Below are 142418 nucleotides of genomic sequence, written 5' to 3' on the forward strand. Positions count from 1 at the left end.
TGTTCATTTTTTTCTTTTCTTTTTTTGTTTTGTTTTGTTTTGATTTTACTTACTATTCAGTTTTCTGCTCTGCATAGGTAGTAGTTTCCTACCATTTCTTCTTATCCGTACATTTCGAAGCTTTCGCTTGTTTTTCATGTTTTTTTCCCTAGAGTCCATGTTTGTACTGCTTACTGTTCTACATTCATATGAGTGGCCCCGCGTAACGTAGTCGCTAACGCTCTCGCCTTTGGTGCAAGTGGTCCCGGGTTCGATTCCTGGTGGTCACTCGGTCAAAAAGTGTAAAAAGCCTTTTCAGGCTAGCCATCGTGAATGAGGTTTTCCTGGATTTTCCTCATTCACATCAGGCAAATGCCGGGGTGGTACCTAACTTCTAGGTCCCAGGCCGCTTCCTTCTTTCCCCAATCATTTCTTCCTTCCCTTTCCCCGGATAGTGTGCTCGCCGAGGAACGTCATCTCTCATACGTGACGGGCTAAATGGCCATAGATGCCGAAAGCCCAGAATCTAAACCCTGAAATCCTATATTCATATGAAACGTTCAATAAGTTTATCGTAACTTTTTTTCTGTAACCCACAAAATACTTTCTACTTCTTAAGGCTACTTTCAGCATTTGTATCCATGCGTTTAGTTTCTTTAGTATTTGAAATTTTCACTAATACTGCTACCTTAGGCCTTAAATTATGCATATTCCACTTTATTCCAGTTTCTATAATTTGATACATCTTCCTACATTCCAGGCACAACTAATTTATCGCTTTTGACGTCTGTCTGTATTTCTATTTTCAAGTGACCTACTAAATTTCCTGTTTTCTTTCTGAAAGCAGATATAATTTTTCAAGGTTGTTTTAATAATAGACTTCCTAACGTTCTACTCGTAAAGAGTATGGATGTGATTGATATATACGGTTTTCAGTTGAATAGTGTAGCATCCACGCGATAAATAGAAAATAATTTTAGGGCGGCAAAGCAGAAGCAAGATAGAAAAAAATTCTGGCACAGAGTCAGGATCTAGGAGTGAAAATTTATTTAATATGCACAATTGATATACCAAATCAAAGTAGAACATCTGGACAAAGCAACACTATGGAGAAGAGAATAATCACCTCATCTCTCGGAATTATCTCGTTAAAAAATGCTGAAGGGGAAGACGCAATATACGATAGCACATAATTAAGAACAGATACAGAATAAAATTGAACTTCTGTCACTTCTTGTTTTCATTTTGAACAATCATCAAAGGGGATTGTCAATTTGAGATTTATGTTACAAGCCGTCGTTATATTAAATTAAACCAGTAGCGTTTATTTTATCACGGACATTTTAATAGCGAATATTTCATGATGTGGTAATGATGTCTACAAAAATACTTACAAAATATATTTACAATATGCTTTGTAAATATTTATTATAATAAAGCCAGTAGCTTCTCCAGCTTGTTTCAGCAAGTATTAGTCTTCTTTTCCCAATCGTCCTGAATTTCTTCTGTAAGAAAGACATCATTTTAAATGAAAAAGGGCACAAAAGGGGATAACGTTAAGCTTTCCATAAACTTTTTTTTTTTTTTTAAAGTTATTTCTTCAAGTATATCATGCTAAGTTCCGTTTTATAAATATTCCATTTTTACTATGACTAAGTTAGTCTCGAATTATAAGTTCAGACATGATACGTAGTCGCTAGCAGAATGCATCCATGTATATGCCTTAATTAATCATTGCGAGATACAGGTTATCCAACTCCCCTTCACAACCATCTATCTTGGGCAATTACTTTTCATATTACTGCCCTCACCTTTAATCTAGTGGCTAGCACGTGTATCTTTTGTGCACGTTGTTCGAGATTCGATATTCGATGCGAAAGCATTACAACGAACGCTTTACTGAGATTCGGATTCCACCGTAAAATGGGGTCCATGTCCCAAATAGCCTTGGTGCTGGAAACGGACGCTGAACTGCAACCACCACCACCAAGTTTTCCATGTTGCAGTACTTCTTAGTTTCGTCGTACTACGTTTTGTATAAGGACGTTTCTTAGGTCTCTCTTTTGGTATTTGATCAAAGATTGCTTCTTTTCACAGACCTTCGTTTCCTCGTGTGATATCTTATCCACCTCTATTTTAGAGCTTTTATTTTCACGATAGTATCTGTCACTCATGCCATGGGTCTGATTCATGTAATTCTTTTCATATCATCGGGTAATTCATAGCGTTTCCGTGTTCCATTGTGTAATCTGCACACCGTTAATGTCTAATTTACTTAGGGTCCACGTCTCCGGTTCATATATTAAAATAGGCAAAATATACTTGCTGAAAATTGAACGCTGTAGGTACATTGGCATGTTACTTTTTAATATGAAGCTGTTCCTTTCAGTCGGAGTGACCAGTGCGTGTGGTCCCAGGTTTGATTTCCACTCGGAATACGGTGCCTCGCATATAAATCCTAGTAATGGTTCGGGTCCCACTTTAAACATTATGCCACATTTCGTATGACCTGGGTGCTGAAACGGGAATTTGTTATGTTCTTTTAATGTCACAACCCATTTATATTTTCTGTCTGTGTAGACTTGAGTATTTTCTTCTTTTAATCCGTATTTCCAACTTATATCCTTAAGATCTTGTAAGATTATTGAACATTACTTTTCGTCTTTTTCGTATTCACTTCAACTGGACTCCCGTGATCGTCTATCCTATCTAGCATTTCTATGATGATTGCGAAAATAACCGAGGTTATCAGCGAAATGAAGGTGGGCCAGATTTCTCTGTGTATATTTGTTTTCATTTGTTCTCCTGACATTTCGAAACACACATACATTTGTCCCTAAGATATCGAGCCAATGTTAGTATATTGAGACGGTAAGTCCATTTGAAATCACCCAATTTCAGATTAACAGATTACTACCAAAATTTATTGTTTTTCATTTTTGTACACAGTGTTGTACTGTAGAGAACAGAAAACTTTTTTTTTTCTTTTTGAGCGGCCCGGCAAACACTGTAGCTTCGTTATTTTTTAAGATGTTGATTTCAAATTAAGACCATTTGAAATTTAATCAAATGTACATCTTTTTCTGTTCATTGCACAGTAGAAATACCTGAAAAGCTTGTTGAAATTTGAAGTGCGAAAAACTCAAATTGTCAATTTTTAACTGAAAACTTATTATTCTTTTATAAGACCGGTACCAACATGCCGCGCTAAATCTTCCAAGTTCTTCGCAGCCGTACTGTTGTTGTAGTTCTGGTCGACCACAAAATACATAGGTGTAGAACGAAATGGATTGTCCGATAGATGTGTGCCCGCGTCACCAATATGCGCACATTGAGCATCTGTGAAATATATAACAGAAACCTGACGGGAGCATCTCTATTTCAGTATTTTAAAAAAAGTTTGGTTAGGTAATTTATTTGTTCTTGTTATTTTGAAAAATGCTTCTGACTTACTAGGGTCTCTCTCGCCAAAGTCGTGTACACTATCCATGTAACTACAAGGGAGCTGTAGGGATGGGAATGGTTCATTCACTACGACGCCCTATGTGGCATTCGAATTTCGTGCGAGAATTCTACAGACGAATTCTATATGAAAGGTGCAGAAGGAAGAACACAAAACCACTTGCCCGCAGTAACATGTGGAGGTATTTGCTAGTTCTTCTGTCATTCTGCTTGAAGTCGTCCTTGCACAGTCACAACGGACGAGGTTCTTACATATTCCAAAACTTAATATGACTACCCATGGTTACTGAATCATATTTGGTACTACTGTCATCTAGCGGCAAACTGAGTAGTCAGACCGCGCGCAAACGTATTATTGTAATTGCGCGTAGATATTTTCGTGGAAAAACTTGGTAGTTTTCTCTATCAGCATTTCGATAATTCGTTGAGTAGTTTATTTTTTTGACATTTTAAAAAATGTTTTACTGATTAATGAATAACTTGGTATATATGTAAAAGGAACAAGTCATTCAGCTCACGGAAACAAATTACAATTATGTTTTAGGAGCTAGCTTAACAGTAACGTGTAATAATAAAACAGTTCGCCACATTATTATTAAATTATAAAACTAACTGTATTCATGTTTTATTTGACTCTGTGAGATGTCTGAAGAACTCTTACTGTTCTTTTCCTCAGTCACAATGTACGTTGAAAAACAAGCGCCAATTCATACCTATTTGTTCATATTAAATGCACAGAAAATAATTACGATATTATCACAACAGAATATTAAATTATCACTAAAGAAAATCTTTACATAACTGATCTGTTGAAATGTCATAACACACAAATTTATAAGGCCATCCTCGCTGGTCTAGTGGCTAGCTCGTCTTTGGCGCAGGGGTCCCGGATTCGATTCCCGGCGAAAGAACATTAAAATTTAAACGCATTACGTTGGTTTGAATTCCATCATCAGTTGTAGGCTCACGTCTCAAATAACCTCGTCCTAAATGGGACACAGAACTTCAATAAATAAATAAATAAATAAATAAATAAATAAAAACACGTAAATTAATATGTGTAAACTGAATAACGTAAAACATAAACAGTGAATGTTCTTATTACTGTATTGTGAGCAGTGATAATATTGTTTTCAGTTATACATTTATACATTGTGTGTTACGATATTTGAACAAATCAGTTACGTGAGAGGATTTTCTTACAAGTGATTATTTACTGTTACACCTTGTAATGATATAATTATTTTCTGTGCATTTACTATCGACAAACACATATGAGTTCCTTTCGCTAGTTTTTTCAATGTGCATCGTGACCAGGAAGAGATCACGAATTGTTGAAATAACTCTCAAACAAAATAGGCATAATATACAGTAGTTACTTTTGTTATTAACTGAGTAGTACTAATAAAAGAAAGAAAAATTCTTCTTTCAAGATTTTATTTCAAGCTCATTTCTACACGGTACGTGGCTAGAGAACCTTTAAAACATAGATGGTGTTTAGTTTTTGACAGGACTGTACCTTTCCATCCAACACCTTCCATTGCATAATTGTATGGGAGGTCTTGAATTGATATATATATATTTTAATAAAGATATAAATGTAGAAATAACTGATGAAGTGAAGATTGTTTGAATGTGAAAATCAAATAGATATCTATGAAATCTGATTTAAATCAATTTGTAGTGTACATTGTAGAAGGGTCTGTATCTTTTCTGCGTCAGTGACGACTGCTTGGGAATAAATAATTTCTTGTACTCAAACAAATAGTGGCTGTCGCTGATGTGAAAATCAGATCCTTAAATTTAGATTTAGAATTCCATTTTTTAAATGTAATTCTTGTGATTGATGTATATAGTGTGCTAAAGCAAATATTTCTTGCAGTACGCTGTATGATGATAAATTTTAGGTATTGCGAGAAATATATTGCGTTTTGTTGATTTGTTAATAAGCAATGAAGCTTAAAATTTAACGAATTTGTTCATTGTTGCTTCTGGCGAACCAGGTTATTGTCTGTGTGTAATCTATTATATTCCAAAATACAATAATTAGTTGAAAATAGAGATATAACAAAGTACTCACCCAATCCTGAAACCGTGAATAAACCATGAATAGGGACTTGAAGTTGTCGTTTTATTTTATTCCTGAAGTCAATGTTACTTTTTTTTGCCCAAAATCAGTGTTATTTTTCGCGATTTAATACAAGCAAATAGAGGTTATTTGCTTTATTCTATAATGGTTTTGAAAAGCAAGTATATTGTAAAATGGAGAAAGTGGTCGGTGAAAGTTAATTAAAATAAAATATAATTTTAAAATTAAACGAATAATTTTAAATTTTGACATCTTAAATTTAAAAGAATAAATTATATTTTTGGACTTAATATCTGAGAAAAAATTGGTTCGATATCCCTCCTAAACTTGGATTTATGTAATGTATGATTTGAATACATATATCGACTGAAAACCATATTGCAGTGTTTCTTAACGTTTTCTTCGCTTAAAAAAAAAAATCAATTCACAATATACTTATTTAAAACGCAATTAATATAATTATTAACTCACATTTTCACTTAACGGCGAATTTATAGTTTCTTCAGTTTTTTATTTTTCAAAGGACAAAATTGTCAATATTTCCACATTTTCTTCTTTAAGGTTTTGCCTCCTTACCGCAACTACGGAGTTGTATTCTGAAAAATATCTTTCAGAATCAATGTTGGAAGGTGACAAAGATATTGCTTCAAGAGCACAGGCAGCAAAATCTCAGGGCCAAACTTTCACAAACCAACCTGTCCAAAACGTAATGTCAGTTTCTTATGTAGAAAGCCTACAGAGCACATCCATGGGATGCTCAATTAAGTACTTCCCTTCTGTTAAATGTAGATCCATAATGTTCTCTTTGTCCGTTTGCATCATTGAGGCTATATGACACGTGGATTTATAGTTTTAAATAAACTTCCACCGGGAAACTGCTCAGAGTCTCTCGTCACAAATGCAAGAACGCTTAAATTTAGCCATTAGAAAGCCTATTTGTAGAATATTAGAAAAGATCTTCCGTATATTGCTGTTGTCAACCAAAAATAAGTCAAGAGAATTAGGATAAGTGTGTATGAGGTAGGCACTATGATCTTCAGTGTGTGTGTGTGCCACATTTTTGCTTTAAATATATGTTAATGCCAATTGGAGAGAATCAGTTTTTTCTCTCTCTTCCACTGTGGCGTATTAATACATTCTTGAGAAGAAAAAAATTCTCAGATTTATAGAATTAGCAAGCAGCCTTTGTAGTTTTTGCAGAAAGCAGACTGAACAATTTCGTTATAATTTTAGCTTCTACGATATAGACATTATATTGTCCACTTAGTTAATTTTGTTGCCAATAGATAGTTTTAATATAAGAATGCGCTGATGCATTCTTTTTAATTATTAGTATTAACATGTTTTTCTTGTTAATGTATATGCATGTAGGATAACGTCCTGTGTGCGTAGGCATTTGATGTTTGCGAATCTTTGACACAGCCCCCTGGCAAGGGGGACTAAGTCAAAAGATAAATTGCATTAACCACGATACTCTGTCCATGGTCACTTTTGTAATAGGGCTTAATGAAGAGACCAAGGAGTGTACCGTGGGATTTCGTCTGAATACTGCCAAAGGTGCTCGAAAACCAGATGTCTGCCCTCCAGATTGTTTAATACATCTCCCTGAAAAATTTATACAGATTGCGAAGGTAGGATTAATTTATAGTTTAATTTTAATTTTAAGGTCCTTCTTTTGATTCTATACTATTTTGTATAGTTGATAATTTTTTCTTGTTGAAACCAACTTTGTTTATTCACACTCGCCGTACAATAATACATCTTGAATAACACTCTCACTCTCTCATTTTTTAATATAAATATGACTGCACTAACGTGTCAATATAAGGACGTTATTTGGACAGGAAATAAAATAAAAAGATATATTTATTGTCAAAAGATGTGTTCTTAACATACATTTTATTTGAAATTGAGTGCAAATATATGATCGGACCAGAAATCGAATCCGATCCAGCTGGCGTACAGTTTCAGTGCGCACTAATAAATACGCTGCGCAGTTTGCTTCCTGACTAACCACCTTTTTCCCCATAACTTTGAAAGGTCTTGACTAGTTGAATCATTTGTATGCAGTTTTCTGTGTACATCTGATTTCTAGATTTCCAGACAGTGCTATGTGTAAGTTTTATAGAATGGCTGTCAGGTATCAGAGCAAAACTAGTAAGAAATAGCGACATACTGTTGTCTGGTATGGATTCAGCGTCCCAAGAATATTTTAGATCTACGATGTAGTTGAATCTAGTTGAAAGAGCATCAGTCCAATTTTATGGCACATTCATTTCTTTTAAAACATTTTCATAACTGCTTTCGTAGGGCTACTGAAACGAGCTATAATAATGGCTGTATTAGCATAGGTAGGCATTTTGTATGGCTGTATTAGCAACCAAAATGCCTATAATGTGATTTTTTTTTTTTTTGAGACATTTTCTTGTAATTTTCCGAAGGTTTTATTCTGTGAAATGATGTTCTTTGAACAAAACTTAATTCAGTTCCTCTGTTCCAAACAAAGGTGATAGAAATCTGCCATTTCTAAGATTGTGAGAAACTCATGAATGGACTCCTCCTCTGTCATTAATCACACTACTAAAACCCGGAAGTAGCTTAAATCCACTTCATCTTCCGGTTTTAATATTGATCCCTATAAGCAAAAACTAAGAGAGACATTTGAAACGGTTTTATGATATGAATTTACTATCCCAAGAATAAGTTCAAATCTGGTTTTAATACCTCTTTTGGATCCAGAATTGGAAGAATGTTACTACCAATTCCTGTTTCAATATTGATCCATATAGAACAAAATGGTAATAGATAGCGAGAAACTATTTCTTTGGTATCAATTTAGTGTCGCAAAAATAGGTTTAATCTTACTTTTAGTCCTTCTGTTAAAACCGGACGGTATAGAAATCAGTCGCATCCAGTTTTAGTCAGGGTTTCCACCGACGTGAAAATCTTAGAAAACCTGGGGAATTCAGTTTACCTGTAGAAGATCCTGGAGAACTCAGAAAATTTTAAGTACGGATTTTTACTTCTATGAACCCATTTCTCCTTTTGCTTTACCTAGTTGGTAAGGATATTTTATAAAATAAGTTACCTTAAATTTAGTAATATTTTCTAAATTAATGTTGAAACCGGAAGTGGTAGTAGATTTTTATAACTTCCGGTTTTAGTGAGAAAACACCTCTCTATTACTGTTACGTTGAAACCAAAAGCGGTGTATTTTTTTCCACGTCCGGTTTGAATAGATGATTGAAAGAATATGGTACCTATTCTTAAAACGCTAAATCGATTCCAAAAAAAATATTTCTCGCTATTTGTTGTTGATTCTGCTCTACGTAGATGAGTATTATAGGTGAATATGGATATAAAATGTATTCTTGGGGTGGTTAATCGATTGCAGGGATGCATTTCTCGCTGTTACCGTTTTTGCTCTATAGTGATCAACATTAAAACCGGAAATGGCTGATTTCTATCACTTCCGGTGGATGGATGACATCCATCAACAAACTTCTTTCCTAGCTTTTAACCTTCTACTTTCTGGCCAAAATTGATGGTGATCCATTAAGTAATTCTAGAGGTTTCGTCACTCCCAGATGGAAACATAAACAGACAAAGTAAATATATAAATGAGTTTTACTAGTACTTGTCATCTGGTCTCTAGTAATCACCAAGTAGTTCACAAGTTATTGAGATACGAAATTTCATTGTAGAAATATCTCTTTTAATTATATATATTTATACAATTACATATTAAATATATGTATTCCAGAGTATTATTTATATAATATTTTCGTAATCATCATTATTGTGAAAAAAATATTGAGGAGAGAATGAGTGTTTGTATGTGTAACTCAAGCTGTTCTTATATGGCGGGAGAATAAGGGAAAGTTGGAAATTACGAAACTCATTTTGAAGCTTCACACAAGTTTTCAAATGACCTTAATTAAAAATAAATGACTTGTGAAGATAATGCTTATATATTTCTTTTTCCACATAGAAAAAGAAATGGAGTAAGATACTGCACATGACTGTAGCTTCCTTAAAAACAGTGAATTTCATGTGCGGATTTTTTAACATGAATTCACTTCTGATTGACTAAATATATCAATTATTTGACAACTCGCGTATGGAAAGAATATAACTTGTTTCTATTTTGTAGGCTACTAATTATTTTGTATAATTACGATTTGTGGAGAAAGATTGGTAAGTTCCTTTGAATCATTTTCATACATTATAGTAATGAAATCTTACACCAGACTATATTCAGCAACTGATTAAGTTACATTGAAGAACATGGTTCAGGTTGAGAAAATCACAAGAGCTTCTGTATAATATTTCGTAATATTTATGAACGCTTCCTTGTGCCAGGTTTCATTGTATTTACATTTAGATTCTTAACTTCATATAGGGATATGAAAAAGATAACAAGTTAATTTCGGAACCAAGTTTTCCGAATTACTGTATTTTCGCAGAATAAAAATAAGTAATGCAATTGTCTACTTGCTGATGGACACTGTAGGATACATGGTTTTAATACAACTGTCTTTTATTATTCAATGGTAGATAATGAAAATTATGTCATGGAATATTATAGTCATAATAAAAAAAAGAACAATCAGTTCGAAATGAGATTGTGTGATAATAGCATCATTAGGGAGGAAATTCTGTAGTGTTGTTAAATTTTGTTATTGTTGAGAGGATGGTGGAAGTCTAAGCAGGCGAGTTACGGCAGGAAGTATTATGTTGACGGCACATATCAATTTGTAATAGTAGCTATGAAGATAGTCTGTGTAAACATGATGGACTTGAAGTTTAACATAGTTTATACTTGGTTATGAAATAGAAAGAGAGTTTATAAGATCGATAAAATTTGGTAAACGTAAATAGGTTAATTCTGTAAGAGTGAATCTAGAAAGAAGATAGAATCATAAAACAAGATAGAATAGCAGTAAATGAGTTGTAGTTTCTTGTAGATACGAGTGTAGAAGAATTTGCTAAAAAACTTACATAGAGATCGATCTGGAATACACCCTCCATTCCAAAAGAAACCGAACTTTTGAAATCAAATAGTACCACTAGTGCCATCTGTTGTAATATTTTACCGGTAGATGGCGTAGTCCCTCATTGACAACTGGTATAAATGTCATGACATTTGGATGTACGGCAACAAAGTTATTGCGTTTCAACTGTCAGTGTGTTGTGTACATCGGTCGGAAAATGAGTTTCAAACAACGAGCTGCAATTGAGTTTTGTGTTAAACTGGGTAAAACTTTTAGTGAAACGCACCAAATGCTACAAAATGCATATGGTGATGAGTTTCTATCCAGTACGCAAGTTTACGAGTGGTTCAGGCGATTCAAATCGGGTAGAGAGACGCTGGATGATGACGAAAGATCAGGCCGTCCCAGAACCGCATTATAGGAAGAAAACATCGAAAAAGTGCGTGAATTCATCAAACATAACAAAAAATCGTCGGTGAAAGTTATTGAAATGGAATTAGGCATTCCTCAAACAACCGCATACCGCATTTTGACCGAAGTTTTGGGCCTTAAGAAGGTTAATTCGCGGTTTGTACCACACAAACTCACCGAAGACCAAAAAGTTGATCGAATTGCTCATTGCAAAGACATTGTTAAAAGTGCTCGGCAGGATCGAAACTTCTTGAAATCGATTATAACTGGTGACGAGACGTGGTGTTTTGAATATGAGCCCGAAACAAATCGGCAAAGTGCTGAATGGAGAGCGCCGGATGAAGGAACACCCAAAAAAAGTCGCTTGGTGAAGTCAAAAGTTAAGGTGATGCTGATTTGTTTTTACGATTCAAAAGGAATTATCCACAAAGAATTAGTTCAGTCCGGCCAGACAGTCACTGGAGAGTTTTACTTGGGCGTCATGAAGCGTTTGCTGGCAAGAATTCGTCGTATTCGGCCCGAATATCGTGAAATCGGCAGCTGGACTCTTTTGGACGATAATGCACCATCACATCGTTCGCGACTTGTAACTGAATTTTTGGTCAAAAATCACATTATTCGGTTGCATCATCCGCCCTATTCACCAGATCTCGCTCCGTGCGATTTCTATCTGTTCCCGAAACTGCATTTGGCGACGAAAGGAAAGTGGCACGCATCGATTGATGCCATTGAGAAGGCGACGAACGCCGTCCTAAAGACCATTCCAATAAAGGACATGGGGAAGTCGTTTGACAACTTGTTGGAGCGTGCAAATATGTGTATCGATGCAAAAGGGAAATACATTGATTAATAAAAATGATTTGTTCCAAAATGTACATTGCTTTTTTGTTTTTTTAAAACGTTCGGTTTCTTTTGGAATGGAGGGTGTATATTGCTACAATTATTCTTAAATATATTACTGAAATCGCGCATGTAATTAAAGCATTTTAAGAGCTTGACATACTAAAAATAATACAAAATTTACCATTTTTCTTTTGCTTGTTTTTCATAAGTGAAAGGAGATAGTGAAATGAAACTTACCATAGTCATAGATAACAACAGAATTTTCAGTGTTGCCATCCATGGAAATTGCAGTATTGCCAGAATAATACTTTCTCCAAAATCTAAGTTACGGCAGCGACTAGAGAAACGAACTCAATTGCATTTGATTACATATCATGTTGGTTTGGTATTCTGTGAACTACTTTTTAAAGAACATTATTATTTAATTTTAATGCTTGTATTTTATGTTAAAACTATTGTTTATTACAAACTAAACACAACCATTATTTAAAAAATAGTTCACAGGATACCAATACAACATGATAACGTAATCAAAAGCAATTGAGTTCGTTCCTATAGTCGGTGCTTTAACTTAAATTTTGGGTGAAATGTTATTCTGACAACGCTGAAAATTGTTCAGGTTCATATTTTCTGTTGTAGAATAACATCTATAATTGTGTTAAGTTGCAGTTTATTGTCTCCTTTCACTTATGAAAAACAAGCAGAAGATTGGTGAATTTTATATTATTTGTAGTATGTCAGGCTCTTAAGGTAACAGTTGGGGGTATTTGCGTATGTACAGTGTCTTCTAACGTTAATGAGTCTTCACGTGATTTAGTACGGTAGTTGAAAGTCCATTTCATGTAATCATGTAATAGTTGGAAATTGACATGAAAGTCTGTTTTGCTTAGACAATATATGAGTGACAATGGGAAGAAAGAAAGAGGCTTCTAAATTATTAATGGAAAAGTATTGGAACATTATGGATTAAGAAACTGCAAAGTCAAAACATTTCGACATTAGTTTGTTCATTTCTCTTGCAAGTGACTTAATCTCAAGTAATTACATCGTCTGAACTTGAAAGAGCTTAAAATTTCATATACAGTCGCGGCCACCGATAAGCGTCCCTTACCCATACCCTTCGTAAGAAACAGCCCCTTCCGCAAGCATGACCACAAGTGACCACAAAAGTGTTTTCTGCACCTGCTGAGGAACAAGGTTGTCACATTTTTTCTCGAAAATGTCTGGACACCATATGTTCTTTCTTCTAGAGAAAGCCATTGAGAAAACCGTAGTAGAAACGTATTGACTCGTCAATTGTGTAATAAAAAGTGATCTAAGGAAAATGTTAAATGATCGAGTGCCAACAACATAATTCAAACAGGGCGAAAATACCAAAACTGAACACGAATTATTTGAGTTTATATATATATATATATATATATATATATATATATATATATACTATTATATTTTTTAAAAAAATTATATCTAAAGTGACTTACTCATCAATACCTTACTCAAACTATTATAGATAGAAACATGGATTTGTACAGAATATTCCTTTGTCAAAAAGCAAGGGCTAATAAAAGAATTTTAAAAATATATGTCCTATAGGAGAGTGAAAGAGAGTTTATTTATTTTTTTAATACTAAGAATAGAATATATCATAAATTCTTGAAGTTAAAAAGATGGAACTAAGGGATAAATTCTTCATTAAAATTAACCGTTAACACGTTTCAACGATTGCAAAAACTTCGCTCCTATAGGAGAAAAGAGGGAGTTTGTATTAATATCCAGATTTCCGATTATTTGTTTAGAAACTGCTGAATGTGAGGATTCGCTTAAGAAGGTGTAAAATTCAGCACATACACTTCTCATTAAAAATTACAGACCGCGACCTTCGGATTTTCTTTATTTTTTCTTTTTCTTTTTTTCTTTTTTTTTTTTAATTCCGTTCCTGAGAAGGGGAAATGGGATCAATTTCTATAATATTATAATTTTAGTTTTATTAAAGAAATATCCTCAGGTAATTAGAAACAAACATTAGTACAAAATGTCAGCAAAATTGCAAATTTGATTGGCACTCGGTTGATAAATCTGTCAGTACCGAAACTTAAAAATAAACTTGAAAACAAGCTGTTGAGAATGATATCTGTAAATACTTTAGTTTTGTATTGAAATCAATATAATTCAATTGAGTACAAACATCTTACATGAAAACGTATCCTAAGGTTAGTGACGTGGGCTGGCTATAGCTTCATCATTGAAGCCAATAAACTGGTGATACTAAATAAATGTTGTTTAGAATTATTTTATATTATTCCGATATGTGATCTCCTTTGATTAAAGTAAGGTCACTGATTTTGGGACGCGCAAAAACGATTTAACTCAGCCTTGACTAGTGTTATCCACAAGACGAGACGTCTTGTTAAGTTTGAAGAAGTTTCGTCTTGTCTCGATTCTCAAATAATTCTTTATCCTTTTTTTCGATTTTTTTTTTTTCGTTTTTTAAGTATTTTAATATCAATGACTTTTGAAAGTAATGTACGTCAATTTTGCACTTAGTAATAAGGAAATTAAATGCTTTATGGGGATAAGTGTTGAATAATTAGCATTAATTAAAAAAGATACATATCGCCCGGATTTCTTAACCAACGTTCATATCGAAACCAGACCCTAGCTAGGGGTTGAGCCTCTTTCGACCACCTTCAGCCCCCTGAAACTTTTATGTTTTGTTTCCTCTGCTTTGCTTCACTTCCAAATACACGATTCTTCTATTTGTTACTTAGACTTCTCTGGCCAGAAGGACAAGGTTGCTTATCATGTGGTACCGCCGAAAGAAATTAGATATTTCCAAACAGCGAGAAAATACCTATACACCACCAGCATACTACAATGTCTTCGAACAAATTCTCAAGGGAAAGTATAGAACTAAAACTTACTAACTGACAACTGTGAAAAACATTGATGGTCATAAACAATAAATTGAAGCGTTCTATAAGGAATGAAATTTTTTGAGGAAGCATTCCAAGCTAAGATTTTCACTTCCTTGTTTTCGTTTTCTTAATTTTCAAAACAATACAAAAAAAGTTTTAACTTTTAACTTCCTTTTGTGTTGTTACTCAATCGTGGATGAAGACGTAAGATACACTGTCTTTGTTTTCTTTTTTTTTTTTAAATATTAACTTCAAAAATTCATCCTTAAATTTACAAATATATGATTCATTTTATTGTGGTTTGCAAAAATCGGAAAACTATAAAAGGAAAAAAGGAAAATCACCTTACTACCTGCCCTAAGTTGTAAACTATAGCGCCAAAAGTTAGGCTCTTGGAGAAATTGAGAATAAATATTTACTTTTTAAGTGCATGAATTTTTCCCTTTCCTTACTTTTTTTTCCTTTAAAAAAAATGTCATCCTGAAGAAAATAGAATCCGTTAAAAATAATGAGATTCTTCGTTAGCTCATTTTCCCTACAGATCTTTTATGGGCAATAAATAAACATATCACTTTATCGAAAACTTTCGAATACTAACATAATACAGGTTGGGTCTAGGTTGAACTAAAAAATAAATTTTTACTAATGCTGTTCCCATATGACAATCTGGAATGGAAACCTTCAAACCCAGAGAAACAAGTTCATTCAGTTTAGAAATCTGGCAGCATTGGCTCCTTCGCGATCTCCAGTGCAGTTTGAGGTTGCTAAGCCACAGGGGGTCCTGTAAAAATAGTCGTCTATCCATGGCCGCGAGATTATTCTTTCAAGTCAAGGTTTATACTTCATCTGAGAATTTGCAATATGTAGTATCCTCTTCAAACATTCTTTTGAATTTCAGATTCTTTCATCTCTCTTAAAAATATAACATACGAACCATGAAGTTTAGATTTACTGCTTTACTGCTAACGATAAAATTTTACGCATGTTGTTGAACGATGTACTTGAACATGCAATGTTAAGGTAACGCCACATGAGTTCTTCAGCTTCCGAGTACTGGATCTTGGTTACTAAATTTGAATTTTGCATGGTGCAGGCGTTTCTTTTACGCTATCTATTTATCTATCTATCTACAGATACCAATTCCATAGAAATGTCCAGAGTTGGAAACATGTCAAATGTTTGGGTTGGCAATGGTCAGGCTGCGATTGCAGCGCCCAACTGTGTTGGTGGTGGTATGTTAGAGCAAACTCCATACTACGTGAGGTGTAGTAGAATGGTAGTGTGTAGTAAACTGAACAGACGGTGATAGTTTAAAATGGGCGACTTCCCTGATTTCCAAAGAGGGCAGATTGTTGGCACACTGTTATGTGGTGCGAGCGTAATGAGTGTGACAAATGTGTTAGGCATGTCGCGAAGAACAGTGCTAAGGTAATGATGGCCTAGAAAACCACATCAGTGAAGAGGAACAGTGGTCGGAAGAAAACCCTAAGTGACAGGTCTGTCCGGGCATTAAAGCGGTTTGTCACTGCTAACCTTTCACAGCTTGTATCGACAATCACAGTCCGCCGCAAGTTATATGATATGGACATACGGGTCGACTTGTACCTGCGAAACCGCTATTAAGGGATCATAACGCTCTAGCACCACGCCAACGGTACCACGATCGTGTAACATGGACCGCTTATGACTGGAAACGTAAGAATTGTCGGATGAGTCGTTATTCATCGTATTCCAAACCATGGGCTGTGTTTATGTATGGTGGATACCGAAAGAAGCATGTTATCCACAGATAGCGGCGGATGTGTGATGCTGTTTTTCAGTGGGGTCTGTGCTGTCGCTTATCGTCGTGTTACCACCCGTGATTATGTGCATCGTATGGTCCCTAGATATTGCTTCCGGGCAAAGGCTCCATTCTCCAGGATGATAATGTGCCCATTCACACAACTGAAGCTGTTGCTGCGTGGTTTGAGGAAGATCGAAGTGAATTTGAACATCTTCCTTAGTCCATCCAATTCCTGGACTTTAACATAATTGAACATCTGTGGCCCGTTTTGGAGTTTGTCACGAATCAGGCGTAAATTTCAGACTTCATCCCGTCTCACGGAACTTGAGTGATGAGACTGCACGTGGAATGGCGTAATATTCCACTTCTATCATTCACGACCTCTGTGACCCAGTTCCAAGTTGCTTCAAAACTGTCCTGAAGGCAAAAGGTGGTCCAACGTCATAATAATATGGGAAATTGCACACTTTTATGAGGTGTCCCATTAAATTGGTATATATATACACAGGGTGTGAATGAACTATACCGACAAACTCTAAGAGGCGATTCCTCAGATCAAAATAAGAGAAAAAGTTCGTATGGACCTGTGGGGAAAAATCCATAGTTTCAGAGCTAGAACTGTCCAAAATCGCGAAAAAGCCAAATTTCAAGAGGCTCTATTTTAAATTTGAGAATCTGTGGATGATAGTCCTTATCAGCGTAAAGGAAACCATGCATACACAGTCCAAAAAGGCACATTAAATTAATGCTCAATTGGTGTAGAGAGTATTCCCTTCAAGGTGAAATTCCCAGACATACCATCAACCAAATTTTGAGATATGCTCTGACTTCAAGATTGGTCCAAAGTAGGCAAATGATTAATTTTGATAGCAGTGAACACGGAATCAATTGGCACGATGTCAGAAGTGTTAAGGATCGTCAGCAGCACGGTCTCTCGTACTCGGGAAAACGCATGCTACGATTTTTTCTTTCAGATTTATAACTGAAGAAAACGTGAAATATACCGTGACAAAATACATCGCATCACACGGTATTCTGAACACAAAAACCATGGAGCTGCAGGTTCCTAACATTTCCGACTTCCCTCCGAAGCACTGGATGTCCATTGGTGTCAAGGCTTACCGCTTGCCTACTTTAGACCCTCCTTGAAATAAAGGTATATCTGAAAACTCTATTGAGAGCATATCTGAGAATTACACCCTGTAGGGAAACCTATTGAAAATTGATCAGAAAATGCACTTTTGGATTGTGTTTGCGTGGCTTCTTTTACGCTGGTAAGGACCACCATTCACAGTTTCTGTTATTCGAAATAGGGTCTGTTGAAATTTAGCTTTTTCGCGATTTTGGACAGCCCTAGCTCTGAACCTATGCATTTTCCGCCATAGGTATAAACTTTTTCTCTTATTTTCTTGTGAGGAATTGCCTCTTATAGTTTGTCGATATAGTTTATTAACACCCTGTATATTGAACATAACTGAAAATGCAGTTATTTTCTCTACAAAACTATGAATACATTACATACATATATATTAACATTATATTAAATCTTATGCTTGATATTTCAGCTATTCGAGAAATATCTTCGAAGTAATAACAAGTACCAGTCATATGATCCTGTCACTGATACAGGATTTTGGCGACAGCTAATACTTCGATCCCCTGTATCCGGAGAGACAATGGTTATTGTCACAGCTACCGCAAAAGATATGTCAGAACAACTGAACGAAATCTTGGATGATCTGAAGAGGTTTTTCGCAGAAATTGATCCAGGACTAAATATTAAGTCTGTGTATTTTCACAATATTGTGAGAAGGTAAGTTAATTTTTTTTTTTAGTCAATACATGTTTAATACTCAAAAAATACATGTTTAATAACAGTGCGTTTGATTTATATAATAGCTAATCTTTTAACTGCAGAAATCCTGCAATAACTTTGGCTAATGTTAGGAAGGCTTGTCTTTTGAATTTTCTTGCGTACTGGATAGTGATTAATGTCCTTAATGTAATCATTAAAGACCGGAAATTATGACAAAATAAAACACTAAAAATAGCAGGCAGAATGGCAAAATAAATTCCAAAAATTGCACTTTATGTGGCGGAAATGAGCTTATTCGTTTTACTTTTAAGATTTCAACTTAGTATTTTTTTTTTAATCGTTATGATGTTTAATAATTTCGCAGATTATTAAAATTAATAGCAAAATAATGATTAATAAAATAAGCATTGCAAGTATCACTGATTTAATTCATGATCTTGAAATTATGAAAAAAGAGGACATATCATTTTTAATTTTTTTCTTTTTTTTTTAAAAAAAATACATAGCACATAAATATTATTAGTAGTTTTTGTAACACTATTTTCCTCGGGAATATTGGACACATGGTTGGGAACATTTTTTTACTATGGCGAACATTTCGACAAAATCAACGAGATTGTCAATGCATTTGATGAAGAGGATGATTTTTTTCATTAGAACTCTCTGGAGTTACTCCAACAGACATCTGTGAAGAATGATCTCACATTCATCTTTCCAAATTTCTTACAAATACCAACTTCAATCATTTCTCTGTTAAAAAAAAAATCATCTCACGGCTGCTATAAGTGTGTTTGATGGTGTGGTGAAAGATTTGTTCAATATTCCCGGTGAAAGTTTTGAAGTTTTGAAGAAAAAGTGTGACCGTCTTGTTAGCGAAAATCGCGACTTGCAGAAAATTAGAAATATTTCTAAAGTTTTGGAGAGTGAGAGCACGTTTATGGGTTTGGATCCCATTGTTGTCGCGTGCTTTAAATGTGCTCCTTTCACGTCGGTAGATATTGAAAAGTCGTTTTCGCGTCTCAAACGAATCTTAACAGACAGGAACATAATCTTACGGTGGAAAATTACAAAAAACTTCTTGTTCATGCAACAAGAAGTGAACTATGTGCTGTGTACCAGAACTGCTTTCCCGAGAGCCAAGATAGGCTTATCTCTGCTCATTTGTTAAAAGTTTGGTTTTCATAGACGCATACATATACTTAATTATGTTAGTTTTTCTTTTGTTACAAAAACTGCTAATATTTATGTGCTATTTACCTTTAAAAAAAGAAAAAATAAAATTGAAAAAATGATGTGTCCTCTTTTTTCATAATTTTAAGATCATGAATAAAATTAGTGATATTTGCAATGCTTATCTAATTAATCATTATTTTGCTATTAATTTTAACAATTTGCGAACTGCTTTCTTTATATACGTTGCTGCATCAGTCAGGAGAAGAAGAACACGGTTATGTTTTATTCCGTCAGGCCAAAGTAGATCTAGAACACTGATAAATACTTGAGATATGGAGCTGTTTGTTTTCTCCATAACGTCTGCTGTCTGAAGAAAAATGTTGGATGGTTGTCCAGGGTCCCAATTATAACGTTACAGATGAATCTAGCCTCAGCATCACTGGCTTTGTATATGGGTATTAAAATATTGCTGTCTCTAACATCACTTCAAGTATTTCAAATGACATCAATATGTGCAGCTTCTAAGTATGTCTCTCTTAATGTACATTCGCAGGGTCCTTCTCATTTTGTGAAAGTTTCTTTTAAGAAAGAAAGAAAAGAAAAAAAAAAACTTTTCCGAGACGGATTTTCCACTTTAGAAAGAGGAATATCGGCTGCAACGAACGTAGTACACAAATCATATGCAAACTGATTGTGTCATGAATTGGCTGCACAAAATACTGGTAATAGTTGAGTAGTTTTGTCTGCACTGCACTTCTCGTTAGTTGCTGTCTTGTGCTTTGTGGTACTTAAATGCTGTGTCACAAAATAACATTTCTCAGCACGACAGTTTTTCCCAAATTTTGCAAAATAACACTGATCCGTCTGTAGAAAACACGTCCGGTCCAAATTCTTTTACAAAGTTGGCAATTTTCCCTTTCAGCGAAAGTCCAACCTTTGGCATGGTGAGAGAGTAAGAGTAACTCATACAACGCTGCCAAGAAACAAACAAGATCGAATTCCCGTAACTGAAGAAATCATTTAGCATTTCAGCGTCTGCTAGCTTCCATTTTTTCCAAGAATTTATGGGCCTCGGTTTGTCGATTCTGTCCTTGGGGCAAGCCAGCTAGAAACCTTAAATTCCTTATCTCACTGAGTGACAATGCGTTGTGTTCTATTAGTTAGCAACATGATATGCATTTCCCGTTGCAAGGAAAAATTAGAAAGAAGCCGTGAGGAAATGGCAAATAATGAAGAAATGGCATTTATCGAAGAGTTTTTTTTTTTTTTTTATGGCAAAGTACGGCATTTATGGGATTTTGCCATAACTTTCACTGTATAGTGATCACACTATAGTGATTTTTCCACTAACCAGCACATTTTTCTTTGCTACAAGTGTTAATGGCGTAGTGATTTGTAGAAACAACACACAAAAAAGCTCAATCATAATGGTAAATATAAAACTAATACAAGAACTTAAATGAGTGATAGTTATTTTTCTAGAATCGTTGTATAATATGACCATTATACAGTAATGCCTCCGAAATCCGAACAGCTTGGAATACGAACGTCAAGCACGTTGTTTGCTTTTGTGCTTCCGTTTTCCTGCGCTTGGATCACTTATGCGCTTTGTCGAGTTCGTTGTCGGAAGTTGATAAATGCATCTCATGTGACTTTTGCTGCTAATTTTGTTTTTCTACCTGTTTCGTGTAATTTTTATAACTTAGCGTATTCGCCATGGTGAAGTTCGTGTTTGTTCAAGTATTATTATTATTATTATTATTATTATTATTATTATTATTATTATTATTATTATTATTATTATTGGGGTTTGGGTAAGGCTAACACCCTCATCCTGTAAAAAAAGGTACTTGTTCAGAAACATTCACAAAAGCCTCGGACAAGGACTGATAACTTGGCACGACATCAGCAAAAGAAAATGGACATGAGATTTGGAACATGGAATATTAGAAGTCTTTATAGGGCAGGCGCGTTAAAATCTGTAACGAGTGAGTTAGAGAAATACAGGATGGACTTAGTAGGAGTTCAGGAAGTTAGGTGGGAAGGAAATGGATCTGAGAATTCCGGAAATTTTACGTTCTTTTACGGGGAAGGAAATAAAAATCACCAGTTAGGAACAGGGTTTTTCGTTCACAAACGAATATTACCAGCAATTAAACGGGTTGAATTTGTTACTGACAGACTTTCTTTTATTACTCTTAAGGGACGGTGGTGTGATATTATTGTTTTAAATGTACATGCTCCAACTGAAGATAGGGTGACGATATAAAAGATAGTTTTTACGAAGAAGTGGAACGGATATTTGACCAACTCCGCGATACCATATGAAGATTCTACTAGGGGATTTCAATGCGAAGGTAGGACGAGAGGATATTTTCAAACCGATTATAGGGAACGAAAGTTTGCATAAGGAAAGTAATGACAACGGTGTTAGACTCGTGAACTTTGCAACATCCAAAAACCTAATCGTGAAGAGTACAAAATTCCCACATCGCGACGTTCATAAATACACTTGGACATCACCAGACGGAAAAACACATAATCAAATTGATCACGTTTTAGTAGATAGAAGAAGACAATCTAGCATAATTGACGTCCGGTCGTTTAGAGGGGCTGATTGTGACACTGATCACTACCTGGTAGTAGCGATAATACGGGAGAGATTATCGTTGAATAAAGGTAATATTCAATGTCCGAAAACGGAGAGATTTAATTTAAAGAAATTAGAAGAGAGCCAGGTAAGAGAGGAATACCAGATTGAAGTTTCGAATAGATTCTCGGTCTTTGAAGACTCGGAGTGCACTAGTGTTGAGGATACTTGGTTTGAAATTAGAGATAACATTAAAAGTTCAGCAATAGAAAAATTGGGACACGCGGAAATACGTAGGAACAAACCATGGTTCGACCAAGAATGCATTAAACTAGCAGAGAAGAGAAAACAGGCAAAATTACGGTGGCTACAAAATCCGAATGAAATAACTACACAGAATTTCGCAGATATCAGGCGGGAAACTTCCAAAACTTTTAGAACAAAGAAACGGGATTTTTTGAAAGCTAAAATTAAGGAACTTGAAGATAATAGTAAAAATAAAAATATTCGGGACATGTATAAGGGGATCAGCGAATTTAAGAAAGGCTATCAACCTCGTGCTTATATATTAAAGAAATCTGACGGAACAGTTCTCACTGATACGGATAGCCTCTTAAATAGATGGAAAGATTTCTTTGACGATTTGCTGAACACGCAGCCAAAAACTAATGTGCGTGGAGAAAAGGAGATACACACCGCAGAACCGTATATTCCAGAACCCAATCAAATAGAAGTGGAAGCCGCTATAAAGAAATTAAAGAAACACAAATCTCCGGGTGTAGATGAAATTCCGGCTGAGTTAATTTTAGCTGGAGGCGAAAAATTGTGGAACAAGATACACAAACTCATTCTCCTTATCTGGAACAAGGAAGAATTGCCACAAGAGTGGAAAGAGTCAATCATTGTTCCAATTCACAAGAAAGGCGACAAAACTGACTGTAATAATTATCGAGGCATCTCTCTTTTGTCAACATCCTATAAAATCCTTTCAAATATTCTGTTAGCAAGATTGACCCCATACGCAGATGAAATTATTGGAGATTATCAATGCGGATTTAGACGAAATCGATCAACTATCGACCAAATATTTACCATTCGCCAAATACTCGAAAAGAAGTGGGAATACAATACCCCGGTACATCAACTATTTATTGATTTTAGAAAGGCTTACGACTCGGTTAGGAGAGAAACATTATACAACGTTCTTACAGAACTTGGAATACCGAGAAAGCTAATTAGATTAATTAAGATATGTTTAAGTGAATCCCAAAGTAAAGTCCGGGTAGGAAAATTTTTGTCCCCGAGCTTCCACGTCGAAAATGGCCTGAAACAAGGAGATGCGTTGTCGCCATTAATATTTTACTTTGTGCTGGAATACGCCATAAGGAAAATCAAAGATAGCAACCAGGGCCTAGAGTTGAACGGCATTCACCAGGTTATGGCATATGCTGATGATGTAAATTTAATAGGGGATGATAGGAGAACAGTAGAAATAAATGCAGAGATCTTATTAAACGCTTGCAGGGACATGGGTTTAGAAGTAAGTGCAGAGAAGACTAAATACATGGAAGTGCGTCGGGACCGTAATACGGCAACTTGTGGAGGCGTTAAAATATTAAATAATGCTTTTGATAAAGTGGATACTTTCAAATATTTAGGATCAATATTAACAGACGAAAATCATATTCACGAAGAAATTAAATGTCGACTAAAAGCAGGGAATTCGTGTTACTATTCGGTTGTCGTCGCGAATTCTGTCGAGGAATTTGAAGCTTAAAATATATAAAACGATAATCATGCCTGTTGTTCTGTATGGTTGCGAAACATGGTCGCTTACTCTGAGGGAAGAACATAGACTGAAAGTATTTGAGAACAGGATCCTGAGAAGAATATTCGGACCCAAGAGGAACGAGAATGGGGAATGGCGGAAGCTTCATAACGAGGAACTACATAGTTTATACGGTTTACCCAACATTGTTAGGGTCGTCAAGTCTAGGAGGCTTAGGTGGGCAGGTCATGTAGCTAGAATGGAAGAAAGTAGAAACGCTTTCAAAGTCTTGACTGGTAGACCCATAGGAAAACGACCATTAGGAAGACCTAGGCGCAGATGGGAGGATAATATTAAGATGGATCTCGCAGAGATAGGAATACAAAGTAGAAACTGGATGCAATTAGCTAAGGATAGAAGTCAGTGGAGAGCTTTTGTGAACGCGGCACTGAACCTCCGGGTTCCATAGGCCATAGAGTTAGTTAGTTAGTTATTATTATTAATATTAAATTTGTCAATATTTTACCTTAAAATCCAATCTGTTTAGTGTAAAAATCTTTTGAAAATTCACGTTCGTGAAATGAAATCTTTAAGTTTTACGTCCCACGGTTATGCCAGTTAGGCTAAAGGAGATGGTGATGATCAGAAATGAATGGAATGATGGAATGAAAAAAGTGGGAGGAAACGGGAGAACTCTGAGAAAACCCACACACGCGGTATTTGTCCACCACGAAGTTCACTTGGCGCGAGCTGAGATCGAACCAAGGACCCCATGAACCAGACGTGAACGCTCTACCACTGAGCCACCGCGGGTCTCATGTTCGTGAGTGACCCAGGAACGGATTATTGTAGTTTCTATTATTTTAAAGAGAAACAGTCTTGAAAACTCGAAAAAGGTTCTAGAAGGGATTAAATTCGTATTTCAATGTATCACTGTAGTCGTAAATTTTGTGTAATGTTAAATTTGTTCATATTTCGTGATCTAATAATATAATGATTTATTTAACATTTCAGTAAATCGCGTACTGATGAAGAGTTCATACCAAGACTTTTACTAGGAAACACCCATGTCACAGAAATAGTAAACGGCAAGAAATTTCAGCTTTATCCTAACTCATTTTTCCACCCATGCACTCCTGTCGTCGAAATCCTTTGTAAGGTTATTGAGGAACTTGTGTCGCCCAATAAAAACGTAACTTTACTGGACTTATGTTGTGGAGTAGGAACAATAGGACTTAGTCTGGCAGAGGTAAGTGTCTGCTCTTTTCTCTTTCACATAATAGGATAATTTCATAGTCTATACTCAAAAGGACTATAGTCTGTAGTCTAGTCTATAGTTATATCTTTTTGCATTGCAGATCCTAAGAAGAATTTGTCCTTTAGTCAAACTTGAGAATATTAACGAGATTCGAAATAATATTAACGTTGAGCGTGTACAGTAAACAGAGGACAGATTTGATGCTAACCGACAAATTTTTTAATCATAGATAAATCATAATGTGTAATTATACTACAAATAAGTTAGAAATATTTTAGTATGTACAGAAATTTTTATTAAGGCAGTTAGTATCATCGTTGACATAGACTCAGTTGGTTAGATTGGATAGCATACCTTTGAGCGCCGAGATTATATAAGACGTGGACCTACAGTTTAAGGTGAAATCAAACTCGGGACCCAGTGCACCAAAAGTCCATTAGACTACCAGACCAGCCACTAGCGCGTACTAGTCACTAGACCAGCAGGGAGGCTGTATACTCTCAGCACCTAAAGTATACAAGGACGATGTAACCAGTAAGTGTAGAATCAGGCATTATTGGTTTCTGTAATTTGTAGTTCCGAAGTCATTGGTAAGTTTTTTTTTCTTTCTTTTTTTCGGTGAGTGTGGTTATATTTATGTCTGGTAATAGTGTTTATGAAGAAATATGTTAATGTATAGACAGACTATTGTTATGACGAAAAGAAACATAGGCGCAAGGATTAAGGAATATAGAGACGCTAACGAAAAAGGTGACACTGTATCTGGTCTCTAGGTATATATACAATTTTAAGGAAATTATTCAATGTCAATATTTTCCTCCGTTCTCGTCGCTCATAGAAAGGAGTGTGTTTCCAAGTGTTTAAGATCAGGATTAAAAAGAAAGAAAGAAAGAAAAAGGACCTAAGTGAGTTGCAACGTAAAAACTGCATTGTTTCAATGTAATTATTTCAAAATAGGACACGACTGTAACCATATTTAGGTTTGAGCACTAATTTGTGTCTTTGTGCAGTAATATATTGTGACGATTTAATTGCAACTGAAACTCTCTCTCTCTCTGCAATAATGCATTGTGACGATGTAATTGCGTACTGAAACTGTGTATCTTTCTGCAATAATCTATATTATAAAAGAGAACGTACAAATCCTTTGTTCCCTCATCACGCTAATACGGCTGAACCAATTTCTTTTATTTTGGGGGGGTTATTAGGATTTGGACCCTAGATGGTTTTTATCATATCACTTTAATTTTTAATTACCAGTGTCTTGAGATAATTGACCATTCAAGTGTCCATAACGTACAAATCCTTTGTTAGTTCATCATAGGTATAAAAATAAACGTATATGCAACCCGCATGACCGTGTCACTCGGCGGGTTAACATAAATGACAGGCGCTATAATGTTAACATTTACTGCAATTTGAAAGCGAAAAAGTAAAAATTATCTAAGTAACAAAGTTTATTGCGTTCCGGGGTGACCGCAGCGAAGCGGGGTGAACGCTGCTAGTATATTATGACGACTTAATTGCAACTGAAATTATTTTTCTTTCTGGAATTATATATTGCGACGATTTAATTGCAACTAAAACTGTCTTTCTTTTTGCAATAATATACTGTGACGATTTAATTACAACTGAAACTGCATATTTGAATTTACAAATCTGGCTTTCTATTAAAATTTAGATTGTTCTCCATCTGTACTTTTATCGTTTTCAGTACTTAATTTTCACCACTGTATGTTATCAGTTAGTTGATATAATCTTCCTTTTCTTGTATAGAAATGTGGTCAGGTTTTAGGCATTGAGTCCTACAAACTTTCTGTTGCCGATGCCGAAGCGAATGCGGTTCAAAATGGCATTACCAACTACAAAGTTTTTCATGGAACTGTCGAGAATATGTTGCATACAGTACTAGAAGAGGTGACCGGTGAAGAATTAATTGCTGTTATCGACCCACCAAAGAATGGGTTATGTAAGTAAATTGATATTTTTATCTTTTTGCGTACGAATTATTTATGTTTGGGTGTTACATTTTGCAATTCTGAAATGAAATAAAATTTTAGTATTACGTCCATTAGGCTAAAGGAGACGATGATTATGAAGGTAGTGGTGGAGTGAGAATGTGAAAGAGCATGCGTGAACGACGAGGAAAGCCACGAAGATGAGGGATCAAAACCGTGACCCCTAGCACCAGAGGTTACGTATATTTTGCTAAGGTACAAGGAAATGTAAAAGTCCTTCAAATAGAATCGGCTTATCCTAAATCTAGGTGGGGTTAATAGCAAGACGAAACTTTATTCAGATGATGAGCAGTGCGACATTGCCACGAATTCCAATATATATTCCTAAGCTCTTCCTTAATTTAGCAACGATTAAGCCAATCTCCTAACATTGTCAATATAAACTCATAGAATGAAAATTATATGTGGTATCGTAATGATTTAATTTTTATTATTATTGCGAAAAGGGATCAATGGTATTATATTTTTAAGAAAATGTCGTTCAAATGTTTTTTTGCTTCGGTGGGTGGAATAGATTCTGAAGGTCTAGTTTTTCAAACATCTTGCGCGGTAAATTTGCAGTTGTGTATTCAGTGCCCCTAGTATATTCTCGTAGAGCTAAGATTTGAGGTTACCACGTAGGAAATAGTCTAGGGGAGAGAAATCACATGATCTGGACAGCTAGTTCACATCACCAGTTCTCGACAGAAGGCGTCCGGAAAACTTAATGCAATGTGTCAAGAGTAGGCGAATTGTGTGGCAAGTTTCACTGTCTTGTTTCTTTAATTTATTATTATTATTATTTAAATGTTTGTCATGATTTGCCAGTTGAGCTGAGTGGAGTTGATTTTGAGTTTAACGTCCCATTCAGCAGCGAGGCTATATGATACGTGGACCTACTGATTAACGTGGAATCCGAACCACATGAGCTCCCGCCGGGAATCGAACCCGGGTCTCCCACGCCAAAGGCGCATAAGCTAACCGCTTAGCCATGAAGGACCTCTGATTTGCCAGTTGAAGCTACAGCTAGCGCGTTACCATATTCCTGCATCACTCCCCATCGAACATTAATGTCATTAGTCTCTTTAAAAGCCTTCAACGTAGTCTCCTGCTTCTCATTGACTGAGTCTTATCGTTCAGAAAACTCTGTATTTCATCCAAGTCTGTGTTTCACCTTTATCCAGCTGTCGAATGGGTCGGATAATGGCGGCAGAAAGTTCTAGAGATAAAGCACGACGTCCACGCATAGGTTGGTTTAAATCTTAGGAACAGGGTAAAGTCCGGTGGATTCATGATCGCACTGTAGGGAGCATGAGTTAACACCTCCGTACCGTATTAGCGTAGATTTTTAGTTAACAACATTCCGCAAGTGAGGGCAACCATTATCATGGAGAATGAGTGACCAAGCCTCGAGCACCTGAGGTCGGGTTTTATATATTTTCTGCTCAGTTTTTGCAAGAAGTTATGATAATACACTACTACTGTGACACTTCTTCCACATGAAACTCTATCTGAGATGATTCCATGATGATCTCAGCTACTTTCTCCAATAAAGTCTGCAACAAGTTTCATACTACATTTGCATGTCGCTATTTGCGTTCATTTTAATGCTCAAATGTCTTTCGAAATACTACCACTCCAATAGAAATATTGTACTACAGATCACTGTCTTATTACCACAGATTTCGTGTTTCGCCATGTAAATTTCTGTTGAAGGTTTGCCACACAATGTAAAATACTTGTTCCGCGCTACCTACACAATACCCGAGATATCTGCATCCTCCTTTTCAGTCACTTGTCAGAATCAAACGGTATACACTACAGAGCTCACAGGCACGTGTCTTACTCCTTGAAGAACTCAACTGCAACTAACAAAAGTTCACTGCAATTACCAAGCGATAGATACCATTAAGCTGCACAAAATGATATGGGTGAGTTTAAATCTCTTTGCGAGACACCAAACACAGTAGCTGCTGTAAGCTACACATTCAGTATGTGCTCGCAATTTGGCCTCTTTGAAGGTCTTCCGATTTGCATCACCACTGTCTATCCGCTTCAACACACGCCTCCGTTCTACTCCATAGACGTTCTACTGGAGATCAACTAACACATCACTAACAACTGCCAGGTGCTGCACAAGTCTCCTCAGTGTTTCAAACTGCAGGTGCTGAACCTCAAACGAATACTAGTCTTATTCTCAGGAAAAGGGAAAAAAACTTCTGTGTGATTTAAAAAAAATAAAATCCACTATAGAAAGTTTTTTTTTTTTTTCAAAAAGGAAGATTAAGTAAATATTGTGTAATAAAAGCGTCGTTCGTACAGTGTAACCCTCTGTACGAAAATTCCAATTAAATACCACCTGGGGGCCGCGGTCACTTCTGTGCATGAGGTCCTTGGTTCGTTCCCAGCTCGCGCCAAGTTAGTTTAATGGTGCGTGGGTTTTATCCGGATTCTCCCGTTTCCTCCCACTTCCCTCCCTTTATTTCTCATCATCATCGTCTCCTTTAGCCTAAACGGCATAACATGGGACGTAATACTTAGATTTCATTTCAATTCATTTCATTAAAGGACCTTCCTAAAATGTTAATCGTAATTAGTAATGTAGTAAGTATTTAATTCTCTCCAGCATTTCGAACATTAATACGATAACAACCATGACAGACAGCAAATTTATTCGTGTAGAAAGTTTCAGAATCCCTCCAAGATAATTACATACCATACAGATGCTCGATATGAACACCCCTGGTAACTCGCAGACGTCAGTCCTATATTGGAGTTTTTATCCCAAACATTCCAACATGTGAGGTTGATGTAACTTCTAGAATTTCTTAAGCCACGGACGAATTGCTTCGTTGGCACGTAATCGTCGCTGAATCATCTCCATTGATTCACATTTAGCGAATTTTAAGACACAGTAAGCCGCCTTTTCACCAGTAGATGTCACCATGTTTGTTGTTGCCTTCGATCTAGTAAATCTACAACCAGTCTATACCACTATAAGCACGGAAAGATTCTTCAGTTTTGTATATGAATATATTTTCTGTCAGTCATGGCCAATATTAATGATCGAAGCCCCGGAGGAAATTACGAATAGCCCTTTATATTGAAGAAATTAACTTTTGATGTAATGTGATTCAACCAAACGAACGAAAGTTGAAAATTCTTAACTCTCAGCAGTTCATCGACATACCTATATAAAGATCGCCAAACATGATATGTCATTTTTACAGGAAATCAAATTTCAACTTTATGAATTAAATCTAAACATGATATAGTGGCAAAACATAATAAAATGCCACTTTGTGACATTTTCTGATTTTTCACTCGGATAGTTGGTCTCACTGAGATTTCTATTCTGAAAAAGTTGATAATAGCGTATTAAAAATTTCCTATTTAGTAGTGCAAGTATATATATTTCGTTTTCACCAAAAATGAAGTATATAAAAATCAAGAACACTATACAAGGATGGGAAAACTGTTACGTATATTTTTACAGGAGAACAAATTACAACCTTTTGAATTAAATTTATAATAATATCAATTGACTAGTGAAAACGAAATAAATATAAATATATATTATGATTATTATTATTATTATTATTATTATTATTATTATTATTATTATTAAATATTCTTCCTTTTGGCTGGTTCTAGGACCTCTTTTAATGTTCCGGCCTGGAAATGTTTCTCCCATCTTTGTGGATCTTTAGCTTCCATTAGCTTCCACTTTTAACTCCCAGTATTTTCTTCTATTTTTCAAATCATCGATCAGTTGTGTTCTCCTTATTCCTCACTTTCCTTCCATGTTTCCTTCTATCGGGTTATGAAGAAGATACTTTCTACGCAAGATGTGTCCAATCCAGTTGGCCTTCCTACGAAGGATGCTGGCTAGAAGCGTCCTCTTCTCTCCTATCCCTTTCAAAACATCTTCATTTGTTGCTCTCTCTCTCCATTTTATCTTCTCCATCTTCCTTCAGGACCACATTTTCGAAGTTCTCTAAGTATTTCTTCTCTACTTCCTTAGTCCAAGTCTCTGAACCATACAGTCCACTCTATGGGCTGGTATATACACAGGGAGTTTCAAAACAGCACCGACAACGTTTGTGAGCGGATTCCTGACACCAAGATAAGACAAAAACTATAGACCAACTTGGGTACACAAATGCTTCGTTTCGGAGTTATAGGCTGCCGAAAACGTGAAAAAATGAATTTTAAAGGTCCATAACTACAAAACCATGGGACCTATCGTAGTTTGGTCAAGATTTCACTTACGAACTACTATGTGCCCTATCCAAATATCCATGTTTCAGAATCCTAAGATATTCACGAAGCAATATTTATAAGAGGGAGTTTGGATACGGACATATAATTTGAAGTACTCACAAACTACCTCTATAAAAATTGTTCCGGAAGTAACCGCATATATATTGCTAGGTAGAGAATTTTTAATTAGGCATTATAAATTGTAAATACAGATTTCCGAGCATATAGATCTACACTTGACCAACTACCGGAGAGAAAAATCAGAAAATGACCAGAAGGTGACATACCATGTATTGCTTGGCCATTAACTTGAAAACCAAGACATGCATACTAGAATGTTCCTTATGTGTTCTGTCATCAATATCAAATTATTGCAGTTATTTTTTTTTTTTTTTTTATTTTTTTTCTCTTCAGAAATTGGACTAAATAAAATACCAACTTTGGTGGTTAGTACCTCGCGAACGAAAGGTTTTCAATTTATACCACATTTAATAAGTAGCACGGCACGAGCACAGTAGCACAGCATAGTAGATATAAGACTGCGAATTTTTGGTTTCGGAGTTACTGGTTAATGTAGGCTTTGGATTTCATAAAAAAATAAGTCCATATCTCCATTTTGGTAGCCTATGACTCGGAAACCAAAAGCCACACGTAATATTATTTCATATGCTTGCTGAGTTCGTGAAGGTCTACAATCATTCCAAAGTTAGTCAGGATCGAATGAGTTTCATCAATCGCGAACAATATATACTTCTTTCCACGTGTTTTTTTGTTTAAGGAAGAACATAAAAGAAGGCGAATACTGTTCTTATGATTGATTTTTAAAGAAAAAATTAAATGAAGGATGATTAAATATTATATATATAATAATGTTATTAACGTTGTTAATAATGTTATTAATGTTATTTGTTAGTTAATATTCTATTTTATATATATAAAAATGAAAGTGACTATGTTTGTGACATAATAACTCTTGAACCACTCGACCGATCTCGATCAAATTTTCAACATAGATAAATTCGGACATGGGATGGTTATCACTTCTCTTTGACTATGCAACTTGGGGGATATATACATACACACATATATATATATATATATATATATATATATATATATATATATATATATATATATATATGCACCGGATTTCGACAGGTTAAGGACCTTTTTCAAAATCAATTGCCTATTGTGGCCGTAATATTGGTCGGTGTTGGCTCATTTTTTTCCTTGAAATGTACAGTCTCTACTAATACTAAAAGTCACTTCAAGGCTCAAATGCTAATGGTAAATTTTTTTATGAAACTGGAACTCGCCAATGGAACCCGAATTCGACACACTTCACCTAGTTTCGACAGCTTCGGTATCTGAATTCGACACCTTTAATTATATCCATGTAAAACATTAATTCGGCATTATTAGTAGTAGTAATCTCTTCTCAGCTTCAAATATTGTTTTATTATTATGCAGAAATTATCAGACGGGCAAAAGAACACAACTTAAATTTTCTGAACTGAGTAGTTACTTCGATGATCCTCAATTCGACATGCAGGAACCTGATTTCGACATTCCATGTCGAACTGAGGTTACAACTATCGGAGAATTATGCAACAAATAGCTTTATGAAAGACTTTGAACATACTTGTACGTTTAGATATTCAGTTACAATTATATTTGCACTACTGAGCATGAATTCGACAACCTTGTCGAAATCCGGTTCACGTTACAAATAAAGGCTCGTGTTTTCGACAACCCCCGTTCATGTTACATCACAACCTTTGTCCTCACAGAAGAACACAAAACGCACTGATTGAAACTCCTTTACAACATTCAAGTACCACTATTTGCTTGAAGCAAACCTAACTTTAATAAATGTCTTACGGAAATAACCTGCCGTCTTATGATTTTCTTAAGATTATGTGTCTTTTCTCGAAGAGTGTATCACACACACAACAATATACATATGACTCATCTACCGTAACCGTGCTTTTGACACGAGAAAAGACACTCCCATAATGTTGCCACTTCTATTCATGATCGCAGGGGTGACATCTTACGCTTATTTCACACCATTTAAACACAGGTATGTCGAATTCGGGTGCCTGTCGAATTCAGGCGCGTTTACCTTATATATATATAGGGTGGTAGGTAACCACCGACAAACTTTGGAAGGTGACTTATACGAAATGAAAGAAAAAAGTTCTAATAAACATGGGCCGAAAAATGCCTCCTTTCAGAGTTATGATCCATTAACAATTCGAAAAATCATTTTTCAAAACTCCCTAACTTAGAAACTATAGGACCTATACCAAGCGGTGTAAGGAATTACACAGGAACTAGTATGTTCTCTATCTAAATATCCATGTTTTACCATCTTCCGTTATCGGTGAAAGGAACTGTGAAAAGGAAGTTGAAGTATAGGGATACTTCATTAAGTACTAATGGTGCGTTCGTTTCGCTGGTACCGGTGAATTCTGAAACATGGATATTTAGATAGAGCGTATACCAGTTCCTGTGTAATTCCTTAAACCGCTTGAGATAGGCACTATAGTTTCTAAGCCAGGATGTTTTGAAACGTGATATTTGGAATTTTCAGTAGTTCATAACTCTGAAATGAGACGTGTTTCGACCCATGTTTATTAGAACTTTCATTTCGTATAAGGAACAGCCTTCAAAAGTTTTTCGGTGGAGTTACCTACCACCCTGTATATATAAATGATCAAAAATGATAAGAGTGCGTTTCAGTAATAGTAAAAAGTGACTTACTCGGAACATATTACTAATTTTTCTTATTTTAATCCAGTGAAGCGAGTAATTGACCCAAGTATTCTATGACGGGAACAAATATGAAATTTTCCTGAATTTGGTTCAATAATACAAAAAATAAAATATTCCCTTGACCAAACATCATAGTGTTAGTGGTAATAGCAACATTGTGTGTTACAATATATATATATATATATATATATATATATATATATATATATATATATATACTTAAAAGTTCAGAAATATGTTTAAAATATTAGACTTCTGTCTTTTGATTGTTCAAAGAAAATACTGTGTACTGAATGTTAAGTAGCGCCTTTAATAATTAGAATTCTAATCGCAATGTTTTGTATGTTTCAGATTTAACACCGATACAAGAAATACGCAGAGCACTGAAGATTAGTAAAATTATTTATGTCGCGTCGGATATTTATGAAGCTCGAAAAAATTTAAGTGAACTATGTCGTCCAGCCATTGTAAGGTCTGATGGAGATCCTTTCATTCCATTAAAAGCTGTACCGTTGGACATGTTTCCTCTAACGTCATATTGTCAGATGGTCATTTATTTTGAGCGTCGTGATGTGAACACTCTGCCAAAGGTTGCAGTACAACCTGCTGTTGAGCAAGCGAAAGATGGGATAAATCCTGCTGATACGACTGCTGCGCCAACAGGACCAATGAAGGAGGAAGACCAGATGTTAGATACACTTTCACAGATATACGATTCTCAGGTCAGAAGATTAAAAGCTGTTGTATTGAACAAGTTTCGTCAGCTGTATTTTAAGAAGGAACAGGTCGATTGGAATAAAGCTATTGGTGATGAATTCACGAAGACATCCGATGCCCTGTATTCGAGTTTAGTGCTGAAGCACCCAGTCTTGGGCGTAGGAAAGAAGAGTCAAGCAAAGAAGCCGCAGAATAAACCAGCACCTGGACCAGGATCAGCCGGAATGAAGAAAACTCTGCCTTCTCAGAGAGGATTTGGACAAAATAACAGACAATCCAATTTACAAAAACAAAGAGGTGGTCAAAACACTGGCATGACGCGTCCATTTGGGAGAGTTCCCAGTCCATTGCAATTTGAGAGAATTCCTGATCCATCTCCATTTGACAGGTTTCCCAGTGACCGGCCACGTCCCACATTACAGGACTATTACCCACCCATGGAAGCAGATAGACCTCTGGGGCCGCCGAAGTCTAACTATTCCGACATTAGAGATTTGGTTGCAGCTGAAGTCATGAAGGTTCTTGGTGGTAGCAAACAATTGGACGTAGGAACCTCACGACCGAATGACAGTTTATCTGGAAGTTTTAGGAGAGATCCTCTTCCAGGATTTTCAAGCTCTTCATCGTTCAGAAGAGATGAATATGATGATATGCGATATAAAGATGATTTTAGTTCCGACTCCAAATACTTTCGACCGTCAAATACTCAACCATTGCTCTCGAGAAACCCTCAAAATAATGAAGGAAGGGGAATGGGCAGACCCTATCCGTCCCAAGATGGCCTATTTACAAGGAGAAATATATACTAGAACCCTCATACATGTATTTGTCAAAAGTAAGAAATCTGCTGAAGGAGTGCCAGTTCGTTTGTGCACGATTTCGTTTTTCAAAATTGTGTATTATTTACATAATATTAACGGTTTACAATTACTGTCAGTTCCATTATTTAATTATTATATATGTATATGTGTTTCAGTATAGAGAAGTTGTAGATTGTGAATAATTTACATTATTTTTTCTAATGTAGAATTAATGTAAATTTTCTAACCTAGTACAGTTACGTTGCAAATGTATTGCCTCTTCAAGAGAAGATTTTCCCCGTCGTTATGTCTATTTGTCAATTTGTAACTTTTATTTGATTTCTTCCTTTTTGTTTCTTTCTGTTAAAAAAATATTGCGTTAATTTAAGTTTGTTTAATAGTGGGTTGAAACTGTTATTTGAAAAAGTGAAAGATACGTTTATACCCAGATGCATAAATGTACTAGACATACATATCAGACAACATCCTGCTAACTGTCGTTTTTAATCATGAACGCGGTTGAACGTTTTTTGTGAATTTCTCATAATGTCTGACCTTTTCTTCATTGCAATACTGTGTTATTTTATATTTTTCGTTTTTGCAACGATATTTAGAACCAATGGTATAATTAGTACTTTTCTTTATTGCTGGTATTGTAGTAAATCTACGTATAGTTGAATATTTCAATAGATCCACTCCTGATATGATAGTTTGTTGGTTAAAGAGTACAATTTACTGTATTATTGAGTTACACTGTAAATTGCAGATGTTTGTATTTTATATGCGTAACGAAATATTATACAAGTTGTATACTATCACATAACAGATTTGAATTGTAGTACATTCCTGTTAACTCAGAATACAATGTTACTTTTTTTTTTTTTTTTTAATATACAATGTATTTGAAAATCACCCCGCAGTGGATTATGGCAGAGATACGTGGAAACTGGGTACAATGTGATATGCACCGTCTTTACTCACCATTGTGTGCGTTTCTGTTAAGATAAAGGGGAGAGTCTAACCTTGTTTATGTCGGACATTTGCATATAATGACATACACTTACACGTGGAGAAAGGAGTTCACATTTCAATATTTTTCTCACATAATAAGTACGTACATTCAGCTGCGAACAGTTTTTTTTGACGCACTGTGTATGTGTATTGTAGATTACCGTGCAAAACAAGTACTCATATGTTTCCAGTGTTAAGGAATACGGAATCTGATAATGACTTTACGTGAATGCAAATATCCTTGAAATTTACTGGAGTCACATTATAAAATTATTGTAAAAATAAGGATATATATGTAAGTGTGAAGTGAACTATGAAAAGAACAAATAAAATTTTTTTATTAAATATATAATCATTTTTTTAAAACAAAAATATTGCTTCAAAAAATTATGATGATGTAAGTTTAAACTTAATTTTAAAGTTCTTTGTTTAATTATATGAATACGAATTTCTCTGATGATAACTTAGCCATTGTGCGCTAATGCTAAAGTTTTATATATATATATACACGAGAGTAAGTCAAAACTTATCCGCAATCTAGCTATAACCATTTTTGCAGTACAAATAGGAAGCTCACCTTAACATCATTTTTCAATATAGCGCCTTGCTTTTCAGCGCACTTGGTCCATCGTTGGACTCACTTCTCTTTTTGTCTGAATCTTTGAAGATTTCAAGTAATGTGTTTGTAACTGTTCGGAATATCTGTAATGGAATAAAACTTGTCTTGGCAGAGTACTGTTGCACAAGAAAACTAGAGTAGTGAAAAAGCCAAAATAACGATTTGTATACCAGTAACCACTATCTTCCATGAACGGAAGGATGACTGGATGTGGAAGGTACATATAAATTTATATCTTTTTTTTTTTTCGTTATGCACCGTTTCATTGTTTTCTGAAACAGAAAATATGTTAAATGCAAATTAAATTGATTGTAGCTTTACAACTTTCCACAATTGAAGTTAGAAAATTGAGTGAAAATAAAATGAATTTTTATACGACTTCAAGAAAAATATATAAAGACACAGGCCAGCCCACTAAACTTTCACAGTAATCTATGGCCGTGTCGAAAAGATACAAGTGCACATTTGAAGTACGCTTATTTTCGGAACTGACGTCATCTAGTGTGCGTCAAAAGGTCCAAGTTCACAAGTCTGCGAGTGCATAGTGCGTAGTGTGCGAGGATGTACACTACGTTAGTATACTTCTGTGCTTAACATGGCGATTTCTAGTAAAAATAACCTAATAACATTTTAAAAGGCATATTCTCAATATTTTTGTTGAGGTGAATTTATTTCTGAGCTGATCCAATAATAATTTACTTCATAAATATACAAATTAGTGACAGTGAAATATAAAACTGTTACACAAATAACAACCCTATTTACGTTGTTCTCAGCATGCAAATGGAAAGCAACCAAATAGTTTCTTTAATAATGCTATGAAGACATTTGTGTTCAAATATTACATGATTTATGTAGCTTAATTGAGATAATTAGACTATCGGTAATGCAGCTATTTGCACGTAAATGACAATAATGAGTATCTAGATTATTCATTACTCTATAGCTGCAGCTGCAAATGTTAATTCGTAGGTAGATAGGCATAATTTTCTAGTTTTAATTCCGAACAAATTCCTTTTAAACCTACCCTATTTCCTTGCACTTGTGAGAGACTAATATGCCAACTATCGTACATGTTGCTTTTTTACCAGCCGACCAAAAATGAAATATAGATCAAAAATTTCTTTCCACACATTTATTAAGGATTTCACAAATTCCTTTTGGGAAGTGTTTACTTTGGCTATTTCATTCATTTTTTCGATTCAGTGATTTGATCTTTGGGTCCCGGTTTTAAGAACTTACCTTTTAGCCCATGTATATAGGTTAGTAGCTAGGTTGATTCCTTTCTGTACCAAAGTTTAATATTTAATACACACAGTATTGCCGAGCGAGCGTTAGCGAGTGATGCCGGGTTAGAGCCCCGCAGGGCATGTTGTTTTCTCTCTCCGTTACGAATCGGTTCATTTAACGATTCATGGAATGAAATTGCAAAGTAAAGACTTGCGTTCCTCTTAATTCATGCAGTCCCATTATTTTACCCACTATGTAACCATTATGAACAAAGTTACTTCCGCATAGTTGAACAATTAGAGCCATTACATACATATTGTATTTTTTCATATAACCGTCTCTTAATTTTCATAAAATTCTCATTATATTAGTAGTAGTTTTTTTTTTTCTGGTTATACTTGGACGAGGAGACTTGTTTCGTAACTGAGGAATGGGAAGCATGCAGGAGAGACAGCAGGTGTATAACAAAAGAGAGATGTAGGACGCCGAAAGCGTAGTGAAGTGCATACAATGTACAGGAATTAATGTAAGAGGACTTATAAAATAAGGTAGTAGTCTTCCAGTTGTTATTTTTACCATATTACTTTAATTTGAGTTATCCACCTTGAGTACATGTGAGCCTTATAAATTGGCATTTCATATTGACATAATAACTTCTTCCTGTAAATTTTCGTCCTCATGTTCAACTCCACCACTTTTTCCGTTGTCTTTCTTTCAAGTGTTAACTCTTGGTGTAGATCAAGAATGTGGAGAGACTACTTCGAAAATTTACGACTAAAATCTATAGATTCACAAAGAAAGTAACATCTAAGGAACTTCATTATTAACACAATATGGTAGAAATAGTCCAATCAGTATGCCTGTAACTGAGGCAATACAGTAGAACTACGACAACTATAGTGTCATTTATGTTTAATCTACCGTACAGGAAGCATTTATACCCAATATGAACTCTCTCTGAAAGTACTTTTGAGCCATATTATTGTAAATTATTTTTTTCTAGTACGCGAAATTCTCCCTTTTGTTATCAATGTTCCATGTTCCACCACGATGAGACGTTGGAATCAAAAATGCGGATCAAAAGCTAATTTGACGAAGTGTGCACTATGCACTTTTGGACACGATCTATGTTACTACAGTTATTAACCCGGCGGCCCTGGCGCCAAGTCGCACAGACTCATGCCACCTGTTTTTGTAGTTTGTTACTAGTGGCTGGCCGTGCTGTAGTAGTACACACACTAAAATGTAACATTTGTATTGGAATTCGCAATATACCTGTTTAATATGCGTAATACAAAATAAAATTATCAACAAAGAAATTATTAGGTAAAGATTTAACATGTAACAAATGGGTCTGAGAGACTAGGCGCCAGTGCCTCCTGGTTAACGGAACATTTTCTCGTAAAGATACTCTATTATAAGACATTTTCGAAAAAGTTCGTAAGACGTTGTCGTTTGCTAGGGTTATTAATGAAGTATATTTTATCTCATATCAATAGAATTTAAAATAGGCGTTTTTGACAAAAATAAAAAAAAAAAAAAAAACTAAGAATAAACTACCAATTGGGGATATTTTGTAAAAGTAATTTATTCTTCATCATATTAATGAAATATTTATTTATGAAATATGAACAAAATAGCCTGATTTTTTTTTTTTTTTTAAATATACCCTATATATAAAGGAAATCATCCGAAAACCTCGCCACCAAGAATAAAATACTCCTTGTAGACGTTTCTCTAGGAGAAATGACTTAGTATGTCGTCTTCTCAGAATGATAATCCAAGATCTATTTATGAAATGTGAACAAAATTACCTGTTATTTTTGAGAAAATATTCCCAAGCAAAACCATTACCTTCGTAGATTTGTTCACAAGAAAGAAGTTTACAAATATTTAACATTGTTAGATTATTAACGTAATATATATATTTATGGAAGATTAACAAAATTATCTGATCTGAGTCAGTTTTGAAAAAAATCGCCATGAATAAACTACATCTCAGATTTCTCTCAGAAAAATGACTTATACTATAGTCAGGGGCATCGGGGCCAGGCCCCCCAAATGACCAGCTTTTAAAATATCATCGTAAGATTACCTCGCTTCAGTCATTTAGAAATAACAAAGTTTACATATAATTAATAATTTACAGTAAAACAGTATGGAAAAATACTATTTTACCAATACCGATCCAAAAATAGTATAGTATCTCTTGCTTATACCGATCGAAAAATAGTATGGTATACTTCTTTGTGATAGTAGATTACACAATTTATTGCGATTTGTATTTGGCAGTTCGATGACAAACGTTTTAACAACGTACTATAAATACTACTATAAAACAATGGTACTAAACTAATTTGTAAGTACATTATAATTTTATATGCTGTAACTAGTGTTTTAAAAAACATATTTTCTATCAAATGGAAAATTTGGTGTAAAACTTTTTCATTCAGTTTTTAAGTTTCGATTTCATTCGCTTTTTTTTTAAATAGTACTTGGTGTAAAACAGGAAATGAGACATAGATATTAATAAAATAATTATGTTTGTTTAGTCGAGGATAATAAATATTTTGTCAGAAACCTTAAAAAAAAAATTAAGTGCAGTTTCAAAGAAAATCAATCTTATGTACGTGTATAAAGATAACCAAGAAAGTTCTGTCGATTTTTCAACAACCAACTTCGAACATGGATATATCACCTAAGACGTACCTAGAAGATAAAAAATTATCCCCATCAGCGTCGACGAGCTTCTGCCAACGTTCTGGAAGGTCATGGATTCCATCGCGATAGAACTTGGTGGACCGTGAAGCGAAGAAAGTATCAAGTAGATTTTGCACCTCTACTAGGTATTTGAACTGGCGTCCTCTAAGGTGATTGTCCAAGGAATGGAACAGGTGATAATCGGACGGTGCAATGTTCCAGGAATATGACGGATACAATAGTGTTTCCTATGCATGGCGTCAGTGGTGGATCCAGGATATGATCAAGGGAGGGGCTAAACCATAGTTTGCCGTTTTATCAGTGTATACCTGAGATCCACCACTGTATGGCGTGGAATGGTGTCCCAAGTCATCCTAACTACGTGCAGCTTAGCGTTGTCCTGTAACAGAAGGACCCTCTGCGATTCAGAAGTGCTGGCTCCAGAGTTTTGAGTTTTTCTTGAATACGGCTCAATTGCTGACAGTACGTATTTGCATTTAATGCTCTGACCAGCAAGTAGTAGTTCTCGGTGAACGATGCCGCGATCAGTCCACCAAATACACAGGAAAACCTGGTGCAGTGTTGGTTTCGGCTGTTTTGGAACCGGTTCATGGGATGCTAACCATTGGTGACGGAACCGTGGAGCTCCATAGAAGACCCATTCGGCGGAGATCCTTCAAAGTTAGACCGTAAAAACTTTCCTCCATTGTGCGACAATATGAGACTAAATCCTCTACTATTCTTGCACTTAATACTGGTTACGCCCCATTTTGGTATCCACTAGGTCATCTGTACTTAAATGTCCTCCTTTCTTTCAATAGTCTTTTAACGTAGCACGGGGAACGTTGAAGGCTTTACTGGCAGCTTTATAACCCATGTCCCTCTTGCGCACTGCATTAATTGCCCTCTTCATTGATTCCTTGTCCCATTGTTTTCTTGGCGCCATCTGAAACGACAAGAAACAGAAGCACAAAATGAGTGCTCAATTTCGGGACGGAATAGGGACCATGACAGGGGACGAAATTAGGAACATTGCTACATGCAACATGGTGGTACGTTTCCACGAACAGATGGATCCACAACGATACGTGGTTTACAACTTAGCTATGCCACAACTATAATACAACACAGTACACTCACACATTGTTCGTAGATTCAGTTTTGTAGTTTTATAAACTTGACTCTGCAAGAATCTACCTCAGCAAAAACAATAGAAATTCCAACTCCTCGCAAACTGCCACACCTTGACGACAGCCACTCTCACAAACAACTGATCAGATGGTGCTGCTCGTAGAGTGATAGAGTATAATAATCACTCTACGGTGCTGCATGCGTCTTGCTCACCGGTGTTGCCAGATTACCATACATGGTTAGAACGCGTGGGGGACGGATTTAGGAACGGGGACGAAATATGGGCCCATTACCTTAAATTCTGAAAAGCTAGACGCCAATGACATATTTCACAATTAAAATCCTTTTTATGTCAAACATAGGATTCAGATTGCTTCAGATTTCAGATGTTTCACAAAGCAAATTACTTCCATCGGAAACGAAGAACGAATATCACAATTGTAAACTGTTTGAAGTACTGTGTCCTCCTCAGAATTGCATCATCAGTAAGATGAATTGTTGGCAGGAAACAAAAAGTAAAATTTGGATACTGTATCACGCAAAGATGTAAACAACAACGCAACTGTGAATTTAGTATGGCAAATAGTTTAATATAGATGTTAATGCTCAAGTTTGATTCACTGTCACTGAGACGACTATCTTCACACCAGGAGCGTCATTTCAGATTTTGCTTGGGGGGGGGAAACCCCTTGATGTAAGTAAAATTTCGCGTTTTTCACTGATTTACTACTATTCTATTGATAAAATCTATATACATCTCAAACTCAGGGTGGGGGCAAATGCCCCTCCCTTCCCCCTAAATGACGCCCCTGCTTCACACAACTCGTCAAAACAACGTTTGACCTTTTTGAACCGTTTGCATCTAAATGAGGACCCGAAATTTCCCGATTTGGTTCATTATTTCCCGGCGAAGGAAAATATATACCCTATAAAAGCCGACCGAACTGACGTTCCCTCTGTTTTGTTCGCGATGCTTGACCTACACGCGTAGGCGGAGAAATAGGGGCATTGTCCCCAACTTTTGACAAAAAATAAAAATGCCACCTATAAGATCCTTCAATTCTCATTTGTATTTACAGTGGACCCCCCCCCCCCAGCAGATAAAAGGTCTGCCCCCAGGAGACAGTTCCTAACTCCGTCCATGCCTACACGTCAAGCCTCCCAAAGATAGCCGAAAAAAGGGGAGGGTGGAAGTACATTGCTCACTAATACAAAACTGAAAAGTATGTTGATTCGACCTACTCGGAGATTAGGGTGAAGAGCTCCCTAGAAAGTGTCGCCCCCCGTATTGCGGGGTTTCGCGTCATGGTAGTTACGCTCCTGCTGCTATGCCTATTATCGTAGAAAATGAAATGAAATTAAATCTTTGAGTTTTACGTCCAACGGTTATGTCAGCTAGGCTAAGATAATAAGAAATGAATGAAATGAAGAAAGTAGGAGGAAACGGGAGAACCCCGAGAAAACCCACGCACGCGGTTTCTGCATCACAAAATTCACTTGGCGCGAGCTGGGATCGAACCAAGGACCCCATGCACCAGAGGTAAACGCTCTACCACTGAGCCACTGCAGCCCCTATCGTAGACTTGCGTTGCACTGACGAAGGCCTTTACGGAGTATTGCCACTGTATGTTTAAGTCAATATGATGCTGTGTAAGGCTACTCTTATTTAGTTATATTCCTACATTACGTATTTCCGTTGTTTTAAAAACAAAAATGAAAATTAAAAAAAAAAAAAAAAAAAAAACATCATTCCTGTGTTGAAAGTTAATGTTTATATAACGAATTAGCCAGATGGAAGTGTTTCCCCATTTTGACATTTCAGAATAGTAACCCATGTAAGTGTAAATGTCAGAAGTGTAAAGTTAAAAAGGTTTCGCAATAAGTTTAGTAGTGAGAAATGTTTAATTATTGTTCGCTGTTACTAAGCAAAGTTTTATTATTGTTAACTGTTGCTCAGAGCGCAATCTAGCTCGGTACGATGCTTAAGCAGCATGCAGGATGAGGTCTCCTCCACTCAGGAGGAGCCTGAGGATACGGCTGCCATGAGGAAGGAAACAAAATGGTAAACAGAGTCCCATAAGTTGGTCGCAGCAGCACGCTACAATCCATATGGAATCCTTGAATCTAAAAATAGTGCATTATTATAGATTTCCGTACCTTCAAGGAAATGATAGCAATTACAAAGGTAAATTATTAAATGTAGTGACTATTTTATTCTAAAAGAATGCGCGGAATTCAGTAATGCCTCCGATGTAAGTCGGAAATTTATTTATGACTATCTGTCGTAGACTTTTCAATCTCGGTTGGTTTAAAGTTAATCATTGGATCGATCCTCGTCTACTGGATAAAGTTGAAGACAATAGGCCTTATGCAGAGTCGTTTTGACTTATGATTAGCGTCATACTAAAGAGTTATACTAACATATATTTCCTGCAGTAGTTAGGCCTTTAGTATGATGCTAAGCATACGTCAAAACGACTCTGCATAAGGCGGTAACCGTTTAGCCGCCGAGGGATCTCTAGTGTAACGTTTGGTGTATATAGAGCGTTTATAGGTTGCGTTATATAGTAGGTCCAATAGATAGATGTAACGCAACCTTTGCAGACATTAACTTCCGTAACTGAGATTGGATTTCAATGACATTTTGCTGATGCATTGAGTCCCTTAATTCTCCAGTCCAGTTCGACGATGGGTGTCGTAGGTGCAAGGGGAAGTCTGACCACCTCCCATATACACGTGGCAGTAACCATGGAGCTAGAAAGACGAACAAACATCACTCACAAACTTTTGCACAATTGAACACAAACGAAAGCGGTCCTAATTGCTGAACCATGAATAGTTTTTGAGATCTAGCATGAAACATTCCCGAACATTAAAATTTTTCTGGGATACGACCATCGTCACGCACGTGTTTTCTTCGTGTTTTTACCATGTCCTCACTTTTTTCTCCATGTAATATCAGTCTCGACTTTTTTTTTTTTTTGTAATAGTTTATTCAAATATAGAATTACTTTGTGGCCAACGCAACAATTTTCAGTACTTTGCCCTCTTGAAATATTACGCTTCAAATATTACGCCATCAAAATTACAAACTCCAACTTTCGGACCCCCATAAATCTACGTCACCAGTAGTATCATAACTCTGGATATTTCTGCAGACTCTTTACATGCAATATTATTCAGCATAAAACTTATGAACCCCCCACTTTATGCCATTCCAACATACAGCCCCCTTAAAAGTGCAATTTCCTGTACTTTTCTGGTGATTTCACGTATCGGTTTACAACCCTATATATTTATTTAGAAGCAAGAGCATATGTATTCTCCGTGTACCTCAGTCTCTTCTGTAAACATTTGTTTTTGTTTAATGTTCGTCAGATTCGTACTTCCTGAGCAACTGTAGTTTTCGTACATGCTTGCAAATGAATAAAATGGCACTTCACCGGGAACAAAGATGGCCGCCATTCACGAACATTTGTACTGTACATACGACAACGTCAATAGTGTTATTGACGTTCTCAAACACAAAGTTCATCACATTCCAATTTATATAATTTTAGGAGATGGTCGAGCAACCACTTTCACCATCTTTGGACCACTTCAGATGGATTGACACAGGGGAATCTTACCTACTGCAACTTTTTTATTTTTTCCTTTGGTTTTTGTCATTCGGGGAACAATACTGGAAGAGAGTAGAAAATTTCATATACATGCGAGGTATCGTCAAAAGGTAACATCGAACAACTAATATCTAACAAGTAAAGGTCACGTTTGGGTGAATCAAGTTGCTGCCCGAGACATACGTGATAAAGTAGTACTAAGTGTGCTCAATATGTCAGGGAAGTTTTAGGTGCAAAGCTCAGAGGGTTTGGGAGATACAGCCACTAGAAGGTCATATGGAGGTACATGTTAGGCGGCCTATACACTATAGGATAGATTCTAGGAAATTTCTTACGAGAGTCAAAATCTCAACATGTATGGCATCAGATTCCATGTCATTTCCTGTGTTCTGAACGATCCTATGAGATTTCTCTTGCTTAGAGCACGCTCTACTTCGGAAAGAAAATTCGTAAGATTTCGATTTAAGCCACATCTGGTGAGAGAAAGTGGAAACAAAACAAATGAAAACAAACAACTGATGAGGTAGCCAATGTTTTGCTAATTGATATGCTGCAAGATTTTCTGCCAAATATCCATGCTCTTTGTTTTGTGTGGGAAATTAAATAGTAGTAAAGAAAATTGAATTGGAGTAGGGATGCTCTTTGCCCACATACTTCTTTGTGGTTTTCGTTTTTTAATATAACCGGCGAGAACTGTTGTTACAACCACTATAGCTTGTGCTTCCTCACGCTTAGTTTCGGAGCCATAATTGCTTCTATTCTCCAGGGTTTTGTTTCCTACGACACGACAAGATGCTTATCAAAATGCTATCGTGTAAAAGCACCATGTACTTTTGATGCCATAGAATATTATACGAGATTTTTGGAAACACATCTGAGACGAGAAGTGCTATGGAAAATACTTCCGTCTAAAACTAGCCTAAGGAGGGAAAAGGGAGATTTTACGAATATGAGATAAAATGTAGGGAAATTTAGGTTTTCCACTAATGTTATGTTACTAAGCACAGCGGAAATATGACAAAGACGATTATTATTATTATTATTATTATTATTATTATTATTATTATTATTATTATTATCCACAAGCCTTTCGCGGCCTGGCTTCAGGATGTTATTACCAAATGTCTGGGAATTGACCAAAGCTGCACGTGTTGCTATTGCTCTGGGCGACATTATCACAGTAGAAAGAAATATCTTCAAGCTCATAAATAGATCAAGGGTGTTCCGCCCTGTCAAAAAGTTCAAGCGACATGGTCCTGGGAAGGAGCGATTGCTGAGATAAGACTGGCGATATTTAGAAACTTGTCATTGGTGTTCTAATTTTTAAATAGCTCCTAAATATTTTTAAGGAAATATATTCAAGGAAACTGAATCTCTTGGATTCGGAAGTCTTTGTTTATTGCGAGAGGTCGCGAATTCAAATCGTCGTAAGCACAGACGTCATTAGCCTGGTGCAAGGGAGTGGGTGCACCCTTAGAGTGAAGACCCAGATTTTCAGTGTTTCGGGGAAGATAACATTGAAGTAATAACAGAAGACCAAAAGCACAAAAGGTATGTTGTGGAGATGAGCACAGTATAATAATAATCCATAGATACGCAACAATATATATATACACCGGATGTTCTAAAAATGGCGCCCACGAACCACAGAGCACTAATGTACAGGCCAAAATAAAGCGAAAATGTTATAGGATGGTTTGCTCTTCTGGGCCTCCTTCAGTCGTTATAGGAAATCAAAATTTCACAATGTGGCAACGTCACATATTAACTTGGAACCAAATACATCAAGCCGTTAATCGATTACCACACTAATAAGTGATGCTAGTATCAATCTTTATCGACTTAAGCTGTCATATGGAAATAATCGATGCAACTATTTGATAGATTAGTGGATCTACTCTATGGTTCTTTATTTGCGGCATTGCCAGATAATGCAATTTGTGTGTCCAGACGAGGTCTCGAATATATTGTAATATCCCACGTAGTATTGTGTACAATCAACACTTTACGCTTACTTTATAAACACCGTCACATGGTTTTAAGTGATGATACCACGTGGATCCACTATAACAAGCAGACGACGGACTTCCGGCTCCTCCTACGAAGCAGACGACGCCACCGCCGTCTGGGGATCTATAAATTCGGCAGCCAACAGCGGACCAGCACCATTTCTCTGGTGTTCCTCCTACTGTTTACTTCGGAATATTAGGAGTAACCTAACCCCAGGCCTCTAGTCTTGGCTCTTCCTTTCTCCTGGCTTATCCTGCTTTGGGGCTCTGTTGGGAATCCTACATTCAGTTGCTTAGCCTGCTACGGGGCTCTGTGACCACTAACCTCCTCACTGCTTGCCAGAGAGCTTTGGGGAAACCTTCCCAATTTCCAGTCTTGGGTCTAAAAATTATTTGAATAATTACATTAAAATTGTGTTCGGGTTCGCCAAATACTATTTATGAATATGCAAATTGTTTTTGCATATTTACTCGCCGCCCTGGCAAGTTATAACATGCCTAATAAGCAGAAAGCTGAATGTACGTGCGTTGATCCATAAAAGCCTGATTTACACCGCACGAGGCTCGATTTTTATAATCCTATTTTCCCCATACGGTACTCCAGAGTGCTAAAAAAATAGGTGCGTAGTTAATTAGAACATACTTACAAAGGATATTCACTCGCTGCATGGCTGAAATAAAATCACTATTGTAGTTTTATTGGGAAACAGCTGTACTGGCCGTCACTTCGCTAAGCAATTAAAATTATTGCATAAATTAATTTAGTTATGAGACTAAAAGAATTTATGTAAATATAGAACAGAAAATTTACTATAAATACTATTAACTGTATCTGTGAGGGTCAGCTCAGCTAAGTTCCCAATTGTTTTGAAAATTCTCTAATTGGCCTAGAATAGGTTGGGAAATCTGAATCGTTTTAGTAATAACAATTTAAAAAATTTAGGTAACAGTAATACATTTTTAATTATCTAAACTTGTAATAAAATTTAAATTGAACAATAATAAAAAAAATGAAATGACATGATCATTTCAAGTTGAAATGAATTGTGAGACAAATGTCACTAAAATAAAATAATAAAAAAAGAAAATATGGAACACGTTGTCTGAAGAATCTGAAGGATTCTTTTTTTTATGCTGTTTAAAAATAAATCTTAGACAATACTCAAAGATTTGAATTTAGTGAGAAGTTTACCTTTTTTTAGTAATTGATTATTATATAAATTACAAACAATATTTTCTATTTTTACCTTTTTAAAGATGAATATTCTAGATATTCCAAAAAAAATTAAATGTACATGGTATCATTCTTTCGTCTTTCTGATATAACCCTTTGTGTGTAATTTATGTAGTCCAGAAGACAATATTTTATTCATCAACCACAGAAGGAGAAAGTAGGGAAATACCTACGCTTGAGAAATAGATAATTGGCGAAGGTAGGAAAATTAGATGATTTTGAATGCTAGCAAGACATGACTATTATTTAGATTAATTAAAGATGAAAAGATAGTGAACGTTTTGATTTGAGCAGTGCACTGATTTGACTTCAACTGTCTACTTTAAATTGAAAATTCTCTACACATGTGTATAGATCTAAGATAATAATATCCAATAATAATAATAAAATACCTCGTAGTATAAAAACAAACAATCATATATACTTGGACACATATACTAGATAGTCATATGATATATACACAATGATTACTAGAACATATATATAGATATCAGAGTTTATACTTAACTTGGCCAATATTTCTTTGTAAACGTCGGTACCTTATATTTGTTTATTTTACTTTGCGCAATATTTTACTTCATAATTATGAAGATCTGTCTGTGCGGCGCTTGCGCAGACAGATGTCTTTTTTATGTTTAGTTGCTTATTTACGAGTTAATTTTGTCCTAATGATACTTTTCTCTATTTACATGCTTAGGGCAAGAATTATACTCTATGCCTTTCAATTTAGGTACACCCTGTCAATACAAATAAAAATACCTATATCTAGCCAACAGATTACATTCGTCTTCTAACTGACAATTACGAGCTTTCTGGGTATGTACTTGCTAAATAAAAAAAATCTGTTGTTAGAAATACATTACAAACGTAAAGATCATTCACTCAATTAATACTTGCATAGTAATGCTTTTCTGACACATTAATCTCGTCGTGCAATAACCTTTTTATACTGTCACAAAATTTTCTACATATTATATCTTTCAATCAGCAAACAGCACTAACATCTAGAATATAAGGAGATAATTCTCGAAATCTAACACTAATTAGCTGTGTGATTATAAATGGTTAAAATGAAAAAGTTAATCACAAATACATTTTAAAATATCGTTTTCAGTTATAGTTTCTTAAAAAAAATAATAAAAGATAACTGTTCAGTCAGTCAAGGCCGGATTACTACGATTCAATTCTCGTCTCGATACATGCATGAGTTTGGCCAAGTCCAGAGGATGGGATCGTCCACAGTAATGTCGCAACAGGTTACAAATTGAGAAATTAATATAAAGGTTTTGTCCTACCTTCCAGTAGATTCCCATGTTGAAGCTTACTTTTCGATAGTATTTACCACTTTTATTCATCACTGGTCGACCACTTGCAATACTCAAGTTCCTGTGTTTCTTGTGACTGCAGCATCCCGTTCGACTCCCGAGATGTGTATGGTCACCCGCCGATCTCTCTCTCTCCTCCTTAGGCCTTTGGTTCTCTCTGGATGTTTAGGCCGTCATCATCGGACTGTAGCATCCAAGTTCCTCCTCATATCTAGGCGTCTCGGCGTCTCTTCATAGGTTGTCTCGGTCAATGTGATTATAGAAGTCCAATATTGGTGAATCCGACTGATAAACTGATTAACAAATGATGTATCTGTATATATGTTGGTCACAATTATCACAATTGGTCACAGTCACAAATCAAATTTTCGTTGCACTCCGTTATAAGTCGATATAAATGCAAAATAGAGTATAGTTGGGAGAACGTTCGGAATTTGATTAAACTTTATCAGTGTTTTTATGAGTGAACTCCTTGCGGCACTGCTAGGTGTTTAGCACTTCATTGTATACGGTTGCTCTACACGATAAAAATGATAAATAAAAATGTGTGTGTGTGTGTGTGAGAGAGAGAGAGAGAGAGAGTTCTGTAGTACGTGTTCTTGGTGTCACTTCTCAAACTTAACTGCCCTTTCTTTGAGTATCTTGCAACCGTCTTTCTTTAAAAAATAACGTATGTTCTCCCAATTCCAGTTTTAAAATTTTAAAATTGCCAAAATAGGTTGTTGTTTGTGCGTTGTCCTTTCTTTCTTCCTAAAATGTTAAAATGTGCTAATGGACTTCTAGCTTGCAATATCGTGCCGGTGTGGTTCCTTCGGTTTTATCATGTGCTCTTTTTTACGAGAGCTATTGTGAAGATTCTCTTTCTAGACAAACTGTCTAGCTTTACAATAGAACTTGGGTGTATCTGCGGGCTGTGGGTGGTCGTGGTGAATAAAGACTTTTAAAGACTTCCGTTACTCAGGTGTCTCATTTACCGCTGAAAGGCTAGATACCGTTGGAAAGCGAATAAAAAAATACATGTTTTGAAGAAAATAAGAAATACAGATTCTTCATTTTAAAAGAAAAATTATATTTCAAAATAATAATATACTAAAGAATATACTTTGCACTAAAGAATATACTTTGCACTAAAGAATATACTAATAAATGATTTACTAATTAATTGGGTCGCAATAAAAACTGTCACAAGTTATAGAGAAGGACAGTGTCAGAAAAAAAATTAACGGCCTAAAGAACACAACAAGAGGCTGAATCCTACCAGTTGTTCCTGCAGAAATGGTTTCTATTATGAGTTAATCTTTTGTTTTTAAAATAGGTTCAAAGTTAATGAATTGTGACCACTCCATGAAGCTAATAACAAAATGGGCTTTGCATTAGACGCTTGAAGAATGATCTTGCAGCCATGATCTCACAAGACTTGATGTTAATTTTCCCGGATTTGATGCATTCACAAGGATATTTTCAAACTTAAAGAGGTTGTGTTGGACTATAAGATCAAATGTACCATTGTTTTCTTACAAAACAATTAACAGTAGTGATAACAAAACACTATTTGCAGAAATTAAAGGCTGTATGATGTAGCTACGAGTTTACTGACTGTGCCACACTTTCTACTGTTTGTGTCCCTATAAACACTAGAGTACGTCCCGTCTGCATCTCCAAATTAAACTGTATTGATCAGAGTTATAAATATTTTCTTTTCCAATAACACGTGTTGCTTCACATTCGCGACAAATGCATTGGCACTGGCTTCTTACTTTTTTGGCTATAGATTTAATCAAACGTCCTGTTAAAATAAATACAGAAAGAGGTTTCAAATCAGACTGCACCTTCTCTTAGTAGCCCCTGCCAATTATAATTGTTCTTGAATAACTGCAGAACATTTCAAACCAGAAGACTATTTGTAATTGTAATCATCATATTGGATCCGCCAATTTGAATTTTGTAATTTTAACGTCAGGTTCTGAATCACTGTCCTAAAACCCCCTTGGCAATAAGCTGGCCGTATCATTTAATCTTCTATTTTAATAATTATTTTCTGTTTATGCTTGGAGGCCACCTCTAACGTTCAAAGGGTGGTTTCTACCCTTAAACCTGCACCATTATTTTTTGACGTACGTGACGATTATTTTTTTGATATTCTACAAGTATGCAAAGTTTCATTCAAATCAGTAAATTACACTTCCTCTCCTTGTTAGTGCTGTTCAAATGGGACAAATAAGCTAATTGACGGACCTGAAGTCAGAACAAAAAAAAAAAAAATAAATAAATAAATAAAAATAAAAAATAAAATAAAATAAAATAAAACGCCGATGTTACGAAGAGACTGAGCAACGTTTGTGAAAATTACACATCTGATGATGTAATTACAGTCTTAAAAGGAATTGAATATAATTTTAGATTCTGAGTTGAGTGACTATGTAATTTTAATTTTTTCAACAAAATTCCATTGAGGTATTATTCAGTTTGTATATATTATTACTGTGTCTCAGGAACTTTGTGCAATATATTTATTTCTATTTCTGAATATTTTGCAGTAAATTTGATTTTTGAATTAGATTTGATTATTCTATAAAACTCGTCTATGTACGTACACCTCTGAATTGAAATTATTGTTACGAATGGATTGGTGTTGTATTATCGTCCTGTTTTAATAACAATGTTAATCACTTTACACTATTGCAGAGTGGCTACACTATGATACTTCATGATTGTTCATTACAAGCATATGATTAATGCAATAAAATATTAGGATATACACCGAAACATCCTTTACAGCCAAGCGTCCTAACACCGAAACGTCCTTACACCGTAATGTCCGTACACCGAAACATCCGTACACCGAAACATCCGACACCAAAACATCCTACACCGAAACATCCTAGACCCCACTAGCGTAAATTAGGTTTTCCTGACTTGAATTCTTTTCAAAAAGATACAGCTGTTAAGAAATCTTTGAACCAATATCAATGTGCATTTCATAATGTCTTACAAATATAAACTTATGGAAACATAGACTTCACCATTGTATTACATGACCCCCTTCCTATTTAAACAAGTCGAGCGATACAAGATGGCCGATTTCAAAATGGCGGCCATGATAAGCATACCCTCAAATAGATGTCTTCTTCCTCCCGGTGTCGGTTAATGTGCTTTTGTTTTTAATCCCTTTACCCGTTTTACAAATGAAATGAAATTTTAAAACTTGAAACACATTGACATGGCTTATTCTGATCAGTAGGTTTTTGGCTACTGCGGCCGTCTTTATGGACGGAAGCAATTTAAATTTTACCTACGCTCTTTCTTGATATTCCACACTTCTCTTCCAAGTTTGGTCAATAAACCAGATTTCGATAGCAATAGGTTTACTTGTAAGAGAAGGAAACTCTGAAACACTGGTACAGAACCTTCTTGAAAAATTGTGAGGCACAAGAGTGAAATATTTAAAAATTCATTCACTGTCTGCATTTCCATTTGAGTTATTTTTCAGTAAAAAAAAATAGCTGCTATAAGCAATGAATAGGGTGAGTGTTTTCACCAGGACATTTTCAGATGAGAAAACGTTATAAAGGGAAATGAGTATAAAAGATAGACCAGCTAGAATATATATACAGAGAGAGAGAGAGAGAGATTCTACAGACCTTGATGCAAGTTAGTTGTAAACCTGGGGCCTCGCATCACCGGCCCTGTTTTCTCTAAATAGAAAATTCAAGTTTTTTATTGACGCTAAGTGTCTGACTTCATTAAACATTTAGCCCGACAAAGTCGGAAAATTCACTCGTTATTAGATATTTTTAGCAGACTACAATTTTGAAATACACCACATTGAAAATTTGCAGCATCCTGCAGATATTTTTAATCGTTTAGAACAGAAACAGGACATACAACGTGTCGAAGAGCACGAAAGTGACAATTTTTCTGACACTGAGGACGCTAAAGTTTTTGCATCTCACTGACTGAAGCAGACCCTTCAAATTAACCAACCCGTTACAACGGTATGTTGTATACTTGTATTGTATAACTTGCATTTTCTTCGAGCAATAGTTGGTTTACAAATAAGTACAAGCCAGTTTATTTTATAGAGGAAGAAAAAGAAGAAAATAATATAAGATTAATATACAAGGATCTTATAAAATAGAGGATCTGCCCATATTTATATCTTCATCCTATTGAATCAATGAAGCCAAAAAACAACAGAGAATCGGCACGTCTGATTAGGTACTCTCGTTTATGCCATCGTCTGACTGGCTACTTTCGTTTCCGCCATGATTGTTGGTTCAAAACATTGCGATCCTATCGGGCGGAGTAGGCAGAGTAGGGGTGGCGAAACTGAGACGTATGGCTTCAAGATTTTGTTGTAAGTGCAGATCCTCTATTTTATAAGATCCTTGTTAATATAGGTATTTCAAATAAATAATTGAAGGTGAATATGTAACTAAGAACGACAAAAAGAAGGTTGTCATAGAAACAAACAAACACGATATAATGTAATGTGATAGTCTCGCTGTTATGTTGTATGAGAGTTAATATTTTTAAAAAGCATCTAAAGATAATAAAAGATTTAATAAGGTAATTTAAAATCGGTCAATTTTATTATCTAACGAACCAGTGAGTGAGTTTGTTACATATTATAACGGTGCCGGAACATCGGGAAACTGTGATTTAGATTAGATAGTAAATCTTTATCACCATTTACCGAGACGTAAATTTCACTTTACTTCGCAGTGGAACAAAAATATACGGAAGTATAAAGATGAGTGTCCCGAGAAATGACTCTATTGAGAATATAGATACGGAAGATGGAACGAATACTTCTGAAAATGTTATTAATAGAATGCCACAAGAAACAACTCAACTGAACGTTATCTTGGAAGTAATCCTTTAACGATTGGACCAAATGCTACAACAAAATGATGAACGATGAGAACAAATGCAACAACAATGGGAACAAAGGAAACAACGAGATGATGAATGGTGGAAACAAATGCAACAACGAGATAATGAACGGTGTGAACCAATGCAACACCAAATGCAACAACAAAATATTCACATGAACCAACGATTGGACCAAATGCAACAACGAGGTGATGAACAAAATAATAACTTTAGCCAACGATTGGACCAGAGGCAACAGAGAATTGAGGAACAAATGCAATAACAAATGCAACTACAAAATCAGAAATTTAGTGCGAAAACGGAGTTACAAGAAGGTCTGCCAATTATTGGAGAAACTCCATTATCAGTCAGTAGAAATGCGTTAAATGAACCTGATCATTCTACAGATCCTGAATTTCCATCGACGAAGAAATATGACATTATTGATTTGAATGTGTGGATGAAATTAGCTGTATGTTTGCAAAAACATACAGCGGTATTGGTTGGATCAGAGTATCCTAACTTCTTTCCTCATTCGAATGTTTTTGACTGCTTTACTGATACTGTGTGTAACGAAGATTCTGGTATGTATCAGTGTGCGAAAAGTTATGATCATTTTCGTCTTAGGAACGCTATTGACTGTCTGTATTCTCAGTATATTCAACATGATATTAATCCTGTGGTTCATGTAGCAGGAAGAAAGTTGATTCCAGTATTCGTGAAATGCAGAAAGAAAACGCGTGTTCCTACTAGTGCTTGTAGTGATTGGCCGATTGAATTGAATGTGTTGAATTGTTCATGAACAAACAGACCAAAATGATATTAGTGAACAATCCGATGGTGCTTGTACAGAACGTGATGCAGTGCGTTGATTCCAATCACTTAAGCATGACATTGCAACATTTTGAAAATCCCCAATGGTGCAATACAGTACTAGCCTGAATCAAACTAACATTAATCGAAACCAAATTCGAAACATCCCTGTGAGATTAAAGTGTGATCCCAGTGTAAAAGGTGATGTTAAATTCATATGTACCGATAATGTAATCGAACCTCATTGCGGAAGAAACAGAAACTATGGCAAGACAGAATACCGTCGATGGCATGTAAAGGTCAAGTACAGATCCATTAGGAGATACGATATTTCAACACCAGTGAAACGAAGGAGAACTGAACCTAATTTTACCGGTAATGCAGCACAATCTAATCACAACAGAAATAATATAGTTTTTCAGAATCGCTGCGTAGATGGCAGAAATTATGGTAGTAGAAATCACAATATGATAACATCACATGATAGACAAGAATGTACGCAAGATAGTGCTACGCAATGTAACCTAACTCAATCCTATGGTAATATAACGTAACCTAATGTTGTGGCGTCCGAAAGAATATAATCGATTGATTTTTTTGCTTTAAATACCGTTATGATTTTATGTTATTCGTACCTTTTTTGAATTCTATAAAGTTAATGTAAATATGACATTTTGTTTCAAAAGGATAAAACTAAGAGTTCTGGAGATATATAACGCATAATGTTATATTTTAATTCATGTTAATGTATGTCTTGATGTTATGTCTTGTTTTCGATATTATCAGTATTTCGTCTTCGTTCTGAATTTGTTTTGTATGTTTATGCTATGATTATTCCTTGTTATTCAAAATGATAACTTGTGAATGTTTGTTACATAACATTGAAGCTTTAACAAATGCAATAGACAATTGTAATTTAAAAGAACAAATAGCTTAGCATAATGTTTAGGTATCAAACCAACGTATAACTGAAATAATTTATAAAATATATCTTTGTCAACTTTCTTTTGTGATTTTGCTCGAACAATTTTGATTTGATTAATTAACATCTTTAAGGCTTAAAAACGGACCTAAAATAATTTACAAACTTGACTTCTGACGTGCCCTATTTTCGATATAAAATGTAAAAATATAATTAATTATGAAATTGAAAATAAATATATTATTATTGATGTAAAATAAATATAAGGAAAAATAATTGTGATACGTAATATAATTTGTATATACAAGGGTCGTCTAAAATGTGCAAAAGTTAACGGTCCAGAGTTCTTTTTCTTTTAAGTAGTAAACTATTAAAAGAAAAGTCCCTTGAGCGCCATATACAACAGTATGTTGTATACTTGTATAACTTGTATTTTCTTCATATTTTCTTCGAGCAATAGTTGGTTTACAAATAAGTACAAGCCAGTTTTAAAGAGGAAGAAAATAATATAAGATCAATATAGGTATTTCAAATGAATAATTGAAGGAGAATAGGTAACGAAGAACGACAAAAAGGTTATCATAGAAACAAACAAACACGATATAATGTAATGTGATAGTCTCGCTGTTATGTTGTATGAGAGTTAATATTTTTAAAAAGCATCTAAAGATAATAAAAGATTTAATAAGGTAATTTAAAATCGGTCAATTTTATTATCTAACGAACCAGTGAGTGAGTTTGTTACACCGTGACACTACCTAATTTGGCTGAAGAACAAAAAAAGGACACTTCATTTTCGGATATCATCACTGTGCTAGAAAATAAGGAACATAATAAAATGTCAACACTCCGTGCCGCAAAATATTTCTGTCTTAAAGATGGACTATTATATAGGACACACAAACATCCTCAATTAGGACTGTTATATGTGCTCTGCATACCAAAATCTTTACTAAACAAATGGTTTGATGTTATTCATAATAACCCATTGGCACCTCACTTTGGATATACTAAAACTTATCAATCGGCATTGCGGAAATATTATTTCCCTAGTATGAAAGCATATATAGCAAACAAGATAAGGGCGTGAACTCTGCCAGAAATTTAAAAAAGCTACCAACTAAGCCATCTGGTCAATTACTCCATCATCCTACTTCAGCTATTGCTACTGTGTGGCAGTATGATTCGATAGGAAAAATACCAGCTGGACAAGGAAACTTTAGACATATACTTGTTGCAATTGATATGTCATCGCGTTTCTGTATTACAAAGGTTGTGGATAAAATTACAGCTGAAGAAATTGAAGTTTTTCTCATATACGAAATCACCCTTAAATATGGAGCTTTTTCGTACCTATATTTAGACAGATACCCTCTACATAACGCAAAGAGACTACAAAACTTAGCAAAGTTCTACAACATTGAATTTAAGTTTTGTCCTGCAAACAATCACAAAAGTTTGGGTGTAGTGGAAACATTGCACAGAATTATACAGAATGCTCTTAAATTTTTTGTACAGGAAAATCGAAATCAGTTACTGAAGCTCATTCCATATATAACTTTAGCGATTAACTCCTTCATCCACGGAATCATCATCTGCTTTTCCAGTTCTTTACCCGTCCGTATGAATTCAGACATCTTGTTGGTGAATTGTTTCACTATTTGACACCTACGTAACGTTTCTGGTTATTGTTCTGAGAACGCATTTTTTTGTGTACGTTGTTCAAGACTTAAAAGTATACCGTATATTTACTATCATACCCACGTAGCAAAGTCATTACGGTACTTTAATGCAGTGATTTATCTACAACCCCTAATACCCCTCCAGCAGCCCCTAAAATTTACGGACACCCTCGGAAATTCCTTACACCCCCCAACTAGGGGGATGCAATATTAAATAATTCATTCTCGTTCTGCCTAAAGGCCCTCCAGGACTTTGTAGAAAATATTTTAAATGACCTTATCTTTAGGCAGAACGGGAATTCCCGTTCTGCCTAACCTTTGGAGACAGGAAATTCTATGCGAGGAGGAACTTTTTAGGAAAATGCACCACTGAAAAGCTTGACTCCTAGCGTGCTTGTATGCAGATCGGAACTCATGTATAAAATGGCTGTAGTAACGAGGGCGGGGACTAAATCCAAGCGGTCAAAATGCAAGTAAAATTCTGACGAAAGCAAACTCCAAGGGGCAAAATCACAGGAATATAGATTGGATGTACCAGTGCACATCCTATAAGATTACTTTTTCCCTTCAATTGTCATATATATTCCAAAATCAAGCAAAGCACACAATGCAAGATTCAATGGAAATCAACCTTTACACGGCTGCGATCGTCAGAACAACATTTGGTCAATCGATTGCCAACGATTTCGTCTTGACGTCACATCAAGCATAAGAAAGTTGACGCTAATTGGCTCTGGCTGTAGAAGGAAATCCAATGCAATCGTTCGCTAACCACACTTTTTTTTTTTTTTTTAATTTCAGCTTAAGACAGATAAAATTCAGTTAACAAAGAAGGATTGAGACCAATACAATTTTGAATTTACAGAACAGTATATACACACAGTATACTAATCGTGTTAAGACGCGAAAAAAATGTGCAAATAATCCATTGCTCGTTGCAAAAGGAATATTTGCAAGCTGTATATATAAAAAACATGCAACAATAATAGTAATAATTTATTGTTCATTATTATTATGATTAATTGGTGGCTCAGTGATAGAGTGCTTACCACTGGTGCATGAGGTCCCTGGTTCGATCATTGGCCAAGTAAGTTTGTGATGGACAACATCGTGTGCGTGGTTTTCCTTGGATATTCTCGTTTCCTCCCTTATTCTCATTCCACCAATTCTTCCTTCATCATTCACTTATCTTAATCATCCATCTCCCTTAGATAATGTTATTGTTTTATAATGAAATGTCCTGGTGGAGAATTTCTGATTGTTCCAAAGGAAATAAACAATATGATAACTTTTCTTTTTAGGTTTTCAATTTATATGAATTTTTGTGTACACTGTTCCAGACTCGCCAGTTAATCATTAAGATTTCATTTAGTTTTAGTATAGCTGAACACATTCTCTGTTCTTCTTAGAAATACTCTATGCATATGTATGTGTATGTATGTATGTATATGTACTTATATGTATCTATTTGAATTTGTAAATATATATATATATACATGTGTGTGTGTGTGTGTGTGTGTGTGTGTGTGTGTGTGTGTGTGTGTGTGTGTGTGTGTGTGTGTGTGTGTGCATATGTATGTATGTATGTATGTATATTACTGTTTTGAACAAGGATGTTATAAATAGAGGATCTGCCCATATGTATCTTCATCCTATTAAATCGATGAAGCCAAAAACCAACCGAGCATCGGCACGTCTGATTGGGTACTCTCGTTTATGCCATCGTCTGATTGGCTACTTTCGTTTCCGCCATGATTGTTGGCTCAAAACATTGCGATCCTATTGGGCGGAGTGGGCAGAGTAGGGGTGGCGAAACTGTGACGTATGGCTTCAAGATTTTGTTGTAAGGGCAGATCCTCTATTTTATAAGATTCTTGGTTTCGAATTATGAAATCTCATGTTAATGGAGATCATTTGAAAAGAAAGTATGTAATTCTTTTTTTCTTTTCTCTTATTGTAACTTTTATTTAGTTACTTTTTTTTTGAATCTATGTATTTTGTTCTATTTATGAAATTTTTATATTTTACTGTTTGTAAGCCTATTGTAATTGGGGCTTATGCCCTATAATAGGTGCAAAATAAATAAATAAATAAATAAATAAAGGGCATAATCGTGGGACATTAACCTAAATGAAAGTAATGTTTCTTTTTCTGTCTATTTTTCTGACAATTCAGAAATTTGGTTCGTAAATGCGAGTTAACTTATATAGATTCCCCTCACAATAACAAAATAAATAAATAAATAAAAATCCTTGGTCTATGCTCAATTATTCAAATTGCCATAAGCCTATTTCTAGCAATGCATTATGGTTTTAGTGCGTTTCACGTTTTTATCCTGTAGACTAAGGAAGAGGAAATGATTATGAATTAACGGGTGGAATGAGAATATGGTAGGAGATAAAACAATCCCCCGAAAACACACGGACATGATATTGTCCACCAGGCACGTACACAGGAATTTATTTTGGAAGGGGTCAAAGGCGTTTGGGGGGTTCAAATTCAATTTGATTATAAATTATATTAAAATTTGTAAATTTGCTCCTAGAATTAGACTAAATTTACAGACAAATCGGAATTTCAGGAGGGGGCTCCGGAACCCCGAAAACCATCCTCTACGTACGCCCCTGTTGTCCACCATAAACTTATATGGCCTGGGACCGATTCAGGGACCTCTCACAGCAGAGGTGAGCACTTTAGCAGTGAGATACCGTGCCCCCTTGAAAGTTAACAATTTCGACGTTGTTAGAAATAAAATATTTTTGTTCTTGTATACATTGCTTGCTTGAATAAATGCTGCACGAATAGATTAAAATTACTTTGTTTAATTGAGGGTGCTCAAGTCTCTAAGAACACTTGTAAGGGAATTAAATTCTGTCTATAAAAACCTGTCGACGTCACTCTTTTTAGTGATTGGCATATCAAATAGAAGTTCGCTAAAAGAAAGAGAAATAGCAGAATATCCTACATAAATAATCTACGTTTCGGCTTAAGAATTAATGAAAACCCTCGTTTAACTTTTTAATAATTAATGGCTAATGTTCTTTCAGTGATACATGTCATCAAGGAAAGCTTCCAAGGCAGACGAATTGACTATCCAGAACGAAGGTTTTAAGTTCATCACCGCTACTGAGTCAATGGAACGTTGTCAAGATGTTATCCAAAAATGGCGCCAAAAGGGTTACGGTAATCTAATGATACCGAAAGCTGTATCTGCCTCCAATGTCCGAACTAAACGTCTCTCATCAGTATCAAAACCTAAATCTAAAAGGAGCATTCGTTCAAATGAAGGACCAACGCGCCAATCTGCCAATAGCGACAAAGCGTGCGACATAGAAGATCGTATACCTGTTCATCGAGTTACCAATTGGGCTGTAAGAAGAAGACCACCGATACCAGAACACTTGAATCAACGAGCTCCACTAGAACCAACCATGGAAAGACTAGCAAATGGGCAATTTATAGTTAAGGCTGTTGTACATTTCTTGGCAAATGGAACAGGAGTTGATTCAAGTGAAACTTATGATTCAGTATGATGAGCTGATAATATCTGTACTTCCGTACTTCCCTTAATAACCCGACGTGAGCGGGATGTTGAGCTTATTGCCTCCCATTCAGAATGCCAGATGTGGGTCCTGTTGATAAGTACGAATATACGCTAGATTCTCATACAGTTGTTTCATTATTATTGTAGCAATAGGAATCTAAAGGTTTGGCCTCTAAGTAGACGTGAGATGAGGTGAAGTGACTGTGAATTTAACGTCCCTTTCGCCAGCGAGGCTATATCAGACGGGACCTACTGTTTCAAAACTTGATCATATTTGTTTCTAAGCACCTCTATTGTAAAGCGAGAATGAGCTCTTATATCTTGTGCCATAAGATATATTTTTCAAGCTATTGTAAACTTCTTTCGTAGAAATGGTCCTACTACTCACTTCTCCACGTAATTTTATTACATTTCTTACATACACTGGTGAAACAAATTAAGAACACACAGTAGAACTTCGTGGATCTATCTGAAAGTTACTAGTGGTATCACAACATAGCACCTAGGAAACATCGGAAATATGTTATAAAGAATGTCCAAAAACATTATTTCAATTGCACGCTTAACCACGTGCAGGCAATTGATCGTATAGGAATGAATGTCTGCTGAAGTGTAGTATTCCACATTCGCTGTAGGTCTTGGCTAGCTGGGTAATGGTTGTTGCTTGAGGCCAACTTACGATCAGCCACATTCCCGTACGGGATCGATAGAGTTTTGATTCAATGACCTAGCAAGCCATGACAGAAGGCATCCTTCTGTAACGGACTGCATACAGAAAGACAAACCTGTTGGTCATAAAATATCAAATTTCACCTGACTTCTATAAACTAAGACGTGATTCTTATGGGTTGCATCAGGGTTGGCAGGTAATCTTCGTAAATTGCCACGGGTGTTTTCTCTCTTGCGAGAGTGAGAGATCATCGTTAATCACTTGAACGTCATTTTAGAGGGGCGTAATTTGAAGAGAGCAGGGGTAATTACAGCCCCCTGAGTCTGGGAAATGTATGCATATTAATATGCTAATATTAACACAAGGTCTGTCTGAAAAGTAAAGTCATATATTTTACTGACAAGCGACTGTATGTTGCAGCGCGCTCTATCTACTGGGAAGCAAGTGCTTGCTCAGTCGTCTCCGAGGTTTTGGAATTGAAGGACGGGCGATTTCGTAAACCTTTGTTTCGCCTCTTGTACAAGTCACGATGGAGCGCTTACTTGTAGAAGATAAGCGATCAAGTTTTGTGTGCAACTCGGCTAGTCTGAAACGCAAACTTATACTAATGGTTCGATGGGGATGAATGTTTATCACAAAGGCAAGTCTAAGATGACATAAGGCGTTTTTAAAAGGCTGTGAATAGGTCGACAACAAATCCCGCTTTGGAAGACTGTGAATAGGACGACGGAAATGTCACTTCTGTGTAAGAACTTTTGCAAACAGATCGTCGAATTCGTGTTTATTTAATGGCTCGTCCACAAGATTGTGAGCAAAGATTTGCACATGAGAAAAATATGCGCGAAGCTTGTCGAAGAATTTTGACCGACGACCGAAAATCTCACATAGTGAAAATTTGTCAAGACGTTTTGGAAATGTGTGAAAATGATCCACACTTTTTGGACAATGTTATACTGGTGATGAAAGGTGGATATATTAGTACTACCCTGAAACAAAGACGTAAACTGTGGAGTTGTACACCTGGGTGTGTCCTCGCCCCAGGAAGGTTCAAATGAGCAAATCAAAGATCAAGACCATGCCCAATGTCTTTTTTGACATCAGAGGGATCTCCACCATGAGTTTGTAGCTCTCGGGACAACCGTTAATTCTAAATGTTATATAGAAGTCCTCAGGAGACTGAGAGCAAGAATCTGGAGCGTTAGACCAGACATCAGCGGTAATTAGAAATTTCATCATGACAATGCGTCATCCCACACAGCCTTCGTCGTGACCAGCTACATCACCAAGTTTTATGTGGCAATACTTCCCCTGTCTCTACAATCCTGATTTGGTTCCCGTGGACTTCTTTTGTATTCCAATTTGAAATCCCCCTGGGAGGAAATAATTACAGAACAATTAACGATGCAAAAGCAGCTTGTGATTTTTTTTTAACCCACTTCCTGAACAGACCTTCAATTATGCCTTCTCAGATTAGAAATCCTGCTGACAAAAATGTATGGAAACAGGAGGAGGCATTATACTAATATATACAAAAATTTGATGGAGGGTAAAATTTCTGTAGGAAATTAATACGCCCTGTCGAATCCTGGTTATCTCAAAGATAACATCAAATCTTACATTATAAAATTATATTATTCAGTATTATGCCTTAATAGATGCACTTAATTAGAACAAGATGGCCTTGTATCCGATAATTTGATAGAGGGTAAAAATTTTCCTAGGAAATTAATATCATTCCCGATTCCTCTTTACTTTAAAGTCAAAGTCAAATGTTAGAATATAAATTCATACCATTCCGTGTTTTCTCTTAACACAAGTCCTCACTTTGAGTAAGATAGCTTTATATCCGAAAGAGTAACAGAAATTAATACCCACCTGTAGGTTCTTGGTTACTTCAAGGGAAAGTTAAATTATATATTTAAATTGATATCATCTGTGTTTTCTTGTAACATACATACTCAATTTAGGCAAGATGGCTTTATACCGAAGATTTGACAAGTTGTAAGATTTTCCTAGGAAATTAATATCTGTCTGTTGATTCCTAGTTATTTAAAAGCCGAAACCAAATGTATTATAAACTGATACCATCCCGCGTGTTTTTCTTAAAATTTGCATTCATGGGAAGATGGCTTTGTCCGATAATTTGATAGGAATAAAAATTTTCCTGATTAGTTAAAACTATGCTTTCAGTTCCTAGTTGTTACAAAGTCAAACGTTACATTATTAGTTGGTACCATTCCATGTTATCTCCCAACAGACCCATTCACTTTGGGCAAGATAACCTCATACAGAGCCGTCGCGTGGGCAGGGTGACGAGGGGGATGCCGAGACGACAAATCAACAAAATTCAAAGGATTCAGATTATGTTGGTAAATGATTTTTTTTTTTTTTTTGCAAAAATAAATGTCTATTAAGATATTTTAATCATGATTAGGCCACTTCTAAATAAAATGTATTTATTTATTTATTTCATAAGGACAACACAACAGGCTAATGCCAAGTTACAGCGTTGTGCATAATTATGTAACAAACTATTATACACAAGTATACTTCGTTTAATTATGAAGAAGTTATTGCCTTACAATTGTTTTGAACTTGTTTTCGGGCATGCTAAATACATCTACTTCTTGAAATCTATTTATTTCGTCATATGAAGCACACATTCTCCACAGAGGAGACTTATGAAATAGCTATGTTAGTTTTTGCTTTAGTTATTATTATTATTATTATTATTATTATTATTATTATTATTATTAGTAGTAGTAGTAGTAGTAGTAGTAGTAGTAGTTAGTAGTAGTAGTAGTAGTGAGGTGAGGTGATTTTGAGTTTTTACGTCCCGTTCAGCAGCGAGGCTATATGAGACGTGGACCTACTGATTAACGTGGAATCCGAACCACATGAGCTCCCGCCGGGAATCGAACCCGGGTCTCCCACGCCAAAGGCGCGTACGCTAACTGCTTAGCCTCGAAGGAGCTCAGTAGTTATAGTAGTGGTAGTAGTAGTAGTAGTAGTAGTAGTAGTAGTAGTAGTAGTAGTAGTAGTAGTAGTAGTAGTAGTATACAGGTGTTGAAAAGTTAGTGGTAACCCAAGCCATCAAACCAATATACGCAACTGTTCCAAGGTGAGTTCTTCGCTCTTGGTTTTGTGCTACGAACGTGACGAAAGTAGCAACTGTGTTAGATGTATCGCGTGAGACAGTGTCCAATGCGATAACAATATACAAATTAACGGCAAAACCTCATTCGCAAAGAGAAACAGTTGTCAGAAGAAAACCATCAGTGACTGGTCCCGCTGAACGATATGACGGATTGTTACTTAGAACCTTCGTGCAACTTAGCCTGTGTCAATAGTAACAACTCATCATGAGTTATATGACATGGATAAAGGCGAAACCGCTCATAAGACACTGATACACTTTCCAGTGGTGTGGCGCGAATGAAAAATATGAATGGACCACTGATGACAGGTAACGTGTGGTATGGTCGAATGTGTCATCATGAACCATCATTCACCTTATTTCAAAGCACGGTCCGTGTATACGTGTGCATAGGCGCCGACTTGAAGAAAATATTGGGGGGGCGGGGCGGAATAAACATTGAATAAATATATAATCATATTCAGCCGTTTTCTATCAACTGCTGGATAAAGACCTCTTCCCTCCAGATCTCGGTCTGCTGCATTCGCTCCGCTGCTAAATTCATGACCTAAGTCAAATTTTGTCTAAAGACATTAAAACAAATTCAAGTTGAAATTCTGGGAACTTCACTGCACCACATTATCTTCACTTGTCAAATCAGTGTTGCCATAGTGTTGGTTGAAGTTTCAGTGCTTTATTAAACACCGTTTGAAAAACGGCGCTTTCTATCGAATAAAAAGGCCGTTCCTAATATTAAATTAAAAGCACGACGAAATTTACGACAGAAATTCTTGCTCCTCTTTCTTAATTCTTCTTCAACTGGATTATATTGGAGGGCAAGGACCCCATCTTTAAATATTGGGGGGCCAAAAGTATCTTGCTCCCCCCCCCCAAAGTCAGCGCTTATGTACGTGTGTCAAAGCACGGACCCGAGAAAACCTATGATTAGCAGTGTCTCTGCCTAATTGTAAAATAAGGCGTTGGCTCCAGGGCCGTAAATAAGGGCCCGGTAGATGCCAAATTGCGGGGGGCCCCAGCCATCAGGGGGCTCCAGATCATACAGCAGAACGTAGAGAAGGGGCACCGCTCCTCGCTGTCTGCGGGAGGGCCTTACGCCTTTAGTTACGCCACTGGGTGGCTCTGTAATGCTGTAGTCTTCAATATCCTGAATTTCATTGTATCTTGTCCTGACACTCACCGTTCACGTCCCTGCTCGTGATTATGTCATCATTTTAAGGGACCATGCGCATCCGATGGGCCAGACCGTTGTTTATGGACAATGACGTTATGGGTCATTTCAGAAATAACGTTCTTTTCGAGACCGAAAAAACTATGAAAATATTTTGTTTCGGAAGGAACCGAAAATGTTATTTTTACATTCCCTTTGACCTAACATTTATCATACACTATGTGGTCACTCAAGTACTATGTGTTATTTCTTAATTTTAGAAGGTTTAAATTTGCAACAGGAACGGAGTATACCAAATTTTAACGGAGGTATACAGATTGATTATATAATGGTCACCAAATGTATGTTATGGTTAGTTTATTCAATATATAAACTTGCAGTTTTCATCTCTAGATCTAGGAATACTCTGAGAATAGAGGTACTACGTTTTTAACGATATAGTTGTAAATCTTCTAAACATGAAACATGAATATTAATTCTGTTGTTAAGGAATTTTTTTTTAACATAAACATCACATTCCTCTCAAAATGTTTCAAGATTCGCTTTAAGATTTATAAATGCTTCGGATCTTAAATAATTATTTAGCACAAAACATTGCAGACTTTAATATGGGTCATGTTGTACACATACAAGTGTTTCTATTTTTCACCACTGGAGGTACGATCCAAAATGGTCTTGACATGCAAAATAATTTATATGAAATTTTTAAGTTGGTGTATTCTTAAACTTTGCAATGTTTAATTGTATCGTTCAATAATCTTTTTTCTCTTTTATCTTTACGTCACGTAATCGTATCCTTTTTCCCAGGAGCCATTCTACTGTGCTCATCATTCTGCAAGAATTCCTGGATAACGTTTTTCTTCCTCAGAGGTAAATCTTCTTCTACCGTATTGTTAAAATCTTGAGTTGACGTTCGTGTAGCTCTGTTCGACATAAGTGATTTTTCATGTAGTAGATACATATTTTTTCACTATTTTCCCTGCTAATTTTGCCTGGAAATCTTCTCTTTCGAGACGGCTCTTCTGCAAAACTCTCGTTTATCTACTTCTCCATGACAATTCCTTCAAATAATTTCTTCCTAATTGTCGGAGATACTTTTTGTGACGTCAGCAAACATTTTACATTTGTCCTTCGCCTGTTTTTATTATTTGTTCCTTTTCTTTGAAGCCTATAATAGCGTTTTCGATATTTTTCAACATTTTTAGACATCCGTTTCAACTTTTGTTCTAAATGTTTCATCTTTTCTAAGTGTGTCCCTATGTCTTCTTCACCTTTTACGACCTAATATTCTTCTCACATTGCTTTTATTACGTACTGTAATATTGTTATGGGTGTCTTCAGAACATCCCGGCTCATCCTGCAAATTTTGGCTTGGAGAAGCACCACATAAAGCCAAATTGTTCAGCAATACTTTTTCTTTCAAATTTTGATTGTATCTTATTGTTTTTTCTCTCCACTGTTTCCTTAAAGCTCTTCTTTCACGATCACTCATTTTTGTCCTCGCTGTTTTGATTTTGTTTTTTTTTTCACTCTCCCTTTATATCTTTACCTCCTTTCTTTAATTTCTTCATACCACTTTTCATGTTCTTTTATTTTCCTTCGATATTTTCGCATTTTTTCTTTGCCATTTTGTTTCTTAACTTTACCCATCTCTCTGGAAGGAAACACACATTCAAAGAATCATCCCAATAGGTACATAATAAAAATAGTCGCAAACTGATATATAGAAAGGTGAATCGTTGCTTTCAAGGCATGAAGAAGTGTGTTGCCGTTTTTCGGAAATACATTTTTTATATCTTCTTGTCGGCCTTGATAGCCTACACATGGTGGCAAATCGTAATCGCTGTATTGAATTCGTCTAGCTTTGAGAATCACAAATCATGGGAGTTTTATGCGATTAAATGGGCTCTTTGGAGGCAACATTTTATTTACATCTGTAAAATTGATGCATTGTACATTATGACTTTCTAACTTGAACGGGACGAATTGTGTCAACAAATGAAATTTTATAGAAAATGCAAACAACAGAATACCTCTTATCAATTCATGTTTGAGAATCAGTAATCAAACCCTTCTCTCCCAAAAGAAATTTCATCACATGTTTCCTTTCTGCACAGGTTATACCTCAAATAGTTCAATCCTCTCTCCATTATATATATATATATATATATATATATATATATATATATATATATATATATATATATATATATATAGGCACGGATCCAAGGGGAACTATAGGAACTATAGCTCTCCCTTGACGCTCAGATATACACTGGATAAAATGGGCTTGAATTTTGCTTTACACTGGATAACCTGCAAACTATGGTTTAGCCCCTCCCTTGATCATATCCTGGATCCGCCACTATATATATATATAAACTTACAATGTCGACTCAATTCAATAACGTTTCTTTGTTCTTATTGCCCAAATGAAAGTTGAAGACATGCGACTCGACTGGTGATCTTTTGCTTTTCGTGACACGGAAACCAGAAACTCGAGTTTGATCCCAGTCGAGTCACAATTTTCCCAACTTGCACTTGCATATTTTTCATGCTCTGCAGTGAATTAACCTGTTAGGCTTGTAATTTTGACTCCTGGCGTGAAGGAAATTCCTTATCGTTTAATACCTATACTTCTGTTTTCTTCGACTGACTAATATCTTGTTGTATGTAAAATAATCATGAGTTTTCTTTGAACTTTCTCAAAAATGAAACAAGCATATCGGAGTTTAGTAGCAAAAATACATTAAACTGAAAATAAGCGTGAATATACACTTACACATCTAGTCCAAGAGCTAGGACCGATTTATTTACCCTAGAAAACCCAAAGGCGCCATAGTAATTTTCTGAAAGCCTACCATCTACACAATCAAAATATGGAAGTCTTACTAAAAATCAGTGGTGGGAGCATGAAATATGACTTCATCAAATGGCCGCCGTCACAACTCACAACACAGTCTATAAATGGGGGTAACTTTCCAACCAATGAAGCTAGATACTTCGTTCTATATGATCTACAGAAAAATTTGTAAATTTCCACGAAATCTATGTACTTTTGAAATAATTGTACAGTTTTACCATGCAAACCTTTTCTTGTCTTATCTGTGAAAGCTTTGTATTCATCATACAATTGCGTTACATTGTGTTCATTCAAAATTGTCTTTAAGGTATCCTCTGTCAAATTTTAATTGCAAATTATTACTTCTTTTATCTCTTCTAAATTCAAAAGCATGCCTTCATCACTTGTTTGTAGGAACTTGCTGAAGTGACTTTGTTTCAAGGTTAGTGATACTAATATGTGAAAGCATTTGCATCGGTTGTAAGTTTTTCCATGAACCCTTGGAGTGAGCCTGAGGCCAGAACTCCACTTTCAATCAAAATATGTTCTATTCCAGATCTGTCAAGGAAATAGCCGAGGGCACCAAAGAACGCTAATTCAGTATGAAACAAACCAAGCCAAATGAAGATGTCATCGAAACGAGGACTCTCCTAGTTTTGTATTGAAAGAGCCAGTTTTGCTATCGCTAAATCATAGTGAGCAAGTGCAAATGATTGTCCGCATTCAGAAGCAAGTTGCTGCGATACTTTTAGTCTTTCAAGAACAATATCTGTCCTAGTGGGTGGTAAGCTAATGTTTTCCATGTATTCAATTTTTTGAACTGGTAACAAATCGACGGTTGTTCTTGAATTCCAACCTATCCACACTGGTGTGTTTTTACACCATTCAGCGGAAATCACCCAAACAAAATCTCTTTTCAAACTTTCTTCCCTGTCACTGCTAATAAGACACTTTCCAGCAGAAGAGCAAAGGGTGTTTACAAGTTTGGGTTTGTTTGGATATGGTTCTAAGATTCTAGACTGGTGTTGAAATGTTCTTGAGTTTTTCAAGGGCTCCTTCTTGACTTGCAACGTATGAGAAATCTCTTCTGTGCCTGCAACTTCTTAGTTCTGAAAATAAATGCCAAAAGTATCATGTAATGTGCCTTCACCTGAAACAGTTTCCAAATTCACATCATAATTGTCCTAAGTCAAACCAACGCGAGTGGCAGTTTTTCTTCTCATTCTTTCCAGATCCTTGTGGTAACAAAAATGCTTATAATCATTGTATTTACAATTATTTCTGAAATGGAACCAAATACAGTGGTTTGCTTTGATATTATTGAAGGTCGAAAACTACACTATGACCAACGTAAAACTGAATATCTCAGTCACTATTTAAGATACAATAATCATATTGGTACCATTGGAAAGATCAAATTCTGCTCCATCTCGTTTATTCCAAGCTGTTTTCCCCTATCTCTAGCGGTTTCATAGATATTCGCCATGAAAGGAATACAGTTAAGCAAAAGAAATTAAATTATAAGCAAATTATGCGCCATATTTAAAAATGGCGGCAGTTTATGTGAACCGCAATAACTTGTAATACTTAGCTCATCCATTACCATTAATTTGGCACCAGAACGAAGTTTCTAGTTTAATTGATTCGAAAGTTATCCTCATTTAAAGACTGTGCTGTGAATTGTGGCGGCGGCCATTTGATGAAGTCATATTTCATGCCCCACCACTGATTTTTAGTAAGACTTCAATATTTTGATTGTGCAGGTGGTAGGCTTTTAGAAAAAATGCTATGGCACTTTTGGGTATCAAGGGTAAATAAAACCTACCCTAGCTCTTGGACTAAACAATCCTCTATGCTCCGTTACGGCAGCGTATCTTCCGTTATCCCAGTAGTGGTAACGGAAGATACGTATAGGGAGGATACAAATTAACTTTTTCAAAATAAACCGCACATATTATTTTTAAAACGTAATGAAAGAATGATGAAATTCCACTATGTCGGAAATGCTACACTTATTTTATACTTACATCTTGATTGTTCATACAATTCACCCCTTTTACCTGGAACGGCAGATACACATTTATCAGGACGTCCTCGAAAACTTGACACACTATATCAGGATATCTCTTGTGCACAGTACAAGCTCACTCGAACTCTCACGTCGTTCTGACCAGATGTTTACTGCGCGCAATTTAGCTTTGGTGGCTCAGGGCTACCAACTTTTGAAGTGTTTGATTATGATATCCCCAGTAACGGAGAATACAGATAAATCGTGGGATATCTCTAAATATACTATTACTTCATACGGTGTTCATATTTCTGTGACGAAAAGTACTCCAAACACAATAAGAATAGTCCGCCTCCACTTCAAACACAAGATTAGATTAATGTATTGTTTCATATTTAAGAGTAGACACTTGAAGTTCTACAGCAAAACGCTTAAAATGATAATTTCAACAATAATATTAATTGGGCTATTAAGTAAAATAAATTACTGCATAGGATGTCAAGAAAGCATTATTTTTTCAATAATAATGGAACACTATAACCGGACATGGAATGTTACGTTTTTTTCTGAAATGACCCTTATATTCCAGGATAACAATAGATGTGTTCAATCATTTAGGTGGAACTGCTACGGCGTGGTTGAGGAAGCGACATGTAATAATAATTTCCTAGGAAAATTTCAACCCTATCAAATATTCGGATATAAGGCCATCTTATCCAAATTCAGTGCGTTTGTTATGAGATAAAGGGGATTTATATTAATTTATAATGTAATATTTGACTCTGTCTTTGAGGTAACCAGGAATCGACAGGGGTTATTCACTTTCTAGAAGAATATTTACCTTCTACGAAATTTTCCGAGGCTGTCATGCCCAATTGAATGTGTGTGTTAAGAATCTTCCCTGAGATTCGAGAAATTCTTCACTGATGAGACACCTAGTGTGAAATCCGAAATTTACTTCAAGTCGCGATTAGATCTCCTTCGTGGCTAAGCAGTTGCGTACGCGCCTTTGGCGTGGGTCACCCGCGTTCGATTCCCGGCGGGAGCTCATGTGGTTCGGATTACACGTTGATCAGTAGGTCCACGTCTCATACAGCCTCGCTGCTGAACGTAACGTTAAACTCAAAATCAACTTAACTCAAGTCGCGCTTATTAGTATTTTTTTCCGTTGTTGTCAAGTTTATTATTAAAAAGCAGAGAGCTTTGTTTTCGTTTCATTTTATCACGTAACTGCTTTACTATTTGTGTACATACGTGATGAACATCCTTAATGGCCTTTTCCTTTTCAGAAATGACTACTTGAAACATGCCGTATACCCCCGTAAACGCTCCATTACCTCTCTGCTGCTAAGAAAGAAGAAAAATTTAAGAAAACATATAGGAGCGAAGAGCATTTTTCTCGAGTTCTGAAAAAGAAATACATCAGCGTTGCCATTCATAGCATAATGGTGGTAGACGTGGCAGTCTTTCTGGCACACAAGCATTACCTTGCTATTGTCATTATTGCAAAGTCTAGGACAATTTTACTTCCATGATTTTTCTTGCCTTTCGTTGAAGCATGGTATCTAAATAGTGGAATGATCCGAGGCAAATTAATGTCAAAGTTTCAGAAGAAAGTTCAGAGACGCATTTGAGGAAAGACCAAAAAAAAAAAAAAAAAAAAAAAAAAAAAATATTCCAACCCAGAAGCGCAGCCACGCGGGGCCACTGGGCCCAGACCCTAAACTTTCTAACTCAACATAAATTTGTACACTTTCTCAATAAAACAATACTTGTTAAACAGGGAAATGATTGATGTAGCATGAAAATTTGATATATATAAATCTAGTTCTATCATTCCCCTCTGAAAATATAGATAGAAGTATTTTACAATTACTTATCGTCTTTTCTGGTGCAGAATAATATCCGTTCAATACTACATAAGACGTAGTGGCTTATAGTATTGGATCCCCCAAAAGCTTGGACCTCTCTCAACAAAAATTTCTGGGTGGGCGCCTCTTCCAATCAGTAGTGTTCCTATTCTACTTGTGTTCGAGAAAGGCTCCCAGAAAAATATCGTGGTTTTCGTCACTTACTGTGTGTCTGACGCTGTCAAATCGTAGTGTTTCAAAAGAATGGTACTAATCTTTCATTTGTCAATCTGCCATTTGCAGAGAATTAAAAAAAAAAAAAAAAAGACTTCACGGTCTTATATTAAGTTCACACCGAGTTGCTGGGTGAAACTTATATATCCTCCTAGAATTCAAGGCGTGGTTATACCACGATGAAAAGATATTCAGGAAATGAATTCTGTGTTACCTGTAATATGGTTTCTATCATATACAGTAGGCCTACCTAGCACCAGGGGTAAAAGTGAGGGGGAACGCGGAGGACGCCATCCTCCCATCTCGAAAAAAATATGTACGGCGTCCCTCGAGTTCCTGAAAAATTACAGTGGGCAAAGATAAGCAGGGGGAACGGCGTGACGTTGTACCGCTATCTACCGTCCCCCTATCTTTTTAGATCCACTTTTACCCCTGTCCAGGACTTCAATCAAGTTTCTCATTGTTGGATAAGTGAGGGATTTTGTTTGGTTATAGTCAATCTAATCGAGTACATTTTGTTCATTAAATGAATTTCACTCAACAACAATAGGTTATAGTTAAGGAGCCGTACTTCCCATTTAGGGAAGGACGAGAAACGCCAGGGGTGCCCACAAGGGGGGGCTATGACGCAAACTGCGTCATTGAAATATTTGGGGGGTTGAAAATCTATATAAATATGTTTGAGGGGGTGTAAAAATTAATCAAAAAGATTTTTTTTTCATGGAAAAACACCTACGGATAGACAATTGAGGGGGGGTGCGTCATGGACGTGAGGGGGGGTGGGCACCACTGGAAACGCCATACTTTCAGGAATTATTCATTGACTATCTAGGATGTTAAAAAGTAGGTAATAGACTGAGCTCTTGCCCTTGTACTTAGGGTGTTTACGTAGTGCAACAGTAAGATGTATCCTCGTGCACGGGAGATGAGAAGTAGCTGTTCTTAACTATTACCCAACAATAAATATAATGCAATACTTTCTAATAGTAATAATATTTTTTATTATTTGAAAATATTAAACCTACTGGTAAATAGCGTAATTCTGAGTCACAACCAGCATAATTCCGCTGGTAATTAGTTGGCAACGATGGAATACATGTTTACATTGCGGAAATTCCCTTTGTATTACGTTCTGGCAACATTATTCCTGTCTCTGTTCGAGGCTTTAGCGTGGGGGAAGGGGAAGCTGATTGAACATTAGGAAGAATTAATTATTTTACGTTGAGAAGTATAATAGTTAGAGGTAAGTAACATAAAACTATTAGAATTAACTTTGTAATTTTATTGCATGTTTGAAAGAAGTTTTGTGTTCTATACTTCACAAAATTGTAGAGTTAATCCGGTGCCTCGTGGCACCGGTAGCTGACATTATAAGGTGTCTGTACTCCATGATGAATAGTGATAAGTAATAATCCGAAGCTGTTACAGCTAAACGTGAGAAATTATAAGACATTGTTGAAACAGTGCCTTCTGAATACGAGTAGCATTAAAATTCAGAAAAAAAGTAGTTAATTTGTTACCAATTCGATACTCATGGATTGTGCGTAAAAGATAAAACGTTAAGCCTAGATGTTCGGCATTTTAGGCGGTAACTTATTCTCGAAGATTTTTGTAGAGTCAGTAAAGAGAGTTTGTTAAAATTTGTACTAGTTTATTATAAGTAACGTCTTAACAACGTGGAAATGGAAGCGTTCGTAAATTGGCTTGCAAGTAGTCAAGGTAATCAATAAGATATTGATTTGGACGTTCTGGCGTCCCTTCAGATCTAAAATTCTGCAATTACGCGAGTTCGACTTTATCAACTTAATGTAAGATATAAGAAAAACTATACAAGTTTACTTTTTGCACTTAAACTACGAAAGCCGTATTAGATTTGGCGGCTTTAAAGTTCGTTGATACGAATTTACAGACGTCGGTGATATAAAACGGTAATCAGATTCGAACTACTACTAAGAGTTGGCAACGTTGCTAACAAGTTGAGACAAAATGTAACGGGTAAACTTTACAACACACGCTTCAGCAGGGTATTGAAAAGTAGGACCGCTTTATAAGAATATAGTAGAGTAGGGTAGGGTAAAGTAAGGTTGGCACGGGTTAGCTTAAGATTGGGGAAGTTTGGACCGATATTGTACAAATTAATAGGGTATAATTTCGTGTCTTGCGTAATTATATCACCTGGAGCGGACATTGTAAAGTTAACCCAAAGTCGTAAATAGAAGATGAATTTACTCAAATAGAATCTACATAGACTCTTCTAAATTTTCGAAGTTTATTCACATCATTGCAACTGGATATGCCCTTTGTAGAGACCAGGAGGAAATTGTGTACACTATTTGATTTTGCAATAGGATTGTAAAAGTTAATAGACAAATTATCGTAATGTTATATATTTAAATGTACGTGGTTACTTTTGGCACAACACTCGAAATAATATACTGAAAAATTATAATTCTTTCACTAGTTTCCTTATTGTCTCCTACATGATTTGCGCTGGGCTACGTGAAAATATCTCACTTGGTGTAGTTAAAATTTATGGGAGCAATTGGAAGTAATTGTTGGAAAATTAGAGTTGTTTTACAGTTTGCTTATAAATACGACGTCCGGATGTGTGGCATAAAAACTACAGTGCAAAATTAAAAAAAACAGCATGTACTCGGCGGCTGCGAAATAGTGAGTGTGCTTATATAGCCAAGTCAGGGCAGGGAGAAGCCGGGGACTCGAGCCCTAGCGAGTGGGTGCGTCCGAAGGGAGCAAGCGCGTCAACGACGGTGGATACTGCGCGTAAACGAGGATAGTGAAAACGTGTTTTTTGTTAATGACATGAGTTCAGAGCCGTCAGACGCACTCGCCAATGCAAAAATGATGGTCGCCAGTATCTCTCACGTACAAAATGAGATGTCCCCCCCCCCCCCCTACATGTCATTTGGTTTGACAAAGAAAAATAATACATGAAGACGTAAAATTTCAAAACCAGACACGTCAGGAGACAAACTATTTCGGTTTCGGGTGGAAATGGAGGGGCGAATTACAACGTTCTGAAGGGCTCATATTCCGTGTTTTATTTCACTCAATGACAATTGTTTTCGTGGGAAAGAAACTGCACAACCCTGTGAGTTTAGGCAGAAACCATTACTAGTGAACACTGTTCGCCAGCTCTAAATTTCTAGTCGCCAGTGACGACCTGACGACCGGAAATTTTGCGCCCTGAGAGTTGCAGTTGCACTTAATGATTTTACACTAATCTCACACTTGTAATCTAATATAAAAGTATTATTCTAATTCTGTTGCCCTTTATAAATCTTTTTCATGCGAAGTGTTTAATTTTATCTGTACATCTTCCAATAATGTATGCCAAAAGTAAACCAGCATATAATATGGCAGAAATACGAAATCGGGAGAATGTGTTTTGTACCACATAATACTTAATAACAAAGACCTGATGAAAGGAAGGGCTGTGTCAGGGCAGTGTGCAAAGTGATAATGCAAATGTTGCAAAGCTTTACGATTCACAGTACATATGTTTTATGCTATTTGATGTGTTTTTTTTACTATCCTCTTTTATGCATATAGTCACCGGCGCTGACGCGCTGCTCCCTACAGATACAGCCCCTCTACCGCTTGGCACCCCTGCTGTGCTCCTGCCTTAACTCGGTTAGATTGTATTCATGCGTTTTAGTATCCACTTATCATATGCCATACATCCGCAGGCAAGTCTTTCGTTTAGGCAATTCGTTCATTGTTTCGATTCATTAATCTTGGTCAGTTTTTTTTTTAAATAAATAAATGAATGTTCTAGTCGCTACGTCAGATTGACTTGCATGGCAGGGAATAAAAGAGCTCACGGGGCTTTTCTGTCAGCTTGTACCTTGCAGTAATGGTTGATTGTGTGGTTCAAAATCTATCTATGATTGACCTACTTTAGAGAAGTATGTTCGGAAGCTGTTATAAGGTATTTCCTATGACTAATTGGCGGAAGCAGGGTTAACTATTGAATTTGATGAAGCACTCTCCCGTTGTGGAAGTATTTAATATCTTTTGAGGCTGCAGCTGAATTATATTCATCTACAAGGCTTAGGTTCTTATTACTAGCCAGCCAAGAAATCTACTAGCCAGACCATTTTGGAGTAGATTTTGCAAGCTGTGTTCTTCTGTGTAATTTTTTTAGGTATGTGGTTATTTTTCGTTTAATATATTTTTAATTTTTAGATAGAGTGGTAGCTGGTATTTGGGGGTTAGGGGAGCTTCCCCTCCTCAAGTGAATAGAAATTCGTGTTTCGCTTGCTTTTTCTATTCCGATATAATTCTTAGTTTTAGGTTTTTATGAATTTTGTTCTGTAACTTGCTGGCGTTGGGAAGAAGGGTGGTATCTGGTGAATATTTGAAATATTGATTAATTTAGGACTATTCTAAGAATGGAAATTAGAATAGTGGTGTAAATTTTTATAATTAGAGTTGGATGTGTTGCAGGAACGACCATGATTACTAACCAAATTCCGTTTCGGAGGACCTGCTCCGAGTAATCTGTTTTTAGAATCGGAATTGGAATCATTCAACATATCAAAAATGAATGAATGAATTGCCTAAGAGGAAAATTTGCCCCTCCCCACATTGTATTTATACTCTGTCCCTGTGAAATCAGTTAGCTCTATTAATGGAGCTCCTCTAAGAAAGACTTTCTAAGGCAATAAGAATACATGTGATGCCGAAGGAAATTCGTTTATCATGAATGTAAGTACTCCTCCATTAAATGGTAAACACGTAGGGAAGAAGTATTTTCGTTTGCGTTTTGTAAGTTAAAAGGAGCAGTTCGACCTAGAAATGCATTTTTTTTTTCCCACAAATTATCTTCAATTGTAGAGCTGAAAATTCTCAAAGGAATGGTGTTTGTTTGATCGCGGTATGTTCAGTCGTTAGCGGGGAACAAGGGAAAACGAGATTGTGATGACGTCATCCGTAGTCCAGCTGCGAGAGCAGGTTTCCATACACACAGCGCCAAGCATTTCGTTTGTGAGTGTTGCGGTGGCACGTTCCAAAGTGTGATTTCCTTTCCAAGAACTGATTGCGAAGACGTAGAAATGTCACCTGCATGTAGGAAATAATATCTGATGGTGGACTGCACAAAGGTTTGTATAATATTATAAAACTTATTTTTTCCTACAAAACATAACTTCAGCGTTTTACAAGAGGAACTAAAAGTTCGAAACCAATACCATTTTAATAGATGACGGACGAGATTGCTACAACACCCAAGTACCTTTTCTTTAATCGTGGTTCCGATTCCCAAACATAAGTATGTTCATTTTCACATTTTGTTGCAATTTTTAATGATCATATACTTTTGTGCTTCAAGGTAGATACAGAAACGCGGTATATGTGGCAAAAATGGGATAGCATATGTGAATTAACAAAATTAACAAAAAATTGGCTACTTACCAATGAATCCTCCCTTGAAAAATTTAAAGATTTTGACTTTTCGGAACTCTCAGCTGTTCCTTCCTCAGTGGCAAGGTAAAAAGGATTCATCTCCTTTCCATTTTATTCCTTTTTACCTTGCCACTGAGGAAGGAACCAGCTGAGAGTTCCGAAAAGGCAAAATCTTTAAATTTTTCAAGAAAGGATTCATTGCTAAGTAGCCAATTTTTTGTTAATTTTGAATATCTCCCGATGCGTCCATGTATGCATTTGTGAAGTTTGCCAGAAAAAGAAATATACTTTCTTGTCAAATTTGTTTTATTCACAACTCTCGTCACCCGTTTCATCGTCATTGTCACTTGATACATAAGAATTAAACGATGAATCGATGTCCTGAGAAACAGTCATCGTCACTGATTCCTTCTACAAGCCGATATATTTCACTCACTAATGCACATTGAATAGCAGCTGTATTTATATTTATTTCTAAAAGAGTACTTTCAAAATCATGAATGACGTCGTCGCTATTAACCTCTAATGCCCCATCTTGCCACAGCAACATTCAGTTGCGTTTTGTGTGATTTTTTCGTTGGTAACGACATAAATCGGCACTTGTTCAATGGCTCAGATTCGAAACCTTTCAATAATAAACGTGGAACAACGACTCGAAGTCGGTCTCTTCAAGATATTTGGAACAAACAGGAGTGTTCTTATTTGGCATAAAATTTTTCGTATTGATTTACTTGCTATAATTTTTATCGATCTGGTGATTTCTGACGACGTGAAAACGTAAAAAAAGGATACTTTATGTCCCATACCTTTAATCACACGAGAATTGTAACTGAAAACACAATACGTGTTAGGCATTTCTACCTCACTTCACACAGCACGCTGTACTAACACGTGTTTTCTACTTTGCACCATGTTTCTTTCAGAAAAAATGTTCCCGGGGGCACACTGAGTATTCGGAGGGGCACATTATTTTCACACTGTACTATTTTATTTATTATATTATAGACGTATTATTTTGGTCTCCTCCGGGGGGCACTGAGCTCCAGAAGACAGTACCCCATCGAGGAACATGTATAGAAGAGACACTGCTTCGTGTAACACTACATAATCAGTTTTTTTAATACTAATGCTGTACGAGAACAACAAACAAGAACGTCCATCAGGAATTCAACACAAAGCAAGGCTGCTAACAAACCCAAAACAATCTATTAAATCCATTACACTTCTAAAGGTTCATTAGCTGCGTGCAAATGAGTGGTTGCTGACTCACATTGAGTAATTCGCCAGCCCACAGATGTCAGCATGTGCGATTCATAAAAAGCAAACTCCTATGGAAGCTGAACGAGACGGCCTATCCAGATTTTAAAAAATACGTATCTTACTTTTTAAAACTCTTTCTATTGCACCAAACTTGTTTTTAACTCGAACTGCTCCCTTAATCTCCTAGGATGTGTCTGCACTGTTAAACGCCCCCTGAAATACACAAGGAAGGATATCAGAGTTGGCAAAAGTCATGGTTTTTATTGAAAGAACCAAAATAACCCGGTTTTTTGGTTTAAATAATTTGCTCTATGTATTTATATCACATATGGATAGAAATATGTTTATTTTGCCTTGGTGTTATTATGCAATAACCAGGTTATGCTGGAAGGGGTTACGTAAGATTAAAGCGGATCCAAACCGCTTCTCGGCTTATATCCGGGAAAAATTGTCCTTCATTTGAACTCGAAACCGGGACAATTTTTCGAAATTGGCCACAAATGCGATACGTCTGCCGACTCGCTCGCGAAGGACTCCTGATAAAAATACGTTGTACTGACCTTTACATCCTTGGTAATATAATAATCAAGAGTCATTTCAGGACAAAAAGATAAACAGTTGCACAAGTGAAGCCATTATGCAGAATTACATATGGACAATTTCAAAGTACTACAGAGTACAGAAGAACTAATTTAGTCCAAGTTAGTTCACTACGGCTTTTATTAGTCCAAGTTAAAGAAATACAGCGACTTTGCATATCAGTAAGAAAAGTGAATAAAGATACGAGAGTCCACTGTGGCTCTGACACATTTATACATATAAAGATACCAAAGGTACGTCTGATACGTCTGATTTCAATAAATACCTCTTGTGGGGTTTGTATGACCCCCCTTCCTCCCAAAATAGTACGGCATTTCGATGTATTTTATCAATAGTAAACATTGTTAAAACTAAAAAATATTTAAAATTTTCCTTTGATTCCAATTCCATAACAATAACAAACTATAAAAGAAACATTCATAAACTGAAAAAAAAGAAAAAGTTGCTTTTGTAGTATATTCTCTTTGAGTAAAGAATGGGGAATTTAGGTCTGAATATAATACGAATAATATATATGGGAGTGAAACGTGATAAGCCACAAATGTATGGTCATCAAGATTTTACTAACACTTACACATTTATGGACATTTTTCGTTTTTTGCTTTAAACCAGTTTTTACAGCTGGGTTAAACCAGCCAACCCTCAAGGATATTCACAATTTTTAATGGCGGTTTCAAAGCTATATCCTCTATCGCAGTGAGAAGGTAAGCATTTATTTTAGTGAATCGTGCGTAGTTAGCAAGTTACGTTTTCAGCTAACAATTTTGTGCTGTAATACTATATAGATGCATACGAATGTTGGAAAGAGCAAAGGTAGCATGAAAATAAATTTCATTGAGTGTGGATGGTGAAGGCCTGAAATGAAACTGGTTATGTATAGGTAAGCTATATGGAAGTAAGAACAGATAGGTAGTAATACAACGTCTTATCCGGTGTAGTTGACAGGTCTTATTCGGGGCCGCCATCTGCGAAAGTTTAGCCAAACTTGTTTATAAGTAACACATTTATGCATGTGGTAGAATTAAATCGTAAGTTATGCAGCAGTATTTTATGCTTATGAGATAGGATTACTAATGTAAAATCATTACAAATGTTATACGACGGTTGACATAGGTGAATATGAAAGATGACTATCATCTTTTCAGCCAGTGAAGTATTTCTACAAGCATAGAAAAGCTATATTTTATATGTTTACAAGTGTAGCGTCTCTTGTGTGGAACGATTACAAGTGCTACAAGAACTCGTATCACTGTGAAAAAAACACTTGTTTTCACTACCCTTGCTATGTATACTCAGTCACTGGCTTCCTGTCTTTGCCCTGTCCTGAATCGGTTAAGTAGCATTTGTGATTTTTAGTGACCTCTTACCTTAGATTGATTTGTGTCTTTTTCTACACTTTACTTTTTATGGCACATATCTTGACGCTGTATTTATACGCAAATCGTGAAACAATTGTAATTTTTTAACAATTTCTTGTAGTGACCATGCCTGCGGGTATTGTAACCCCATCAAAATTATTTTGGAAGGTCAGTAAGGAGGGAATTATAAATTTTCGATATTTGCTTCAAGTGGTGTGCCTAAATTGATGTATATTAAATCTGTAATTAACTCAAGTCATCGGGCTCCTTCGTGGCTAAGCGGTTAGAATACGCGCCTTTGGCGTTGAATACCCGGGTTCGAATCCTGGCGGGAGCTCATGTGGTTCTGATTCCGTCTCATAGCCTCGCTGCTGAAAGGGACGTCAAAATCAGTTTTTTAATCTCAAGTCATAATCCTAACTACGCTACAAAACACCTAAAAACAAATTTGAAATAATCATACTAATTAACGGTAATTTCGCTTTTAGTATAGTATGTATTTTTTATGATCAATTTCACTTCGATGAGATCAAATATCATGTAAAAGACTACAAAGAAAATCCGCTTCACTTTTACTGGCGTTTAACAAATTGCTTGCTATCGGTAATCTATTATTTGTTCCTTTAAACGGAAGCTCTGGAAACTAAAGGCCATTTAAAATTGTAGTTTTGTCTCCGTTAGAGGGCAAAAGGTAACAACATTCAAAAGCGGGATTCTGGAGATAATATCCTGTGTACATTACCACCTCTAGCAGTTAAAGCAATTCGAGCTAACAGTGCTTGACGAGGACAGTTTTTCGCTGCACAAAACTCGCTAAATTTGTAAGTTGCCAAATTGTCACTTAAGTCACCAAAAAAGTTGCCAATTGGATAAATTATATTGTGTGGCTATCCTGCAAGTCGAATTCCGTAGATTTGGCGAGATTCCCAAAATTGGCAGCACTGAGGGTTTGTATCGATTTAAATATCACTAGCAGCGTTGGCAGTCACAAAACGCGGAAACTGTACGCAAGATAAGTCGATCGTTTTATACTTCCAACGGACCATATACTAAAATTTCTTACCGAATCGCTTTCCTTTCAAAAAAAAAAAAAAATAAAAAAATAAATAAATAAATAAATAAAATAAAAATAAACTCTTTTTGGATTAATTTGACAATGCCCGCTCCAGCTGGTATATTCACTCGGAAACGAAATATTACACTATGTTAATTTTATGAAAGTGGATCAAAACTTCCCTAACCTTAAGCTAACCCGTTCCTACCCCGACCGTATACTTGTCCCTACCTTAGTCTACTCTACTATACCTTTCAAAGTGGCCCTAAGTAAAGCTTACCCTTTTTTTCTGTAATTCAGGTATGTTTAGAGGTTAAGAAAGTGAAGGAAAAGTCAAGAAATCGAACACTCGGTCAAGAAATGGCATAGTAGGTCAAGAATTTGAATTTCATATCCCTTTGAAAAGGTAAAAGAATTTCTGCTGGATCAGCGCCTACTTGCAAAGCTTGAGTTTCTTCAGTCAGTTGCACTTGAGTTGGAGCTTTTCTTGCCATATTTCAGTGTAATTCACTTCTGCCATTCATGTACATGGAACTGTATAGTCTGCTGTACAGTATTGCAGATTCATTCGCAAATTGATCACTGTTCTAGAAACTGGTTGGAAAGTGCCCATTAGCCTGCAGAATTATTAAAGGAGCCTCTTGTCTTTCACAAGATGTAATAGCTCATTACGAGTATCTTCTGTAACCCTTGATCTTAGATAGTTTGTGTCTAAGAAGCATTTATCTCCATCGATGGCCGATTGCATAAAATGGGACTAGCTTCAACTTTGCGATTCCCCGTGTTTTACGGAAGCAGTTAAATTGTATGTGAGCCAGACAAACTGGATGTATTTCTAACGTTCTCCGTGACATAGGTGTGAATAGTGTTTCGACAACTAAGTTCTTTAAGCAGCTTTTGACCTTGTTTCACGGCAATGTTGCTGTGGAAAGAGGTTTCTTAGTTAATAAAGAATGTTTGGTAGAAATCTTGACAAGAGTTGCTTGTTGTTCAAGGAGCAGTGTACGGAACAGTTACAGCTACAGGAATGATTTCAAACGTTGGGATAACTAAAGAAATGATTTTGGTGGTAAGAAATTCATCTAGAAGACAGGAAGCTATAAATGATCAGAAGAGCAGAGACGCTGACAGTGAGGGAAAGACTACAAGAATTAAGTTTGTTGGAGATGAAGAGACTTATGCATCGAACACATGAAGAAGTTGATTCTTTGGACAGAGAAATTATAAATCTAAAAAAGAAATTTAGTATGTTAGTGTGCTTAGTCTAACATAGATGTTCTGTGAAAGTGTTTGCTGCTGCTTACATTTTTACTTAGTAATTCGTATTTTCCATTACCGGTACTTAAAAAACTATTCATGAGATGAGTGAAGATAAATGTTTTATGCAAGAACAAATGTGTAATTTACCATATGTGTTAAGGTGACTGACGTTTTTGTCACGTACTGAGTATTTGTATACTTATTAGAATGTTGTAAGTCGCTGTAATCTCTGTCATTTAGAAGTGTATTCACAGAGAAAGCATTAATTATGGCAACAATAAATAAAGCCATACCTCATCCAGGATTAAATTTAGTGTATTCTAAGAGGTAACGCTGAGATGATAAAATTAGGTAAATAAATATCCAGTCTTGATTAATTAAATGTTGCTTGGACAAAAGTGTAAAATATCTTTAGCTTTCATCGTAACTTGGTAGGGGATTTAAAATCTAAAATACTGTAGTAATTGGTCAAGAAAATTTGTAAAATCGTCAAAAGTCAAATGTGGATTCACAAATTTATAGACACCTTGGTTTCTTGTATTGGTTTGAAATCGTGCAGGATAAAGGGCTGCGTTCCGTAGCGGTTTTCATGAACGCTGCTCATAATCTGCGTTTCAGTTTACGATAATATACATTTAGTTTTAAGTGATTCTTGCATATTTTTCATTGAGCTCCACTCCGCAGTTTTTGTGAGGGCTTGTACTGAATGAAAGCCAAAGTAGTAATAGTTATAGGGCATTATGACAATGACTTTACACTGGGGTATGTTTAAAAATGTGATCGTTGTGTGCCACAGAATAGGTCCAGAATTTTCAACAGTTTTGCCAAATAAAAACTATAAACGGAAAATTATTTCTTAAGTTCAAAGTAACTAGTTGAATAATGAGGGCTACTTTGTACTCACCACGTGATCTTACTTTTATTATGCATAAAGGAATAAATATATTGCAATCTTAGTAGTTAAAAAAAGGAAAATGGAGTAGAATTCACACCTATTCAAGAACAAAAATTTAAAAGTACACACATTTCATCCTCCTCCCCCTTAATCGTGCTAGGTTTAATAAATCTGTGACGTAAATTAAAGTGCCCAGAATTGGGGTTACGAAGGCCGTCCTGCTTTGATTCGCGAAAAGTATGACCATCGTGCCTGGGTTTATCAAAGTATATTCAAGTGACCTAACACTCGATGTATAGTGTGGAAGTTCTTCACCATGATGTCTCAGATATCGAGTGAAACTTATTTGAAGCATATTACAGGGCTCATAGCGAGTTACTTTTTTTGGGAGGTAAAGTTACTTTCTCGTGTGATTTGTTTTGCATTTGCAGTTTTCTAAGAAAAATATAAAAAGGAAAAGAACAGGAAGATGTTACTCATTACTCTTTTGAAAGCTTCAGTACTTGCTGCCACATGTGAAACAGTCAGCTCTGTTCTCACTTCAGCTTAAAGCACAGTGGATGGTTGGTGAATGCTTAAGCTCTCATGGTGGGATTGAGAATCCTTCTGTGTCTATTCTTTCTTCTATCATAATAGTATTTTAGTTTTCTCTGGTAATAATTGACGCTCCGCTCAACGTTTTTTTTTTTTTTTTTTTTTTTGTGGGGGGGGGAGGTTGGTTCATCATGTTAGTCTTGTGTTATGCTTCTTGATGTTCTTAAGAGTAGGTGATGAATTTGAATATTTCATAGCTTTGAGAACTCTCAATGCTAAGTTAAATATAATGTCTGAGATGAAGAAATTCGAAAATAGGCCAGAACTGATTCTACTTACTCAGAAGCTTCTTATATCTGCTAAGTCTGCTTATCCTAACTACAAAGCATACTTAGAAAACCTAGGAGTAAGCTAAAACAAGAAGTAAAGAAGAAAAGTTGAAACAAAACAACAACAAAGAGAGAGGTGGTGGAGAAATTGACAAAGGAAAAAAAGGGCATGATGAGATTTTGGTCCCTTTTTTTGTGTACTTTTGATCACTTTTCGACTATTTACAAGAGACCAGACCACTGTAAGCCCTGATATTACATACGAAGAAAGAAGTCCAGAACATAACACCGATAAAGGAAATTGTGGTAGGAATAAGGACGATATCATTACCACTTAAATTAACAAGAAAATAGCTTAAAATTTTATTATATGTATGTACTGTGCAGATATACATAATTACACCCTGAGTTCCCGAGAAATCAGTGGAGATTTGGATACAAAAGATAAACAAAAAAATTATAAAGAACTGACTACAGTGCATATTAAAATTTTAAGAAGTTGCCTCATTTCCGTAGTACTCTTAAATTTTCACAATTGAGAGTAAATAAATAAGTAAATAAAAATCATGTTGTAAAAAGAATTAAGCTATTGTGACCGCCTGCGGATGAGTGTCCGATTATAATACTCGTAATATTGGAAGAAAAATCGATAGTTCTACATTCCAGGCCGCTATGTTCTCCAAATTATTGCCTTGCTTTACAGATGTTTTAAAATGTAGGATTGTGTATTTTATTTCAAGTATTATTTATAATGTATACATTGATTTTTCTTTTAATTATCTCCAGCGAAGGTGATTTCTCCGTTCCCGGTTAGTCTTAGAATATTTTAGTATTACTAAATTTTGAAGTAATACAAAAATTAGAAAATTTAGTGTGTGAAAATATCTAATTTATTGTATAGAAGTCTAGAATCTCCTTTAAAGAAAAGTAGTGTGATGCAGTTCGGTTGTTCAGTCCGCAGCAAAAAAACCTGCAACATAAGCATGTAAGTTTATTGTGAGACTGCCTAACAGCGCAGGGAATCAACATAACGTCTAAGTGGCACGAATCACGCCAGGAGAAACCTCGGCTGCCTACCTTATACATTTTTTTTTTTTAAAGCAAAAGACTTCGTCGATTCATTAAAAACTTACATGCTCATGTTGCAGGTTTTTTGCTGCGGACTGTACCACTAATATAGGGCCCACTTTGGCAGATCTTTTTTAGTGGCGATATACCATGTTACCAGAGAACTGAAGGGGTATGCACTTTGCCCCTGGCTTCAGGCCGGTATCATTCATAACTGAAGGCCAGTCCTTATGCGTATAGGAAGTGTGACAAGGATGAAGTACCCTATGATCTGTCCACATTTAGTTTTAGGCCAGAGTATTGCCTTGTAGGATGACATTTCTCGATAGCATGGCACTGGCGTTAATCATTGTCAAAAACAGGCCGAATTCACAATGTGAGGTGATGTCTCTAGGCATAAATCTCATTTGAGCATTTGTGGAGTATAATTAAAAAAATATTATAAACCCTCGCAGGATCTGGAGAGAGTTGCTGAAGAGGAATAGGCTGAATTGAACCTTGGAAGATTTTTTTGTCCTGTTTGGTGTGTTGTGGAAGACAAGCTCTATGGAATACACAAGAGGACATATTAGACTTGCTTATGACTGGGCCACATCGCCACTAAAACTGCAAAATTTCTAACAGACATTGATATTTATTATTATATTTATATCTATTATATAAAAGAGAACGCACAAATCCTTTGTTAGCTCATCACGCTAATACGGCTGAACCAATTTCTTTCATTTTTGGGGGGTTATTAGGATTTGGACCCTAGATGGTTTTTATCATATCACTTTAATTTTTAATTACCAGTGTCTTGAGATAATTGACCATTCAAGTGTCCATAACGTACAAATCCTTTGTTAGTTCATCATAGGTATAAAAATAAACGTATTTATATGCAACCCGCATGACCGTGTCACTCGGCGGGTTAACATAAATGACAGGCGCTATAATGTTAACATTTACTGCAATTTGAAAGCGAAAAAGTAAAAATTATCTAAGTAACAAAGTTTATTGCGTTCCGGGGTGACCGCAGCGAAGCGGGGTGAACGCTGCTAGTTTATTTATACATTATATTTATTCTTGAACATTCTGATTTCTAGTTTTATCAAGACTCAAATTACATTTTCCTGCATTTTACGGCTTAGTCGTAGTTGCGACTTACAAATAAATAAATAAATAAAATTCTCAGTACATGTTCCTCTATTTACATTGCAATCTTTGCATTTAATGTGTGTTTCGTTTCTGTAGATCCCCGATGATTCATAAAATCTTTGTTTTTGTTGCAGTTTGTCATCGGGTAAACGAAAACCATGGCTGATGCTGCCGTAACAACTCCAGGAGAAGAGCCTAAAGATGAAAATGTAAATGGCGAAGCGACTGGGGAACAGAATGCCGACGGCGTAGGTGAGGGTGAAGGCGATGAAGCGAAACAGGATGGGGAGGGTGATTACAAGGAAACTTTTGATGGAGCTGATGACGAAGAGAATGAAAAGTTGGACTTATCTTCGTTGAAAAAGGCAACAGGAACATATGTTGTGGAAGTCACAGGATTACCAGAATCTTATACATATAACGTAAGTAGATAAACTACAATGGAATCATCTCAGGGATCTCATTTAAATCACTTGAGGACGATGAATCATAAGCTGTATTGTACTTCTTTCTCGAAACTAAATTCCTTCATGTTCAACAATTTGATACAGACCACTGGTCCCTTATTAACTTTTCTAAATCAGTGTTCGGGAAGTTCCTTTTGGGAAATTCCATTCATATTCCTTTTCCATAAGAGAACGCGTTTCTTTCCTCGTTCCTTAAACTGAATTCTGCTGTATACGTTTAACTTTTTTTATCCTTCAAAACACACAGTATACTTACCTTACAGCGAAATTGCACATAATTGTGTCTAAACATAGGAGTAAAGTATATTGTCATTGATCTTCCCGATCTGCAGAGGAAGGTGTCAGGGAACACCGAAACAGTACAGTTAATAGTACAGTAAATATTAGTAAATAAGAGTAAGTATTAATTTTTATAACCATGCGTCAATTCATAAGTATATGATTGTGTAGGAGTATGAATCACCCATGGTTCAAGATGACAGCCCTCTTAAACTTAACCCGATTCCACTCTGAAGTTTGCTCTTCTCGTTTTGGAGATAAACAGTGTTAAATTTAAATCGACCATGACATAAAAATTGCTGGGTACTTCGAATGTGTTTGTTCCAGTATTTGAAATTTTGTCGGCAACTATTTGCGAGATATACTTGATGATAGACGAATAAAAGAACATGTGAAACTGTACATGTTAATGTAGTCGCTAGAAATTGAGTATTAATCTATATTTGAATTATGATTATGTGGCTTAATTATTCCATTTGCTAGGCTGTTTGATACATCAGTGGTTCTCAGCTAGTGTCGCGGAATTTAAAAAAAGTAATTTGACAGGAACAGTAATCGCAAGCAAGAATTTAATATTACGTTAAGATACGATGTACGAGGAGTGATAGCGTGCAGTGAAACTTGTATATATAATTTCATACAACCAATACAGCCAGCAGATAGTACATACATTATTTTTCGACATAGTTTCCATTTCCGTTGTACTTCTTGCATCGTGGGATGAGTCTTTCCTGTCCTGTCCTTAACGTGCTTCCGAACGACATTCTCCATTCTGCCATCAGATGCCGTAACGTGATCCTCCTGTTGTTTGAATCAGCTCCTCCACGCGGGCTGTGTTCAAATCTGTTGATGCCGTGCTGGGTCGGCCACTGCGCTCCTCGTCGGTGACGTTTTCTCACCAGCCGCAAACTTTTAACACCATTCTGCTACATGCTGACGAGACATTACAATCTGTCCGTAAACCTCTATCAGCTACCGGTGAAATTTCAGCCTCGGTTACATATATCGCCCACAGAACTGAGGGGACTTCTTCACGAGACCAGTTTTCCAAACGAGTCGCCATTCGTATTTACCTATAACTAGCGCCGTAAATGGCTGAGATTCTGCACAGTTGCCAACTTCATATATTACAATTACCGCACACTCCTCATTCCTTTATAATAGACGAAACTCGACAAATATCGGCCTTGTAACCTTAGTTTCTGATCCCTCGTATGCCTTTTCGCACGTCTTTATCTGATACTAGCTGAAATGTTTGTTCTTCACACTGGGAGAATAGGTTTATGGAAAATATTTGAACACACTTAGTATATGCATTTTAATGAAAGTATGATAAAAATTCATTTGGTACTCTATTTTGTGCGGGAGCTCTTCCGTGGCTGAGCGGTTGGCGAACACGCCTTCGGCGCGGGAAGCCTGGGTTCGATTCCCGGCGGGAGCTCATGTGGTTCGGATTCCACCTTAATTAGTAGGTCCACGTCTTATATAGCCTCCCTGCTGAACGGGGCGTAAAAATGAATCAGTCTATTATGTGCGGAAATTTGAGCTTCTACCCCTCTTAGGATATATCCTTTAATCCAAGTTACATGATAACATTCCAGCTTGAGATAGGTAGTATGTTCTAAAATTAATTTCAGATGGGTCAGGCGTTTTCCCGTGGTACGAACACAGACAGCATCGATTTTAACGTGAAGAAAGATATAGTAAACTATCCCCTTAAAACTGAGAAATTCAAAACTTCTTACCTTGACGGTCTCGTGAGATGCTGCACTTTTTACGAAAATTTTGAACCCAGTTTAACCCCTTTAGGATGCGCCCTTGAATCAAAGTATGATAAAATCCCAGCTTAAGGTAGGTATTATCTATGTTGCAAAATTCAAACTATTCAACTGTTTCCCTTGATGCGATCACAAACAAGTGGTAACAATTCTTTCAACATGAAGAAATTATGAAAATGACCTTTCCCCCTTAAATGAAACGAAAATTTTGAAAATCTTGGGACACGTGTTCACTTATCTTTTACTGACAAGCTCCCTCGTGACTAAGCGGTTACTGTACGTGCCATTGGCGTTTGAGACGCAGTGGCGGGAGCTTATGTGGTTTGGATTGCACGTTAAGCTGTATGTTCACATACAATCTCGCTGCTGAAGGGACGCCAAACATATAATCAGATCTTTTTGATAAGTTTATATACCGAGTATCATCTTCCTAACTTGACGGGTTCGTGAGGTAGTGTATTTTTTACTTACGTTTTGAGCCCTTCTATCCCTTGCCCTTAGGATGCGCCCTTGAATTAGACGATTACAGCACCATTATAAGATTGTACAAATGACATTGGAAAGTTCACATCGTGTATTTTCGTTTAATTCACGCTTTTCATAAGGAAAGGAACAACATACGCCACTCTTTCAGTATCCTATATCCATGAGTAAGGTCTCTTATTGATCTCAAGTTTCTACTTCAAAGGAAACTATCACTAAACCCATACATCGCTATTTCAAGGGAAGAGAACTATAGGTCATCTACTCATGGGAATCATGCTATTTGCAGTTATAAAACGGATTGCAGGTCGCAGGCGTCGGTCGGTCGTCTGTCAGAAGGACCAGAGAAGAGACAGTTTGTAATCAGTGATCAATGTTAGGTCGTTACGTCGTCAGTTTTTTTTTCTTTCTTTTTTTGACTTAATTTCCCAATTGCAGTTATTTTCAGCAGTGTGTTTCGAAACCGAAATTTATTTCTTGCTTCCTCGTATGTAATTGTCCCCATACTTGTCACTTAACGTACTTTTCTTTTCCAATTCAATTCACAATCTCGACAAGTATTTGACCACTTTTATCTTTCATAATAACTTGGACTTTTCTTTATCCTTGCTGCTTGACTTCGGCAAAGGAAGATTAATATTCCATTTTTACTGATTTTACGTTAGTGCTTTTATCACTGTGTTAGCATATTTTCTGTATTATATTTTCCTGAATGCGAGACTTACTACTGAATTTTAGACGTTGAAGGGTGTGAAAAGAGCTTTGTAGTATTACATACCCACTTCAATCTCTTACTCTATGAATTCCGTCTTTCGAGTAAAGGATATTGCGTTAATGCACTAACAAAGTTCTAAGTATGTGAAACCAAGGACGCAGAGGTGCAGCCCCCTTCCCTAAAATTTCGACTGGTCTGTAAATTTAGACTAAATTTTGTGGGTGATTTTTACAAATGTTAATGTAGTTTATTTTCATATTGAATTTGGATCCCCTTTGTCTTTCCCAAAAGGTTTGTGCCTCTCCTCCAATAAATTCATGCGTACTAACCTGTGTAAAATTTACATTTACTCACGCAGAATAGCAGAAGGAACGCAAAATTTACGTTCACGTTACTTTAAAAGACAACGTGCTCGTACTTCGTTCACAAAGGAAAGGAACAGGCTGATTCCAAACAGTAGTCTATATTTAAACAATATTTCAGGATTCGCCTATGAAATCCTCTCAAGATTGTTGCTTTCGACTTCCCTATTGTGAATGAAAACATTTCATTAACCATCTTAAGCCGTTGGTCTCCTTGTATATAGTATTACTGCTAACAGAGGATGTAAAGTCAATCAATCAATCAATACAATTTATCGGCAGTCAAGCGATTAAACCGCGAAATTTAATGTCAGGGAGTGAGCAGATTTGTTCGTGAACTTCAGCATGTTAATAAATAGCCCTTCAAGAATTCAAATATGTTAATAAAGTTTCTTATTGGATCATGTCAGGACCACTTTGCTGTGTTTACGTCTCAATCTTTTTGCTTAACCATAGGCGTGAAATGAGAAGGTATGAAGCCATTGGGAAGTTCTGACTGGAGGATTTACGAATCCTCCGTCTCATATGAGCTTCTTTCATGTATCCTCATTCATTTTTCGTTTTTAAATTTAGTAATTTTCGATATAAATCTACAATTTGTAACAATAGGATATAAAAAAGTGTCATGTTATTACAATTTCTCCGTTCATGCATTTGTCCGTCAGTTTGCACCATATATAAAGGGTAAGAGGAAAAAACAAGGAATGTCCATGTGTGTGCTTTAACGAGTGCTGTGGATTATCTGTTGGTGACTCTTGGTACTATTTCAAAGCGTACAATAACGAATGGACAATAGCCTTTTAACTTTTTATTAAGTGATCGTTTGTGTAATTCAACCCTATTCATTTTGTACGCGGTTTTCAATATTAAAAAGCAGTTTTCTCGAAAATGTGGTTTTTGTGACATTCCTTCTTTTCTCCCCTTCCCCTTCATACGTATACTTTCCCCTAGACTTCATTTTAGAACAGTTATTTCCAGTTGCATAATCTGGATATCAGTTTGCTGCTCGTATTCTGAGTAAACTACACAGAGCAAGACTACTCAGCACACCTGGCATTGATAGAAGATGAACAAGGTGTAGTTGGGTGATGTTGCAAATACACTACTCATGGATTCTTAATTAATCTTACACTACCAACCTTTCGTTTATTCCATCCCACTTGCCTCGTTCCCTCCTCTTTGGTCAACCTATTCTCCCAGTGCTACCTCTGTTCAGTTGTTGAATCATGGTCTTGTATCTTTCTCTGTACATATTTAACTGAATAAGTTTGATTATTAAAAACTGCTAATTTATTTATTTTTTTTTTTTAATAGGAAATAAAGATTTTGTTAGTAAGCAAGTTCAAATTCAATTACTTCCTTGTGAAATCTCTGCGCAAGAATAGTCCTTGGATCTACCTTATCTTCAAAACTGAAGAGGATCAGAAGAGAGCCGTTGAGTGCTTGAAAGGAACAAAATGGAAGAAGCAGAAACTTCGAGCAGAGGTAAGTGTTAAATTGCTGTTCAAAATTATAAAATATTTTTAAACTTCACTTCATTAAGCACACCAAGAAATCAATGAAAGGCAGAAATCTTAGTACACTATTTTATTAACGTTTTTGTTTCAAGTAAACTTCTTAACTGTACGGTACACGTCGAAATATCAATATAATATTTGTCAAAGTTCCCTTGTTTTGGCTAAAAGACTCTTGAAATCTGTCTAATTGCTGATATTCCTGCACCGAGTCTCGCTGCCTCTTTCGTTCCAGTACCCACACTTCGCTTCATGTCTGTTGTTGATTGTAGTACAGAAATTATATATAAAGCCCAATATTTCTATCCTGATGATTGAATTTAAATTAAATAACACACTCTCTCTCTCTCTCTCTCTCTCTCTCTCTATATATATATATATATATATATATATAATATAAATGTACTACTTAGCAAGACATGAGTGATATTTACATGATGATGAGTGAACAAGATACTGTGACAGCTGTAACAGAGATCACGTGCCGTTAGGGTTACGAAAACAATGCAGAAAATGTTTAGATTTTAAAGGTTGGTGACTAGAAAATCTACCTGGTACCATTAACCTGAGGCATTTTTGTCCTATTAAAACTTTCAAAAATTATAAAATCATATTCGACAGTTATGAGTGTATCCCAAAATTTGATACTGGGATCACCATGATACCCTTTGTCATAAAAGTTTCCATGTCAAAACGTGGTGTTGAAAATCGTATCTTCATTTGAAACACCGAAAGAAATAAGAATATTAAATCAAATTAATAAGATGCTGCAGTGTCAGGAAAGAACATTGACCAAGATTCTGCCTTTACTCTGCCTAATCTTCTCTGGATATTGCTTACAACCAGGTATGTAATTAATCCTTAAAAGTTAACGATTGAATGAACTAATCAAAAATGTTGTAAATTTTCATTGTAATCGATTAAATTTACGATTAGTTAATTTTAAATTGATAATTGTTTTAAAAAAATTAACTACATGTATTAGAAAATTAATCGTTAATTTTTTTTTTTTTTCTCTGGAACCGTGTAAAATCCATATTTTCCAAGCTTCAAAAACTTCATGATGGTGTTACAACAATAATTTGCCTTATACTGGCCCTTTTTCTCCAAAAGGAACATTGTCACCTTGCTTTGAGATCTTACCCAGTGTCACCTTTAACGATAACTGAACAAGAAACAGTAATTGACGCAACTAGGGCTTTCGAAATTCTAAATTTTTCAATGGTCATTATTAGAGCCCGGATTTCTATGCACAATCAAACCCCGAGATATGCATGCAAATATGCACAAAAAATATCAAAAATATGCACCAAAATATGCATTAAAAATTTTAACATATACACTGAAATATACACTAAGAGAATAAAAAACTCAATTTCTTATAAAAATATCTTACCTTAATCATTATCTTACCTTAATGCATTGTTACGGGATTCCAACTGTCGGATCATTTCACGTATTCTCGAAGTGGTTGTTTCCACTTATAGAGAAACATTTTTGTGACACTTGAATAGCGGCTACATCATCGGGATTTAGTGAGTCTGCAACTGTCTTCGCTTGATTTAAGTTATTTGTATAGTACGACACAGCTTCTATCGACGAGCCCAGTCGGTTAAAACTAGTAGCGGAAGTAGCAGAACATTTTTCCCAACTTCGAGAAAGATACGTACGTGCGATGGAGGTTTCGCCAATACTTTGATTACGTTTGGTACAAGTGCGTTTGCTTCCCGATATTGGCATCTGATTGTTCCTTCTACGCGATGAAGACTGTGTGGAAGAGAAGTCAGGTTGAGTAATTTAGGATGCAACACTTTATTCTATTATTCCATACAGCATCTTATTCTACATTTGCATTTACAAAGTGATTCAGTTCACTTTAAATATAACCTGTTTTCTTGTGATATACCCTGAAATATGCCAGTATGTAGGACGAAAATTCGGAATATGCAGTATCCTGCAAAGTTTACGAAATATGCATGCACATTGAAATTCACTCAAAATATGCACTATCATATGCGTCTCAAACGAACCCTTACAGGTCCATAGGAAAGGAAAAAAAAGTACTTTCCGTAGGTTTCTGCATATTGCTATAAACATGCATTTTTGCATGTAAATCCGGGCTATAGTCATTATTCATTCCCCCTCTATTAGATACACAAAATGTGGTTGAATCGTATTTGGGGTGCTTTGATATTTATTTCCTCCCATTTTAGTTTCTTTTTTGCAGTGAACGGTCACCTATATTTTTAAAACATTGTTGACAATCTGTCGGCTATCTTGGGTGATAATGGGAAGTTGGAATATCGTTGCTATTCGATAAAAAGGACGGAAAATGTAATAATAATAATGAAGAAAAAGAAAAGGTAGATGGAAATTCTCTTGATGCTTGATCAGGAATACAGAAACAAAATAGAAAAGTACTACCATCTTGTGAATACCCTCCGATAATATACCAAGTAATATCTACCATGCGGAACGATGGTTACCGCATGTATGGCCAATGTTACCAATTAATATTTATAAAGTTTGCAATTGCTGGGTAAATTTTTTAATGTTGTTTTTTCTAATTCTTTTTATTTTCACTTGATTTTTCTTGGTGAAGGCTTTTTTTTTTTTCAATGTTTCTAAACCACTGAAAAAAAAGTTTCTAAAAACTATAGTGTTGTATACTATCATCTGGAAGCGCTTTTGGTGAGCTTTAAAATATCATAACGAAGTCCTAAGTACTTCAGGAAAGCCGCAAATACTAATCACCCAAATGTTACTCGCGCAATTTTTGGTTAATTTTAGAAACTGCGGTTTGAAGTTTCAAAATCAGTTCATCTATCAACCTGAAATATCAGGGTTTTGTCGTTTTTCAGTAGTATAAAAATCACCAACTTTCATCAAAGTCGGGGAAGGTAAGTTAGAATTTGTTCGAAAACTATGTGAATATGACAAGTGGCGGCTCATACACCCTCCATTCCAAAAGAAACCGAACTTTTGAAAACAAATAGTACCACTAGTGCCATCTGTTGTAATATTTTACCGGTAGATGGCGTAGTCCCTCATTGACAACTGGTATAAATGTCATGACATTTGGATGCACGGCAACAAAGTTATTGCCTTTCAACTGTCAGTGTGTTGTGTACATCGGTCGGAAAATGAGTTTCAAACAACGAGCTGCAATTGAGTTTTGTGTTAAACTGGGTAAAACTTTTAGTGAAACGCACCAAATGCTACAAAATGCATATGGTGATGAGTGTCTATCCCGTACGCAAGTTTACGAGTGGTTCAAGCGATTCAAATCGGGTAGAGAGACGCTGGATGATGACGAAAGATCAGGCCGTCCTAGAACCGGATTATCGGAAGAAAACATCGAAAAAGTGCGTGAATTCATCAAACATAACAAAAAATCGTCGGTGAAAGTTATTGAAATGGAATTAGGCATTCCTCAAACAACCGCATACCGCATTTTGACCGAAGTTTTGGGCCTTAAGAAGGTTAATTCGCGGTTTGTACCACACAAACTCACCGAAGACCAAAAAGTTGATCGAATTGCGCATTGCAAAGACATCGTTAAAAGTGCTCGGCAGGATCGAAACTTCTTGAAATCGATTGTAACTGGTGACGAGACGTGGTGTTTTGAATATGTGCCCGAAACAAAGCGGCAAAGTGCTGAATGGAGAGCGCCGGATGAAGGAACACCCAAAAAAAAGTCGCTTGGTGAAGTCAAGAGTTAAGGTGATGCTGATTTGTTTTTACGACTCAAAAGGAATTATCCACAAAGAATTTGTTCAGCCCGGCCAGACAGTCACTGGAGAGTTTTACTTGGGCGTCATGAAGTGTTTGCTGGCAAGAATTCGTCGTATTCGGCCCGAATATCGCGAAATCGGCAGTTGGACTCTTTTGGACGATAATGCACCATCACATCGTTCGCGACTTGTAACTGAATTTTTGGTCAAAAATCACATTATTCGGTTGCATCATCCGCCCTATTCACCAGATCTCGCTCCGTGCGATTTCTATCTGTTCCCGAAAGTGCATTTGGCGATGAAAGGAAAGTGGCACGCATCGATTGATGCCATTGAGAAGGCGACGACCGCCGTCCTAAAGACCATTCCAATAAAGGACATGGAGAAGTCGTTTGACAACTTGTTGGAGCGTGCAAATATGTGTATCGATGCAGAAGGGGAATACATTGATTAATAAAAATGATTTGTTCCAAAATGTACATTGCTTTTTTTTTTTTTTTTTTTTTAACGTTCGGTTTCTTTTGGAATGGAGGGTGTACAATCCTTTGAGCTAACTTTTTTTTTTTATGTGGCTTTAAGAAAAGTACTGAAGCGGGAATAGAAAATTATTAGGAAATAGTGAAAATAATCACACACACTTAAAGAAAAACCTTAAAGCTCATTTGTTAAGAGTTCCATCAAGTAGGGAAGAGAAACTGATTCCGGTCGAATCTCTTATTAACCGGTTAACTTACCAATTATTTCCAAAGGAGCGTTTCAATTTTTACCTATTTTCTTATTGCTAAATTCTAACATCATCTAACATTTTAGGAACAAAACGAATGGCAACAGTGTGATTATTTGTACTGAATGCAACAATGATTTACGTAAACCTAAAATGTGCTTTCAATAAAACCTCGAATATACTCGAGCTTATAAACTTTGTACCGTTCAACAGTGATCAATTGTAATAATGCCCGAATATACTCGAGGTTTTAAATTATTTGTAAAATTAAAATCTCGAATATACTCGAGCTTTTCAGTTAACCGTTAAACTTTCAGGTCCTTGTCTCGTGGACTAGTTGCTGGAAAGGAATGTTAAAGCTCAAATCAACCAACCAATTATTTCTTTCTACGACTTATAACTTCGAATCCTTCCGTTTTCAATCGATAGAATTCTATGTAGGAAATAATGATAACTTTAAAATATATTCAGATAAACAGTTTATTTCATGGCAGTTGTAAAAGGGCGCTCTAGCCAATATTATCAGGTACCCCAAAACCAGAACGTTTCTAAGCTTTCTGCGACGGTTTGCGAAATACTCAAAACTTTCTGTAAGTATTTTAGTAATAATGTAAAATTACGATGCAAAATTTCCAAGCTCATGAAGGCAAAAAAAGTTCTTAATTCTTTTTCTAAACTTTTTTTTTTTTTTTTTTTTTTTTTTTGTCTTAGACTTTTTATTTATGGAGAAATATACAAGAGGCTTATAGGACTGTATATGTATAATATAATAACTAAATAAGAACTCCTTTCATATTTACTCAAAAAGCCTGTACAGGTACTTGTTTTTGTTCATTTTATCAACAGTCGTCAAAAATGAATGAAAAAAACACTGAGGTCGAAATATGCGTTAAAAGAATCGAAACATTGGTCTGCTCTGTCATTAGCTATATTATTTCTTGGAAATACCAGGGAGTCCAAAGTAAAGAAAAACTAAAGAGTAATTGTTGGGTTCATCTGTATTTAGGCAAGTCTAACATTGTTCTTTGAGCGACACTAGAAATTTTAAGAACTCTTGGGAACAATTTACAATTTCATGCACTACTTCACTGTGAATTGTCTCAGGCTGAATCGTGCTTTATTTACAGAGAAGAAAATTTTGCAACCGTAATTTTCATTTACATAGTAGACAAACATTCTGCACCCGTAATTTTTGTCTCGAGGTTAGGTAATCTTTCTGCAACATTGTCGCATCGTCACCTGTCGTTCTGCTTTGGGTAAAGTACTTTAATTTGTTTTTAAAAAGAATTTGCGAAGAGTTCAAAACATGGGAGATCCCACTGGTCTAGTGACTAGCACGTTCTTGCTTCTTTGCGTTGTCCTGTGTTCGTTTCCCAGTGGGAGAGCCTTAAAATATTGAACACTACGGTGGTTCGGATTTCATCTTAGTGTCCACACCTCATAAACCTCGGAGTTGAAAAGACTCTAAACTGCAACAACAACCACCAAAAGTGGAATGTAGTTTATTTGAATTGGAGAGAGAGAGAGAGAGAGAGGTTTAGTTTGCTTTGCCTTCATCCTTCGTACTACTTAATTTTGCTTTTAAATTTTAAGATTGTTCATCAGTCACAGAAGAAGAAATGGGAGAGTGGGCAAAACAGCAAGTCAGCCAAGAGAGCAAAACTTATTGAAGAAGCAACTATGCCTCCTGAAGAAAGACTTGAGAAAGCTGTATTACCATTTAGCGATGTCCCATATATACATCAGGTAAGCATTTCAAAATTAGAAGTTTCTTCGGTGAAAAGTGCATGAGATGTTTAAGATACTGAGCTACTTCGAGAGCATGAAACTCAGAACATGACTAGGATCAATGGTTGATTTTTTTTTTTTTTTTTCTCGAGATACTTTTCGAAATCAAATTTGATCTTACTGTTTGAATTACATTAATGTTTTCGTTACATTCACACGAAATTTCTTTCTAGTAACTGTCCATATATTGATATTATACTGGCAATGATATTTTGTTCGTATATTTATTTCAGTTTTTTCCTGTCAGGGTCACTTGATTTTTTTTTTTTTTTTTTTTTTTTTACATGGCAATGATTTCATTATGGTAAATTAGTTATTTGATATTCTTATTTCTAATGAACATGTGATTTATTTTCATAATCGAACTATTAAAGTAGGTTTAGATCAGATCAGATGAAACTCCAGCTAACATCTTATTTCAAAAGATTAGATGGCCCTGAGAGAGTTAGTTATGTAGGTACGTTGTTTATAAACATTGTCAGATTAACTGGAAAGAGTAATGACTTCTAAATATTAAATTAATACAATGTATAAAATATCTCGTAACTTTGTAAATAGAATCTTCTCTCTTGCGCGTTCACCTTTGCACGTTTTCGCGGGTTCGAATCTCGGTGTGAGAAAAAAAAAATTCTCAATCATTCACTTTCATTAATCATCCGTGTCCTTTAGAGTAAACGACATAATCGTGGTACGTTAAACCAAAAAAAAATGCATTCTTTCATAAATTTAACATTACGTGCAACCTTGCCAGTCTTATGATTGTTCTGATTATGAAAATGACTTTCTAAATATATAAATCAAATCTTAAAAATTTCAGCACACAAAATATAGCTTAACTAGAAAAAAAATCTGTTTTATTATATAGGTAACGTAGTTAACAAAATAAGTACAATCTATAACATGCTTGTTTACGTGAACTAACTGTGCGGAAAATTTGTCATCGTGTTACAGTAGATTGCATGCAGAATCAATCTGTTGGTCAACTCTATACCCTGTCTCAAGGTGGTCAGTTTTCAGCGCCTGAATGTAGGCAACAACCAAGTTGTGTGTAGATTTTGTTGTGTTATCCTTCATCGTTTTTAGCAGCTTTTCTTGTGGCATTTCATTTCTTCATACTTCGTCGCGAATTCTGTCGAGGAATTTGAAGCTTAAAATATACAAAACTATAATCGTGCCTCTTGTTCTGTATGGTTTCGAAACATGGTCGCTTACTCTGAGGGAAGAACATAGACTGAAAGTATTTGAGAACAAGATTCTGAGACGAATATTCGGACCCAGGGGGAACGGGAATAGGGAATGAAGGAAACTTCATAACGAGGAACTACATAATTTATATGGTTTACCCCAACATTGTTAGGGTCGTCAAGTCTAGAAGGCTTAGGTGGGCGGGTTATGTAGCTAGAATGGAAGAAAGTAGAAACGCTTTCAAAGTCTTGACTGGAAGACCAATCGGAAAACGACCATTAGGAAGACCTAGGCGCAGATGGGAGGACAATATTAAGATAGATCTCGCAGAGAGAGGAATACAAAGTAGAAACGATGCAGTTAGTTAAGGATAGAAGTCAGTGGAGAGCTTTTGTGAACGCGGCATTGAACCTCCGGGTTCCATAGGCCATAGAGTGAGTGAGTGAGTTTAGTTGGTTAATCGTTTAGTGACTTTTATTCGGATCTTTCTTGCAGCTCTTCGCCTATTTCGGATTCTCCCTGCAATACTTCGAAATCACCCAGGAACTCAACACGAGAGGCTGCTGCAACTCTAGTTTCATCTACTCACCCTATCCCGTTATTCATTCTTTTGTTCAAGTTAGCTAGGTGGTTGTTCTTTGCCTTACAGTCACACTTCCTTCGAAATACTGGTATATTCTGGTGATAGGCCAATTTGTCCGGATGTGACAATCTCTTCTCTGAGGTCCAGACGTTACTTACGAAGCTTCCGTTATTGTAGTACGGTCCTCTCAGTGGCTTGAGTGTGGCAAGGAAGGATGTAAAGGCCATCTGGACTACATTGATATTTTCCTGAAGCTGACCTGTCGATATCGACTGCGGTGGATCCGTTATTGTGGGTGGAAAACCAGTCGATCATGTATTGATGTAAAACTGACTTTAGGGACGAATTCTTGTAAGCTTCTTCTCTTCTGTTGTTGGCATTTAAAATATGTCCATCTCAATGTCCTAATGTCGCCGCTTTTTTTTCGTTATCGAAAAAAGATATGTAGGATGAACGAAATATCCATTAACACGACCGGATTAGTCTATAACTTGTTTCATGTCTTCTGGAAGAAACGGTGCCAGTTCAAAGATAATTCCACAAATATCGGGATCCGTTACAGCACGATTGTTGTAACTTAATTTCGAACCGTACAGAGATTAGACCCGAACTACTTTGTGAACCAGCCAACGTAACGCTTCGTCAGGTTCAAGGATGCATACGTAAAGAGGCAGTAGTTAATCAACGAGAGTGTACAATTGGTCCAGAGGTTTTCTTTGATAGATCCAGGGAACATATGCCACTAGAGACAACTCGTTATATGTCTAGTAAATAGTATTGGTGGGCACTTACATGATTAAAATCACTTTTGACCCATTGCACCTCAGCCGGTTGGAAAGAAACAAGTAATTCTTCACAGGCAATCTTTTTCCAATAATGTCTTTGGACCAGGAGAAGCGTCATCAGTTTTTAAACTAGGTGACTGAGAGGAAGTTCGTTCATATGAAATAAACACAATCCTTTCCATTTCCTTTACCTTTTCTCCACACATGTCATTACTCCACTAAATCTATCCGTATCCACAGAGCTTCATCAGATCCTAATATAAATAATTGTGAAGTGTCTTATTCCACTTTATTCAAGAAACCGGAGAATGTCTTTCAGTATTTTGAATCTGTGTCTTGAAAGCGGAACATATTCGAGGTTCTTCCATTAAATAATGCATTTCTTGTCTCTCTCCTTTGTGGAATTTTTCCAAACTTCCTTCTGTATTAGTGTCGACCTTCCGTCCATTGAAACGAAGGCCGCAAAGTTCATATTTTGTACCACTGTCATTCTTCAAATACATCTCTTTACCCTACGTTTTCCTCGTCCCAGGTTCGATTCCCGGTGGGGTCACTCGGTCGAAAAAGTGTAGAATGCTTTTTCAGGCCAGCCACCCTGAATGAGGTTTTCCTGTTTTTAATTTTTTTTTTTTTTTTCACCAGGTGGTACCTAACTTATAGGTCCCAGGCTGCTTCCTTCCCTAATCTTTCCTTCCTTCCTCTTCCCCGGATAGTGTGCTCGCCGAGGGACGTCATCCCTCAAACGTGACGGGCTAAATGGCCATAGATGCCGAAAACCCAGAAATCTAATATCCTAAATCCTATCCTTCCCTGTTTTACCTTCTGCCAGTCGCATAATTAACAATATCTGATCTGTCTCGTTGTGACATTCGCTTTTTCGCTTCACGTTATTGGAAATTCTCAACCGCAGTGAAAATCAACGAACGGAAACCTAAATGGATGTAGAAAAATTTTATAAACTTAATTTGTGGTTGTATATATGCATTTTCATTGGAATATTGACTTGTTAATAACCTTTTTAAGTGTTCCTTTTTTTCCCCGGTGCTTAACGGCAAAGCTGACTTGATTTGTTGCCTACGTTCGGCCTTTGAAAACGGACCTTCTTGATGCAGGGTAAGGAGTTGGTCAAAGAATCTGCAATTTTGCATACAAGCTACTGTAAGCCAATGACACCTTTTCCGCAGCTTGCTGAAACGAAATTCGAAGAAAAAAAAATCCTACATACTGTAATATAAATTAAAGACAGTTCATCTATCTGTTGCTTCAGAATTTGTCCGTTGCATCTGAAAGCCTTAAAATCGAAGGATGTAATGTGTTATATAATAACAAATAACAAGCAGCAACAGCAGCATCTTCCTCCCTGGGTTCCATGAGATCTACTGTAAATCAGGAGGAAATTAAACCAGTAAAGTAATGAATCTTACGTTTTACACGCAAAGAGAAAATTAATTTGTTGTATTTTACCCAACAGTTGTTTAAGAAGACACACGATATTCAGGGCTTGTTTAAACATGTGGCCAATATGATGCTTAAGAGAAACGTGGGTTTGGCTGGATGGTTGGAACAACAGCGAGATACTCACGAGGGTCGTGCGTGTGAAGTATTGGATGCCAAAGCATGCCCTACATTTGACGGTTACCTTAACAAAGGTGAATGTAGAATAGGTAAGTGGACAGTTATTCTTAACACATTTCAACATTTTTCTAAATCAATAAGCAGTGAAACCTTCTTTTGTTCCTTAATAAATTATTATAATCACAGTTACTTGTATTTCTAATGCAGGAAAACTAGTACTTTGTACTGTTACTCTGTTCTTTTAAGAAAGTGTTTTGATATAGGAAATAATAAAATATTTAATATGAAACTCAAATTATATGATAAAAATGATCAAAATGAATATGCAAGAGGCATATCCTAGTGTGTATTTGCCAACGGTGCACGCTCGAGACAGATGAATGTACCGTATTTGCACGAATATAGGCCGCACTTTTTTCCTATATTTTGGCTTGAAAAATCATTTTGGGCCTATAATCGAGATTTCCCCCCTCAGATCATAAATCGTCAGTTTCAAAATGACATACTCATTATTTTGCAGCCTTCAATTTGAATAGTTTCAGTTGTAATGGCATATCTACATTTCCTATTTTAAACTACAAAATCAAGAAAATCTTTTTCCGCATCTGGATGTTTGCACTTTCGCCCTTAAAATGAACACCGACTTTTCAAACTATTTAAGAATTTCTCTTCACTTACATATCACCGACGAAGTTTTTTTCATCAAATTTGCGTGCAGCTTTTCGTGTTCCTTTTCATAACTGATAACCTGGTTTAAATTTCGCTGTATATCTAGTACGCTCCTCTCTCGTCGTCACTCAGAAACCAAATGATCTACTTTTCTCGAATAAATCAACTTTGAACTTCCTTACACTGCTGCTTAATTAGTCACGTCACCAGACCTCCCATACGCAAGGCCTGTCCTGTTGGTGATGAGTCACCCTTAGTTATGTGAGAATTGAAGAAGGGGAAGGAGAGAGATACAACTCAAAGTACTGTATAATTGAACTTTCTCGTAAATGTAGTAGTGCAGCCTATGTTCACACGCGGCTTATATTTGCGCAAATACAGATGTATATTTAGAAAATAATAAAAAGAATGAAAATTGACAATTTGTGAGTTCCATTTGGAAATATCATACACTAGGATAGATCTCTTAGTACATGTGGAGAACCATCGTTGTGACTAGTTCATACTGCATTTTCATATTTTTGTTTTATTGAAGTTACCGATGTACCGTCTTAAAGAAATTTAAAAAATCGAAGTAGTTTCTACGTTAAGTACAAAGTAGGTGCAGAATTGTGGTTGTCATCTCAAGAAAACTATCGACTAAAAAATTTCATTATTCCTACTTTGTCGGAAAATTATATAAAAACTTTTGAATTTCCATTCTAGTACTGTCCTCTTTGAATGTTGATAAAGAATTGAATATCAGATGGATAGTGATCGAAGTCTTCAGGAAGCAGAATTGAAATTTAGGATCACATGTGTACGTGGTACTTATAATTTAATGCTAACTCCTCATGTGCATATTTATTCTTTTAACTTTCTGCCTCGTGAGAACATGAGTCGCACTATCCTACGAAAATTCGAAAGCTTGACATTCATACTAGAACTGTAAGGCGGTTATTTAAACGCCGATCTTGCGTAATCATATGAAAAACGTGTTAAATGAACTTGATAGTATTCCGGGCAGATTTAAGTGTTCAGTCAGAAATTCGTACCTTCTCGTGGATCAGTTCGCAATACTTCATAGTCAAGTTCATGCTGGAAGATTTGCTAGTTATTACTTTTCAGTTTTGGAACTACACTTGGTATGTGTTCATATATATAATTTCAGTTCAGAGCGAAACCGATAAAAATTTTGTGCACAGCTGTTTTTCGTGTGCCACACACTGTCAATAATACTTGACCAATACGTCTCACTCGTTACTAGATGGGAAATTTAGTAGTCCTCAAGATGCTAGTGATGTCCTCCAAAAGTATGTCACTTAAAGCAGGAAAGTTCGTAACGGAACGATATATTTAGAGAGTGAAAAAGAATATTAACAATTTACTGTAAATAGTTATTCTCCGGAAGTGTGCATTTGAGGCTGGATTTCGCGAACCAGTTTGCTTTTACAGATTTAGATGCGATATCCTTTGCTTTAATCATAGTATTTTTCCTTAATCTTAGTACTGAATTTTGTTTGCAAATTTTCATTATTCTGCTAAGTATGAGTTACGATCGGAAATATCAGTATTCCGTATGTGCTGTGGAGTGTTTCAAGTTTCAATAATTTGTGATATCAGTCTTACTCTCGTGATAATTGATCATCCCATTGTAGGCGCAGAGAAATTTTCAGTCGCGCTTTATCTTGCTATTCTCATCCTATGATTACGTGTGGTAGAATCCGTTTGGCTGAGCGCTAAACCATCGACAAACGACTATGGTAACCTCAGTCACTGCTGATGTTCCTTTACTGGTCCGAAAAGGTGTGCGAGATGTAGATTTCATGCTGGCTGCATAATTTCCCAGTTCCCAAGATTGGAGCTTTGCAGCACTTGCAACAACATGAGAACTAGGATTGTTATGCGGAAGTATGGACAATACGCAGCAGCATTGGCAAAGTTTGTCTTTATTGCAAATCAGCAAGAACCAGAAGAGTTCAAGCCTAACCCAGATTACGAGGAAAACTGTTTCCGTCGACGGGGTTGTCTTGAAATTTTTGAGTGGGTTGAATTTTGCGTTTCGACATCATTCCGGCATTTTCGTTCCCGACTGTCGAGGTGTGCATTTTCATACGTCTCGTACGGTAGCAAATCCTCAAGACAGTATACCATCAGGTTCTCCATGTGCAGGGGTGTGATCTGTATGGGGACCCATCTCGCAAACAGTTTTGGTATCACAGTGTGTACCTAAGCACTTCATGAAAGACGTATGTGTATTCATATGAAATGCCCTATTCATACTTTGTTCAAGTTTTTGCGCGCAGGTTCTGTTGAATCACTTCATTCGCAGCGCCAATATTTCCCTATGTATGGGATATGCACGGCGTCTGAAATTAGTTTAATCGAATGCATGCCCTGCTTTACACTTTAGCTCACCAGAGCGCACACGTTTGTGAATGTCATATTGCACACAACCGTATATTGGTTTGCACCAATATATAGTATACAGCATAATTGCACACAGCTCACGATATATTATAGATGTCCTGTCCTTTTGACCATAGAAACCTGATTACACTTCGCAGCTCCGCAATTTTGAATATTTCGAACCGAGGTGCCATTTTGAAACAACTGTCGTTAGCATGCGACGTGAAGTGATACATAAACTTCGAAACGTATATTTGTTTTTGCGAAAACATTTGTTCTGATGTGAAAAATTTACTTAATTTACCTTTTAAATTATCCTTCTAATTACACTATATATATATTGGGCCATTTTAATCAATCCACGGAAATACCTGAAAAATGGTAAAACGTAGAAGAAATGTTTGAAGTACACGTTATATATTGCTAAGGGGGTAAACCAATTCCACCAAAAGTACCGTCCCCCGTAAATGGGGGTAACGGGGGGTAACTTTGAAATGTCAAATGGGTACATTGGTCGAGTAATACCTCGTTCGAAAGGTCTTGGAAAACTAAGTAAAGCTGTACCAAAAGATGTTTCATATGGAGCACCAGTTTCAAAATGGCCGCCATGATATGGTTCGGAAACTCCAGTACCCGTAGTATGAAAACCATGGAAGGTAAATGAATGGAACAAAATTGAAATACGTAAATATCATAGGGCATATCGAATGGTGTGGTCCCTGTAATTCCAGCGGCTTCCGTGAAGGGGTCTTGTGGGCTAACTTCAAAATTTCAATGTCCGACCGGACAACAGTTCGGGCGTACGCTTGACCTACCCAATGCTGTTTGGAAGGCAGACTTCATGGATAGAGAATTGGTGCACTGAGTTAATACGGATGGCCACAGTTACATTTTGATTAACTATTAGCACTCATGTCATATTGTGAGCTTGAGGGACGAAACAATGTGTACGTATATATCCCCGAAATGCTTTCCGAATAACCAGCACGTATTGTATAAAAATTTCTGTGGCGACGGAGATTAGCAAATTCACACGTTTGTAAGTTATAGCAACTGCATTATTCGACTGGGTCATGGTGGGAGGAGTACTTTTGGTTGAATTGGTTTTCCCCATTAGCAATATATAACGTGTACTTCAAACATTTCTTCTATGTTTTATCATTTTTCAGATATTTCCGTGGATTGATTAAAATGGCCCACCCTGTATGTATATATATATATATATTTATTTATTTATTTTTTTTTTTTATTTTATTTTATTTTTTTTTTTTTTTGACGTACTGGCAGTCGGATTTCGTGTTTAATTTAGTGCCATCTTCGTACCGATATCGTGGTGACTACTATGATTATTTGTTGATATAGTCTGGTAACCATCTGTGACAGTTATAGCAGTTGTTTTGTATGTGATTTATTCTATGTCAAGTGTTAATATTTTGTTTGGTTTCTTAGAAGATTTAGATTTAGTGTTAATTGTGTTTGTGTATATAGTTGTATAATAATCAATGTTAACAAATCTGTGTTCATTATTATCATTACTTAGAATAGTGAAAACTACAAGGTTTCGTAACATTCTCTTCGCCTTTTTGTAAAGGCAATGTTTAGATTGATAAATTTTGTATATATACCTATCCCTGTATAGTTATAAACAACCTTTCTTTCATTAGCTAGACTTATTTCATCCGATCTTCCGTGTACTTTTAAATTGGTTATATTTATATAGCCTGTATTGTTCGCGCTCTCCTCTATTATTATGTATAGTAATCTCTAATAATAATAATATTATTATTATTATACAGTAATATTAAGAATAATACTGTAGAGAGCGCGTAAAAATATTTATAATGTATATTCAGTTGTGATTTTTATATCGAATACTGATTCATACATTTTATTCTTTTCTGTACCATTCACATTAGGCATTAATCCAGAGACACTTGAAAAAACAATTGGATATGGTCTATCTGCTTTTGGTGAGGGCTCGATTGGGGTTGGTCCTGTTGACTGCTTAAGACATCTTCCTGACAGGATGAAAGAGGGAATCAAGGTAGGATGAATGGGATGATGTTCATCCCTCATTTTAATGTCTTTTAGCAGTCATAAGCACTCAAAAAATCCACTCAAGATCATGGCAGTTGTTACATTTAAGGACCATACTTCTTTCTCTAACCAATCATATTACCAACAATTGCCATGTAGAAGAGTGGTGTGGAGAAGCTCCATGGTACAAAGCAGAATTTGACCAACGGAGGAAATGTAACACGAAAATATAAGGGAACTTCGAATTGTGGTAAGCGTTTTATTATCTTGTTATTTCAAAATCCGGTATAACTTACCATTACGTATGCAAAGTAATACGTAACATATTTCTGCGATAGATGATGGAGGAATAGCCTTAGTTAGGGATATTTTCCCCCAGAATATGCCCTTCCTATTGCAAAACCATTATAAATTCCAAACTTAAATCGTGTATTGAAAATAGGGTAGTCAATACGTTAACATGTATATTTTTGCAGCTTCCACAGGCAGTTACCAATGTTACTGCTTGAGTGCTGATGGAACAATGATCACTTCTGGTAGGTACTTATAGAGTTATTGGTGTGTTGTAATTTTTTTTTCCCCTCAGCATCATGATCTTTTTCTGTAGTTAATTGATAAGCACTCATGGTGGCTGGAGAAAAGAGTGGGTTGATCGTGTTCAAATTGCATGGAAAACAAGCAATTTGAGTCTTTTCATCCGGTAATTAATTTATCATTTCGTCGAATGTATTGTTCTTGAAAATGAATGTGGTTTTTGTTAAGCTGCTAGTTTCTTCATGAGAACTTCCATACGAAAGAAAGAAAAAAAAAATGAATTACGCAGCAAATAATTTAATATGAACCGTACTCACGAAGAGAACAGCAGGGTTATATGTTGATCTAGGTAAGTGTTAAGATAAATTCCAAAGCTGTTATATGTATAAAAAAAAAAAATTACTCGATGAGATATTATTTTGAAGTTTGTGAGAAGGTTTGATTTTTAAAAATCTAACGAGTTCAGGACGAAGTAGAATTTCTAGTTAGAAAATCCGAAAGAATATGGATAGAAGAAAGAACCTGAGAGCGAGAACTTCTTAGCAAGGAATTACGCGAATAGCATTTCTGGAGCCATGCACTGACTTAAGTACACAAAACGGAGAGCCAGAAGAGTATCAACGAAGAAAAACTAATAACTTTGGAAAGAGAAAAAGTAACTTTAAAAAATGTGAAGTCCAGAGAACTGACCTAAGAAAATAAAAACAGTAACTAGAAATTCATCTACAAAAAGAGAATATATATATATATATATATATATATATATATATATATATATTAGGGTGACTGGTAATTCGATGCATTCTTTACAAGGAGATATTTTACAGATACTTTGGAATATTTTCACCTGTATGAATCGGGGGTCGCTAATCACTAGTTTAAGTAATTTCCAGATGTGTGATTTGTTTGAAATTTGCCAGCTAACGAAAGGCGCGCGAGAAAATTTTACCTTGACCCACTTTTACATATCGTAGAGCGATGAAATTTTACATGTGTAATCGTGCATATCTATATAGGTCATGTTGTAATGTACAGTTCGTAAGTCTGCACCGTTGCTGTGTTATAGGTCCGAACGTGAAATAAGGTGTAATTGTCCAAATCCATTACTGCGCCTTAGAAAGCAGCGTGGCAACCTCGCAGAAGTATTTGCTCCCAGGAGATACTGCATGATTGAGAAGTGGAATGAAGATGGTGTGGTGTCAAGTGGAAGCACGAACAATGATAGATTTTTGGGTCGTGCATCTATATGGCCAAGATAACTGCAGTGAACTGATGCGTTGTTTTTCAGGAGGCGGGCACCTGTTGTTAGCAAGCCAAACTGAGATTTCACACAATCCCGCAACGCTCGCAGCAATGATTCATAGTATATCCTGGTAATTGTGGTACCCGTTACCTGGAAAGCAAATAGTAATTCCCCATGCTGATCCCAAATAAAATGATCATCACTTTGGTCGCTCAGAGTTGAACACATAGTTACTTCCTTTGGTGGTGGTACGTTGGCATGTTGTCATTGGTTTTACTAGGTTTTCTCTGGTTTCCTTCACTTCCAAAAGGCAAAGGCCGTAATGGTACCTTCCAGAAGATCAGGGCCAGTTCTTCTTAAATCCTAGACCCAACTAAAACACCGATGTGGTCCCGAAGTTGGAGGACCGAACCTTTCCTTGTGTCATTCCCTCTCAAACATACATATACATACATGCATAAAAACCTATCAAACCAATGACAGCGTGCCGACGTACCACCACCAAAGGAAGTCTGTGTTCAACTCTGAGCGACCAAAGTGCTGCTCACGTTTATTTAATTACCAGAATATACGTGATATGCCTCACTGCTGCGTGCGATGCGGGATTGTGAAATCCCAGAGCGTGGCATGCTGACAAATGGTGTCTGTCTGCTCGAAAACAACGCACCCGTTCACTGCTCGAATGTTAGCCAGACAGATGCACTACCCTGTGTATGAAGTCCGTCATAATTCGCGTTTTATCTTGACCCCATACCAATTTCATTCCACCTCTTCGCAACCATGCAGTCATTTGCTAGGGGCAAGTACTTCAGCGGGTGCCACGCTGCTTTCTAAGGCGCAGTAATAGATTTTGGACAACTACACCTTACTTCACGTTCGGACCTATAACAAAGCAACGGTGCAGCCTTACGAGATGTACATTAGCACATAACCTACATAGGTACGCAGGATTACATATGTAAAATTTCATTGATCTACGATATGTGAAAGTGGGTCAGGATAAAATTTTCTTGTGCACCTCTCGTTGGCCGGCAAATTTCAAAGAAATCACACATCTGGAAATTACTCAAACTATTGATTTGCGACCCCCGGTTCATTTAGGTGAAAATGTTCCCAAGTACTTAGAGAATATCCCCTTGCAAGGAATGCATCGAATTACTAGTCACTATATATATATATGGAAGAATATATGTAAATCATACGTTACTTAATCCAACATTTAAAAGTAACCTCAAACAATAATTTCAGAATTGAATCATACCAGTTTAAGCAGAAAAATTCTAGTTTTCAATTCATTATATACAGGAGAAATATGCTAGTAACTACATTCCAAACTAATATATATATGGCATCTTAATAAAATAAAAATAAAATGTATATACACGCCCATGTTAGCCATATATAACTATGATATTTCATCATCTGATTAATTTTTCGAGCAGAACTTTGTGAAACGCAAAGAATGGTTTATTTTACTTTTTTTTTTTTAATATATATATATATATATATAAGAAAAAGCAACTTCCTACTACTTAGAGGGAAGGATAAAAGTTAGCTCGTAAAATAGCTGAGGTTGAAAAACTGAATTTAAACATTAAAGATCAACCTAATGTGGTTTCCAGATGTAATCTTCCAACTTTCAGTGTTGTCATAACTTAAAATATGTTGGTTATTAATTGTAGGGTTATCTTGTTCCCTCTAGCAGTCTCAAATTATCTAAACACTTAGGAGAATCAACACATGTCATAAAACAATATTTTACACAAAGATTCAGTATTAATACGATGGGCATGCCGAAAGTTTTTGGTACTCTTTGAAAAATCAGTTTATTTACATAGACTTGTACAGTTTCTCAAAATAGTCTCCACAAGCATCAGTACACTTTTGCATTCTTAAAAACTAAGAATCAGACATAAAAAATAGAAACGTCATTATTATACACTGCGATAGCCACTTCACTTGTTAGAATACTGTCTGCTATCACAGTATGTCGGTCACATAACTGCACAGTTGTTACATGGCCGGTCTTAGAGAAAAAAGATGCCACTGTAATTTAAACCCACGCTCCGTGCTCATTTAACTTTCGAAGGTGGTGTTTCATTTTGAAAACACCATACTGTTGACTGCTGTTCTGTTTCGGAGACATAATTTTGTCACCTGTATCCCTGCGAAAATCTTTTAAACATAGGCGTAATCTTATGTTGGACCGAGCGACCGCAACGCTTGGAAAGACCGAGATAATCTTTTATTATGGACTGGGCAGCAGTTGATCCAATCTCAATGTTGACTAAATTTCCTCGTATGTGATATATGGCGAATCTTTCACAAGATTTCTTACTACTACGCGATTTTCATCCGTCAGTGCGGCGCTAGGGCGCACAGAGCGAGGCTCATATGTGAGGCTTTGTCGCGCGCGTTCAAATTCCGCAAACCAATTAAAAGGGTTTCACGTGAAGGGGGTACTTCAATAAATGACCCTGCACTGCTCTTGCGTTAGTCGTACTTTAAATAATCTCATCGCTTGAGCTCCATTATTGCCGACTGATGGCTTCAAACTTAACTACACTTCCAGCCTCCTAATTTTCAAACAAATAAATTTGTAGCCATATACCTTTCACCATTAGAGGGCGTACGCTTTTAAATGTGATACGTTTCAGTACGGCAACGCTTTTTGAATCTTATTGTCTAAAAAACCTTTCGGCATGCCCCTCGTAGGAAGACTAGTAAATTAGTTTTAGTTCATTGGAATAAGGCCAAAAAATAAATTAGTAAAGATAGCCGTGTCAAGTAATGGGATTATATCATAAATCACAACAAATAGAATAATCCCAGTCTTACTATTACTGCACCAAAATTTCAGAAGAAGTCGAATGTGCCATCATATAATCTATTTCTGTAGAAAGTTTATGTACAACACAGTAATCTGCAAGTCCAAATGATGAAATATCACAGAGAATACAATACGCACTCATAGGTAACAGCAATAATATAGTTTCATTTATAGCTCCAGATATTTTGACTGGGTGATACTGTGTTCAGTTCACAAGGAATATCTTGGTACCCAAAGAATGAAATGCTTGTTAATTCGAAAGTACATTGGTGAAAACTTTTTCCTGTAAAATTTTGCATGAAACCATTAGTCTTCCTAAGTTGCAAGGTAATTCAGAACGAAACTGAAAATTTCTGAGTGTACCAACCTTAAACAATGCCATTACGAATTATAGATTCAACATTACATTGAGATGGTTCTAATAAGTAGTAGGAGCACTAGATTCACCTAAGCAGTTCAGTGCACGCCACCCATGTATTGACCTACTTTTACTTAGTGCAGCAGCAACGGTGTTAGTGTAAGTTCAGTCTATTGTTGTTCCTGCCAAATGTACAAATCGTTTTTACTAGTCGCCTTGTGTATCGCACACTATGAAGTACGTCCTTGAATCACTACCTGAAGTGATTATCACGAATTTTCACTGATTAAACTAGGACGTAAATTATTCTACAAGTAAAAATCAAGGCATGTGAAGCATAGATGTTCATTTTACTTCGACCTCACTCACCCTCGCAGTAGCAGTTGGCCCTCGCCCTCGCGCACCCTCACCCTCGCTGTCGAAGCTTCTCCTTGCCCTCGCGCACCCTCGCCCTCATATCATTGAGGGTTGAGGAGGCCTCGAGAGGGCCTCCTTCGTGAGGATCAGAGCATCAATTATTCAACCTATTTGTTGAATTATTTCCTTATCGTCAGTGGCGGATCCAGGGGGGGTGATCGGGGCGATCGCTCCCCCCAGAAGAGGAAACTTCTTTATTTTATATATATAAATAAAACGCATCCCAGAGTTTGGAGCTCTTAAAAGTAGCTCTAAGTAGCAGTATTACAACCCACCACCCCCACCAGAAGTCCGTCCTGGATCCGCCCTTGTTTAACATACGTCCTAAAGAAAGGAAACTAAACATATCATCGTATAACTTACTGTGGAACACCTAAAATGGAACAACTGTTACAATGGAGATCTCGGTCGATAGTGACGTTTACATCATTTATCAACAGTATCCAATGCCTTTACTTCTAAATGTTCCTTGAACTACGATGCAAGCATAAGTATTCAGCCACACAAGGGCGGCTCTCATGAGGGTGAGGATGAAATCAAGGTTTGATGAGTGGCGGTAGAGTGACTGCCTCGGACTATCTGTCAGAATTTGACAGTCAACACGTTGGCCATCCCTGATGTATGTAGCGTAACTGAGGAATTTGAACAAATTCAAAGGGAAAGATCTAAATAGCTTAATTTTGAAACTCCGTCAGCAAACAAATAAAATACTTCAGAACACTCATTTTCATTCTATGAACCTTAATACATACAAAAACTTTATATTTCCAAATGAAACTATATAGCGACATTAATGGGTCATTTCAAAAGAGTGGGGGGTAACTGTCCCCCTTTGCCCCTCTAATCGCGGCCCATGCTATGATGTGTGGCACATTTGTGCGAAATTAATAATAATATGATTAAACTGTTTACCCCCAACAAAATCCTGCTCGTTTTGCTGAAGTTGCTTTTCCTAAGTTTTATATGTTTCATATATCCTACAGTTTTTTTCAGGCCTTTTTTTAAATTTGTCCAAATTTATATTTCTCATTTTACCACAATCGTTCAATACTTGCACTATAATATTTACAATCAGTATATCATCCTTTAACGTGTTTCATTCCTAATAAAAATCATTGAACAACGCAACATACAAACCCTATCTCACTGGCTTGCACGCGAACCTTTGGTGCATGGGGTCCTGGGGACAATTCCGAGTGGAAGAACATTGAACGACAGTGGATCGAATTCCGCGTTAAACCTATAGGTCCACTTCTCATATAGCCTCGCCGACGAAAGAGGACGCTAAACGGCGATCAGTCAACAGTTGCAAATTTCGGCTGCATAAACAACTTATGTCTTGTGGAGCTTATTAAATTTATTTTGTTAAAGCAGCTCTTTTAACAAAATTTCAGTATTAACGTGTCAGATATTTCTATTTAAGGACAAGAAAAAACATTTATTTTGTAACTAAATGATAGCTCAACCCAGGTAGATTATAAAAGCAGAAACAATGAAAATCGATACAATAGTGACTGACATTATTTTAACAAATATCGATTCAGATAATAGTTTGGGCTGTCACAAAACTATGAAAAGTTAAAAATTCCGATTAATTGTAACTTCATCAGTGGTGGACATTGTAGGAGGATGTATGCTAGTAATCAGCCCATTTCATGGGCATCCAACCTCACGAGCCCAACGCTCGCTAGCTCGGCATTCGCGCTCAACCGTTCTCGGGTTCAATAATTAAGCGCTACCCCGAGCGCCACTGAAATAAGTCAGCGCGAGTCCAACTGAGGGAAGTGAGCCCGAGCACGATTTCCAAAGGAATAAATGAGCGAGAGCCCAGTTGAAAAAAATGAGCCCGAGTCCGAGAGAGTCCAGAGCAAAATGGCCATCTATGAACCAAAGTCATTCCATCGAGTCTTTCTCCATCTGATCTGCTGCATTCTGATGATTCTCTCATTGATTGTGTTTGTTCAGATATCAGCGCTCTTGTCATTTACTGCTGAATAACGTGAGTGACTGTCTGTCTGTCTACCAACAATCTTTAAACATGACAGTGTAGTAGACACTTCTTATCTAAAACGTCTCCAGCACAGGGAGGGCAACAATGAGGCACACTTACTTCTTAATGTAGCGCTATTTCTACCCGAAAACTTTCATGGGAAAAATCAAATATTATTCTTATTTGCATTATTATTTTTAATAATTATGTACGTACACACGAGAAATTGTCTACTGCAATTAATTGAAAGGAAAAATACGATTAATGTATAACCTTGCTATGACACTAACTTTTCATCTAGGGGACATGGCAGATGATATTTTAAATTTTGCCTCTCTCCAAAAGAGGTCAAACAGCAAACTCCAAAACAGTTGCTTTTAAGGAAGCTTGTCCTCCTCCCTCGCGTGCCCTCGTTCTCCTGACGGAAGTTGTCTCTAGTCATCGTGCACCCTCGCTCCCGCAGTAACACTTGGCCCTCACCCTCGTTCACTCTCGCCCTCTTCGTCGAAGCTTTTCCTCGCCCTCGCGCACCCTCACCCTCGCGCACCATCGCCCTCGTTGCCGAAACTTGTCCTCGCCCTCGCGCACCCTCACCCTCTTCGTCGAAGCTTTACCTCGCCCTCGCGCACCCTCACCCTCTTCGTCGATGCTTTTCCTCGTCCTCGCGGCCAAAACTTGTCCTTGCCCTCGCGTCACTGTGGGCGAGGGAACTTGAGGGTGAGGATGCCCTCGAGAGGGCCACCCTCGCGAGGGTGAACATCTCTGATGTGAAGCGCAGTGATGTTGGTGACTTCAATCTGAATGCATATTAATGACAAATCATTAATACATATTAATGATACATCATCCCTTGGTTCATATGTCGCAACACGTTAGTTTCAGACCAATATCTAAAATTAAGTTATCTTGCCGTTGAAATATAATAGTGTCTAATCAGAGAAAAGTTTGGTGTGCATGGATTCTCAAGCCATTATGTAAACTATATTTACTATTGTGATTGAAGCGGTATATCATATGACATCCTGTGTGAATGCCCCGTCTCAGTTCATCAACAGGCACATTTATGGATGCATCGTCTGGTTACGCATTTAAAACGCCCACTCTGCGATCGTTCGTAGACAGTTCTTATTTACAAAACGTCACGACTAACTTCTTAAATGAAAGATTCTATATTCGTGTGACATTCATTGAATTCTATGGGAGATTTCAATGCGATGTTCAATTCATATTTCTGAAGTAAACTACGAATTTAAACGAGTGAATTTAAGGTTAAAATACAGCTCTAAATATTCAATTATGACTGTAATTTTGAAACTACTAAAATATTGTTCAAGAATAGTAATACTACCCAGTTTCATTTTAAATTCTCTAATTGATACGTTAAATAAGATCTTCCTATTTTTAAAAGTGTGAAGTTAAGTATGACAATCACAATCCCCACGCTTCTCACTATGTTTGTGCGCTTTACACATTGTATTTCCCAAAATTAGTGTTCGATTTTGTTAGTAGTTGAAAAATAAAAGGATGTTTCCATACTTACTCTTTAATTTGAACATCACAACTGTAAGTTTTCAGCTTTGGAAGACTGCATTGAATCAGGGCAAAATTGTCTTTAAAAAAATGTTTTCACCACTGAACTTAGGACAGTTGAGTTAATAAAATTTGACACTTCGGTCGTTGTCTTATCTGCATGCAAAGCTATTCCTTGTTACACTTAAATTCATGCAAAAGAGTATCTTGTCTTGTAAATTGAATAGTGGAGCAACTGAATATTTAATTATTCTTCCTCCTTACTGTATATGATTTAAGGCTCCGAGAAAAGTTAGTAGAAAGCATATTGAGTGACAGTCTGCGAATATCCATCTTTCTTTTTTATTTCATTCGTAACATGAGAAATGAATTTAGATTTGTAACGTTGCTTATCAAGCTCATTCTGCAAGATAAGACCGTTGGTACAATCCGCGGCAAAAAACCTGCAACATGAGGATGTAAGTTTATTGTGAAACTACGCCTAACAGCACAGGGAATGGACATAACGTCTAAGTGGAACGAATCATGCCAGGATAAACCTCGGCCTCCTCCCGTGCACACTTATTTTGGAGCAAAAGATTTCGTCATTTCACAATAAACTTATATGCTCATGTTGCAGGTTTTTTGCCGCGGATTGTACAAGACCTATTTAGAAACAATGCAATTTCATGTAGTTAATTTTAAATGTCCTAGCTCTCAGGTCCTAATCGATGTAGATACATGAACAAGAAACAAGAGTATTCAGAATAGGACATTCATTCAGAAAATGTATAACATCGTACATTCAGCGAACAGTCGCTTCACCTCAGGAGAGGAAGGGAAGGAAAATAGAGAATGACTCCCAGAATGGTTATCATTTTGTGGCCTGCAGTCCATGATAAATTGATATTGCCGATATAGCATAAAAACACTGTAACAATATCCATTTGCATCTATCGTCTCCTTAATGTAATTTACGTTGGTGAGGTGGGGAACCAATTTAATTTCAAATATTTTATTACTTTTTTGACAGTTTTTAAAGCAACATTAGTAAATGGGAAAAACTAGAACTTGAGATATAAAGATACTGTGGTTTTCCTGATACAGTACGAAATGGTTTGGTCCAGTGGTATTTGTAATTATAATACACAAAAATCATATTTTGTCATTTTATTAAGCATAGGTATACCTCTGGCATTTCTTTGTCATATTAAGATACAATGGGAAACTGCAACCCCTAATACGTATATACTGCTGTGACTGAAGTGATCTTCAAGGTACAGTTGTATATTACTGTTACGTTTAGTAAGTGATATCAGATCACATGTTTTGAGCAATGAAAAAAATGTATTTGTGAATTCATGAACGAGTACTTACATTCAATATACAGTATTTTATATAGACAGTTGGTTTGCTTCCTTTGACAAAATGGTAATAGAAGGTATATTATATCTATTTTGTACGAAAATTTCATTACGTAGTTTTGAATAGGTGTGGATAAATGTTCTTTCAGAATAAAAGTAATATTCCTGTAGTTATACAGTGTGCGTGTAAACGTGTTAAAACAATATAAAATTGTGAAACCGATCTATGACAAATGTTGTCAAAGACATCCAAACTTTAAATTTGAGTAGTTTCGTACTTTACTGTAGCTAACACTTACATATTATTAAGACTACAACAATATTGTATTAGATGTCCCCTTTGAATAACAAAAAGTAAACCTTGCATGTTGCAGGTAACTAAAAATCAAGTTTATCTAATTAAAATTGCTTTAAAAGTTCCAATATTAACAAGGGTCACTAACACCTTGACATTCTCATGATGCTAGATTGTTAGAGAGCAAGAGGAGGGTTGGTGTGGAATATAGAATGCTGGACCGAAAGGATATTGAGGAATCAAGACATGCTATTACATTATCCATTTGCTTTTATCATAACCTAATTTACCGAAAGGGGGTGATCTGAGTGGAGAGCACCGACTGCAGGAGTGAGCGAGTATTTGGCTGTTCTGGGAAGCGAACTGGGTGGCGTAGTGATTAGGCATCGGCACGGTATGCCAGAAATGTGGGGTTCGAGTTCCGGTCCAGTCAAATCAGCTTTTCACTCTTGTAAGTTATTGAATCGACACCTACAAAGGATTTGGTGTGTAAAAATAAGTTTAAATCGATTGTTTCTTCCTTTCATTAACATCTTGAAAGATAGTTTAACACTGTGATTTACCAGAGGTCAGGTCTGTTTTTGTGATTATTCAGTATATTAAAGATATTTATGGACGTTGCCCCTTTACGTACCTTTTATGAAGGAAAATAAAAAAGTAGGTTAAAGACTGCGAATTTCATGTAGCTATACTAGATGGCGCTATTAAGTGCTCTGGACAGAACATATCAAAGATACTCAGTCCAGATAATATTAGGTTGGTGCTAATGAAATTTGCTTTTTGACAGATGGGGAACTCACTTAAGCAACATAACATATGGATGGACTAAGGTTACGCATCTGACATCACAAACTGTAGACGTCAGCAAACAGACTATGGTGCCCAGACAGTTAGGAAGTAGCGCATTATTAAAAAGGTTGTATAAAAATGCACCATGGGGAACAAAAAATTGGGAGTGATTTTCTTTACGAACTCACTTCGATGTTCTACACCGTAAGCCAAAAAAGGATGAATAATACAATTGGACAAGGAATGACAAGTGAATGCACCATTCGCCATTTGTCAAATTTGTTCCGATGACAGCTTTGCAAAATGTGTTCGTAGACACCGTTAATGTTCGGATGAGGTCTTCAAGAACATCGTGGAAGCGGACCCTCGGAAAGTGTTTGTGCCATTGTGGACGAATTAGACAAACACCATACAATTTGTCACTGGGCGGTTCGTGCAATCGGTAAGATGAAAAGGGGGTAAGACTTATTCATGCGACACTAGACTCAATGGTAGAGCGCTTACCTCTGGTGCTTGGAGTCACGGCTTCGATCCCCGGCCAAGCTAGTTTGTGGTGGACATCGTATCCGTGGGTTTTCTCGGTATACTCAGTTTCCTCCTACTTCCTCACTCCTCCAATTCTTCCTTCATTCACTTGTCTTATTCATCGTCTCCCGTGCCTAAAGGGCATAATCGTTGGACGTAAACTGATTTTTACGAGTTGACACCGGCCAACAAGAATCGCCGTCTGAAGGCGTGCAGTTCTGAGTGGTCTTGAATCAGTTTCACTTCTCTTGAAATATGGGTCTAATACGACAATCATAAATGGTCGGGAAAATGGTTGAGTTGAGTTGATTTTGAGTTTAACGTCCCGTTCAGCAGCGAGGCTATGTGAGACTTGGAACTACTGATTACCGTGGAATCCGAACCACATGAGCTCCCGCCGGGAATCGAACCCGGGTCTCCCACGCCAAAGGCGCGTACGCTAACCGCTTAGCCACGGAGGAGCTCAAGGGAAAATGGTTGAGTCGTGATAAATGTCCAGAAGAGTGTCTCTTACCACTCTACCTGCAGATGGTGTTACTGCTTTTGTGGTGGGTCTGTCGAAGCGACCTGGGCACTGCGGATCGTTATAATCCTTAATTCCATGAAATGCATCTTGTACGCAAACATCCAACAATTGTGAACAGACATGGTGTTCTCATGGTGCACGTCAATTCATGTCCATGTCGCTCAAAGGACGGTGCAGACGCTCCATGAATTACAGTATAAAAACCTTTCTCACACTATATTTTGCTGACACCTTCCGACTACTTCCGGCATGTCGATCACTTCTTGAGAGGGATGACCTTTCCTGAAGTTTCCTCAGTGTAATGTGCGGTTGAGAACTGGATTGGATAGCAGACTCAGATCTCGTTCACCACATAATCCAGGCGTTTGCTGAGCGATAACAAACGTGTGGTTGCAGATTGCGATTATTTTGCTTAACTAGGTATTGCAGTTTTCTTTTTCTTGTTTTTTCTTTGTCCTTTGAAAATGTTTCATTTGGGGACGAATATTTCATTTGCACCAACCTAGTACTTCTCAAAATTCAAGTTTGTATCCATAAAGATCTTAGGTGGGTACTGATCACTGCACATACCAGACAGTAAAGCCGGAAACATCCCGTGACCAAGTTTTTATAGTTGTGGTTAAATATAGTATGAGCCAATCTCCTCTTGCTTTGACACTATAATACTTGCAACTTAGCGTACATGGTACTGTAGCAAGCGCTAAATCATATGCACTGGCGCTTTCTGTTCAAGGTGATTTTTCTTTAACTCCGTTAAATGACATCAAAGAATATTTTAAGAATAAAGTATCAGTTCATACAATTTTTTCTCCGTGTAGGTGTTTGAAGAATTCGTCAAGCAATCCAGTAAAGATCCGTTGACTGAAAATAATGAAGGTCATTGGAGACAGCTAAGGATCCGATTGACGCGATCTGGTGAGATGATGTTGGAGGTATTGTTCCACCCACAGAAGCTTACGGATGAAGAAATCGAAGAAGTCAAAAATGAGATAAAGCAATACTTTGAGACTGGGGATGGAAAGGAACTAAACGTCACCTCAATTTACTTCAAGTGCTTTGCGGCAAAGTAAGTTCTCGTATTTTAGCCCATGTATTTTATAATTGCATTATAAGTACCAAGGGCTTGTCTCGTTCCAATGTAGTCTGTTTCTTGGCAGAAATGGCGTGAGGTACTGAGAACTATTATAGATGATAAGTTTTGAATTTTTCCGCTTGGAAAGTGGTCAAAAATAGCCTTTTGTAAATTAGTCTATATGAAAAATAACTTTTCGCAGAAGTGAGAGAAAACTAAGAGTGAGTGATGTGATGGCATTCTTCAAGTAGGTGTATTATGCTATAAAATAGTAAGAGAATCTTCAAAAACAATTAGGAAGTTGTTAAAAATGCAAGTGATACCCATACTAAATACCTAATTATTTGCGATTCTAAGACACTTTTTTATTACAATTTTTTTCTCTCCAAAATCAAGGTGCGTCTTAGATTTGAGTTACGCAAGTTTAAGCTAGATTAGATGAAGTTTTGCCAAAAATTGCTAATCTCGTCAGTCACGAGTCTGTAGAAGTATTTTAAGTGTACCAACAGAATGCAGAACTAAAATTGTGTATTTTACGCGAAATAAAACCCCTTTAAAATATCCCGCAAACTAGTAACAAATTAGATGAATCATTCTTGTGAATTTACGACAGCGGAGATTGTTCCTTTCCCTCCTGCATATTGCGGCTGGTGTCTTCCTCTGTTTATAGAGCACAAACAAGTGAGTCACATATTTTTGAAGCACGACAGTTGATAACAAAATAAGGAGTTTAAAAATTCCAGCAGTAAGTTCAATGCTTCTTTTTTTTCCATAACCTTGTTTTCGCATGTTTATATATACAGTGGACTCTCTTTAATTCGAAGTTCAAGGGGACACGAAATAACTTCGAATTATCCAACAACATTCATTTTCACATATATAACAACAAACAAACCAAAGTACTGTGCATCAAAAACATATTCATATGGTGTAGACTTTACCTTTAAAGCAACTTATTATTTGCGTGATCGAATACCGCAAACTAACAAAGGACATTGACTCCACATAATTCAAACTACGTGTACAATGGAAAATATATTTACGTACAACACTACAACATACATTGAATAGCCCAAACAATTAAACACCAGTAACAATTTGAATATTCTGTTCTCACTTTTAAGAAGTCGTAAACCTCATTTGCTTAAATTTGATTGTTTTTGTACGGTCAATAAATCTTAAATTTCATGTATTGCATGGAATACGATATTAATAACATTTGGTTGACTTTATCAATAATTCATCTTAAATTTTCAACCAATTCTGAAACAAGATGAGATTGGCACACATTCTCTATCTTTACTTCTTCCCCAACTCACCTTCATCTTTATCATTACATAGATTTTCTATTTATCTTTTGTATTACTCTTCCCTATGGCTGCATCTGGATAACTGAAAACACATTAAACTGTATTTCTCTGTTCACATCTGTCCAACAATAAAAGTTTTCAACTCTATTTACTTCGAATTATCCAAAACATAGGTTCAAAAGTTCGATTTATCCACGATTTTTTACTATTGTTTTCAATACAGTTTTCAAGGGGAATTGACTTCTGTTCGAATTATCCAATATTTCGAATTATCCAAGTTCGAATTAACGAGACTCCACTGTATATATAATATATATATTCATTCATTAAAATCAGCGCAATGTAGGTTTTCTCATTTTCGCCAAGGGTGCATCTTACATTTGAGGGCGTCTTAGATTCGCGTAAATATGGTATTTGTCGGGTCGTAATATTTTATGTTGGTGGAAAATTTCAGAAAAATTGCCATGAAGAGATTGCAGTGAGAACTAAGGAACAGTTCGGAGAATGAAAGACTAAATAATATGGAAAAAGGGGAATAAAATGGGAAAGGTCCAAGATGAATGGCGTAAAAGAAAACGTTAGAAGTAGTCTTGTATGTACATAGACCCGGCAGAACGCTGAAGAGAGACTAATATAGTGAATGTTAATATAATACATGTTCCAAATCCAAATGGAATCTTCCAAAATTTTTTACATCACAATACTTAATTCTCTTCCGTAGTTGTCAATACAATGTGCCATTTCTGTCAAGCAGTAAGGAACAACGTCTTTCCGACTAGAATTTGTGTCCAAATTAAATCCACTACATTTTTTAATTTTTAAAAATTACTGTGAAAGGTTAGTTGCACAAATGTAGGAATAAGGAAATGAGAGACATGAAAGTCGGCAGAAACCAATAGAAAGCAAGTCAATAGTCTCTACCATTGGTAGCACTTTTTCCACTTTGATATCAGGCGACCGATGTTGAAGAATTTGTATGGTTGAGTGAGTATACTGCACTTTTCACTTTTTGGTTCAGCTAAAAGGGAATTATCGTCAGTTTTATTTTATATTTTATTTTATTTTATTTATTTATTTATTTATTTATTTATTTTTACCTCTAAGCACACAATTTACATGGGGGCAAGCCCAGGGCTTGTAACCTGGATTGGCCATGACCTCTCAAATGTTGCATTATTATTGGCTGTGGAGGTCCAAACGTCGTCATGATGCAAGTCCCGTTGGAAGTTCACACATCAGTCTTAGCAGTGCAAGTGTGTTCATAAGTCGATCACTGATGGTTGCACCTTACACAAAAAAAAATCCCTAAGTATAGATCCATTGTGAGTGAAAGTTATTTCACAGGTTTCAACCTAGTTTCGTTTGACTCTATATTATCCTAGAAATAATAACGCGAAGGTGGAAAGCATTTAAATTTAGTATTACAATTGCGCGAATTGAGCTGAGATAATTTGCGTTTAAAATAGCTTATATTACTTTGAAATATCATCATACCTATTCCATAATATCATATTCCATGCTCCAATCCAGCCATTTGATTAAAGCGTATGGTCCTGGATTCAGTTCCGGTACAGATGAGTTTCAATGTTGGCCCAGTATTGTGAGACAATTGAGCAAGTACTTAAATTAAAAGGTGGCGAACTCAAATTTAGAGCACTAGAAATAATATGAGACTACGCGATCACTCATCATACGCCATTTGGTCAGCCGTAGTCCTTCTTACAAAGTGTGGTGTAGGAGCCTCAGCAGTTGTAATTTTTAGTTGATATCCCATTAAAGTTCTTACGACTTCTAATTTTATCCCTCTTGCGATGTAAATTTATAATACGTAATTCATTATATTTCTCGTAGTGGAAGTTTAAAGGAACTGGGAACACTATACACAAATCGAAAGATAAAATATCAATTGTGTTTATATATTTTAGCTGATCGTTTTACTGACGATGCTTTTGTACCTTATGTTCTTACGGCATTAATTTTATCACAGGAAACGGGCACGGCACAATGGCTCAGTGGTAGAGCGCTCACCTCTTGTACAAAGGGTCTTTCGATCCCATCTACTCGAATTTATGAACGGCACCTTTTTCGGAGTTCTGCTGTTTACTCCCGTATTCTGATTCCAGTAATTTCGTAGTCACTTTCATGAAACATCTATCTTCTAGCATAATAGTAGGACGTAAAACTAAGTGTCGTTTAATTCCACTTTTTAATTTGCAGGAGAGATCCAAGAAGAAGCCAACCTGCAGAGCATATTTTTGGACAGGAACGTGTTGTGGAGAATGTTCTAGATTTGAAATTCAGCTTAAGAATGGATTCACCATTTCCGTTGAACACATCCTCCGCTGAAATAATTTACTCCACCGTTGATGAACTCCTTGAGCTGAATGAGGACACTACAGTCCTGGATATTTATTGTGGAGTTGGTGCGAAAGGACTTATCCTTTCCAGGGTTAGTATTATATGCCACCTGTTAATATAAATAGTAGGAATGTATTCAAATCTAAAATGGCAAGTATTTCACAAAATTTTTGTTTTTATTTCGTCGTTTCCGAAACATACAACAGTAAAAGATGTTCTTAAGAGGATTTCTAAGGATTGAAAACAGCGTAGAGATGACATTACCAAATTCCAATGCTGCCAAATTCCAAGATGAAATCGATGGACAACTTCGAGTACTAAATGATGTCTTATGGGGAAAAAATGCATATTCTACAAAAATGAAGACTGCAAAGTAATAAAAATTTTAATCACTTCATAAAGCTCTTAAAATTTTCCAACAAAAATTATACTAAAGGAGGGTATATAGGGATAAGTAAACAAGATATTTGGCAAAATTTTCCATTTCCATGGTAAAGAATACATCAGGGCATTCACTGGCCCCGTTACTTTTAATTATTGGGGAGTACATAGTACTTTCACATGTGCAAAAGTTTTTAAGTGGACACTATTTTTTGGTTTGATGTAATGTAATAGAAGAAATTTAATGATTCATCGTCACTCATATAGTGCAAAACGATCATCATCCATAAACATACAAGACACAGGGGCGTTAGGAGATATACCCCCTGAATACGAAAAAGATACGTAATATATTAGATTGAGAAAAAAAGAATAAAACATGTTCTGAAAAAATATCACCCCTTGATTTTTTTTTTCTCATACTCACTCACGACATACATTTGTTTTAATGGTAATTCCCTGTTTTGCAGGGATTTCTTTTACGAAAGTCGATTGGGTACCTCTGTAGCTAGCTTCAGGCCATATTTTTTTCATCTGCCAGTCCTACATGCTCTTTAATTGTTTTAATACCTTCACAACAGGATTAACACATGGTATACTACTTCTGGAATTGTATTTAATTCAATGTAATTGTATTTGTGGATGCATGTGGATCCGGCGGAAGAGAAAATGTGATCTGAAGCAGGCTACAATAAAGATAATATCTCAGTTTGGCCAATGCTTTTAAGCGATCTTAACTTGAAACACTGTTAAACTTGTGACTAATTGTGTATAATGATTTTTAGTGTACAGTCCGCAGCAAAAAACCTGCAACATGAGCATGTAAGTTTATTGTGAAACTGCGCCTAACAGCGCAGGGAATCAACATAACGTCTAAGGGACACGAATCACGCCAGTAGAAACCTCGGCGTTGCTTTTTTTGCTGCGGACTGTACCAGGAGACGAACGTCTAGTGTGGAATAACGTAAGTTGGTATATACAGAATGCTCTTATTACATAATAATACTGGTATAACTATTCAAAATGAACTGGAATTTGTTTCATGAGCATTAAAAGATATGAGAATCCCATTAGGTATAAGCAAAACACAATAGGAACATCAGATATCAGTCATATTTTGGATGAAAGTAATACCTTATCTTGTCTTGAAGTATATTGTTTCTAATTTTTGCGTCTATATTTGTTACATGGTGGCGGTTCGATGGTGATCAGTTTATTGTATATTTTTGTAGAAATGTGGCAAAGTAATTGGAATAGATGTAAATGAAGCTGCTATTGAAGATGCCACTCTTGCTGCTGCCGAGAATGATATCACTAACTGTGAATTCATCCAAGGAGAACCGGATGAAGTCATCGACAATGTGCTTGCGAAAGAGACCGGAAAAACTATAGTTGTTCTGCTGGAGCCTCGAAAACTCGCACGAGGTTTGGGTACGTACTCAATCTATGTCAATATTTATGCTAAGTTAAGTGGTGTACAAACATTGGGCGTTTTGGGGGTTTTGTTTCCTCCTATTTCATTCATTCTTATCACCAGCATCATACTGTGGAACATAAGCCTATTTTTTTTTCATTTATACTAATTCGAACTGGTGGTATTATGGAGCCCGTATATACTTCTTAATATTATTATTATTATTATTATTATTATTATTATTATTACATCTTTGTCAATTGACCATCTAAGTACACTATGGATAAATAAAATAGCAGGGTCTGCATTGACCTGGAAAACCTGGAAAGGGCAAAGCAGTCAGGTTACTCATAAAAAGTTCTGGAAAGACAGGGGAATTTTAAGTACATATTTTTGAATAATCTGGCTGTTTGGTAGGGGATATTTTGTAAAATAGTATGTTTTGCAAAACTTCTGTACTTACACACACACACATTACACTGTGTACATGTACACTCAAGTCCAAAATTATTGTCGCATGTCTATAAATATGTTGTTGTAGGAATATAATTTGATAACAAATTCGCTCGGGATTTCTTAATATGTGTATAATCGGCAAAGACATGTACCGGTATGTGGCATATTTCATGTGAAAAGAGCAGTAAGTAAGGACAATAAAACTTCCTTGTCTATTTAGCAACATTTTGTTTTATTCATTCTAATTTTCGCATTTATAATTCTTTTCCTATAAAATTTACCACAAATATACATTTCCCGATTATACATATTGTATCGGTATTAAAAGTACCCTGCAAAATCATTATCAAATTATATGCTTACAAGAAGAGTTATAGATATGTGACAATAATTTTGAACATGAGTGTACATGCATAGTAGGAAGTCGGGAAATACATTGGTTTTATATTTTATATATAATATATATATAGACCTGGAAATTCTTTGTGACTTGGAAAACTTGGAAGAGTCGGGGAATTCGTACTCCTCAAATAAATGGGAACCCTGAATAGTTAGTGATAAAATTTCAGTTATGATAATACGGAATACATTCGTTTAGTAAATGAACTTACACGCTACTACCGAACACAAATTAGAAGTCATAAAATATGCAGTTCTAATTATAAAAGGGAAATAACATATTCTTTGTGCTTTTTTTCTTCGTGCTTGTGTATTAAGAAACGTCAATATTTCAGTTCATATAGGATGATTATCTTGGAGATCAGTTTACTAACTTTCTTAGCTGGAAACTATTAACATACATTATTCGGGGGTGATTTATGCATTGTCCTATAAAGAAAATTAAGAAACGCGTCTCCAACAGCAAAACATTCAATTACATCACTGTTAATAAATTCTTGGTTTGATTTATATCTGCCATATATATATATATATATAAGGGTGGTCCTTATTTATATGGGGGAAAATAAATTTAGGAATTTCCTTGGACTCACCCCCTAAAATGGTTCCATATGGGACAAAATTAAGCCAGGAGAAAAATTAGATCCATTGAATAATTTTAAATGGTGCCCCAAACGACCTAAAATTTTGAGTGCGTTTACAATACATAGTATATGGGGAAAAGCTGGAATAAACTCTTGTAATTTACAAACGGCTTAAGGGAATGGAAAGATATCTTGGATAATGGAACTAGAGGAAGTGAACAACGTAATTTTGTATAGCATTACTAGCAGCGTTCACCCCGCTTCGCTGCGGTCACCCCGGAACGCAATAAACTTTGTTACTTAGATAATTTTTACTTTTTCGCTTTCAAATTGCAGTAAATGTTAACATTATAGCGCCTGTCATTTATGTTAACCCGCTGAGTGACACGGTCATGCGGATTGCAGTAAATGTTAACATTATATCGCCTGTCATTTATGTTAACCCGCCCCGCTTCGCTGCGGTCACCCCGGAACGCAATAAACTTTGTTACTTAGATAATTTTTACTTTTTCGCTTTCAAATTGCAGTAAATGTTAACATTATAGCGCCTGTCATTTATGTTAACCCGCCGAGTCACATGGTCATGCGGGTTGCATATAAATACGTTTATTTTTACCTATGATGAACTAATAACAAAGGATTTGTACGTATGGACACTTGAATGGTCAATTATCTCAAGACACTGGTAATTAAAAATTAAAGTGATATGATAAAAACCATCTAGGGTCCAAATCCTAACAACCCCCCAAAAATGAAAGAAATTGGTTCAGCCGTATTAGCGTGATGAGTTCACAAAGGATTTGTGCGTTCTCTTTTATATATATAGATTATGGTGGCCATCTTGAAGTCCGCCATCTTGAATTCAGGTCAAAATTTTCAAATAGGAAGAGGGTCATTTGTCTTTAACTATTGTCTTTCCTTGAAGATAGTCATTGTTATCTGACCATGAAATCGGATCACACTCAAGAAACCCTTTGGGTATTTTAAATCTCACGAGAAAAAATTGTTTGTAGTATCAAAATCACTGATTTCTCTTTTCGCAAGAATTTTTATGGTATTATTCTTGAGTCAAGCCTCTTTGCTGCTTCACGGTTTCTCCTTATAGTTTTAATTCTTTCAACCAATTTTTGTTTTTCCACTATGTTAACTTCATCATCAAAAAACTCCAATGCTACGTATACCTCCTTCAAGTACCAGAGATGCTGAGAAAATTTAGAAAGAGTAACTTCAGATAATTCATTATCTGTTTGCCTATAACTGTACAAAGCTTTCAAAAATTGCAGGTCTTTAATGATGAATGGGATACTTGATCAAATTTAAATCAAGCTTGGACATATAGTCGTATCAGAAAAATTCATGTTCTCCGAAGACCCGTTTCTATTTGCTTCGTTAAACGAAAATGTTGGCGAAAGAGAAATATTTTTAAACAGTATATTGCTTTTCCCATCTACGTTGCATGGTGAATTGCTCCAGGCAAACGAAAGAAAACTCTTCGAGGAGGTATGCCATCCAAGAATGTCAGTTCTAAAAATTTACTGTAATCTTCTCTGCGGTGTGCTGCTTCTACAAGTTTGATAGCAAAATTCAGTACTTCATTTCTTACATCTGAAATGTTTCTTACGTCATTATTATCATCAATTCTGGAATAAAGTTAGTACAATCTATTTTAGACCAATCGTTCTGAAAATGCTTAAATAGGTGAACGTCCGGTCCAGATGCAAACGAAACACAACACTTGTCAAATACACATTTTAAAACCAATTCATAAATGTAGTGTCTACAAGGAAGGTATAGAAGATCATTTTGGAGTATCTGCTCTAGCAGAATGAAAGCACCGTTCACATGACCCATATTGCAGGGAATAGTGTGACAACAAACTGCCTGCACGAGCTTTACCAAGTTCCATTCTTCAAGCTAATGAACTGTAGTAGAAATATGTTCGTTCTTCTCTTCATGATGACAAACTGAGAACACTAGTTAGCCTCTCAGGAGCATCTCCTGTAATAAATATTGATAACCCGTCGATAGTCTCTCTACCAGTCAAATTTGGCAGTAGTTTTCCGTCTCATTGCACAACTAACGCACTTGATGCACTCCGAAATTGTTTTTCTGGTCTTATGCAACTTCGCTACGGATTTTCTCTCAGCATCGATGCATATTTTACTAGTTCCTTTACATTATGGCCTAATGTTTCTGCCGTCGCTGTCAGAATATGTATTCTCGTTCTATCAGTGGACTTGTATCGATCAAGAGCAGCAACCTGCCTTGGAGTTTTAAAATGTTTTTCCTCTTTTACATCTCTTGCAGGGTCCGGGCGCTCACAGGCACATATTTACATTTTATCTTACATACTCAGCTGGGTTTTCCTCTTCATTTCTTGAAATACTTACCTCCGTGTATTTTGGTGTAAAATTCATACAAATCATTTTCAGATTTTTTTTTTTTTTCGTTCCTCTTTCTAATGAAGCCGCGCATATCCCTCTTGTTCTTTTCGAGCCAAACTCATGTCTTTACATTTAGTTGTGTAAGAGTTATTACTTGTGACAGAGAAATATTTTCACAGGTAATAATTCTTAGACGACTAAGGCTATCTTTAAAATAGTGCCAGATTTGTGTTTCTGGCGAAACGCCACCTCAAAACGATATGTCACATGACCCTTTTCCTATTTGAAAATTTTGATCTGAATCCAAGATGGCCGCTGTGACAATACTATACAACATTAGATGTGTTTCTTCCTCTAGTTCCATTATCCAGGGTATTTTTGCGTACCCTTAACCAGTTTCTAAATTACAAGATTTTATTCCAGATTTTTCCCTATATTATGTACTGTAATCAGATTCAAAATTTTAGGTCGCTTGGGGCACCATTTAATATTATTCAATGAAGTTAATTTTTCTCCTGGCTTAATTTAGTCCCATATGGAACCATTTTAGGGGGTGAGTCCAAAGAAATTAGGAAATCAAAAATTAAGGACCACCCTAATATATATATATATATATATATATATATATATATATAATATACGCTGTGTTCCTTTACACAAATATTTATTTAATTATTTAGGGTGCATTTAGTTTAGGTCATATGTTTTTCTTGTCTTTTTACATCACTTAAATTGGAATTTCATTTACTTTTAAGAAGAAAACTCAACCGCAGAAATATTAAAAGAGTATCGAACTTCGTATTTGTATAACTGTAGCATGATACTAGTTGAAATATTTTTTATGCATTCAACAATTATCTGGAATACATAGAATTGAACTGTGAAGAATTGCAATATGTGAAAATATATAAAACTATTGTATTTTAATTTGTGTTTCATATCTCTACCCGAGTTAAAGAACACATTAAAGATGCAAGGGACAACAATTCCCCTAGCTCAGGCTTGTCATGACATCTAAAGGAAACACATTATCAGATAAAACGAGTGATTGTTGTACATTCCTGTTCCAATATCATCAAAAGAGTGCATTTTTTTTAATTACTACTACTATTTTATTAAGATGAAAAATCCTAAACTTAATTTAAACAGGCAGATTTTAGATCATAGGTCATCTCCAGTTACAATAAAAATACAAATTACAGCATTTTTATTTTCATACATTACAATTCTTCATAGTTTAATTCCAAGTGATTTTAGATAATTGTTAAATTCATAAAATAATTATTTCAACTGGATCTAGTTATATAAATACGAAGTTCGATAATTTATTTTTGCGGGTGACTTTCTGAAATAAAGGAAATATCGTTTAAGAGACGTAAAAAAGAATTTTCATAAACTAAATTTATTTTAAATGAAAACTTATGTAAAGAGACCGAGTCAAGCAAGAACAATTATTGTGAAATAGTGTTTGTACACGTAATGTTAAAGTGGACTTAAGGATCCACAAGTGAAAATACAAAAACCGTTAACTATGAATTGCTGTTCTTTTTAACTTGTTAATGGACATATATAAATCAACTAAGAACTTATTAACAATGATGTGATTGCATGCTTTCTTCTGAGACTGTGGCTTCTTAATTTTCTTATACGATAATGCAAAAAGCGAAACCAAAGAAAGTAAGTTAATAGGTTTTCAGTTTAAAAGAGTAAATTGAAGATGATCCCGTGTGGATTAAAATATTGATGTTTCTTAATATACTGGGTGTTTCAAAACAACAACGCTCGAGAGGTGATTCCTGACACCAAGATAAGACAAAAAGTATAGACCAACCTGGGTGCACAAATGATCCCTTTCGGAGTTATAAACTGCCGAAAACATGCAAAAATGAACTTTAAATGTCCATAGCTTCAATACTATGGGGCCTGCTGTAGTCGGGTCAAGACTTTATTTAGAAACTAGTATGTGTCCTATCTAAATATCCATGTTTCAGAATCTTGCGGTACTTCCGCAATATTTTTTTTTTATAGAGATAGTTGGTAAGTGCTTCAATTACATGGCCGTAGGTAAAATGTCTTTATAAAAATTGTTGCGTGAGTACCTTAGGATTCTGGAACATGGATATTTAGATAGGGCACATACTAGTTCCTAAGTGAAGTTTTGACCCGACTACAGTAGGTCAGATAGTTTTGGAGACATGGACCTGTAAATTTCATTTTTTCGTGTTGTCAGCAGCCTATAACTCCGAAAGGAAGAATTTGTGCACCAAAGTCGGTCTATACTTTTTGTCTTATCTTGGCGTCAGGAATCACCTCCCAAATGTTGTCGGTGTTGTTTTGAAACACCCTGTACAAGCAAGAAAACAGCGGTACAAAGCCGAGTACAATATTTCTTAAATAATATGTACCGTATAGTTCACATCAGTAATTATAAAAGGGAAACAAGTCAGTCTGTTAATCACGCTATAGTGGAATGTTATACATTCGTGTTTAGGAGATACTTAATGTTAATTGTAGAAAGACAAGGGCTACAGTGAGAATTAGTATTATTATATTTGGTGTATGTTCTTTACATTCAGTTGTATTATAATGAGAATTCCTTATGAACGGCAAACGTCTCAGCACGTCACGCCAAATATTAATCTATGTAATAAATATTATTATCGTCGTCTACTGCATAATTGTGTATCTACGCCATTGTTATTTTTTGCTCAGTTATAAATTGTGCTTAGTTTGAATTAGATTAATTTTAATTCATTCACGATAGGAATGATATGAAATAATGAATGATAAGCTCTTACGAACTGCATGGTAAAATAGAAACGAATATAATTTCTTACGAGACTTCGAATTGGACACTAATGTCAAGTTTCCTTTATTTCTTTCCAGACACGAAATTTGTAACTAAACTAAGGAAGTGCGAGGCTATTCAAAACCTTGTTTTTGTATCTGAGAAACCAAGACCAGATGTGCGAGATTTTACCACTTTGTCAGCTGCAGACACAGAAGCAACACATCCTTTTATTCCTATCAAAGGCATTCCAGTTGATACAAGCCCTCACACATCGGGCATCAGTCTTGTGCTATACTTCGAGAAGAGAGATCCCGACACACTGCCCAACGCGAAGAAGCCAATCCCGAAACACTTGTTGTGGTGGACAAAGCGAGGCAGGGACGACGACGACGATGAGGAAGAGGAGGAGGATGAACGGGAGAAGAAAAAGAAAAAGAAGAATCAGCCAAGGAGAGAACGAGACCGTCAGCGATCTCGAAGGAGGCGCCGAGGCCCTCCACGAGGCCGAGGTGGTGGCAGTGGAGGCGGTTTTGGTGGTGGAGGCTATGGCGGTGATAGAGGCTACGGCTATGGCTATGGAGACCTGGTGAGCTACCCTAACTACCGAGACCGTAATTATGATGCTTACGATGACGGCTACGGCAGAGGTCCTCGTGGCTCGGGATACGGCTTTGGTGGAGGAAGGTTTGAGCGTGGCTATTCTGACGACGGTTGGGGCCGAAGCGGGAGCGGCGGCGGAGGGGGGTGGGCAACCCCTGGGAATTCTTATTGGGTCAGAGAAGGCTCGGGCTTTGGAGACCGTCAAAACAGTAGCAGAAATTTTAATTGGTAACAGGACAATTTCCCTTTCTATGTTGTTTCAAATGTAATCATTACATTGGTATGCCAGTATATAAAAATGTTGGTTTCGTAACAACTTACATTTTCATGTTGTGCACATAGGCAAATATTTGACATACGTAATCGCGTATCTTAGTGTGTGTTCATTTTAGCCTAATCATTTTATGACGTAACTTACATTAGGGACATTTTTTTCTTCTCCAAGTAAGTTTTATCAAAACGTATGTGACCCTCACTTTAAAGGAACCAGTTCTGCAATTCGAAGGATGCGTATAAATGTCATTTCCACATACCTATAGTAACAATGAAGATTCATTGTGTGTGGTTTGTGAGAAATGTGTGTGTGCGTGCGTATGCATTTGTTCATTTTTTCTTTTTTGATTTTGTAAGTATATGTTTTCGCGTTGTTCACTCCCAATAACCTGCAACGGCATTCCCATTGTAGTTAGACAGCCTTGTTTAGCTCAGTAAATGGAATATTTAGCTCGGTATGTTTGTATCAAAAACCACGATGTGGTTATCTATTAAAATCAGTATAATACTGTTTTTCAGCATTTTATGAGCTGCTGAAAAGTGTTAAAACTTATCTCAGGAACTTAGAACAGAAAAAGTGTTCTTTTGATTTCACAATAATAACAGAATTAAGTGTTTAAAATTCGTTCATGATTAAGGGAACGTATTTGTTTAAAGTCTACATTCTTTATTTTTTCGTTCAGTCTGCAGAACTTACTTCAGAAATACGATGCACTAATGTTCTACATACAGTGTGACTATCCAAAACTTCACGTCGAAGAAAATGAATTCGCGTAAGAGAACCAGCGCTTGTATTTGTTCTTAAGTATGATAGATAATGCTTCTGGGTACTTTTGTATGAGAAAGAGTAGATCAGAAACCTGTAATTTTAATTTACGAAGTATAATGCTGTATCTTTAAACAAATAAAAACTTCTGACGTATTTCCTCAATCGTTTCATTCAGCATTTGATGGATTTCGAACTGAAAGTCTAGAGCTATGTTGTGAAGTGTATATCTATATATCTATCTATATATATATATATATATATATATATATATATATATATATATATATATATATATATATATATATATATATATATATATATATATATATAAATAAAATATTTGGAATACTTTCTCCTCCTTTCGTAAGAAAGCTTGATTCGAACCGTGTATATTCCCCCATTCGGTTGGTAACTCCTCTTTTAATTTCACACCAGATTTTCCCAGCAGTTAAATGCTCTGACTAGACTTAAAGCGTGGATTGATGACATCACAAAGCAATTCAAGATGGGTACTGATCTGTAGAAATAATAAATGATATTGATGGGCAATGAGGCTCACTAATACACTGAACATTCAGGCTGAGGGAATAATGAGAATATTTTTATTAATGTTGCATGTATAGGTGTCCTCCAGATAGGCTAGTTAAAGAACTAATCTTTTCAACTGTTCTTGATTTTCTAAGCTTCAGAATTGTATTGAATGACGCACAATCCATTGTCTGTAAATGTTTTTTTAAAGAGCGGTTGCGCGGTTTCCCTATGAAAGCGTCACCACTAGGTTGAGGTATGTAACAGTACTACTTGTTTTTAAATTAAACTGAAAAAGAAGGCATAAGTCTGAATTGTCGGTTTTAATTGTGATCGAAATTAAATTGTCTTTGTAAGAGAAATGTAAATCCATAGAATGGAGGAAGTTTCCGATTGTTCCACCAATTGCAGTCTTAATTGGTGTTAGTGTCATTTTCATTGAAGTTAGAAATTGTCATATAATTAAAATTACTTGTTATAAATAAGATAATGTTTGACACAAAATCATAAGTATAATACGTTAATATTGATTGATATGTGATAAATTGGTTAAATTGTCAACTCCCTCTCTGTTCATGTTTCTTATCTAAAGTATCAATCCGATATAGGAAATCTTCCAAGTTATTCTTTGTACAGTCCGCAGCAAAAAACCTGCAACATGGGCACGTAAGTTTGTGAAACTAAGAAGTCTTTTGCTCTAAAATAAGTGTGCAGGGGAGGACGCAAGATTTCTCCTGGCATGATTCGTGCCACTTAGACGTTATGTTGATTCCCTGCGCTGTTAGGCGTAGTTTCACAATCAAGTTACGTGCTCATGTTACAGGTTTTTTGCTGCCGACTGTACAACTGTGCACCCAGAAGACGATTCTGGTTGGAAAATGTTAACTAATGTGGGACCCATGTGTCCACTGATTTTACCGATTGCACGGAGCCAGTGAATGACAGCGTATAGTGCTTGCGGAACTCGTCTATAGTGGCACGAATACTTTTCGACGGTCTGCTTCCATGATATCCTTGAGGGGCTCATTTTACAAATGATGTTTCACCGGAACGAAATTTGACGAAACACTTTTTTTTTTCTTTCTTCGGCTTAGTGCCCAGGATGTCCTACTTGAAGTAGTAAAGAATACTCGAAATTGTTCTCCATGGTGCACTCTTATACAACTGTTTAACAACGGACTACTTCCTGGCTGTATGAGTACCCTAACTTGTTTCTTGGACATGGCAAGGGCGTAGTTACGTTGGGTGAACTTCCCACTAGACGTCAAAGCGGACATTTCATTGGCACCAACCTAACATTACAGTACTGGGAAATTATTTGCGCACCACTTACGTGCTGGAACGTGGTGAGTGGTATGTATCATTATCGCCAAAGGACACAACATAGAGAGGACTGCATTTTAAAAGTCGTGTATTCGGAAGGAAGGAAGGAAGGAAGCTTTTCATACCGCGAAATTGGTACGCCTGCAGGGCATGGCCCAAGGAAAGTGGTGCTGCATGGGGAGCCAGTAGATGGAGATGTCTTCAGAGCGAAGATTGAGGAGTTGACCATGTAATGATTTCACAACGGGATGGCAGACATTTTGTCTGCATGGCCGCGACGCACCATAGGGCCATTCACAATGTTAACACTAAAGCAAGCCAACGTATGCGGATTTTTGTGGTTCGACAGTGTTTGCTGAATGTTGGACCCTTGGTACGTGTGCTTTTGCTTGTTTCCATTGAACCAGAAGTGTAAATGCCTGAGACAGTAATGGATGCGTAAGACACCGTTCATGGTGTGCTGATTGGCAGGAGGTTTTTTTAACACACGCTCTAATCTGTCTTACTGTTTGCACACGGGATAGACGTTATCGTGGTGAGTGTAATTTACCATCGTCCATTGTTAACATCATAAGAGGCCTAACGGGAGGCGGAGAATGGGGGTGCCATTTTGAGAAACTCTCCTCTTTGTCGCTATGCGTAGCTGACAATCTCATCAGTGTCTACTTCGCATTTCAACAGGGCAGTGCCAGGCCACAGTATCTCGGAATGTGGAAGTCTTCGAAACACGACGGGTACTGCTGCTTCCTTTGTTCGGCATGGTCGCCTGACATTACCATGAATACTGTTGCTAGGCACCTTATTCGTAAGTTCTCCAGTATTGGTGTCTAGGTGCATACAGCAGTTATGACAAGCGATTTTTCAAGAGAACTTCTAATCCCTTTGCTTCAATGTGACATGTAGAGGCTCTGATTGCATTACTGGAATGCTCCATATCGTATAGATTTATCAATGTTAGTGAAATTGCAGTCTTCTCTCAGTGGGTTGTGGTTTTTGGTGTTGCAGTACGAACGATCGAAGACAAAAGATATAAATTGGACTCATTGACAAACCAGCATAACTTTAGATGCAAATGCTATGTGACATGTGAAATTAAATAAAATTAAAAATGAAAAAATAATGCAGAACATTTTATCTGATTAGTTACCTGATTTAATTAGTAAATTCATTCTCTTTGGAGCAAATCTGTCTAGTACATGTTGGTTGAACTCTGGTATTCTTATTGTCAGATCTTTTTCGATGGAACTGCTTTATTTACATTTTATCTAGGAAAATTTAAAATAAATTCTGGAAATATATCTAGTGCAAACAACATTGCTATCATAAGAAGTGAATTTAAACCTTTAAAAAAAAAAAAAAAAAAAAAAAAAAACTGAATTCCTCTTTGCTTGTTTTGCCTAAGCGTTAATTGCAAAGTTTTCCTCCGTGGAGAGCTTTTCTTTTTTTTGTAAGTTATTTACAGAATTAGATCGCATACAATGCAAGTATATCTAATAACTAAAAATTAATACAGCTGATACGAAAGAGGTGTATGAATTGCGAATGTCACATATACACCAACACATACACATGCATAAAAGAAAAACTTCCAGATCATCCGTCTTGGCTGTAACCAATGCACAATGAACAGAATATACATGAGGCGAAACATGCTTATTAGTGTCATACGAACTGGAAAGCAAACTTTGAAACCCGCCAGATGTAGGATCAGCATGTATACATAACAGAAGTCGAAGAACGTCAAAACAAACAGTATTGCCAGTTCTACACCCAGAAATCTTTGTTGGGAGGGGTCCAATACGTCTGTGTAATATTGAACCTGTCTTATTCTGCACTCGAAAAAACGATAAGTAATTCTTTCTTACTGTCATCTATATTCTTAGAAAAAAGTGATAGAACGATTATTTTTATAAGAAAAGAAAAAGTTCATGATGAGGCGTAAAATAAAATAATAGCCTGCATTAACCCTTTCCGGATCCTGGCTTTTTGGGCTATTCTTTAGACTTTCAGTCAAGCAGCTACTGTGTCGTCACTATTTATCCTAGGATCATGGTTCATACCTCATTCTCTTCAGAATAGAGCTGGCTTTCAAATGGTACCACTTGCATGCTCATACCATATACCAGAAGCGGGAAAAATGTCAGTGAAAGTTTCGGAGGGAAATTTTTTTCCCTCGAACTTTGGACCCCCCTGTGTGAACGTAGCCATCTAAAACAATCTGAGAAATAGTACTTGGTATACTGAATGTGTGTGCCAAATTTCAAGTTTCTATCTTGAATAGTAAGGGAGGGAGAAATTTTATCAAAATTTCCCACCATGCCCCAAATTAGCACAAACATTAGGATCTCAGGGAAAAAAATTCCTGAGACATCCCTAATTACCCTAGGATCATGTGTCGCCCATATTCTCTTTTGAATAGAACTGCCTCTCAGGCGGTACCATTCACATGTCTCCATCATGTATCTAAGGCGGGAAATTGCAGAAAAAAGGGATTTTTTGGTCTAAATTTCCCTTTTTTCAACTTTTAGCCCCTCTGGACCCCCCTGTTTTAACGCAAAATTTAAAAAAAAAATCTGTTAAATACTACTCGGTGGACTGAATGTTTGTGCACAATTTCAATCTTCTAGGTGCAAAAATAAGCCCGCCAGAAAAACAATCAGAAATTTCCCCATGTTACCCTATACAGATGTATATTTTGAAAAAAAAATCACTGAGACGTCCCTAATTACCCTAGGACAATGATTCGACCGTCATTCTCTTCAGAATAGAACTGCCTTTCAGACGGTATGACCCACGTGTCCCTATCATGTATGTGAGGCGGGAAAATGACGAGAAACGGGATTTTGCGGGTAAAAATATCCCTTTTTTCACCCCTTTGCCCCTCTGGTTTCCCCCCTGTTTTAGCACACATCGGAAAAAAATCTGGTAAATACTACTCGGTGGACTGAATGTTTGTGCAAAATTTCAATCTTCTACGTGGAAAAATAAGCCCGCCAAAAAATATTGAACATAGGCTTAGTAAATGAGAAAATAAATTTTTTACTTATGACGTCATCACCTCTTATGTCTGGACGCAGGAAGGTTTGAAACCATACGTAATGTCTTCTACAAGGCCTCTGGACTTG

General features: G+C 36.3%; 3 protein-coding genes across 3 annotated transcripts; all 3 read left to right on the top strand.

Moving 5' to 3' along the window:
* The first annotated feature begins 1970 nt into the window (after positions 1 to 1970).
* Positions 1971 to 36518, top strand: LOC145694588 (tRNA (uracil-5-)-methyltransferase homolog B-like). Its single transcript, XM_081770958.1, has 5 exons — positions 1971 to 7161; positions 18045 to 18292; positions 24841 to 25075; positions 26861 to 27053; positions 34474 to 36518. Exons 1-5 carry the CDS (start codon positions 7012 to 7014, stop codon positions 35646 to 35648), a joined length of 2001 nt encoding a protein of 666 aa, XP_081627084.1. The 5' UTR covers positions 1971 to 7011; the 3' UTR covers positions 35649 to 36518.
* A 7753-nt stretch (positions 36519 to 44271) lies between these two features.
* LOC145693968 (uncharacterized) lies at positions 44272 to 62476 on the top strand. Its single transcript, XM_081770128.1, has 2 exons — positions 44272 to 44515; positions 61858 to 62476. The coding sequence occupies exon 2, from the start codon at positions 61864 to 61866 to the stop codon at positions 62341 to 62343; it is 480 nt and encodes a 159-aa protein (XP_081626254.1). The 5' UTR covers positions 44272 to 44515; positions 61858 to 61863; the 3' UTR covers positions 62344 to 62476.
* A 12891-nt stretch (positions 62477 to 75367) lies between these two features.
* Positions 75368 to 137595, top strand: LOC145694589 (tRNA (uracil-5-)-methyltransferase homolog B-like). Its single transcript, XM_081770959.1, has 10 exons — positions 75368 to 75526; positions 89340 to 89627; positions 94604 to 94774; positions 100855 to 101007; positions 105074 to 105266; positions 110151 to 110278; positions 123470 to 123717; positions 127251 to 127482; positions 129005 to 129203; positions 135896 to 137595. The coding sequence occupies exons 2-10, from the start codon at positions 89364 to 89366 to the stop codon at positions 136630 to 136632; spliced, it is 2325 nt and encodes a 774-aa protein (XP_081627085.1). The 5' UTR covers positions 75368 to 75526; positions 89340 to 89363; the 3' UTR covers positions 136633 to 137595.
* Positions 137596 to 142418: the final 4823 nt, after the last annotated feature.

The sequence above is a fragment of the Thermobia domestica genome, chromosome 9 (genome assembly GCF_964235325.1).
Source record: "Thermobia domestica chromosome 9, izTheDome1.hap1.1, whole genome shotgun sequence".
Lineage (NCBI taxonomy): Eukaryota > Metazoa > Arthropoda > Insecta > Zygentoma > Lepismatidae > Thermobia > Thermobia domestica.

Bases quoted from the DNA above. Each gene is read 5' to 3' on its own strand.
- LOC145694588 (XM_081770958.1), top strand. From the start codon at position 7,012: ATGGTCACTTTTGTAATAGGGCTTAATGAAGAGACCAAGGAGTGTACC. The intron at 7,162-18,044 runs GTAGGATTAATT...TTGATATTTCAG, and splicing joins AATTTATACAGATTGCGAAG to CTATTCGAGAAATATCTTCG. The intron at 25,076-26,860 runs GTAAGTGTCTGC...TTTCTTGTATAG, and splicing joins TAGGACTTAGTCTGGCAGAG to AAATGTGGTCAGGTTTTAGG.
- LOC145693968 (XM_081770128.1), top strand. From the start codon at position 61,864: ATGTCATCAAGGAAAGCTTCCAAGGCAGACGAATTGACTATCCAGAAC.
- LOC145694589 (XM_081770959.1), top strand. From the start codon at position 89,364: ATGGCTGATGCTGCCGTAACAACTCCAGGAGAAGAGCCTAAAGATGAA. The intron at 101,008-105,073 runs GTAAGCATTTCA...TTTACCCAACAG, and splicing joins ATGTCCCATATATACATCAG to TTGTTTAAGAAGACACACGA. The intron at 110,279-123,469 runs GTAGGATGAATG...TTCTCCGTGTAG, and splicing joins GGATGAAAGAGGGAATCAAG to GTGTTTGAAGAATTCGTCAA.